This window comes from Battus philenor, unplaced genomic scaffold (assembly GCF_028537555.1).
Source record: "Battus philenor isolate CCGP_79_NKW_IND1 unplaced genomic scaffold, ilBatPhil1.0.hap1 SCAF_17, whole genome shotgun sequence".
In the NCBI taxonomy this organism is placed as follows: Eukaryota; Metazoa; Arthropoda; class Insecta; order Lepidoptera; family Papilionidae; genus Battus; species Battus philenor.
In genome coordinates this window covers 13,980,736-14,124,914 of record NW_027181679.1, presented here as the reverse complement: position 1 = coordinate 14,124,914, position 144,179 = coordinate 13,980,736, and the positions used below count along the sequence as shown (strand labels likewise).

Sequence of the window (144,179 nt, the reverse complement as noted above, 5' to 3'; positions counted from 1 at the left end):
GACTAATCAAATTGATGTAAGTACGTGCGGTCGGCGACCCCGGCCACCCGACACCGACACGTCGAGAGCACAGCCTCCGCGGCTCGCGTTACCAACCATCTGATACGGGCCGCCGCGCTGCGCCCGGTGTCGAGTTGCTGCACGCGCTGCACCGCCCCTGCCCGCGCCCGACCCGCGCCCACCCCGCGCCCGCCCCGCGCCCACCCCGCGCCCGCCCCGCGTCCGCCCCGCGTCCGCCCCGCGTCCGCCCCGCGCCCGCCCCGCGCCTGTCGGTTCGCGTTACCGCGGAGACTGCTGCAGCTCGAGTGCTTCCGGCGGGCATTTCTCGGCGCCCGATCCCGTGCAGCCCGCCCTCCGAATTCATTTGTAGGCGTTTAATGACTAAAGAAACCTTAACTAATTCATAGCCATCGCCCTACAGTTCGACAGTGCAAACCGCCCAACCACTCGTAGAGTGAGCTTGTCCTGGCAGCAAGATTTTGAATATGTCCAGTCGGTGTTGTGCCTTAGCTATTCAGTGATTTATAGCTTCCTTGAAGTCCAGGGTTCACGGGTGTCTCTGCGTTGTTTCCATTATCCCCGCGCCGCGTCCGTTCAAAGCTTCGCCCACACGAAGCTGTTCTAGTCGCTCCGTGATTCGGTACTCTAGCCAAGGCAGCGGCGCGCGACTGCAGTCCGAGTCAACGACCTCCCCGCACCCTGCTCGAGTCCGCGGCGAGCTGCTGCTCTTTTACCCGTAAACTGAGTTCGTGCTGCGCGGCCCTGTTTCCCTTTGCGATTCACCTACAACTTTGGCTGTATCTCTTGTCGTGATGCGGGCTGGGCTGGCTGAATCCCGTGGCTGCCGACAGGTGCTCGCGCATTGACACCAATAATGGAATTCATTGGATGCAGTTACGGCACTGGCGGCCTCAGCTTCCGGAGCGGGCTCTAGGCGCCGTCCACGCAGCTCCTTAGTAGTTCGATGCAGTACCGCACCGGTGCTCGTGTTCAACGGCGAGGCGAAATTGGCACACTCACGCCCAGGCACGGGCTCGGGCCACAGCTCCCTGACGTATTGGTGTTTCATCCCTAATGTCGCGGGACGAATTCGTCGGCCCCTTCGGCAGACAAATTCAATGCAAAAAAGCTTAATAGGCCGCTCTATGATTGTCCCCGGGGCGGGGCGGCGGGCCGTGCGGGATATCAAATTAAAACGTCTGAAACGTGCTCGAAAATATAAGTGAGTCTTTGTTGGCGCCGCCGCCCCGCCGCCCCGCCGCCCCGTGGCCCCGTCGCCCCGCCGCCCCGGGCTCCGGGAATTCATCCCGGCCCTAATACGCGCTCCGTGCGCCGAGAATTTTAATACGAGCCTTTGTGTGCTCGCGTCGCGGGAAACGATGCCCCGTGCCGACGACACAGGGCACAGATTCAAACGGTCAGAGCTTCACTTGCGCCCCTATGGACGTGGAGCAGGTTGGCGTAGAAAAACTATCGGCTTTAAAGTTTTTATGCGATCCGAAAGGAATGATGATCGAAATTGAAGCGATTTAGCACTCGTCCCTGCGCCGGTCGCCGGCTGATGTAGGTTGTTGCCAAAAATTAAGAAAATCCAAGTGAATCTCAGCGGCCGGGCCGGCGTCCTGCCGACGCAACTCCCGCCCGGCAGCCGCACTGCGCACAGTCAATTGCAGCGGCTCCGTTCGCCGAGCTGCCGCTGGGTACCAGGTGAAGAGCACGCGCCGCGACTTTGAGCCCTGCTGCGTGTGGCTCTGTGCAACGGTGCTGGTTAGCCGGCCTCTGTGGTCCTGGCAATTGCAGCTAATTGTGGGTGCCTCCACCTACGAAACTATTCCTTCGGACGAAAAAAAGCCACAAGTCGCAAATCGGCCAAGAGCACGCCGCCCCGGGGCGGTTGCGTACTCGTACGACTTGCAGTCGCTTCACGAGCAGGTTTTCTCCGACGAGAAGCGTTGCCCGAACCAAGCTGTGTAGATATTAAAGATATTAAACATTATACTAAAGCTAAGTGTTGCAAGCACCAAGCCGCGGCAACTACGCGAGCCGCCGAGGTAAACAGTCACCCGCGATCGCAAGCGTCACAGAAGATATCGCGCAAATTATTTCCGTGGCGGCGCGGAGTCAAGTGCTGCGCGCGTCGAGGACACTAGAATGAAACTTTTCTTGTGAGCGAATCAGGTCACGGAAAACCTGCTGACTGCGAATGAAGGCGGGCTCGCGGATCTTGTACTGCGAGTCATGTCTGGGGCAACAGAAGAATACAATGAGTACAATGAGTTGCATTTGCTTCGCAGCCGTCGCCTCGCAGCGCCGCTCGTCTCACGTCGCCGACACGACAGTTCCCGAATGTGTCGCCGGGAACAAGTTCACCCCGAGCGCTGGCCGCGTCGCCCGACGACAAATAAACGGATTACTGGTTCCTTCTCGGAAGCCAGAACTCGTGGCTCCAGCGGCCAGGTAGCGCCGCCGCGCACGGCAAACCCGACCCTATGCCCTCGCGACTCGGACCGAGGTCGCGTGCAGCGACGCCCGACGGGCGCGTGTTTGTATAGGTGTCGAATGGTATAAACAGAGCCGCGGTAAAAACTGTAAACATGCACTGGATTCCGTCGACAGTGTACAGCGCTTCGCCCGCCCCCCGCTCCCCGCCCCCGGGGCTGTGTGGCGACGTACAGCCGCGGAAGAACATCTGCCAACAGTCAGGGCTCTGCTTAATCGATGTCGGGGAGATTCTATGCAGGAAACCGTTACCGTCGCTTAGCAAGTTGCAGCAGTGAGACTGTCGGGCCGGCCGCACTGTTTGTACGCGAAGATATGAATGCAAAAGTTCTTACACGCGCCTCGAGCCAAGCTGTGTTCGATGTCTACGACGGGTCTCTAGTGTCCACTGCGACGGTGCGCACCGACGCTTCGCTTCCACTTGTACGAGCCGCGACCTCCGCACAGCCAATCATATTACGTATTAGCTTATATTATATACACCTAGTTTGAATATAACAACAGTTATGTATAAAAATAAACCAAATGTTATTCAGGAATTGAAATCTGTCACTTGTATGCAATTGTTAATTATGTTTTCTTATTTTCACAGCGACATATTGCACAATATTCTGTGATATTGAAATGGAGTGGGGTAATAAAGACAACTGAACCGCTGTGATAGCGTTATATAAGTACGTAGGCGGGTACGAATTCAATTTTTAAAATCCCCCATGCGCTTGATATTAAGAAATGTTTGCGTACCGAGCGACTGATACGTACAACGAAACCTCCTCTGTTTGCGACAGAAAAGATATGGCCGGCCACGCGGTGTTCGTGCGATAATGGGGATCTGAACGGTAAGCGAAGGAATTCGCAGAAATCCTTTTCGAAAGCAAAATATTTTACCTCGGAAAATAAAGATACCACCCAGAGCCGTGTCGCGTATTCTAGAAGATGTCTTAAGCCTTTAAGCAAATAAGAGACGCACTCGTCATTTCTTAGCTGATAATTTGAAAAAGAACACGGAGGCAAAATCAAAACAGCGTATGTAAGCGGTACACAAAGGGAGCGCGCGGATAAATTATACTTCCTTATGTGAACAGTTTTAAAACGCAGCAACAATTTAACAAACAAAATGAACTTGTGTATGCTGAAAGCTCTAAAGAAGCTTCCCAATTAGTTAACAGAGTACACAGCACACGACGTGGGCATTGCCTGACTTCGGTAATGGTTCCGTGGGGTGTTAGCTATGCAGGAGGCCGAGCCATATTTTTGTAAAACGTTATCAAAAGATCGGAACAAATAAATCACGACACTTAAGAAGGTAGCTACCTCCCGTAACAACAGCATGCTAAACAACCAAGAAAGGTCCTTCCAACAAGATTCGGCGACGGGTCATAAACCGCAATCCACCCAATCTTGGTTACAAGCGAACGTTCTGGTCTTCATCAAAGCTAAACACTCGCCTGACTCTTAATCCTGGAAAGTGATTTATGGTTAATTTTAGAGAATAAGACTTGCTCAAAACGCCGTGATGATTCAGGAGCCTCATAAAACAATCCATTCTAATGGCAACAAAGAATTTTTAATTGGAAAGAGTGCGCGCTGCTCTTGACAGCTGGCCGTAACGTTTAAAGGACTGTATGGCAGCCGATGCCGCTTCGTATGAACTTTATACATTTTAAATGTTTTTATTAATGTATTTGAACTAACACTCTGTTATAGTAATAAATGTTCGTACAATAAAAAAAAAAAGTTATTTTTGTTTGCAGGGAGCCCCGGGACTTTCGACCCGGTGAAATAATTAATGTAACGACCCGAGCCAAGGTTTCAGAGGCTGCATACAGCCTAATGACTGTACAAGAGTTGAGGTTCATCTTAACAATCTGTGAGGCTGAACGTTCAATGGATGAACACTTGCCGCAGCCGCAACTCGCGGGCGGCGCTGACCTCCGAACAGTGTCCATAGACTCAAGGCGCCCCGACAGCCGGCTCCGTGACCGCTTTCTAAAATATTTTAAAATCACGGATAAAAAGGCAGTTTGGCGTTAAAAAATTATAAGGATTTCAAAATACTGTTGTAGGCAACGTGGCTTGATTTTCTTTGATTAGGGGTTCTCTGCGGCCGCGACATCCATTAGTATTTATTATACTGAATTTAAATTCGGTGAAAGCATGCAAGCGCCGTTCGCCTTACCCGGCGGTTGTTAAGAAAAAAGAAAATATCCACAAAGCAATCGATGTCGCGAATCTTTTGCCAGACGACGTCTCTTCAGAGCTTTACGTGGACACAGACCCCGGACAAGAGGTAATAACACTTCGGCTGGCCAGGGCGGTTCGGAGCTGTTGGAACAAGTAAAAGGTAATTTGTTTATCGGTGTGTGCCAGTGAATAAAACGCGGATGCCTCACTGCGCTGCTGAATATAAAATCTAGTCGGCCGAGAGGACAGCTGAACAAAAAAGTTGTACAAAGAGAGCAAAGGGACAGCGGCGGGGCGGCGGCGGCAGCGGGGCGGCGGCCCGCATTCGTTGCGGTTTGCGGGCGCGCGGTCGTTGTCCGCGCTGCGCTCGAGAGTTCAATTGCAGCATCGCGGTTGTCAACAGTAGCCAGCGCTACCGACACCGCCGTACCGCGTCTCAGTTGCTCGGCGAGGCGCGGGGCGGCGCGGGGCGGCGGGGACGCTCACGACACGGCTATAATATTTGAAAGCTGTGAAGTACGTGTAGCGTGAACATCCTGAAATCTTTAAATTTCCTCATACAATGACTTTTCTACGCGCCGGTCTTATGTACCAAATTATTATTATTTCGGAAAAGGAATTAATTAAGTTCAATGCGCTTAATATGTCTTTGAATAAAATCACTGAATCAACAACATGTTGCAGCAATTACTGTAGGACAAAGTTAGCAGCACTGGGCCGCTCCGTGCGCGGACGTCTCTTCAGTTTGTAGTGGGGCACCGACACCCATCGCGAGCAACTCGTGCGCACTACTCGTCGCTCTGGCGCCTCGTTGCCAAAACTATTTGATTCCTCGACGGGCCGTCGCTCGGCGTCCTTTTGTAAAATCCCTGTAACAGATGAAATTTCCTTGTAATGAGTTCTATATGAGTCCTTCAAGTCAAAGTTGTTAACGTGTTTAATTATAGTTTTGACTTTTTGGCAAATTAGCACAAATGTTTAGTGGTCGCAGTGGCCGCTTGTTGCTGTCCGTCGCGATGTGCGCGGCGCTGCGGGAAGTGCCCCACAATTTTTTTTAGACGTGACGTCACTCGCGTATGCAAAGTATTCGCGTTTGTTTTTTAAAAATGCTGGAGCACTTTACAAGTGACGTTCGCTTCGTCATGACATAACGCATGTCTCTTGGGTGTGTCATGCGTTTCACATAGAAGCAGGATTGACAGCGTGGACCAGCCGATATTGTCCCCCTGTGTCCTGGTGCACGTGTGTATCTAAGGTGCGATGCAGCGGTTTCTGCAGTACTGCGGTGCTCGTTGTGCAGTGTGCGAGTCGTGCTCGTCCTTATGTGGACCTAAGATCTGAAGACCTGTAAATGTACACATATCAACCATCAGCAGGATTGTATCGCACCCGCGAGCGCCGCGCCTTCCTACGCTTTAGGACGATAAGGGGCAGCGGCCGGCGCGTCCGCAGAGAATGAAGGCTCGCGCGTCTGGCCGGCGGGTCGTGCTCGTGCCGCCCGCATCTCCTGCTGGTTGTCAGCTTTATCTTTAGCTTTCACGAATACAGAAAATCACACGCATTGCGTGCAATAATATCAAATACGGCTTAATATAATATATATATATATAGGCTTAATATAATATAGTATATACTTATATATATATATATATATATATATATATATATATATAGCTCCGGCACACATCAAGTCAATAAAGTAGTTCGGACAGCTCTCGGTTATCAGTTCTGCCTGAACTGACAAGTGTTTGTCGGTAACCAGTTTTAGTGCATTTATCCGAGATCGCATTGTTGTCAAGAAAAGCAATTTTAATGACAATTGTTTGACGTTTTAGGATTAATTTAGTCTGATAGAGACAGAACTAACGTCAACCTCAGTGAGTGCTACTGATACAGGAAATAAGTTTTTAATATACGATCAAAGTCACGCAGTTCATTGCACGGAGGGCCAATTTCAAAAGATACAAAGTGGGGAAAATGACAGTTTTTAGCATCTTATCAGCTTCACATTATCAAAATACCTCACACTCGTTTACAAGTTACGGTACAGGAAAAAAAGAAAAACACGTGGACATGGACCTCGCGTGATGGATAAACGGAAATGAAATCGATTGCTTATTGACTAACGGAGACAATTTCTTCGTTAAATTCAGGGTCATTGATGAATTTAATGTTACCAACAATCATAGACTAGTACGGGTGGAACTGAAAGAAATGCGAAAAAGAATCCCCAGAAACGCAGAGAACGCAGCTAGAATTTAACAAACGGACAAATAACTATTGCATTAGAGACAACTTCCCAAACTTCAATGCCAAAACAAAGAAGCTGACAATGCAGGAGAAATACAACTATATAGAAAATACTATTACAAATGAGATAACGGTAAAAGCAAATATACAAAAACAGACGCGAAGGAAAATACCAAAAACGAACACCAACCTGCTGGAAGATAGATACTACTTAAAAGGCACAAAAGACAAGGCAGAAGAAAACAGCTGGCGATAATAAGCAAAGAAATTAAATACAATATAGGAAAAGATAGGGAAACACACGGAATGAAAACTATTGAAACACGTGTAATAAGAACCCGTGGAAACGAAAACGCTTAAGGAATTGCCAAAATCCAAAGACTGGCTTGTAAAAAACGAAAATGCTTTCGGACCGTGAAGACATCACAGAATAGACACGATCTCAATTCACGTCATTATCGTCATAGAAGAAAGTAAAAGAAGTTGAGTTGAATCGAAACTCGAACACACCTAGGATCCTCCCGGTAGAAATTAGGAAAGATGAACAAATTCAAAAGGAGGACAACCAAGTGCATATGGTACTAATTACGAAATATAAAGACAAAGTAAAGAAGTATATAGTATGTACCTATTCCCACAGACTCGTTATATAGTTGTTGTTGACACTGAAATCGTTCCACAGCGGTTGACGAAATCAAACATTATCCTGTTATGAAAAAAGAAGATAATCAATCGGCAAATACCGCCGTCACTCTTATGTCCGGCGTGTATAACATTTTTGCTAAAATAATTCTTAAACGCATAGAAAGTGACATAACATAGATGATGATAGCCTGCCCATCGAACAAGCGAGATTCCGAAAAGACTACTCGGGGATTGATCATGTCCTGCGGGCGTGCGACGCGTCGAGTGACTCAGAAACACAACGAGTGTCAGTAGGTGAGCTACTGCATCGCGCTCATTGGCCGCAGCGGAGCGTTTGATTCTCTGACTTGCTGTGTCAGACCTTACGGGAGCGCTGAAGGAACGAGGAGTAGAATACAAACACGTCAGATTATTTAAAAACATGTACAGCCACAGCGCAGCGATAATAAACTGCATAAGACAAGTGACCCTGTGAAATAATAAAATGAGGTAGACAAGAAGTCCCTCAGTCTCGAAAATTATTCTCAGCGGTACTAGAGTCAATATTCAGATGACTCGATTGGAACATCCTCGGGATCCCGGACGGAGCAGCGGTGACGCGTCTGAGATTCGTGCTCTAAGGTATTGTGATTTAAATACAATGATTAAAGAATAAAAAAAATAGTAGTAAAGTTTCTAAAAGCCAGAGGGAAGGATTAAAACTTATACCGGATAAAACGAGAGCGATGACAAACGGAAATAAAAACGTGATCAATTGGAAAATGAAAAAATAAACTGACCTGATGACTATATCTACTTTGGACAGGCCATAACATAACAAGAACCGTTGCGCAAACAAATGGAGACACACACAATGGATGGTAGAGACGCTTGGGTTTGAAAGAGGTAATGAAAAACAAAGAACTTCATAAAGGCACGAAGAGCAAATTGTTTAACACCTGTGTACTTTCTGTTCTTATGGCATGGTCGGGCTCTGCCTTTCTTGTGGCATCGTTGCCAATCATAGGCTCTAAGCAAGCTTGAAGTGGCCCAACGAGCAACGAAAAGGACTAAGCGGAACAAAGTAAAGAACAACGTCATCACAGATAAAAAACACTAAAGATATTTCATTAACAATGAGGAGTTTAAAATGGAGATGAGCGAGGCATAGGATAAGAGGCAATGATAAATGGAGCAAAACAGAGCTAGACGATTTCCCTGGAAAGGTAAAAGGAAGGGAGGCAGACCACAAAAACGGTGCGATGATGACATCAAGTGGCGGAAGTGACCAGGAACAGAGTGGCTTAAAATTATATCCTGATGGAGAGGAAGCGGTCGGAGGAGGTCTTTGCCGCCACGCAAACAAACCTTCAAAAATATTATAAGTAATGAATTGTAGGTTAAAATAAGCTCGAGAAATGTTACTTTTTGAAGGATATGAATAAAAGGCTTTACTAATATTATGTGGGGGCCAGCGCGCGTGACAGTGTGCGAGGTGACAGCGCCCAGTCGCCGTTTGTGTCAGGCGCAGCAGCCGCGCCTGTGATCATATACCCATTCACTAAGGCATAAATCTAAGGACTACAAGGAGACTATTTAATAAATACAAAGGAGATTTATAAGCAAATAATAATAGATGTGCTCGTGCTCACACAAATAATAAAAAGAAACTAGTGTCTGTACATAGAATTGAACGTGCTTGTACGGGCTTGTATAAATTGTATTTCAATGTAAAAGGTTGACGGAAGATGTAAATCAAATAAATGAACGGTAATCGATGGAGCACCGTGCGAGAATTGGAACGAGTAGGAGCAGTGCCGTCTGTGTGCGCGGCTCCTGCGACCGCCCGGGCACGCACACACGCACGCACGCACACACGCGAGCACGCGCACGGCACCGCCGGCCCCGCGCCGAGTGGGTCAAGCCCCAATAGAGGGGACTTTGTGTGCCTAATGGTGCTGCCGGCGACACCCGGCGGAAGCTATAATACCATCGCGCTCTCACCGCGCCGACGGGAGGCAACTGACTGCAGTTGTTACGAAACGAAATATTTGTAATATATATATATATAATAAGCGAGCGAGGCCGCTGCCTGGAGCGACCAGGCGACACAGGGCAGCGGTGAGAGCGGTAGTGTAATATACGACAACAGCATCGCGCAAACAACGGCGCCGGCGCAGCCCGGGAGGTATGGACATCCAACAATCGTGCTCGCGGGGCGCGCCGTTCACGACACGACCAAAGAGAATTTAAAAAGTGCAGAAGTTCCCGAGTAAACTCCGTTTAAGTGTAGTCTCTGACAGAGGTCTAAACTAAAACGCAGCCAGCTCTCTGTCACTTTCGATCCATAGAAACGGTAAGTTACTGAGGCCAACGGTGAGTTAACAGTAGCAAAAAAAGACCCAAGGTGTGGCGGAGCGATCGGTGTGGCATTCACCCACTAACGACACCAAGGGACTTTCACTCGGCCCGGGTATTATAATATCGACACGCTGCAGCTGCGCGAGAGGTCCCGGGGGCCCGCACTGATTGAAATAAGATTCTTGGGAAATTAAGCAGCTTAGTTTTTGTCGCACGCGGGTAGCCGTGTGTGCAAACGTGTTCTAGATCAGCGGGACATTTATGCTAGATAGGTGACGGCTCCGGAGTATTTCACAGTCATCGCCACAAGTGCAGATCGAATGTGGAGCTTGGTCGCGCTGCCGTCCTCATCATCCAGGTCCGAAGGGTCGATGCGCGCGTAACGTTCGATGTAAGTGTGAGTCCGCGGTGCAGCGCGTGCGTGTGATTCTTTGTCTGAAGTCTACAATAGGACAAGTTTGGCTCTCGACGCGTCATAGTTCTACTTGATTTTGTTGTACGCGGAATGCGCGTGAATAAAATCAAAGCCATGAATAATTGCGCTCGAGGCGGGGCGGCGGGACGGCGGGGCGGCGGGGCGGCGGGGCATCGGGGCGGATCAGCTGCGGCGGACAGAGCGGCGCCGGTGTCGTCGCTCGGCCCCGCCGCGCCGCCAGCTCTAATCAGCCGCATCGTTGACGTTCGATATGAGCGGACCGCCCGCCTCGGAGCGCAGACCTCGGGCTGCCTGGCAGCGCGCAGGGGCGCCATCTACTGATGATAAGTGAAACTTAAGTTTCATTAATTATCCCTCTTGACAGTATTGATTGCTCACGTTAGGCAGCTGACATCCCATGCGCCACCATACGCACAAACAAGGGCACGCAAGAATATCGCTCCAATTATTTAAAAGAAAAATATTTATTAAGATTTTATTGAAGAAAATAAAAAAAATGATTATAATTTGCATTTATTTTAATATATATCATATAATATTTAAACATTCTTTTGAAATCTTACAACGCATGGATTTTTACATATGCGTTGTTACGCTACATGATTTGATTTCAAATTGAAACACTGCCATCTATCGCGTTAAACTTAAATTAGTTGACTTGAAATTTTGAAACAAGAGAATGCAAGACAAGTAGTACCGACCGTAGTAAGTAGATGGCGTTTACCCGGCATGAGATTGAGGCGGAAGGGGCTGCAGTTAAGAAATCGGCACCGCTCTCTTCCTAACATACAGCAAGAAGCGTCGCTTCCGGCACCTTAACTCGTAGCGCGTTCTGATAATACGAAAGTGATGGAAGACGGAACGACGAAAAAGAACATAATTACAAAAAGTACAATAAATGCTCACAATTAATCGCTTCAGTACGATGTACTGGGGACGCCATTGAACAATACAAAGGCTTCCTAACTTTTTACTCGCTCAAAGTACCCCGAGCAAGCGCTCGGCGCGGCCCGGGGCTGGCTGTTGACTAGGCTCGAAGCTCCCAAAGTGAGTTAGTGCACTTATTTGATTACAGTGCGTGGCGCGAGCTGTAGAGTTCATCTGCACTCTAAACATGTCAGTGCGCCGAGGGCCACCACGTCCGCACGTCCAGCGGGTTGAACACACGCAGCGGCGGGTCGCTCGCGCTTGCCGGGGACGTGTACAGGAACAGGCCGCGCGTCTCCGCCGAGCACGCGTAGCCCAGCGCCGCCTCGCGACCGCCACAGCGGCCGTCCACCAGCTCCTCCCAGTCGGCGCAGCGACGCGCCCGCAGCGCGTGCGGGTCCAGCACCGAGGCGGCGAACAGGCGCCAGGCCCGCGCGTGGTCGCAGGCTGGCGGCACGCGCGCGCTTCTGCACTCGGGCTGCACGGCGCTCAGACCGTTAGCGTACACGTCGGCGTCGCCCAGCGGCTGCTCCAGGCCCAGCACGCCGCTACTGGTGTGCAGAACGTGCACGAAGCGTGCGTCGCCGCGGGCCAGCCGGTGCGCCGAGCGGCGCGCGAAGCAGGGGCGCGCGGGGTCCAGCGCTGCGATACGCTGCACGCTGTGCTGCCGGTGCGTGCGCAGCAGCCTGCCCGCCGCGCCGGCTACGTGAGCGCCCAGGCTGTACCCGATGAGCGTGAGGGCGGGCGCCCGGCCTGCGGCGTGCAGGAGCCTCACGAACTTGTACAGGCGCCGAGCTAGCCCGGGCACGCCGGCCGCTGACGTCACGTAACCCGTGCAGAACACGGGCCGCGTGTCCAGCACCAGAACGCTTGGGTTTTTGTGGAGCAGGGCTTCCACCAGAGTGGTTGTGGATTCGTCGGTGGGCGTGTTCCACCAGCCAGGGATGTACACAGTTAGGTTCCAAGGCCCACGGTCACTCACATGCAGGTGTGCCTCGGACAGCCGGTATGTGGCGCTGCCGTTTTTAGTGAACTCCAGCACGTCGACGTCCGGCGCGGGCGCGCGCTCGGATAGCGCGTCCAGCGGCAGCGCGGCGCCTGCGGCAGAGCGCGTGCTGTTAATGTTACCATCCTCGTGGTCGTTAACTGCAAAATCGGCGGAGGAAGGCACGCAAAGCAGTGCTGGTCGACGAACCTTCCTCACCGGGTACCCGGCTTCACTACCACAGCGGTGGCCGCGAGCGCCGGTACAAACATAAGTTAGCAAGGTTCTCTTTCTGTGGCACGTGTGCTGTGCTAGCTTTGAGGGTGTTTTACGGGATAAAACAAAGGTTTGTTCGGCTGTTGCAGTTCTTGGAGGCGGGCGGGAAAGTATGCGAGAGAGGTGAAGGCTATCACCAGATTAAACACATATTCGTGTAAGTGCACGGGGCGTGGTCGTTGACGACAAAGAGCATCGATTCTAACGAGAGCACAACCCGCAATTTAAGTTAAAATTATGTCAATTATTTAAATCGAGGTGCACTGCGCACTTTTCCAGTGCAAGAGTTTAGCTCAGAACGGTGATGGCGTTAGCGCTGGTGCGGTTGCGGATGGGGAGCATATGCGTGCACACGTACAGGAGTCGGCGGCGAGGCGCACCAGTTCGTCAAGGTTGCCGGCCAGCCAGGGCGGCAGCAGGTGTCCCAGCTCGGGCAGGTCGGCGGCGCGGGATAGCAGCGGCAGCACCGCCAGCAGCAACGGCGGCAGCATGCGGCACAGGTCCGCGCCGGGCGGCGCGCGCGCTTGCTCTGCGGCGCCGCGGCGCGTTCTCCGTTATATGCCGCGCCGGCTTGGTCGCCCGGGCGCTGCTCTCTGCACTAGTGCCGGCCCCCGGGCTGCTCGATAAACTAATTTTTTATATGTCACTTAGGCAGATGTGGCGGTGAGGATAGTGCGCGCGGTCAGGCGACTTTCTTCGCGATGCCAGTGTCGCGCGACTCCGATTCACTCAGTACTTGGTCGCGCGTCGCTGGGATCTCCCGTGACGGACTGGAAGTGCCGCGACGTATGTGCGCAGAGTTCGCAAGAATTCTTTAAGCGGACGTCACTTCAACTGGACGTTCAAATAGTTGTTGCGCCAGTGATCGACTGCTGAGTTATACCGCTAACAATGTAATACCGCGTAAACACCGATGACGGTCGGGCGGCGGGCGCTCGGCTCGCGAGAGACTTCAATGCGCTCGGCGGAGGCGCGCACCGCAGTGACGCCGTCCGGAGCCCGCGTCGCAGGCGATGGCTTCAAATGTAAATACAATATGAAAACATAAATAAAAAATCCATTACGAACATTCAAAGACCATTCATTGTTCCTCATAAATATTTTAACATTTAGTTTGCATAAGTTTTTAGGTGTTTTAATGCCATTATTCACAGCCCGCGCTGAGGTAATGGCAGACTTCCTGGTCGTAGACGGTTAGATGCCTTCTTCCGTGATTAAAGACATTGAATTATTTATTTAATGAAATTGCTGCAAAAATATTGGGAATAAAGGAAAAGGCTGGCGGGATGTCGGCCCCGTTTGGACAACGAATAACCAGGAGGCAGCCGCTTGCCGACGGGCGCCCGTGCGGGCGCGGGCGCGTTTCTCCTTACGAGTTGCCGTTTAGAAAAACGTTGACATTTTTGTGGGGTTCTGGTCTAAACATGCAGCGAGCGCTGAGCACATTCAGTGTAGAGTTACACATTGCCGGAAGACGCGGCGCGGGGGACGGTGGGCGGTGTGAAGGTCAACGCGCCCAAACAAAACAAATATTAAGCGGAGGTCAGCCGGCCACTCGAGATGGGCTCGCGGGTGAGGACGCGCCGGCGCCGCGCAGGTCACTTGGACCTCCGTCGCGGCGCGCGCGGGCGGCCGGCGTGGGAACAGACAGCGCCGCGCTCCGAGGCCACTGCGATAACGCAACCATATTCAAAACATCGATGAATTTTTTTTCCCTAAAGCGAAAGTAATATTATATGGTCAATATTACATTTTAAATGCGAGCCAAAATATTTAAAACATAATATTGTTTTATTAATTCATTAAAACATTTATTCACAAGGTCACGTGCGCTCAGTACCGCGTGCACGTACGTACATTTTTTTGTCATAAACAAATGCTTTTATTCGTTGTCGTTTGCAGGTGTTCTTTGCAGCGACTGCTCTCATCGAGTAGATCTCAGGTCGCTCAGGCGGAGGCGCCGCGGAGTGACCGCCGCTCGGGCAGCCGGTCAGCTTGTACCGCCGCTGCTCGTGGCCAGCCTGCGTCGCGGGCGGCTGCCACTATCAGGCTAACGTTGCTAGTGCTTCAAGCGCGTCAGCGCCGGGGGAGGCGTCGCAACAAATTCCACTAAAGCTTGTACGGTCGACGGTCCAAAACCAAATCGGCACGTTGCAGTGTCGCGGATGCGCAGCAGCACATTTGTTTTGGCTGCGAGTGTGTCCTAAACGAATAGCAGGAAGCTCGTTACCGCTTACGTGCGCACGTGTTTGCGCGTACGTGCGTTACGTTCTGATAAAAGTAAGTTGATGTCACGGCGTGTGCGCGCGCGCACGTGTGTCCGTCCGGAGCACTAGCGATCAGAGGAACTCCAGGTGACTCACGAAGTAATTTTGTTGCGTTTTATTGTCGTACAAACTGTATTTTCTTTGGCATTTAGAACTTCGCTGAGGCTTAGATAGGGATGAGGATGGACGAGATTTAGGCGTGCGTACAACAGCAAAGATTAGAGCGCTCGGACCCGCTGTCTGTTGTCCGGCTTCAAAAGATCGAGCAATTCTTGGGATTACATTTTTTTCGTACTATTCAATAAGATAATACAATTCGTGTATTGTCACTATTTATGAATAGACTGATATCTCAATAGACGAAAATCACATTCCAATGAATAAGATCTAAATTGGCCGCAATAGAAATTCTTCGAGCCGTGCCCGCGTCGTTCGCAAACTAAGTGAAGCCAACAATTGTTTTTGTTCGCAGCAATGAACGCCAAATAATTGAAAGTCACTAGACAGCGCGCAGTTCTGTGCGTTATTAACTAAACCAAGAGTTTTCCACCGTCACCTGCGACAATCAAATGAATAATATTTTTTATTAGACTTAAAATTGCCGCGTCCTGCCTTGTAGGTCTATTTCCTGAACTAAGACAAACTTGCACATTGGGAGGATAGTCCCTTCTCGTGAAACCTTTTTTAAATCAAATATTAAGTAAAACCGACTGAATAATCTGATAATCAAATAATATTGAACGAGTAACGCGTTCGATTGAATTTTTATTGATTTTCTAATAGTAGTAGGCGCTGCGTGGGTTTGTAGTTTGATATTTTATAAGTTGCCGCATGAGTTGGTTGCCGGAGCGAGCTGCCGGTAGCGGAGCCGAAAAGACTGGCACGCGGAGTCGAGAGGCTGAAGCCGCTTGATCTCGTGTTCGATCACGAGTAATTTCTTAATACTTAACAAAGCACTTAACAACAAAAAAAGGCAATGGACTGGATATATCTGGAGGCTAAAACATTAGTTGCGCTATAGAAATGTCGGAAGAGCATCTAATCGGTGGGCTGAAGATATGATATGAAAAGTAAGGCGGAATCAGCTCTGTTGACATTCGTAGTGTAAAATGATTTTAAAGCACAAAGTATGGTCGTATGAAAAAGTCTTCCGGCGAAGGCCAACCGCAGCTGAATCTATTTACGGCAACGCTCACGACGCGCCAAGAGTACGTGGAAGGTGTCGGTGCCCGCACATCGAACCTCTTAACACAGATTTCTGTCTGTTTTGATGACATCCCGTGTGTGTGAACGGACAGACGCTGCCAGGCTCTGAGTATCACCTGTCACTTAGTCCTTGCTACTTGGACATACGTGTGTGGAAATACTCATTCTGGTTCCTCGGGTAGCGGCCTGTAAAGAAAAAATGACAGGTATACCTCGCAACTAACATTTTTTTAAAGAGGAAGATTCCTAACATAAATAAGGAAAGTTAAAATAAAGCCGTAGTGGATTGTCAATATCTGTCGGATTGGAATATCTGTGCGAGGGAAAGTCTTAGAGCAAAGGCTGGCCCGAGCGGGGCACGACGATCGACGAAGCAGCGCACGGTGGCTGGACCAGCAAAGCAGAGCCTAGAGGTAAAATTTAGAGAAAAGTCCTTGTCCAACCGAGAAAAAAATGGTTTGGTTCTAAGTCGCGCGGTACGTACCGAGCCCCGCGCCGGGTGCAGCTGTATTGCCACAAGTTCGCGGAGCGGGTCGCGTTTGGGGTCGAATGTACCAGATCAAAATCCATTGGCACCCAGTAATACGCTGACGGAACAGATTCTTCCGACATTAGTCAAGCGAACGCATTGAGTTTTGTAAGAAGGCGCCGAGACAATGGGGAGGTCCCGCTCACAATGACACAATAACGCGGAATGAGTTCGCGTCAACAGCGGCCGGGAAGCGACACGATGCGCGCGCGCACCCGACGGCGGACAGTCGCGCGCCGCGGGCCCCGGGACATGCTCGCCATACAGCTCTGCCTGCTGTGGTCGGCCGTCGGCGGCCGCTGCTTCCCGCTCAGTCTCGAGGAGGTATTCGCTTAAACATATATGTCTCTGGCGATTCTAGCTTATTGCATACGCTGCGGTGAGCTGCCGGTGGATTTTCCAAACATAAAAGTTAGTCGATCAGAAAGAGTGCCGCTGCACTCGTGTTCACCAAAAGTAATGGGTAAAGGGGAAAAGCTTTTCCATTGCAGAGGTTCACGTTACTGTACGTGACGTATTTACGTACAGTACCTGTGTTCTAATTCACAGGAGAGCATAGTTGATGGAATTATGCATTTTGCATTGCGTTGGAGAAGCGCGCAGGCTTGGACCGTATCGCATCAAGACCGATGTAAATGTACGGAGATAATTTTGTAAGACAACCTCTGTGCGTAACAGATTTGACACGAGAGGAAAACTTTTTGCCAGCTGGACGAGGAGGTGACGTCGACGGAGGAGTACACGGAGACGAGCGAGGGCAGCGCGGCCACGGAGCCGTGGAACTTCAACGAGTACACGTCGGCGGCGCCCGGCGAGCGCACCGCCGCCGCCGCGGAGGGCGAGCTGCACGCGCTGCGCAAGGTGGCGCAGATCCTGCTGCTGCTCGGCGAACAGGTACCCGCCAGCGGCACATTGCTACATTCCTTACTTAAAAAACGGTTACTTTTTTGTTGACAAATTTGCCATTTATTTGAATACGCGAGTATCTCCAAGGTTTTCCAAGCAAAAGTGCTCAGTCGGCTGAACTGTCAATTGCAGAGCAGGCCTGTTATGCCGCGGCAGGGGTTTGGGTTTTGCAAAACCCGCCCTTTGTTCACTTTTGTCTACACTGAGTTCTGTTTTGACATCTTCGTAATTTCTGTCGAGATTGTTATCGAAGTTATCATAAACACCTTCAAGGTCTTATTATAATGTTTATAAAGATGCTAATGATTGCCCTTTGGCTGCTTGTAACTTTACATGTCAAACGGACTTTGCCGAAACTAATACAAGTTTCCAAGCGCTTCAAGGGCAGAACCTTTTTACTTGCCGACTATGGCCACTGCGGCTTCACCGTGACGCGAGCGGGGGGCGCGGCTAGTTCTGTTAATCTGTTTATTATCTGTGAGTAATCCGTTCATACGTTCATCTCCGATGATTTTCAATTTTTGTCACGAGAATTCACGCGCACCAAAGCGGCTATTTAGTGTCCTCGATGTACTCGCACCTAATATAATTGTAACGAACTCTTACGGCAATAAAACGATACAAATGTTTCAGGTCATCCCTAGAATACTTGGAGACCCACCCATGGATCGCTGTGACCAGAAAAATGACGACCTGAACATCAACAAGAAAGTGTTCATGTGGAAAGCGAAGGAGTTCAACAACTCGTAGCGACGCCCGCGGCGCTCGGATCGTTGAGACTATGGATACCGGCGACCCGGCGACCGACGCGTGCGCAGCTCCTCGCGCGGCCGCGGACGTGCCTTCTCAGCACGACACGCTAACATGGATTTTTGTTGTATATGTTTTTCAATTGAAAACAATGTGTGAAATCGTGATGTTTGTCGGAAGGCGATGTCGAATCAAATAAACTCCAATGAATTAGCAAAGTCAAGTCATGGCTTTCAAGTTAGTTAGCTGAGTCACATTTTACGGATTTCTAATAGAAATAAATTGAAGATCATCGTGCGCGTCCATTGTGTGAGCCGGTGCTCGACGTGGTTCGGCAGTATTACGTTGTTACTAAATTATTTTCATACAATCGAAAGGACATTAATGGCTTTTGGTATTGATTGAAGTCATCTGCCAAGAATATTGGAAATTAAGATGTTCCAATCGTACAAGAATACGTGCGCGCTGTATGCGCTTGCAACCGACGGGCCGGCCCGCGGCAGTGAAGATGTACCGCCGAGACTTTTGAACCTCGCAGAGCGACCTCGGCGCGACCTTAACATTTCCGCGCGGAGGTCGCGACCAGTTCTCGTGAACCGCAACCGTACTTATGATTTATCACGCCCTATTCCTACGCAGGCGATCACATATTTGATGCAAAATTTATAAAGTAAATAGTAAAATAGGAAAACGTAGAAACTATTATCGCTCGCTATGCTGTGTGTGCATGTGTGTACACCGCACTCGGCGCGACTGACCGCGGTCGCAGATACAGCGAGACGTCATATACTTGGCGTCGCATCGACAATCAGCGTAATCGACATTGTTGAATGTTACCGTTGTAATATAACATTAATTAATAATTTGTTGTTGAATGTCACTGTGTTTTTCATTAAACCCGCACCGAGTTCCTTAAATAAATCTTACTCAGTTTTCTTCCATACAAACAGGCAATAAGAGGAGGTAAAGCAAATGTTATCTTTTTTTTACTTATAATCAGTTCTTTCGCCCTTTCTGACACAAATCTACGATCCTTGTAGCTCGGAAGAACAGTGTCGCGGATTGAGGAGGACACGAAAAGGAAACGTCGTTCGTGGATTAAAAACCCTATTATTATTTTATTATTTACTACACAAATTAGCTCAGGAAGGAGCTCATATTGACGTGCTACATTTGTAGTAGAACACCGAAGGAAATTAACTTGCATTCAACCGGCACCATCGGTGTCAGTCAGCTGCTGGTGCGGCGGGGGCTTCGACGGACTCGCCCCAGGCTCCGCGGACAACACCTGCAACGATACATTTATAAATAAACGCGCAGCGAACGCCCGCGGGGAAGCCCCGAAATAAGCCGGGAAATCGCCTGCAGTGCCTACAAATTCCATTGGCAACTGTGCAGTACCCCCAAACTTCGCGAGCAACTGTGTTCGCTTTTACAATAAACTTTGTGCTTCAGAGAGAGAGAGAGAAAGATGTGGCGGGGCACAGTGAGCATGGCCAAGCATGATAATGTCCGCTATGACATGAGCATAAGATCAAAAAGAAGAAAGAATGCAATGTGTAGTTAAATCCATACCCTAACCCAGTACCTGTTGACCGAGCATGATGAGAATCTGTGCAAGCTTTTTGATGGCGTCCAAGTTCTGCGCGGGCAGTGGCAGGCGCGGCAGCTGAACTTGGGGCTCCTGAAGGCGCGACTCCAGCTGTGCCAGCGGTTCCAGCTGCACCAGCTGCACCAGCTCGTCCGCGCGGTGCAGCTGCGGGCTAAGCACCTGAACGGAACAGTAAATAATAACCGGCAGGAAATGGCTTTTGATTGATTAGAATTTATGATTGTGTTTGTAAAAAAAGCTGATAATAAAAGAATTGACGATTGTAAAGAATTGACCCACCCGCACACAGGACTTGCTCGGCCCTGTGCGGGGGTGCGGTCAAGTTCGCACCATTCTCAGCATGAATGTTTCTAACGCCGCGAGGAACCGGAACAGATGTAGGAACGTCGCAGAAGACAAGATCACTGCATGGTTGAGATCACGACCCCCCGCGTTGACAAAGCGACGCAGAGCTAAAATTTAAATTCTTGTTCCAAAAACAGCGACAGATATCAGGAAATAAAAATAAACTCGTGACTCCTACATTTCATCTCCAATAAGGTAGCAAATCATTCTTGGGTTTGCGCTTAATGGTGTACGCATGTATAATAAAGTTCCATGAAATATCTTTGGGCTTCCTTTTTTAGTTTTAAATCTAAATCAATCATCATCAAAGGACATTCTTAAATAAATCTTACTATAGCGATTAACAACTACCGAAATGTATGGCACTTGACTTGTGGGCCTGTCGACAAGGTTGCTATTATAGTGTATAAATTATTATTTTTTTAAATTTTGTTAAAAAATAACAACTGTTGAATTTGTGGCCGGCATTTCTCATCAGAGAAGACTCACCGGCGCGGCGCCCGCGGCGGACAGCAGCAGCGCCAGCATGGCCTGCAGCGCCGCGTCCATACTGTGCGCGGCGGCTGCGCGCGCGCCGTTATATGCACTGCTCTACTGCAGTCAGACAATTTTAGTGCAATTGCGTCCACATTAACTCCTCTGACCTCGCATCATGTGATTACGCGCCCGTGATGGCGCGTGACCGGCGCGTGCAGTGTCGTGTGAAGCCGAAACGTGGGCAGTTTGCACTTTGTCGGCTTGTACTGTACTCGGTGTACTGATGCTTTAGCAGAGGGGCGCTATTTGATAAAACTTATGCCGAACCAAGTTGTTGTTGCTCTGAGCGAGGGCAGAGTGCTCTGCTAATATAATTGAAGTGACGACTAGTAGTAAGCACGGCACCGGGGATGTGCTGAGCAGCCCGCGAACACGTGGCGGCGGCTCAAATTGAGTCGACCTCGAGCGCAGATAACGAACTAATCTCGTTTGTGTCGCGGGGCCCCGGCGCCAGGTGCGCGTCCGAGTAAACATTCGTTTGCGACGCGAGCGCGTTGTGCAACGCAGGTGGACCAAATGACGACGCAGCCGCGGACGCCGCTGTGTGCGGTAACGTTCTGTATGCAATCAATATTTACTCATTAAATAAATATTTGAATGCCACCCAAACATGCGAACCACTAGACTGATCTCACCGGACCTGTTATGTAGAGAGTGCCAACAGAATACACAAGACACAGAGGACAAGCTGTAACGTGCTGCCGCGAGCGTCACTAGACCTAGGTCGTACGCGCCACGAACTTTCTGTCCCTGCACTGTCTTCTTCCATTGTACTTTATAAGTTCACATTTCTTAATGTTAAACTAACTAAAGGATTAAAGGACCCGACCTGATCGGCGCCCGCGCCAACATTCGGTCTACGCCCGGCGTTGTTCTCTCTGCATCACATCTTATGTGTTAACCCACTAACGCCGGAGCAGGAAACGCACGTACTTGAATTTGGTGCTTATCTACTAATTATTGAGGAAATCTGAAATATCCACATTATCATTTTTCCAATGTGGCAATAACGCATAGAAAAATCCCAGTGTAATATTTGATAAAAACAAAGAGGGAACTCTGTTTGACAAAAATAAAATCTGCGCTCCACTACGACGGTATCGTTCAAATTATAATTCAGCAGCGAGGTTTCTAAACGCGCCCGGCTTGATAAGAGCGTGCAACGAATTCCGTCGGGTTTTAGGGCGACCATTTTCATAAATGTCACAGCGATTCATTTCCAGTCTGCAGGAACACAAACATCTTTTAGGTAACAATAAAGTGTTTTCACCAATTTTCGTTTTATAAAGTTTTTTAATTGTACGGCATTACTCGGGAGTTGTTTGTGAAAGCGCAATCGGTTACCTACAAAAGAGTTATTATTTTTATCAAAGCCAGGAGCTGACCGCGTGTGCGTCGTTTAGCACGCGGACAAGCTTTTCAAATACTTACTACCCGCGCATTGACATTGTTACTGTAAGTTACACCTTGTTATTAAGGACCATACAACTAATTTGACTACAAACAGGATTTATTTGGGTTTGTGTAGCTAAATCAACAAAAATTTTAAATGAATACATTTTACTTTTCCATAGGATTCATAAAGTCATCATAGGTCTCACTACTAGACTAGCTCGGTCAAGAAGAACCTCGTGGAATATTCAAGAGCTGACCCCCAAACACGGCTTTACGGTTTAAGGTAAATGGCTTCGGCAAATGAGGAGTTAAACAAATTGGGAGCCGTTTAAATCAGGTTGTGGCTGTCAGTGGCCGAGTGGATCTGAGTCTGAAGCCTGAGGACACAATGAGCCATTGATACTGGCGAGACGAGGCCTAAGTTAGCGGTTTTCGGTGTGTGAGAAGCCAGCAGCTCCAGACCTGCTCTAGTAGACAAAGTCCAAGCACACGATCTAGATGTTTTGAAGGAATTGAAAGACGAGGAGGTCCTGTGCGCTTTTCAAGCTCAAAACAAGGAATAGTTCGCCTCCCTCATCCCAGAAGAACAGATTACGGAGGTCGCTTTCGCTGCCGCACTCGGAACCCACGCCTATCGCCCGTGGTCCTGTGTGTGGCACCCAAACACAGGCGGCGCATGGCTGCCGCCATGTTGTGTCAACTGCAAGACGGCCAAGCTCGATGACACCGAGCACAGTGCCTTTGGCGGCGATATTCCCATCCGGAGAAAATGGGATAGCATAGCCTGGTTAGGGGTCAGGGGCTGCGAAGTCTTAGACCTTAAAGATTGAGGTGTAGTGACCGGGCTTGGAAAAGAGACGAAGCTCAAGTGAGTCAATACACAAGCGGGGTCGGTCGCGAGTGAGCGGTTGGCAGGGCATGGGCCGGCGGAGCAGGCCAGGCGAGGTGGCGCGGCACGCGCGGGTGAGGTGCTCGTTGAGTAGCTCGTTGGATGGAAACAGTCGGAATAGCCTTTTCCCAGTGTAGTCTTAAAGACCTTCTTCGATTTGTTTTTCATCTCTTCAATTGAGTTAAAACGGCCTTCTAGTATTAGTCTTTTGCGTTTGCTGAATAGGCAGAAGTGGAACTGAGTAACATCAGAAGAATACAGTGGTTGCGAAACGATATCAGTCGAGTTTTTGACGCTTTTTCCCTAAAAAGTGGGCGATTTTTGGCACTAATCGAGACTTGACACGTTTGATGAATTCGAAACTTATGACAAAACACGTAACTCGGAGATAATTAAATGTTTTGACAAAACAACGCACGGCAAACGTTACCTAACCTAGGTCAAAAAATTACCTGCCTTTCCAATGCCCGAGAGTTTTAATTGACAATTCCACCTTACTTTTTGATCGCATCATATGTAGACTAGAGGTCTTTTTAGAATCTGATGAGCCAAGAAACTTAAAGCGTGTCGTGCTATTTATTTCGGGCAGGCGGCAGTCGAGGCACACGACTGTCTTTACTTTTACTACGATATCTTTGCACGACTACATACACCGAGGCGTATTAATAATATTATATATAAGTGTGAAATAAACGGCGCGGGCACTCGGCAGCCGTGCAAAGGCAGGGCTAGCTGTAAGCAGGTGTAACCATCTGGTTGTTGATAGTTTGTCCTAAGGATATAATTGTTTATATCAAAGAGAAGTGTTATTTAACAAAAAGATGAAGTGTACGATAACGTCAGTCGTTTGTCTCGGGCGGCGTCTAGAACGAGCCTCCTGCCACCGCGCAAGTGTTCTAACGAATCGAACAGTTACAGCTTAAACCTACAGACTTAGTTAACTAGTGTTTTGTCAGAACTGAACAAAACTAACCCGAATGAATGAAAACTCCTAGTATTTTATTAATTTATTGTAACAGAGTTTCACAAACTGACAAGATAATTGTACCTTATCAAGAAGGACGGCTCGTTCTTGGTCACGAGCGCCGCGCCGGGCTGCACAACAGTTTGCGCATCGAATTGGTTTTGGATAATATAAAAAAGCTGCAAGTTAAGATGGCGAGGACAGGGGGGGCTGGCAAATAAACACACGGCGCGTGGTAACTTTGCTTTATTTTAGAAACGCAGGCCTGCGCCACCTACATTACATTTGTAATGAACTTCACATCGATTAATGCAACAAAGAATTTTAACATCATACATATACCCAGTTATAATGTAATAAATAGTTAATGTACTCGATCATAAATACACCGACAAATGCAAGCAAGCCCACCGGCCGAGCCGGCGCGCGCAGACAACTTCTGATTGCATACTTATCGGTACCGCGTTATGGTAAATCTGTATTTTTTGTCAAATTCAAAACAGTTTTTAATTTATCCGCTGTCTGTGTTTTGTTTCATGTCAAAATGCTATTATCGATTATTGTTAATTTTTAATATTTGATACAACAACACTTCGCAGCCACCGAAACGTCGTTAATTCGCTGATTATTTCATTTTGGTCCGTAATGAAGGCTGGACCTCCTATATTTAAGGTACACTGTTCATGTGCTGTATTTTCAATGCGAAAATGTAATTATTTCTGGTGCAATATTTGTGGGCATATTAAAAAATAAAATAGAAAGATTTTTTTAGATAAATTTTGAGTACATTACGCTGTTTGTTCACTACATCGCAGTAAAATAATTAATATACCTAATTATAAAACAAACGAAAATTCGGAGCAAAGTGCAGAATCTCCGGCCGCGCGTACGAAGACACGATTTGTATCACAATAACACCTTCGCTGAGCGAAACATAAGCTACAACTTAAAAGTTTTTCTAAATAACTTAAACTACAACCAAGAACTTAAAATAAATAGCAAATATCTCAGTAAAGTCAACCCCTCATCTGATGATGGGCCGGAAGCTTCAAGGTAACTTGTCGGTCGCTAATAACCTCAGCAAACTAAACTACACAAGTGCACCCGCACGGCCTGCGGGGGGGAGAGACGACGGAAGAACCTCCATACATCGACATTTTATTATAATAGATCAAGGGTCCCAACGAGCCGGGATCACCTTCTAGCAGGTGACTGACGTATTCCAGCGGCAGCAGCAGGTCCAATGACGTACGGCGGTGCTAGGAAATACTTGTACTTTCATAAAAAAAACATCCAGCTGCCTTATTGCTACCTTTAAGTTGTAATAGGGGTCGCTATTTTTTCAAAGTTGCGTTAACTGTACCAGTTACATGTTTTTTTTTGTTGTGCAATGAAGTGTAAATAAATAATGTTGTAAACTAAATTTCTACGTTAATATTAAACAGTTAAACGCTGCACTGCACTGTTGCGATGAAACTCGATTAGTAATTGTGTAAAGATTAGTCTTGATTGCAGGTTTTTTTTTAGTAATTTCACTTTTACGCGCCATTTGTAAAGCCCGCCAAATGACCACAGATACCACATACAGTTTTCTATTATATTAATAAAATTTTATTCTATTTATTTTTGTATTTACAATAATAATCTTAACAGTAAGTCTGTAATTATTCCAATTAAACCCAAAAAAAAACAATAATTTTCGCGATTACTTTTCAAAGTTTTCTCCCAATATCATAAGCTTATATACAAAATAAATAGTCGCATTCGTCACCTCACAGGCGGACATGCTTGTAAATACTTTGGCATAGAGTACATGTCATTTGCTCTTACAAAAATATAAAAACAATTTACAAACAAATGTTAAGGAGTACAAAACACATTTACCCGGGCGGCCGCCGCGCCCGCGCTCGTTCGATTTAACAATATCGGCATTGCGTCTCGCCTCCGTGCTTATTTCTTTTTGGAATACGACGACATTATTTATTATAACTTGAAATATGTCAATGTTATTAAAACTCTACAATATGAAGTGTGTACTCACACATTCAATGTGATATCGTATTTAACAAAAACCCTCACGCTACAAGAACGTAATGTTGAATGTTAATAACAGCCGTAAGTATTTGTATTTGATTTCCGCTAAACTTCTTTGCACGCGAGACAGACTTAGTCCTGTACACTGGAGGCGGCGGGGCGGCGGGGCTGCTGCAAGGTCGAGCGGAGTCCGGTGGCCGTGCGGGAGGTCGTTGCGGGGGCGTGCGGGGGGCGCGCGGGAGTGCGGAGGGCGTGCCGGGCTAGACGAGTGCGGGCGCGGGGAGCGAGGCGCGCGCCGCTGGCCGCTCGTGCGTCACTCACAAGTACACCACGAACAGCAGCATCGACAGCAGCAGCAGCGACGCGCCGCTCACGCCCAGCCGCGGCGCGTGCGACAGGATGCCCTTCCCTGCGCGCACAAATACTCCAATGTACACGAGGAGGATACAGCGACTGGCACAAGCAGTGCGTTGAGCTAATGATGACCGGATCTGCACATCTGATCTGTGAGCTCATACCACGAGAGTGTGTGCGTGCGTGCACGTGCGGACTTACATCGCTGCGCCAGCTGCCGGTAGCAGCAGCAGTCGCGCAGGCGCGTGTACTGCACGCAGTCGTGCGCCAGCGGGCGGCAGCGGTTGGGCCCCACGTAGCAGGTGTGCGGCAGCCAGGGGAAGGGCTCGCGCAGGAAGCGGCGCTCGCAGCAGCAGTGGTCGGCCAGCACGCGGGTCTCGCAGTACTCGCGGTCGCGCCGGCTGCACGCGCCGCAGCCCACGCGCTCCGTCCCCGCTGCAATACGTTTGCACTTAAAATGGCAGCTATCAAACCTTTAAGCTGGTATGCATTTAAAGAGGGGTGCTACGAGGGTAGGCGTACTACCTGTTACGCCTACGTCCCATTCGCGCTCTGCAAAAACGGCATCTCATGCACCGAAGGTATTAAAGGTGGTTTGGTGATAAATTTTAAGGTTAGAGATCGATGCCTCCGAATTAAAGTCAACATCTTTGGATGGATGGAAATTAAAAATCGAAATCTACCCCTCCTAAACGCGGTTGTCTTGTTCGCCTGCTCATGCGCGTTCAAGTTTCATGAGTTGATCTCTTTGATAATGAAGTTATTTTCCGTCCACAAAGCGGCCAGCGTATTAATAAGTCTCTTTCAATGGGTTTGCCAGTTCGGCTTTTGCAGTTCAGAATTCGAAACTCGGAAGTTGAATTTATTCTTTTCTCCAACTAAATGATAGGTGGCGCGCGACGGGTGGCCAAAACACGATTGGCGAACACTTTCCTAGTCTCGTCGCGAGATGTCGCTGCAGTCACGTCGCCGCCGAGCAAGTGGACAGTCGCCGCAGGTTCAGCTTTTTCTGTCATTACACGTTAAATGCAAATAATTAAGGGCTCATTGTTCATTAAATAACGTTAGACCGCCAATTACAGACGAATTGATGACGGACTAGCATCCTCGCGTCAGATATAGGCGTTGAGCGACGCGCATCTGCTTGCAGGCTGCCGTGCTGGCAAATCATTTGGCTAAGTGAGCCAGATGTGCTTTGGGCTAGCAGGTTTTGATTCATATTAGGAAAAAAAATTGAGTTGATAAAACTGGTGCTGCGTCTGGTCTACATTTGCGGTTTTTTTAGATCTTCCGAACTCGGGGCTCGAGGATTCGTAATTCAGAAGCTAAAAAGTTATTGTAATGACAAAAAGTACTTTTTGAGTGCTGTACGTGTCAACAAACACTTTGGTTAGCAACAAGTAATCTGCACAAGGTAGTCGCTTTGTACATATCGCTTGTCGCGTTCGCCTCGCCCGTCATAAATTGAAACTAATTTGCTCATTTAATTTATCTTATTTATATAAATTTATTAAAACCCCGTGGAAAGTTTTTACGGTAAATACGTTGCGCAACAACGTGATAAATGTAAGAAAATGTAACGACGTTTGGAAGTTCGCGCGTTTGACAGCCGCAGCAGCCAGATAAATATGGAGCATTAGATTGATTTGCTAGTATCATACTCAATTAATAAATAAGGCGGTGATCTAATTATCCATTGATTAAGAATGACACTATAACGTTACGTTAACTTATTTTTTTCTTTTTCAACACGTCCGGCTACTTCTGGCAATAGTAAGTATGTTGGGACAGCTGGTATACAATAATCCTTTTAAAATTAAACTCAGGCATGTAACGCGGTTCCGAAAATGAAATTACTTTGTAAGGAGCACACGTGAAGATGGCGGCCGTCAGAACATCAAGCGCTCGACTCACCCGCGGAGGCCGCGCCGGCCCCGCAGCCGCCGCAGTTGCATCGAATGCGCATGCCAAGGGTTATCGATTACGCCTTCCCTCTGTTGTAGGTTTCCCTCCCCCCACCAATATTCAAATATCCAAGGTCAACATTTGACATCGCACGCGGAAGTGCAAATTGTAGAGCCCAAGCACCGGGAAGTCGGCGCGTCGTCTTTGTGTGAAAAGCAAGCGGCGCTCGGCAACCGAATGTACCTGCTCGAGCGTGACACTTGCCGGCGAACGAAAAAATGCTCACCGCACTAACAACGGACGCCCGAACTAAACACTAAAGTCATTTCTTTACAGTTGAACCGAGATCAACGATATTACTATATAACCTTGTATAATTGACGGACATTGGTTATACCAGATAATATACAGCTTATCTCATTCGTAAGCGACGTGTGTAAACGCGTCCTTAGCTTGTAATGCAACGAGCATTAGCAAGGATACCTCGTTTTCCGTTCGGCACGCGTTCTTTTGCGCTTCTGTTCATTATTCCTATTCACGTTATCACTCAGCGCACGGTTAACTTTTAATCAGTTATATTTCACCTGTTTATGTAACACCGTATAGTGTCTCAAGATGTAGTTGCTGCTATCCCGGGGATAGCTTGTCAATTAAGTTAGCGGAACTGAAGAGTCCGCGAACGTATTAAGATTTACTGGTTGGTTATTCCAACTGCGCGCTGACGTTGTGCAATACAAAGGTACCGGACTCTACACGCGCGAGTGCACGGTGTAGCGCGTGTGAGTGTGCGACCTGGGACAGCAGCGAGGACTACTAGGCGACCGAAGGTTTTCGGAAAGATCTCGGATCACTTTTCTTGTACGCAGTCGCGTGGGCGGGCAAATGCGTTTGTGGAATATAAGTTTAGAATGGAAGGTGACTCCGAGGGATTGGACCCAGTTCTTCCAAGAGATAGGACGGTCGAAGAGAGACGAGGTGCTGCGATCTGGGAGTGTGCGTGCGTTTCCGTCTGCGAGTGTCATGTAGCGGGGTGCCTTTCTCGGACTATCAAATTAATTTTATCGTAACACGCAGCAATAAATTCCGGCCGCATTTTAAACAACCAAAGGGAGAAAGAGCGATAGAAAGTAAAGAAATACGAAAAATACGTAAATTGATACATTTTTAAAAAATCAGCCACGTGTCAGCTATCATCTCTCCCTTTCACTCGCCTGCAGTCGTGCGGTTGAAAGATACTCTGTCCGGCGGATGGAGCATAGTTATATTGGCGGATTCGGGAATGTCTATTGACACCAGGGCGCCATCGCAACGTGTTATTTTGTAATTTATTGATACAATTCCCTAGTGCATAAACGACTAAATCTAACAGCGTCGCAGCCGAGAGCGCGGCGACAAAGGTAGTCATTAGGAGGCACAAGGGCGACGCGACGGTGCCCGCCCACCACATAGTTACTCATGTTCCGTGATGTTGGATTCTGTTCGCTTTTGAAATTGCGTCGAACTTTGTCTCGCGACTCCAGAGTTTGAGACATAATGCGGCAAGGACACGTACTTGTTACTGGACATTATAGAGCACAGACCGCTTTTTCACACAACCTTATGCACTCGGTGATTTCACATAAATTAAATAGAGTCTATTGCGAGCCGCGTAGCTGACAATGATAGGAACAGGCTCTGCACATTTTCATCGAAACGAACTGAACATTCTAAAATACTGTCATACATCCATTAGGAGCGTACTCAGCTAACTGCTTGTAGGTATTTTTAATTAGCGGATTACATTTTGAGATCTTGTAGTGAAATAAATAACGAGCGCGCGGCCGTTATAAACGGTGAAAGAAAATAATGTGTATAAGGCAGCATATTTCGGTTGCCCTCGTGTAAGTGCAGGTAAAAAGATATTGTTCCGCGTCGGTACTGCGATATCTCCGTTGTCGTTTGTACAGAAATATTATTTCCGATGATAATGATTGTATTGAAATGTTTTGACTTTTCCCATAGCCACGTAAGAAAATTTTCCTAAATATTTTCATTGTAACAAATAATTGTTGCGACGCCGGGCACCAGGGCACCAGGCCGCGGCGGGCGGTGCGCTCGTGTCCGATGACTCACCGGGGCGGGGATTAAGTGGTGACGTCAGGCTCTGGACGCGGGAAACAGTACGTGTTCAGTGTTCACTGCTCTGCGGCGCGGCGCGACCGACCGCCTACACAGTTATTAACTTTATACTTTGGAAGTTTCGATTTTAATTTTATGATGTACAAAATGAAGAAAAATTGTTAAAAGATGTCTTGTGTTTTTGAAGAAAACTAAACACTAAAAACTAATTTGCTATTCTTCTACATTTCAGGCAGCATTTTTAAATGTATGAAGTGTTAGCGAATGTAAAGAATGAATTTCTAGTAACCATTCAGCTGTCTGCGGGGCGGAGGCCGAAAGTTTTGAGACATTGTCGTTGTAAACAATCACCCGCGAGCACGTAGCGGTTTGTATAATTTTTTTGATCGGCGTTACTTTGAAAACGTTTTGTCTACACAAAGATATGTTAAGGGAGTACATTGGAGGTATAAGTATTTAAAAGTTACCAGGGTCACTGTGGGGATGCCATGTACACGGCGGAGGCCACAGAGGCGGGACCTCTCGGATGCCCTGTCATTAAACTAAAATCTCACAGCGAAGGTTTTCCATTCAATGGCCTATTCAGACGCGTCGCACGCAGCCGTGTCATGCAATATAAATATGTGGCTGTGGATGCCGCGACGGTGCGCTGCTCACACACACCGGCGCAGGCGCACGCGCACGCGCACGCGCCACGTTCAGTGTGTTCACAGCCGGTAGCTCGTAATGTCATACATTAGCCCCGCAGAGTGATTTGGAACAAATCTCACTATAAATATTATTACGAGCAATTTACGCCTGCGGCCAGAAGAACGATCACTAAAATGTGTAATTTTTGAAAAAAAAAAGAGCTCAGTTTGACTCCTTCTCTTCACCAACACAAGTGATCACATGTTCTTTTCAATTAAAATCCAAAATATCTATTTAAATCTAAATAACATTTATTAACAAATATATGATGAAAGACGCCTCTAAAAGTCCAGTAATAAATTCAAAACTCCATCTTAAGCCTTTATGTCGCACGCGCACTCCGGGTCGCCTCTAAGCAAGAATCGGCGCAGATACGATGTGAAGTATCCGTTTACATCAGTCGCTGCAGTCTCACCGCGAGCTGCAGTTGGCTGAGTAGTGAGGTACCTTCGTGCAGGTCGAGCTGCAGCGCGGCCTTGCGCGCGTCGGCGGTGGACACGTCGTGCTCCACGAAGTACTCCTCGTAGCGCACCTCCAGCAGGCCGGCCGCGCCCGGGGCGCCCGCAGCACCGTCAGCGCTGCTGGCGTTGAGCGCGCCCGTGCCCACGGGCCGCGCCGCCGCCGCGTGCCGCACCTGCACACAGCCAGCAAGCATCAGCGCGCGCCCGACACACCGTGTCAATTGCAACAAAATTGAAACTAATTTTAAAATTTTTAGCAAAGAATAGAAAATGATTGATTACCAGGTAGAAAAGAAAACCCAAGTCTTTGGTTGAAAAAAGGATAATATTTGATGAAACGAAATACATACGAGTAACACCGGGGGCTTGAGATTGGTACAGAGGTCGCAGTGCGTGCAGGCGTAATGTCGTACTTGTAGAGGGTGCAGTCGATGAAGAAGACTTACAGAGCCAAAGCGAGAGCCGGAGGGAGGCGGTGGAGGACTAAACATAAGTTACCAGCACTTCAGGTACCCTAAAGATGACGTCAGCGGCGGCGGCGGGCAGCAGCAGCAGCAGCAGCGCCAGCAGCGCGGCCAGCGCGGCCAGCGCCGGCGGCGGCCGCCCCGCGCCACGCGCCGCCACAGCTGCGCCGCGACGCCGCACCCTGCGCACACGCACGCTGTCAGCACGGTGCACACACCGCACACGCCGCACACAGCGACAGTGAGCGCTGCGGCAGCACGCAACAGAACACCGCGGCTCTAACGTTTTTGATATACGCTCGAGCCGCAGCACGTGCTGAGCGAGTACTCAACCGACCACTGTTTAGCAGTCTATTCAATTTTTTTTAAAAAGGTAACACCGCTATACCTTTATTTAAATGAATATTCTGGAGACCAAGTTGCTAGGAACGCGCCCTGATCTCAAAAAGGTCCGCAGCGAACTCGGACAGTTTTTTTGTGATTATTCACAGCGGTCATCAGTTTACGGTACCAAGCCTAACTCAGTAAGGCTTTGTCTTAAACCTTCCCGTGTTCCCGTTTACCTGTTGGCGTGTGTTTATACTTTTCATCGTATTATCCACTTTGCGTCATCTGCAGTAATCACCCTGTACTTCACGAGCAGACTGCACGAGGAGCTCGTTTTGAAAGAAACTATGATCGGACCAACCGCCCGCACACCGGCGCCCTTCAGCTTGAAGCTACGGGGGTTACGAGGGCACCCCGATCTGATAAGAGCGCGCAAATAATTCAGACAGTTTTTTTTTGTTAATACTTTTACAATAATATAATATATAAACAAGTCACACTCTACAACTTGCTGAATAAATATTCCCAAGTTTTTTAAGCATTAAAATCCTTTACACCTTACTAGGATGTTTGCACAAGGTTTTTTTTTTAATTTAGGGCTACGCTGAAGTTTGATGAGAAGGTCTTGAAACCTCTTCATAGTAAGCAGACTTGAGCGTTACGCTCTGAGCCACGGTCCAGGCCCTTACATTGTTTATTTCACCGGATTGGAAGGTCTGCAGGCACCCGCGTCGCATCGATAGACCCTCCGTGCTGCGGCTGCGCAAAATAACCTCCAAAACCCAATTACTGCGTTTACATACACTGTATATATTATCAAAACTCTTTTGAATCGTAAAATGGTCAAATAAATAATTGCTGCTAATTAAAAACAAAATTTAAAAGTTAAAAACATTCATTTGAAAAGTTTTTAAACCCGAACTCGTATTAATTAATATTTTAAATGGTAATGCAGCTGGATTGGGGAAAGTAATTATTAAAATCTGAATTTGTCGTAAGCTTTTTTTCAGATCAAAGCGCGTTTGAAACATCAGTAGCAATGTACTCCCAGTTGAACATGTCACCATAAGGGAGTCCGATTAGATTTTTGTTTCTATCAGAAAGGAAGAAAGAGAAGGGGTGATGATACGTGTTTGGTCTTTTACAGGTAAATCATGCTGGACACGAGGTGATGGCGGAGCGGCGCGGAGTAGTGCGCGCTAATGCGGCCGCCGGCATGCGGCGCACGCGGCGCGGCGTCGGGCACGCGGCGCAGAGAGGCACCTGCGCAGGCGACCGCAAGCCGATGCATTCTTCACCAGACATGCTCAGAATTCTTCGCACATCAAATTCAACTTCTGACTAAAAGTTTTTGCTAGCTAACTCCGTAATAGCGTGGGTTTGAAACAGATTATCTATTATAAGTGCACCGCTTTGTAAAAATAAGAGAATTGTGTAAGCTTTTACCTCTGTTTAACAAGATTATACACAATATCTACTATAATGTTTACCCTATCTACTTTTACACTATTTAATACCAACACAAAGTTTTAAACATTACACGCAGCCTGCGTGTGCTCTGCTCCAGTGCTAGAATTCGGATTTCTAAGTGGTACCAAATACTGAGTCCGAATTCCAAGAGTGTGCCCGCAGGATACCAGCCTCGATCAGCGGAGAGAATAGAGAAGGAAGCATCGCCCCACCGGTGAGCAAAGAAAAGAGTCGCAAGACCTTTTTGGAGATCTGCGGAAAAGTAATGGTAAATACAACAAAAAGTAATACAAATAAATAAAAAAAAAAACAGATTAATGAAAATTATGAACAAGGGTGATGAAATAGTTGTGATATTAGAAAAGTAAATTAAGTGCTACAGCGACAGTAAGAAAATGAACGGAAATTAAGAAGAAATGAATTTTTAAACAAACAATAAAAATAGGGAACGTAAAAATTTTTAAACTCTGCACGAAAGGCGAAGGAAGTTAGGCGACGAATGCAAAGAAAAAGGGAAAAGAAAGTTGAACTAACCGAGCCACAAAAACGGGGCCGTTAGGAAAGCAGTGCGCACGACGCGATGGTCAGCGTTATATATTTAATTTGAAATCCGAATTCTGCCACCGAACACCTTACGTCATACGATCAGTTTCCTCCGACAGCTTGTCCTCCGACGCGGGCCTGTTTTAAAATCTTTTATTCTTCGTCAAAAAACGCGATAACCAGCTGTTGACTCAACATTAGACCAAAAACTGAAACGGAGTCCTAATGTTTCGTTGTGTGTGTTGATACGCGTTAGCACAACGCGGTCCGTTTTGTATATTGCAGATATTTTCAAAACACATGTCGCGCGAGATACTTGGGGGGCTACGGGGCGATGCCACTGTTCCACACGATCATTATACTGCAAGAGGAAGCTGCTTGGGATTGTAGAACGCAAAAAAACATATATTGACAGTACGCGGTCAGTGTACTAGACCACTGCACTAGGTTCTGTACTCCATAAAAGAGTAACAACTCATTTGTATTCCACTCAGTACGCTTTAATGAAGACGTTTGGGAGCCGCGAGCTTTGTTTAAAGAATGTCGGTGAGCTCAGTAAAAATGTACTGCTTATTATTTTCTATCAAATTGGTTTTGGGCGTTCTACTTGTCGTGCACAAATGATATAAAGGAGCGGACGCGGTAACGGCTAACAATGCGCATAAACCAATAGACAAGCATGAAATGTTTGTCTATTGGTTCATACACTAGACCTCACGGACAGGTCACGCGGAGGTACTGCCTACGTCACAGCCTATTGTCCCAGGATAGGGCACCGATCGTCGTATATTGAAAGGCCGGGGCCGCGCGGCTGCGGCTCGGTTGCGACCATCTCGAGTCAGAGTGCCATCAAATCAGACAAATGCAAATGAAATGTCATTCATTCGAGCGCGCCGGGTGCCCGACGCAATGAGCCGCTCAATGATACGCGCAGCGAAAATAAAATGTTGCAGACAAATGTACGCGCGCGGAATACATTTTTAAAGTTTTTGCTGTCATTGTTGGTACATTAATGAGTTATAATTATCATTTTTTCATTCGTCTGGTATTTTCGAGATATTTAAAATAAAAAGAGAGACTTTGTTGACGAATATTCTAGAAATAAAGGTTCACAGAAGCGACAAGTACGCACGCAGACTAGCACATCTGGACTTCGCACGAGTTTCCCACCGCTGTGATAAAAGCTGGAGTTTCTTCCACCGCTTCCTCAAGCCATACCGCCTTTGGAAGTGATAGTAATAATAGTTCGACAGGAACCTATTGAGTTGGGGTTCAGCTCTTGAATCAAATGCTAGTGACACGCCTGCGTGGTTGTTCCTGTGAGGTTATATAAATTATAAATAAGGTAAAGTAAGTTAAGGCCAGGAGACCTCGGCCACCAGTCAGCTACATCTCGCGAAAGCTGTAAAAACCCAAAAACAAACCATGAGCCTCTCGCTGCACAGAACCTACTCGTCTGCTCCAGGAATGTCGCAACGAAAGCTTTGCCATTAGCATGCAGGTCGCGCGGCGAAGGGCTCGCTGCCGTACCTAACTGTACCGCGTCGCGTGCGCCGGCGCACGCACACGATCGCAACTCAGTTTTTAACAAACGCTACATAATTTGTGTATGTTACAATGTGTGCATTGTTTCTGATAAAGTTAATTCTGTTAGCCCTGAGGCTTTCAGAGCTTCATTTGACATTAGTTCACGGAACAGAGAGGTCCGTGAACTATAATAAGCATTTGCCTCATTAAGTACGAATAGTAGTAGTAGTAGATATGATCAGTAATGAAGAGATCCATGGACGAAAAGTTTAGCAAGTGGCAGCAAGCAAGCCTTGTGGTTATGCAGTGGAGACCATTGACCGGCAAGCGCCCCACGACGCCCATTCGCGAGATGAACAGACTATATCTTGTTAAGGTCGTCGGCGCGCGGGCGACGACTCCTGCGGCTGGAATGATGATGATGATAAAATCTACGCTCACTGCACCGCAACAGCACCAAGCTGCGCTGTTTTATCCTCACGCTGCTTAGATATTATTATTGATATATATATGAATGGAAAGACTACCACTGTATCCACAAATATCCTGAAACCGGTGTACACATGACAAGAAACTCCCATCCAGAAAGACGAAGAAGAAAATAAAGAACTCAGACAGACCAGATCAGGACGCAGAGTGAAATTTACAAATTTTTACCGCCCATGAAACGGTCTTTGTTGGGGAGTGATGTGGGTAACGCCACAAATGTCATTTGAAATTATGAATAAGAAGAATGACATAAGAGCGTCGGTGCGACAACGAGGTAATAAGCATCGGTCGAATTAATTGCGTTCTAAGAAATTAGTTATTACAAGGATCCAGTCGTAAAATTGCTAAGTTAAAAAGAAATCACCTCTCTATTTTCTATAACACAAGTGTTGCTCTTATTAGGAAGCAACAGGCGTTTTTAAACAAAATTTTCAGAATAATAGCAGTAATTAAGATAAAAAATAAGCAGTATATTATTGTTCTTTCATTTTCATGTCAACTTTTTTAATAAATTTTAATTTTAACTGCAGACGAAACTAAGGACTGTTATGAATTACGATCGTTATTAGACCTGTGCCAAGGCGTCTGCAGTTCGTTGGAAACGCTAGTTAATTAGGACACACGAGTCTTTTAATTGTTGACCGAGTGTAGTCGTTGATGTTGTGAACGTGCCTCATAAGTAAATAAATAAAACTGTACGCTGCCGGTGCGAGGAATTATTTGATAGACTCAGAGGAGGACACTGCGCACGATGCGTTCTCGCGAATACTTATGCCTTCACAACTTGTTGCAGTTGAGGAGTTCGGTAGAGTCCGTGTTGTTACAGGTGATATGCAATATGTTGTTAATGAGAATTTAAGTAAAAAGCTGATTGACAAAGCTTTTCTATCGCTGGCGGCAAAGGAATTTGCTTCAGTTCCGATCAACTGGCAGCGCCGGCCTTCAGCCGTCATCGGACACTCTCGCGTGACTGCGCTGTAAAAACCGCAGCTCCGCACCCCGCCCCGCCCCGGTGCGAGTGCGAGTGCAAGTGCGCCATCACGTTTTATTGCGATTAGTTTCGGGCGCGAGATTTACTGCCGCGCTGAGTGCTCTCCTCGCGCGGGCCCGGGAGCACTTCCGATACAAAAAGCTTCCATTTAAATTACTACAACTGCTATATTACATTTTTGCTACATAAAATATTTCGATAATAACCTGCACTATGTAATGTAATTTCTTAAAAAAATTAGCTCTGAAAGTAATATGAAAGGGTTGCAATATTAAAATGTAGTTGTAATGTGACAAATGTAAAATAATATAATTAGCACCAAATAAAATGCAATTTCAGAGAAGTGAACATAGATCAACTGAACATAGATCTCCTCTATAGATTTCCTATAAAAGGTTGAAAGCATCGAGCTTCTTTCGAAGATGTTAACAAGTTCGTTTGTTGTTTAGAACTTTGAGGCTCCAACTGCCATCTGCTCTGCGAGCTGTGCGACCTGCCCACTGTTACTTTAAATAATAATAATAATAAAACGTGTGAAAGACACGAGGAAGAATCGGCATCATTGCACAACGTATATTTACATTGATAAACTAGACGATCGAAAAGCTGCGCACGCCCTTGCAGAATATTTTAGCTCCGTGTTTTATAGTAGTTGGCAAGGTGAAGGCACAGAGGCAACAGCGGCAACAGCGGGCGACGAGCATCGCTGTTGTTGTTGCTGTTGCTTCCATTAGCGGACGAGGATCACGCCGGACCGCGCGCCGTCTTATATACAAACAATTCTAAACGGACAATCACACGAATAAATGAATAATTAACGATAGTTTGTAGCGCCGCGATGAGTCGGCGCGCACCGCATTTGCAAGTGTTCATAATACAACATATTATTTCCAAAGTCTTCACAATAAAAACCTTTTGCGGTGCTATTAATTCTCTTATGTTAAAGTCACAATAATTACAGGCTGTTTATACATATATCATGTAGAACACAATGCCCATTTATAGAAGAAGCTTGTCTGCGATGCTTTGAATTTCTGCAGAAATTTTTTATTATCAACGATTAATAATTGTGAGTGCGGAACAGATCGCCGGGAGCCTAAAGTTTAAGAGAGCGGCGCCGAGCGCGGGCCGCGGGCGACCGGCGCCCGGCAGCGGACGCGTTGCCGCTGAAATGTCGATGAATCACTACAGTACAGCACAGCTTGGTACAGTACGCAAGAAACCTCGTGGCACACGCCGTTATGTAAAATAGGCCAAAGTGAAATTAACAACGATATACCAATGGTTAAAAAAATATAATGACTGAATGAAGGATAATAGAGGAAAAACAATTGATTGAAAAATGGCTCCGGGGATTTTTTTTCCGAACGCTTCACTGAAGTTTTTATTTATTAAAGTTTGTTTAGTTTCAGTTTCCGCAGAGGAAGACCACTTTATATTTAAAATTATATTTAAAGCAATGGTGATGAGAATATAAAGTTTTGTTTCAAATTAAAATACTAGTCCAGTTGCTCCATCTTGCCCGTTACATCGTTTATTATAATTAACATTTATTAGTAGCAAATATTTAAAAGTAGGTATTAAATATTTTAAATTTATCAATTTGAAATAGAACTTAAGTTTCGCCTTGCTTTTTTCTCATATTTAAATCTATTTCTGAGATTCGAAATTCTAACTGTCGGAATTAAATGACTCATTGTAAACAATTACCATAACCCGTTAACCCAAACTCATTTAAGAACAGCGCCCTCGTTTTTATGACATTTATAAGTCGCCTCTTAAATGTTCCTTACAATCAATATTTAAATATAAATAGTGTTACAAACAACGTGCACCACGATAATAACCACCTATCGAACCTACTGCGTTCAGGAATTAGCCTCACTTCGTGGTGCATCCGTCTTTGTGATCCAAATCCAATCTGGAGAGAAATATAAAGTAACAGCTCGATTCGATGTTCTTAAGGAAGTGTCCGCGCTTAGTTAATGTAAAGGGGTTAATTAAGGTTCTTTTGTTCTACCCCGCGTCAATCCGAACAGCTTTGTTCATGAAAAATAAGAGCGCGCGGCGCCGCCCGCCCACCCACCGCCGCCGCCGCCGCCGCCGCCCCGTGTCGCGCGCTTTGTTCTGGCTCTCAACGGGCGACGGCCGCTTCCTCCAGGCGCTCTATTATTGGCGGCGCCTCTAAGGCTCGTAACCCAGTGACACTGTTTACCGCACTTCGCTCTGCGGCCGGTATTTGGGTCGCGGCCGCCACCACTCCGCTTTGATGGACGCCCGCGCCGGCGCCTTACAATCACAAAGCAATACCGCGCACATCCTTAGCACCTACGCAGTAACATTACAAAACGCCTGACATCTTGCATAACAAGAATTATTTCATCGTTTCTCGTAATCTTTCCACGCTTTAATATTTTACAGAAAATTATCGAGGTGCTTTGTATCAGACAACCAGAATAAATCAATATGTCCAATACCAACAGCAAGGCGCTCGCGGCCCCGCAGTTTCTTTTCTTGACGTTTGTCAAGTGGTAATAACAGCTTCGTATGTTTTGAACGCGTTTGGGGACGCCACAGTTTATATGTGTTAACGACGCTCAGCGTCCGCATTTTCGGTGTGCCTTTGCGTTTAATAAATTAAAAAAAGGTGACTTATACTTTATGCCAGGTCAAGTATAAATCACCTTTCGATGCGTCACATGCGCGCACGCCGATCTGATGGAGTCAAATCGATTATAATTACCGATTCCATCAATGTCTTTAAAATCGAAACAACCTTTAGAAACGACGAATCAATTGCAAAGAGATGCGCGCACGCGCAGGTTTTCAGTATTTATATTGTCAACGTCGCGCGCAGTCGCAATACAATAGTTTGTCAGTGCACTTTGACCAGCCTTGCTGTCAGCCGCGCCGGGCTGCGGTTCATTGCGAGTGCATCGCCGCGTACGTAACTGTACGGGCGCGCCGCTGCGGGGCTGCTCCGGGGCCGCGGCGCTGCACTAAGCGGCTTACCCTCGTCTAGCCGCGGCCGCGCTGCACGACCAGCCGCGTATGCGACGCAGTGATGTAGCGCACTGTTCCAGACCTGCTGCCAATACGCACCCGCACGCACGTGGTTACTTAATTCGTAATATCTTCACTTTTTAATGTTTGGTGAATTGATATGTTTTTTTTAAAAATAACTAGCCCGACAGACTTTATGTCTCAGCTGCGTTAAATCAATCCGAAGCTCACAGTGACCTGTCAAACGCGCGCCTTTATGGGGAACTGGCAAACGCAAATTTAAAATTTTTAAATTTATTGATTTTTGAAATATATTATCATTAGTTTTATTACTACAGATACAGAGCAGATCGTGCTCGACTTATTGATGCGTCTTGTTGTGTCCACGGTATGCGTGACATCTTCTCCGATCACAATCATTTTCAAAAACCTTAATTCTTTTCCCATCCGCTGCCTTCTTGCCTTAAGACATTGTCACTTGCAATGTTCCGCTCAGTTCAGGTAGTATTCACTATGCCCTTCGTGCTACTTAGCCGATGCAGTGCTGGTCGAGCGTGGCGGCGGTGCGGGTCGCGGGGCACGGGTCGCGGGGCACGGTGCACGGGGCGCGGGGCACGGGGCACGGGTCCGCTCGTCCGGAACGGTTCGATTGCAGCGCCGACATTGACATCGTCCAATCGCGCACAAACGAGATCTCACGAAGCAAATATATCGGACCGTTGACATTTCCTTCGCGTGGAAAACGTTTTTCTTATTTTTGTCGAAAGAAAAAGCACCCACCGACAATATAACATGATGCACTTTCGTTTATGCAGTTGTATTGCGTACCGCGTACGAACATATTAAAGACGAAAATTCTTTCCGAAACACAAAGACATTCCGTTCTTTATATTTTATTTCGCCCACTTACACCTTATTACGCTAACTTTCGTATTTTTTAATTGTGTCTGCGTTGCGCTTTTTCTCTGTTAGTGTTAATGCTGTTAGCCATAAGACTATTACAGCTTAACCTGCACTGAGTTCACGGAGTGTCTGTGTAATTTGTGTTAACAGTATAGTGATCATATAACTGGCGTGTTATTGTTACATGAGCAGTTATATAAGATAGTTAAAGCGTCATTACACAGGCAATTGTATAAAAAATTCTATAAATGCTCTTAAGTATATTATTTTCATTTTTATCAATATTTTTAAAAAAAAAAGGATGCCAAGATTTACGATGGGCGAGTCAGCTGGGGACCTCACGGCATCGCCGCCCTGTTGGAGGGAGGTGGCGGTAATTGTTAGACTGACCATGATTGCTGCCCCAATAGCGTGCGACAAAGAAGACTTGTGACACTGCTTAAAAAAGGGCTAGACCACGATGTGCTCTCGACCGCGCTGCACGCGGATAAAAGGTAGAGCCGTTGTAATTGCACTTTACAAAAAATAGCGAATGAAACGACGAAAAAAAATTATATTTTCGTACAGGTTCTGCTGAGCACCTTCTAAATGACAGAACATCAATAAGATGTACATTTAAATATATATATTTACTCAGAACACTGCCAGGTTCGGAATGTTCATTTTATCGAGAAAAACATGACAAGAAACTCAACAGTTATTCTTTAAAAGCCTATTGTACACTGTTTCGTGTTATAATTCTTCTGTTTGTCATTTGGTGATCAACGTGGTAGTATTTCCATTATTCTTTATAATCTTTAATACAATCGTATTTTCTATTGATTAATCTGTCTTTAACATAAGCTTTGAATTTTTTTTTGCGGATAAATGTAAAATTGTTTCAAATATTTTAATAGTAGCGTATCTACCTCGCTCCAAAAGGGAAGTGAGTGAGTGTGCTGTAGCGAAAGTACAAATAAATAGTAATAACTGCTATGCAAATGAACAGCCGGCCCGCGGAGGGCGCGCGCGTCGCCGGCGGGTGGGCGGCGCCGCGCAACGGACGGCGCACATGGCGCGCGCGTCTCCTTTCTCACAATTCAATTCGCGAGCAACAACTGCCGTCAATGTTTCGTCAATCAACAATTCTCATCCTTTATTTATCGATCGTCCACAGTATGCAAACAAGCCTGTTACTAAATGTCTAGCACCGGTAAAATATTGTCCCACTTCTCTTAGCACAGTCTTACCGAAAGTTTATATAAAATCTACACGGATCGCTCACAGATCACATCAAAGTCATTAAATAAAATAGTGAAACAGAAACTATATAAATCACAAATCAAGTGCGATAGTCTATATTGTAAGATAATATCTTGTAAGCAATAACTATTAGTTAGTACCTCCAAAACTGCCTCGCCATCAGCTAGCCCGGCCAAAAAAGCCATACGTGAGCCCGCATCAACAGTTGCTCCCAAGCAATCGACCGTCCAACCTCAACAAGTGGCCTCCAAAGGCCCTTCCCAAAAAGGGCCTAAACCTACCCCGCCCATCTTTCTCCACGACAAACAAGCGGGCAAATCTAATGATAAATATATCACTCAAGGCATTATGATTGCCACACTCATTTTCGACGACTTCCATCGCTTCACTCGCCACCTGCGTGAGGAAGGCATCTCCTTCCACACGTACGCCCTCCCCGAGGATAAGCGACTTTGAGTCGTTATCCGCGGCCTCCCGCTCGAAATAGAGTTCGCAGACGTCGTCGACAACCTCAAGAAAACGGGCATCCCCATCAGCGAAGCGAGGCGCATGACTTCTCTGCGCACCAAGTTCCCACACCACTCATTATGTCATCCATAGAGCTTTCCTCCGAGGGAAAGAAAATCTTTGCTCTCAAAGAGGTCTGCTCTTTCAGGGGTCTCATTCGAGGCCCCTCACCGCAGAAGCATCGTCGGCAAGTGCGTCGTAACTGGGGTACGATCCCCGGCGTAAAGTTTTTTTTAGTCCGTGTACCTTTGTTTCCACGGGCTCAACTTCGATGAAGCTGCACAAAGCCTAAACCGGCTAGCAGCATAACTTTAGTACATCAAATACACGTGCGTACTAGATCCATATCCGGCGGAAGCCGTATGGCCTACAGGCAACACAAATTATTTACGTCACAGTGAGACAACGTTTCCGACTCGAGTGTTAATGACAGTTGTACCCAGTCCGACGGATACACAGACGGGCCTAGCGAGGCTGCCATATTGCTGGCGCAATGTTTGCGTCAAACACGCCGCACGCCGCCGCGCAGCATGCGTCCGGCTGCGTCCGGCTCTGGACGCACAACACCTGCTGACAACCGACGACATACGTACAGCGACGCACGGCTTTGTAACATATACAGTGCTGCACATAGCGCGCTGTCCGATTACTGGATCAGAATAGACGCATGAATGAATTGCATTTTGTGGCTTTATATAATAAACGATTTACTTTGCAAAGAAACCACAGTTTTAGTCTCTTAGCCATTCAATTTTTCAATGCTAAGCTACGGGGAACCCACACAGCTGTCCTGAGGCGGACACTCTTAGTGATGCCATCCGTGGCAAAGGGCTGAGTAGGGTCTGTATAGTAAGTACTCGATGCCTTTGTCGCCCTGACCTCTGGCTTGAGGGACTGCGTGTTGTCAGCATTAGGTAAAGAGTGCGCGCCATTCCTTGAAAGAAGGGGATATAATTTTCTTCGAATAATACACAGAGTAACACTTTATAAGTAAGAAGTCTTTGGAGACAGAAATATGTGCGTTTTAAAGCTATGATTAACAATAGATAGAGCTTAAGAGAAAGATACAGATTTTTACGAGCAGGTTAGGAATCAGAAGACTACCCACCTTCTCGTAAACGCCGTTTAATAAGAGAATGCGGGAATAGAACAAAGTTGCTTAACTAACATCTGCATTGCTTAACGTAAGACGTAGATATCGCAGAATCAAATCGTTCGGTGTTAAATCTACAGTTCGTCATAATTGTACATGCGATCGTCTCGTAAGGAATCAATATGTTTCTAATTAGAAAGTCAAGGTCACAGTGTCCAGTTGAATGCATGCTTTCGAACGCGAAACTAAATGTAAACGATCCAATAGGAACAATATTAAATGCTGACATTCTGAAGTCATCACGAAACATCTGGGCACGTGAATAGATAGAGACGCGTGACACTGACGCGACGGCACGACGGCTCGCGGGATTGATGAGCGTAAGCGCGCAATGAAAAGTTTCCGATGCGATCGCGTCGTGGATCGATTGAACCAATCAAGTGGCGGGCCTGCAGTTAACCGCTGGCAAGAACGATTGAAAGCGGCTTCTGGTAATTTAAGAGCGTAGCTGACGCCGCACCGACGAGAGCGCTGCAACACGCTGCATGTTCCAACGCGCTTTTGTAAAATGGTAGTAAACTATTCTGCTCCGAACGCGTCTTAATATCTTCAACGAGGGCCGTTCTGTCACAGCAAGTGAAGTTCTATAAATATATATGGAAACTTTTTTACTTTGCTTGTTTCACCATATATAGCGGTACAAACGGTAGCGGACCGTGCGGAGCGTGCAGCGCACTCACTTCTCGATTCCCATCGCGGGATCTGGCTTAAGCTACCGGCTGATGCGGACATTATCTAACACATGCCCCTTGCTGAGCAGGCAAGTACCCGAGCTGTGGCAACTCGCCGGTTGCCAGCCAGCCAAGCTACCGCTAGCGGTCGCTAACAACCAGGCCCGTTGTTCCGGTCGCGAACCGACAGAAGCCGACTGTCTTTACAACTGATTGTATAGGCATAAATATGTAAATATAATTATTAGATGTATGTTCATATATTTGTTACATGTATTGGGATATTTTTGCACGCTTGTGAGTCTCGCCGACAGATATTTCAGTTAGCATCCATTTTGTAAAAGAATATGTTAAAAGGAACAAGGAAATTAAAAATAATGCTAGCAATGTTAGTGTCACTGTCATTGAGTCAAAACATTACTGCAGCTATTTCTGAAGATGTGGCAAAGTAGCTGCAAAAAGGAAATCCTCTTTACGGGAATGAGGGGAATTACCGGCAGGCGCCGCTGCTTATCGCAGCCGTGCGCCGGCGCAGGACGTGCGCACGATAACGGCCCGGCAAACTTACGAACACAGTTGCGTTTCTTGCAAAATATGGCGGGCTGTCACGAGTAGCGGACAAGCAAAGTTTACACAAGCGGATTGCTTCAGGACGATACGTTATCAATGAAGGTACAGCGAGTGCCTTGATTCGAAATTACGCGCTTTGGGGTCAGGCTGCGCACACCGCCCAGCCAGCCACTAGATTGCCGCCTGAATTTTTTTTTGTAGTTGCGCGGCTTCAACAACTTTAATTCAAACCAATGAAGCACACTACTATGAACCTTGATTCAAATTGTTTATATATGTATGTTAATTCTTTTCGTCGAATTAAATTAAAAATGTAAACCATATATTTACAACTTACTGGGATAGCTGATCTCAGTGAATACATGTGTACATCTAAATGCAGATTGGGCTATAAACCGCTGCATTTTTTTTTCTTTAGAAACCTTAAAATAATTGAGCTCCTATATAAATAAGATGCTTTAACCTAATTAAAGCAAAATATAAAAATGATCCTAATTATTACCTCCAAATAATCCTCTTAGGGTTCAAAATACAATCCGATATGAAAAAAACCCATTTGAGAAAAACTTATTTGACTTTTTTATGGTTACTTTCACAAACGTGCTTAGTATAGTAGTTAAACCGATTCGTTCCCACGCAGTGTTGTCTCTTAAAAACCTTTGCACTGCAGTATTGTGTCTGCGTTTTTATTAACTTTACATATTTATGCCTGACAGTTATATGCATTATATTTATTTGGAAGCTCCGACAAGCAATTAATAGTTTGGTCAACATATTAGTGTCAAATGCAATCAACAACCGAAGCACGGCACCTGTGCCGAACAACACTAAACTTAAAGAGTGAACTGCACAGCACTGTTATAAACAAATAGTAATAGTTTGGATCGCACTGCTGCGCGTAGCGGCGGCGGCGGCGGCGGCGGCGGCGAGCTGTCGTGAGAAAGCGGGCCGTGGAGCGCCATTGTGTGCTAATCGCCCCCCGGCCTGGACGCGCCCGCGGCGACCTCGCGCCGGCCGTTGTTCGCGCACGGGCACCAAGCACTCTGCTGCCATAAGCCACGCGGCTAGGGCTTGTCGTTACATAACAGTCTTGAAGCTTATTCGAGAAACGTGAAAACCATATCACTACTGACGGGACTTTAAAACAGCCTTCGTAGTTTACGGGCAAAGGTAATTCACGTACACGTCAATAAAACTCATCAAACAGAAACTAGTAAAAACGATTCCTACAGAGTTGCACGTTTGAAAAGATAATAAAGCTTCATTAAATATTCGCTCCCGGCCGCGGCGTCCTTGGCACGGACCCCTCGTAGTTAGAGTCATCGAATACGAACGAAAAGAAGGTTCGAGAACTGTAGCGCAAGGGACGACGCAATTGTGACGCTTTTATACTGCGACCCATCACTTTGGGGCTTGAACAATTAAAAATTAGGCAGGAATATTTGTTTTGTCGAGTAAATGTCTGCAAGGACATTGAGATGGTGTTCAATAAGTTCGTGAAGCGTGCGAGGGATAGTGTATGTATCATATCCTACAACAAATGTGTTTACTTGCAGTTAAATAATATTTAGTAGTATTATTCCTTTCTTATTATTAACACTTGCCTACCGTTTATTTCTATACTACCCCGGGTTGTGAAAATACAGTTTGAAAAAGGATTTCACAGTTGCATTAAGAATATTTGGGAAAGTGGTCACAAAAAAACGACTGAATTTGTTGGGAAATTTTTTTAAACCAGGAAGAGGAACCCAAGCAGTTTTATTTTGAATTGAATTTGATAGAAACTATCAAATTGGGCTCTATGCTTCCCTAAATCATAAGTAATCATTAAACATGATCCAAAATGAATATCAATAAATAAATAATGAAAAACAAATGTGCGCGGACTTGTGTAAGTGAAGCTAACGTACACAACTTAGGGGGCATCGTGGCCTTGAATAACAGTTAACACAAGGTAGCCAAACTTACAAGATAACATTAAGATATCCGCCGGGTCCTGGTGTCCCGATCTTTAATGCGGCCATGACCAATGATGGAGTCATCCACAAACAGTGAAAGAGTGTGGAGGTCACAGGGTTGTTGAAGCCTCCTAATACCCACACACAAGCCCGCGTCTTATTGACCCCTAAATCTCTTAAGCAATCAATAGCAAGGTTTGAGTACGTCTTCGCTTCTATGCTGAACCCATCTGTTGAAATTTTATAATTACTTCAGGAAATCTCCTTGAAAATATAAATACATTACATCAATTATTCTAATTAAGCAATACAAAAAGTTCCAACATAAACACGCATCTGTTTTTGATTAGATAAAAAAATAATAGTTTTTTCGAAGCAGATTGATTTTTTGTTAACTAACTTTATTTACATTGTAGTTGCAAATGATGTTATGTTACATATGTTTGTCCCGCGCGACTGTCCGAGTTTGTTTTCGTCTAAAAAATTGCGCACGCGCCGACCGCCGCTCGGAACTGAGCGCCCGAACAAAAACTATATCATAAACGCGCTGTGAATGAGAGTGCCGTGGCGACTGATATACTGCATACAAATGTTTTTCTTTCATCGTGTTGATATAACGCTGTTTGCCGTTAGATACTTACATCTTCACCTGGTTTCAAATGGCAGAGTGCAGAAAGCTTCTAGCCTGGTTCTCATTACAGTGACTACGCTACAAGGGTTCCTGCGAAACCACTGCTCGGACAGCAACAACATATTTCATTCCATTGGACCGTCAGACACTTAAGCCGTTCAAGCCAAGCTCCAAGGAGTGACCCATCGTGAGGGTCCTCTTGTGAGCACTTCGGCGTGGATTGTTACTCGATTCCACACTGTCATTTGAGAGTGTCCAGGAGGACAGAATCACGATTAGATCGCATTATCAGGTGACTTTCTAATGTTAAAGAACGAAAGAAGTAGAGGCGGCAGAATTCGATTCAAACGTTCAATTATTGTTATCTGGGAGGTTGAGCACGAGTTACTATCTGGAGTGCGCCGCACTTAGATTGCCTTAGCTGGAGCGGGTCGCAGGAGGTTCCTTTACGTTTAGAAAGTTGCTTTATTTGAGCACAATCACGACGTGATGCCATTTTAAACAGGCGTACTCGAATATTAATCGAATAATTACGCACGACACGGCGAATAAATACAACTAATTGTACATCCAAAACGACCGTGTCGTATTTACAACAGTATAATAATTCAACCCTGTGAAACTGGTGTGCAATTGAAGGGCCTGTCCCGGGTAGATGACGCAAGGGCCGCTTCTATCGGGGAAGAACCGGACCTTTAATTTTAAGTAGAGGGTCAGAGAGAGCGTGCGAAGAAAGGAGTCTAAACTTGGTTTGTAAATGAATCACAAATTCAGGCGGATTATAAAGGATGTATTTATTTATTCAAATTATTTTCGAATTTAAATCTTTCACTCACGCACGCTGGGAAATAATACCAGCGGGCAATGCTCAAGACGACAGCAACTGGCGTCAAAACGAGTCCCCTTCGATCACACCCTTCGACTTAATCTAGAGCGTCACAAATACGTCGAGGAGAGCCCGCAAACAACGCAAACTCGATCGGGTTTTTGTTGCGACGACCTTTACGGATGTTATTAATACGACAGTTAGATTCATATCACTTATAATATCTAGTGTGTAGTAGTGATATTTAGTAGCCTTTATTTAATGAACTTTTTAAAATGATCAAGTGCCGTCGCAACTTGCGAACGATTTAATGTTCCTCGTTCATATTTTTATATGTTTTCGAATACTTTGTTTTGTAAAAATATTTTAATTTCCAATCTCACTTGCGCGTGCAACGTCGACAAATCCCTAGGGTTGTCGTATAATGTTTGAAAAATTAAACTTGAATATCAATGTTGTTATACGGCCAACAGCACGTCGCCCGTGGTCGTGTTGGTAAGGCATCAACATTATTTATTAACAGGTCAGAAAATATAACAAAACGAGCCGAGGTGATATCGCTTGAATAACAATGATTTCGTTCTTCCTTATCCTGAACAGAACAGCCGGCGCACCGAGCGCTGAGTCAGCGTCGTTATCCAATTGGCAGCGACTGCGCGTGCGCGGCTGCTAATTAAGACAATTTGGCGACTCGCATCGCCCAGCGCTGGGCGCCGTTAACTTCATTAAGACGTTTAAGCTGCCGCCTCCGCCGTCCCTGACATATTTGCCTTTATAAAAATTAGTAACCGCTTTGTAGCTCGTATATAAATTATTTTATAACGACTCGGAACAAGTCATTCATTCATAATTTCTAACTGCAGGACGTCCGCTGCCGGACACAGGCTTTCTCTATATTTTCATTTTTGGCACGCGCGGCATGCATGACGGCAGGTTGGCGAAGGTAGTTTTTTTAATTGGTATCTCTAATATTTCCTAGAGAAGCTGCTGCCTGTGATCCGTAATATAATTGTTTCAATGTAAATGAAAAATAGACCGAATGATTTAATGCCGCTACTTGTCCTGTCAGGTTTCCAATTTCGTCTCGATCTCGACTGGGATTCCCATTTGGGTCTAAGAAGTTCGAGCAGCTAACAAATATATCAGTAATAACTAATAGCACAACTCTGCCGCCTTCTCGTCACGCATCCCGGCGCGCTGAACGAGCGCAGCGCCTACAGTTCGCGGAGCAGCCACAGGTGCAAGCGCTTCAGCAAGTTGTCGTGTCACCGCGCAGACAAATTAAATCAGTAGTTGCCCCGCGCCTGAATTAATGATTAATGTGACGCCGACGAGGCCGCGGCGCGAGGCCGTCGCGGGGAAAACATTTTAATTGCGCACTTAGCACTTAATTACCTTTCGAACGCCGGAGAGGCGGAGTCTGCTTCAAGTAAGGTCTACTTTCTAGGACAGAACTCTTCACAATTATTTTTGCTTTTAAACGAAAAAAATAAGTAAGATTTTATTTCTTTCATCAACGTCAACGTTTCAGCAAGTAAACAAACACGACTAGAAATTGGCCTCCTATATTTTCTTTATCCTAATAAAATAATATTATTCTGTGTTTTCCTTCTATCTTGCTGTGGATATATATGGATGCATCCTAGATACAACATGATTAAAACAACATATGATTTTGTACTCCTACTGTATCTTATGGTTTATTGGCTATGTATGAAGTGAGTAGTGGTAGTGTAGCGATATCCTTGAAAGAATGTTCTAACCCCTTCGTTGCGGCGTCTTCAAAAGGAAATTGTTAGAAAAATAACATCTCGATTTGGAACGTCATTGTCTATAAAACAGTAAGGTAAGACTGACACAGATGACGCCGTGGAGAGGCTTGTGCTTCGCGAAGGCTCCAAATCCAGAGGTTCCCCAGCATCCACCTAAATGATGGACGGTTCAAGCTCTGACAGAATTGTTCCAGAATCTACGCAGGCAAAGAGCTTCAGACAGGGAAAGATGGCGGGAACTGTGAAATACAATTGTTTTCCTGCCTATGACAAAATTATTGTTTATTTGCCGTATTTTTCTTTATAATCGTCTTCATCAGTCCTAAGTGCGATCACACATACACAATTTTATTAAGTTGTAGCTGCCATACAGAAAAAAACAGTATGTCAGGGTTCTAACTGAATTAAAATAGTAGTGTTGATACAGTTAGGGTAAAACAGGGTAATGGGGGTCACTTAAGCGAGAAATCAAATAAAAGTTAATTATAAAACAAAATATTTATTGCAACCGCCTTTAAATATAATATAACTAATATACTATCAATTGAGATCAGTTTCAATCACTTTGGCAATCAACTTTGAAAATTATTCAAGTTTAAAAAAAAAAACGGATTCGACTCCCATTGCACCGATATGAGGGTAATGGTGGTCACCCTGGGGGCAATCGGAGTCAATGAAAATCTAGCACAGATCACAGACATAACCTTGAGCTGAGTCCCACCCAGTGCATTCCGAGTGAGCCCATAGACCACATGAGGTAGATCTGAACCATATCTCATTGTTTCTGCCGAAATCGTTGCATACTGGGCACTTGTTTCCCACATCTTTTAGGTCATCATCCTCATCATGCTGGCACAAATCGTTAGTACCAACATCAGATACAGAGGTTTCATTCGATTCTTGAAGTATTTGACGCTTTACCTTTTCAGGAGTCTTCTTCACTACTTTATTTTTTTCCCTGACCTTTACCTTTCCATTTCTTATTTTCTTTCTGTGTTTCTCCTTTTTTCTTTTCTTTCTTATTTTCTTTTTCTACAAGGTTTTCTTACAATGGCGTTGAAGTTAAAAGTGTTGCATGTTGTTTTTTTCGGCATTGCCTTGTATTAATAATACGTGTCTTCTCTGGTAACTTGATTAAATCATGCAATGTAATTTGACTTGAAGTGCTAGGATCTGATGAGTTAATCGCAGACTGACTGTTTTGGTGTGCTCGGTACTATTGTGTGAAATTCTTTTGATGTGCTCGGAACTGGTGATTATGATTCTTTCGATATGTGATCATTCGTGGGAAATGGGAGTCACCCGACTCTCATTACCCACTTCTACACAAATTAGAAAAAAAAAATGAATTAAAATAAAACTGTAACATATTAACACGCTAAGAACTGCACATCACAATTTTGAATGTCTAACTAAGCACGTGTGAATGTCTTAATCGTATACTGCAAATTATTCGACATTTACCTTTTAATTTACATTGACGAAAAATTAGATCAGCGGAGCGAAAAAACAAAATACAGCCATATCTCAGAAGTGCGGGCGCCAACTGGTGCGAGACTTTCGAGGCAACGCCTGGGGGCCTGGGCAGGGTAGAGGGCCTCATTTACGAGTCGCTCTCGTGTACTGTTTTGTGGATATGTGGGTGATTCTCATTACCCACTGACTCTCATTACCCTACTCTCCCCTAAATCTCGTTTTGATACCGTTCGTGCTGAAGCGTCCGCTTTTTATTTATTTATTCAAATTATTTTCTGAGCGATTACTGAACGAGTCCGATTGTACAGAAACTGGACTCAATTCCATATTGAGCTCCACCATACACCATCCACCGACTTATCGAAACGTGGCCACGCGGCCACGAAGGTTCCAAAGGGGTCCTGGTTTGCGAAGTGATCACAACAAATTGACTGTTAGCATTTTTGTAATCATTTTCGCAAGCGCCCCTAATGCAGTAATCATAACAATTAATTATATAAAATGTAATGTAAATTAATCGTTTTGCTCTGTAGTAGGGTTTAATAATACGGCGCGCGGATTGAAGTCATGGCTGGCGCAATTACAAGCACAGTGATCACCTGCTGCGCCCAATCGCCACTGAAACGTCATTCAATAATAGCAAGGACGATCATAAGTCACATCGAGCGACCGAAACTTCTCCGAGTCATAAATTAAGAAATAATTTATTTCTTTTTAATTTTTCTATCACGAGAAAAGGTTACAGACCCGCTCACAAACATGTTATTGTAAGAAATAATTATTAGCTAATTAGATGCTTTCACTGAAAGCTTAACTTTAAGCACAATAGTAGCTATGTGAACGCATAGCGTGCCATTTGTCAAGGATGTTTTAAAGAATGAAAAGCTCGAGCGAAATAAGCCTGTACCCAAGTTAAAGGGGAACTTTATTAACTCACTTCCTGGCGACGCGCGGTAAGAAGGCATTGTGCTTAAAGTTAATTTTTGCAAGTACGAGTATAGTAAGAAACACGAAGAAAAATCTAAAAGAGTCCTATTTTAGACAATTCATGTGATGACAAGTAAGTACAATTAGGAACTAGTTGTTAGCACAGCCGCCCTCACACTGTGGAATTTCCTCGGGAGCGTATCAAGTGTTTGGACTAAACGTTTCTGATCCGCACAGCCCCAATGTGGAACGCTCTGCCGGCTTCCTTATTTCCTGAGATTTATGACCCAGGTCTCTTCTGGGTCAGAGTGAATAGGTACACGCTGAGTCTGCGTGCTGCATCTTCGACCACACCATTGCTTTCCCGGAGAGTCAAATGCGGTCAAGTAAATGATAAATAAATTAGGAGCAGCGGAATGGCCGTACTTGTATATCAAAGGTCAGGACACTTGAGAAAGGAGGTCTTGGATTGAACACGCGTATGGAATGAGGAGGTTCAGGCTGTTTTTTTTCTGAAGGAACGAATACCACGTAGGAGCGGCGTAGGATGAATATAGCCGGCGATAATAAACCGAAATGGCTTCCAGACAAGCCTCCGAAACAAATATGCAAAAGCAATCGCACAGACAACAATTTATCCACATCGAATCTTTTACCGAGAGCAGTGGACAAGTATTTAGACTCTGTGTTTGGCACTAATCGGTGTAACATAGCTCCTGAAGATGCCCCGTGGAGGGGTGAAACACGTGTTGAGTGATTTGGTATTGGCGGTTGTGTGATTCGCATTGTTTGCCGCATGCGCATTTATCAGCGGGCTGGTGGGCGGTGCATTTCATTGCACGACTACCACTGCATGTGCGGAAGTGGCTAAATATTGGTCCTTTTCTTACAGTGGACAAGTAGCGGGAGAGCCCAATTTGATAAAACCTGTAACCAATTGACCTCTCTCATAATTGACTCCTCATACTCTTACTCCTCCAACTGAAAACTGCAAAGGTTCCCAACGCGTACTGATCTGAGAAGAGCCTACAACAAAATCAGTTGGTTTTTGTGGTCGCTTTTATAATATTTTTAGTACAGTAGAGAGGCAATTCATCCCAAAGCTATTGCTTCAAAATTGTTTTTAACACATTTTTCAGCTGGCGTTAGAACCGGAGCTGTGTTCGTTGGTAAGCCCCGGGGCCGGTGTGCCCGCGGCGCCGGGGCACTCGCGCGCCGGGACACGCGCGCGACGGGACGGGATCGCCGTTATCAGTAATGGCATCGGCTCTGATAACGAGGAGTAGCCCGCCGGCCGGCCACATACTTGTGCAAACATTCGTGTGCAAACAAAATGTAACACACAAGCTCACTGTGCACAAACGTACACTTTTGTCTTAATAAAAGCGAAGCAAAAACGTGGGACTGCTACGCCAGCCTTAATGTTAATTAATTAACTTGCGCTGTGCTGTCGGGCCGCGAAAGTGGTCGCGCACGCCGCGCAGGCCGCGCTCGGGTACAACACTGAATTAGCATTTGTTCACTGTTATACGGCGCGATCGCTCGCACGAGAATTAATTATTCTCATTATAATTACGAATTACAAATCTAGTTTGAACTGTGAATAAAAACCTTGCTACGCTTCAGGTGTAAACTGTCTGTGTATAGACACCGCTGTTTCTGTCGCTAAACAGACTCCTCTAAGCAGCTCTGTATTTACGGGTGTAGACGATGTAATTATTGGATTAATAAGACATATCATCCTTAGAAAATCACAGTGCGGTTTCTATTGTACACAGACCGCAATTAGGATCGTGCTGTTACAAAAATATCGATTTCTATAAATTAGGATTATTTCGTGTACACTCACGTCGAAACTCCCGGCAGCGGGATGTTGTCCACAACGCACTGGTCAGCAACGGTGCCCGCTTCGATACCTGATGCGAGCTCACATAGTTACACGGAGCACGGCGCGCGCGCGACGTCCGAGCGGCCGCGGACACGAACGAACAGCACCAGCCAACACAATAAATAGCACGAGCACGCCGCGCCGACACCCGCGCAGCACTGCCGCGCGGCGCGCTCCCGCCAAACCACCGCCCAGCACAATGTGTAACAGGTTGGGGTAAAACGTTCCTTCACGTTTCAATTAAAAATTTAAAGGCGTATTTCTTCATCGTTTATTTACATTTTACTATAATATAAAAGTGCCATTATATTAGATGACTTATTGCCATTTTGTAGGCAGTGACATGATGCCGTTGCCGTCTGATTTTAGTACCACTGGTCTTGACTGTGTTCTTGAGAACTGCCTAAAGAACTCTGATGGCTGTGTGGCCGATGCATTATCATTTTTTTTCCAACTAAACGCTTTATTGTTATCAGTTGCTGGCGGTAGTGAGCCGATGCGATGGTTCTGTCCGGAGGTTCATAATAAACAGCGCCCATGCCAACATGCCGCCGCAAACGAAACATTATTGCTTCTTGACGTCGGTTCTGTCTCGGTCCTTAATGCCAGAACGATCTCCGACTACAACCGTTGAACACATTGCTGTCGTACGTGGTCCGGTTTTCATCACCAGTTATCAAAACAGGTGTAGGACACCACAGTTCCTCGGAGGTCACAAATTATTTCCGCGGTCTGGGTGACATTGGGTTCACTCATGTTGACAGAAAGAAGAACCAAAAAACGATGAAATAGCTCGAAGTAAAATGTCACTAACCTATTTTAGCTTAAATCCTTCTTAATGTGTCCAAAACAAGCCAGAGATAATACAACCAAAGAGATATTATTACAAGTTACATTGTGTGCGACTTCCGGAGATTTTTAAACTCATGTTTCATAAAAATCTCAAACCTTTATAACGGTTTTAAATCACCAATCAATATTTTGATAAAAAGCAAATATTTTAATTTGTATTTCATATCATTAGGACTGCCGCGGTTTATACCGCTAGCACAGCTGCTCCATTTGAGACCTAAGGTTATGATGAAACGAGATATATCATGTTAAAATAAGTTTTACTATTTAATGGAATCAGGCGTTACCTTGCGGAAGTCCATCCTAAGTAAGAAAAGGACCAATATTTAGCCACTTCCGCACAAACCAAAACTAAAAGCCAAACACTTTGTGTTTGGCACTAATCGGTGTACCATAACTCCTGAAGATGCCCCGTGGAGGGGTGAAACACGTGTTGAGTAATTTGGCGGTGGCAGTTGTGTGATTCGCGTTGTTTGCCGCATACGCATTTATCAGCGGGCTGACGGACGGTGCACTTTGTTGCACGACTACCACTGCATGTGCGGAAGTGGCTAAATATTGGTCCTTATCTTAAATAAGGCACGGGTTATGGATGTGGATATTCTCCGAGGTTGTACCAACTTCTTTTACCAGTTTTCCTTAAATTCACGGGAAATAAAATGAAAAACTTAATTTTTTGTGTTATGTTTTATTAAAGAATAAACTCCACGTACAACTTACTGTTCACAACATAATTTGGCGGCATTACAGGTAATTTATAACTCAAAGTATTACTAATTTTAATTGCTTTACTTATAAATATAGATTCATATCCAATTTAAATCTTAACGAAATCAAACTTACTTTTGTACTTCAATATTGCAACGTTTAAGTATAACAGGGAGTCAATATTTGAACAACTGAATAACAATTATTATTTCATTATAATCACTGTACCGATCACTTCTGTCCGACGCTCCCGCGCGCTGAAACACAATTTCTCTCTGCAGTGGACGCGGTTCAGCGCACGAAGCTCAACTTATATCTAAATCAGTCTGACTGTTCAACATCGAATGGTGAGTCATATCTCCTTCGACCTCACTAACAGACGGAACTGCTTTGGCTTCAGCAGAATCATTTTAAATGAGCAGCACTAAACAAAGACTCAACAAATCATTTACGGTGAATATGGATGAATAGACCTGCATTCATTAAGGCAACAATTGTGACCGTCACAAGCCCGGCTCTGAGCGCACGCTCACGTTTCATACATGTATGGATACATTAAGTCAACTATCACAATACTTTCATATTAACTTGACGTGGTTTAGCAACAATGAAAACATTACACAGAACCCCAATCTTTGACGGCACCGATGGAGTATATATTTGTAGTTTTATTGTCCGGCGGGCCTTGTGCCCGCCACTTTTGGAAATCAATTACGGCGATGAATGAGTTAATCAAAACTATATAGATTAATAAATCAGACGGTGCACGTTTCAAGAGAGGCGTGGCCTGTGCGTGTGCGCGAGTGGGGGGGGCGGGGCCGCTAGGCGGCGGTGTCGCAGTGCGCGTCGTGTATGTACTCGTAGGCGAGCTTGAGCGCGAAGTGGAAGCGCGGCTCGGCGGCGCGCTGCGCCAGGCTCGGGGCCGCCAGCAGCGCCGGCAGCGGCGGTAGCCACTGCCTCAGCTCACCGCCTACGCGACAACAAGTACATTTTCACTCCTGTTGGACTCTATTCATTGTTAAGAATTAAAAAATCACGCGGGAGAACAGTCCATCCGCGTCGTGATAAAAAAGGAAAAAAAATGCAATGATGACATTAAGTAACATTATTCATAAAATATTTCAATTAGATTCATTTATTTAAAAGACACCGTTTAGATAAATGAACATGTGTTGAAAAAAATAAATGAACATCAACAATGATGAGTAACATTTTAGTCGTAAACAAAGTGTTTTCATGTTAAGAAATGCAGTAAATCGCATCGCAGTAATACACATGCGCGTCCCATAGCGCGCCAAACAGGTGGCTGCTGTGGCTTTAAAGTTCTGAAGTAGAGACCACGTCCAATCACGAGGTGAACACACCATCTTGTTAAGATCGTCGGAAGACGTTGGATACAGGACGCTTCCTACCAATACAGGAAATCTATGGGGGAGCCCTACGTCCAGCAGTAGATGTTCAGCGACTGAAATAATAACACATACATGCATGTGTTAGTGCGCAAGTGAGAGTATATGTGTGCGTAATATTGAGTAAGCATGCGTGTATATGTAGGTGTACGCGCGCACCCATCAGGTGCACCAGGTCCGCGAGCCGGTACAGCAGCGTGCCGCGCAGCGCCTCCGCAGCAGCCTCCGACGCGAGCTCCTCCCACTCGTCGCGCTGCACGCACGCGCACCACACCTGCGCCACGACACTCGTTAAACTACATCGTCACAACACCCTCATGTCTACCACCCACCCGCACGTACCTACCACCCTGCGTAATGTGCGCAATAATATGATAAAATAAATAATGCACATAATAATAACATATCTTCTTAGCGTCAATTGGTACTACAATACGTTTGCGTTCACAATAATTAACGTCAAGATCCACAAATATCAAAAAGAAATATATTAAAAACAAGACTTTCAAAAGTTATAACAATTTCACTGCATATTAATAAGAATAAACTAGAGTATAATATATATAATTGTAATATAGCATGATATGACTTTTTGCACAATTATTACGTAAGTAGAGAATTCTTTTTATTAAGGCATTATCTAATTATTATAGACACTGCCTCGTCTATATTACGTATAATTACTAATACTTAACACGTAACATTTCAAATTTCCACGAGACGAGGGCAGATGATGTTTTCCCAAGGTTTCTACAAATCTGCTCTACGTAGCAACACAGACATAGGCGGCATGTCTATAATCAGCCCTTTCGTAACGTTTTTGCTTAAAAAAATTTATATTCAAATACATATTACCCTAATCGACATTCATAAGAAGAAAAAATAAGAGGACAAAGTTTTCTGCTGCTCATTACTATACATATATTACAAAAACCAGACGCCCTGACGATACCCCGGCGGTGTCTACCTGCAGCCTGAGGTGTTCTCGTTCCTCCGGATCCTCGATGAACTCCGTGAGGTCCAGCGCCTTCTTGAAGTCGTACTCCGTGAGGGACTTGCTCTCCGAGTCGATGTACAACTGCAATGAAATGCAATTGTCACAAACACAATTCAGCGAAATATTGTACCCGATGAAAACATCAACGTATTTACGTGTGCATACAAAGTGATTTCTATTATTCAACACAACAGCCTGTTCCTTTATAAAGTTCACAAAATCTCAACACATTTAAATGAAATTTTATTAAAAATGTTGGGTGTTTCACACTGCAACATGTGCTTATATTACAAATATTGTTTCTAATGATGTTTTCGCTGTTAGCCTGGAATGCTTTTACAGCTTCATCGGTGCTGAATTCACGGAACGTAGGGGTCGTGGACTTATCACGGTGGAGGTCAATGCGGATGAGAGAATGGTGAAGATTACCTGCAGCATGTGCGCAGGGTCCAGCAGCGGGCCGTCGTGGTGGGGGCGCAGCGCGGCGGGCAGCGCGGCCTGCTGCTCGCACAGGCCCAGCCGCCACTCGAGCGCGCGCCACGTCTCCTCGTCCGCCGTCTCCGCGGCCAGCAGGCACAGCTTGCCCAGCGACGCCGCCGTCTGCCGCACACAACGCATACGATGCGAATGACACACACAACACTGGGTTTGTTTTGCCAACTTAAGACCTAAAATGGTACATCGCATAAGGCAGCAGTTACTAACGCTGAGGTCCAACCCAACAAGACACGCTCTTATACTTGTAGACATGTTACATTAACCGCACTGTGAGTAAATGAAGCAGATGCAGTTGTTAAAACAGGAAGGTTTTGGAAAAATTGTACAATTTGCTGTAACTGAGATGAGATAAACTTTGAATGTCGGTAATTTATATTCAGGGTTCCCTGATAGAGACAAAATTTTAGATGCTAAATGTAATGATATACTAAAATATTACTTAGTATCAATACATAGGTGTACCAATGGTATTGTTAATTGTTATATATTTAGTAGAGCCGCAGCGCCAGGACACTGACCGTGGTGCGTTGCACGGGCGCGGCCGGGTCGGCGGCGAGCAGCGAGAGGGCGCTCGCGGCCGCGGCGGGCCGGCGCTGGCCCAGCTCGTGCAGCGCCAGCAGTTCGGCGCGCGCGCCCCCCGCCCCCGCCGCCGCGCCCCCCGCGCCCAGCCAGCGCGACAGCCGCTCGGGCACGCGCGCGCCCCCCTGCCGCACCAGCAGCGCGCGCCTGCCGCCCGGCCCCGACGCGAGCCACGCGAACGCGATCTCGGCCAGGCCCTGCAAATACACTTATTTATTTATGTCTTGTACGACCAACGTTAAGGATTACAATTATTTTACTTTTTATTTTAAAGATCTCTGAAAAATTATACACAAAAATAATTACAAATTGACATTGAAATGCAAAATAATGTGTGACTTAAAAGGAATAAGACATTATTTAAAACAAAATTTAAGAATAATTAATATTAAAATAAAAACAAAATGAGAGAATAACTTACTTCACATATCATGTACATCCCGATATTTTTATTACTGATTATCACATAACATTGTCGTAACTCTCGTGCAGGAAGGAAATCTCGCATGTAGAACGCTAAGGAGAGTGCGTGTTGGAATGACGACGCCCCTAGCATCGCGCGGAGAGGAAGCCCCGCTGCACGCGGCACTCACCTTACTCAACTAACTCACATGCCAATGTAACGAGTGTCTATTGTAAAACAACATCACAATATATACATTCTTATGTACAAAGTTTTAATTCTTCACCTGGTCCGCATACTTGTCGATGTAGGAATGCAGGCGTTCCATATCGTTGTCTTCCACGCACAGCTGCACCAGCAACTCAAAGTCCTGGAACTTCTCCGCCAGGGCCGCGGCACGCCGTGTTTGCCCCGCGTCCACTTTGATACAACATAAACACAAACAGTTTAGAATTCACGATTACCTTCAAATGTATGACGTATATATATATATATATATATATATATATATATATATATGTGGGTGCATTTTCGTAGTAATTTTTTTTAAATTGGTAAACTAGTTATTAGTCACTAACAGCTTCTTAGCTAAAGTAAACTAAAGTTCGCCTCAATGGCCGCTCCAGCGCTGCCCGCGTCCGGCAACTTCCCTGACCTTGGCTATCACTTCACTGGAGATCCACCTGGAGAGGGGCTCGCCCGCGCCACGTCTACCGGCTAGGCTGGTCGCTATTGGAGAACATTTTGGCCAACGGACATCGGTTGCACGGTGATGCGCCCGCTGTCAGTTGACACAGAGTAATGTGCATCAAAACTGTTCTGTCGTCGTACCGTATGGTTTGATGACGTCACGGCGCAGCGCCTGGTAGGCGGGGTCATGCGCGTGACTGTGCGCGAGTGCATCTGTCAGCAGCAGGTCTGCGAAGGCCGCGCCCGCCTCCAGCAGGCTCGAGCGCAACGTTGCGTCCGGGCATGCGCGCGCGCATTCGCTAACAATATAATCAACATTTTATACAAAAACTTTCTGCTATGGAAGTCTGATACTGAGATTGTTATCATTCCAGCTTTTAGACTTTCACTGCAAGGCATAAGCTTTCCCCAAAGATATCTGCGGGGGGATCGTCACGCTTGGCAGGACGCTGCTGTCTAATCTGTTTGCGTGTTTTAAACTTGTTTTATGTGAACAATGGTATTCTCTATGATTGATGCGCAGTGCTGATTATATAAGACTGCATCCCGGGAATCGAACCCGCGACCTATGCCATAAGTCTTAGTAATTGAATCCGGGCCACTGCAACTTAAGATTGTTATGGACATGATGAACTAGCCGCATAATATTTTCAACGTCCTGGAGTTTAACGAATAAAGCTTCTCGTCAATCTTTTACTCATGATACTTTGGATAAGCTATGTCAAAAACATACAACACTCAGGAGAAATTTGTTGCAGAGCCTTTGGACCCTCAGTGGTCCACAAAAGACTCGATAACATAAAAATTTAGGTTCACAATTTATGAGAAAGGATCCACGAAATATTCATTTGTTTTCTATAGCCAAACACTGGGCCGGAAGCTCAGCGACGGGCAGTTGTAGAAATTCGCATAATCCTTATACAGTACAAGGTGTCGAGACTTTGAAGGTATTATAGGAATAATTTACGATATTTGGGAATTTGGTACAAAGGCATTTCACACAGGAACCAGCTAAATTTTGAAAGTGGTTTTTGAAATAGTCTGTGAACCTTAGCTCTAGAATCAACACAAAAATGTTTTACTGGGTATATCCAGAGGTCGCCCAGTTTGGAGATGGATGAATAGGGTGAGTAACTATGTGCTTCGAAGAGAGAGAGAGATGAGATAGAATTTAAAAACGAAAGAATAGGAAACGACGTACGTGGTGGCGCGCGTGTGCAGCTGCAGAAGCGCGGGCTGCAGCGAGGGGTCGCCGAGGGTCGCGGGAGGCGGAGGGCCGCCGGTCGCCACCCACTGCGCGCGCCACGCGTGCACCTCGCCCAGCACGCTCTGCACACACATCACCGACATCACAAATGCTGCACATTCTCAAGTCTTTATTGTTGTAACAGAATAATATACATTAATATTTCACAACTTGAATGCAAGTCTTATTCAGATCGAGCAAGTTGTTTACATTATGTGGACATAATGGTTAAACTCAAAACTATATAATTTCAATTACGACCACAAGTATTTAAACCAAAAAAAAAAATAACCACGTAAATTTGATTCAGTTCATTTGCGTTGCAGTGGTGATTTCTTATTGTCCCCTAGTAGCCGTTACATTCGAAGGTACACTTTTAAATGATCACTGATTGATTTTTAAACGGTTTTATTTAGTTCGACCCGTATGGAATTTGTTTATTCTTTGGGGTCAAAATTAAAAATTGAAATTTAAGCACCTTCCCGTTGCCAGATTGATCTGAAATTTGGTACACACATTTAATTTAGATGACAATACAATATAATAAAATCAATAACATTATAAATCTAAGATGGCCGCCGATACAAAATGGCGGATTACATATTTTTCCTTAACCCCCTCAATATGGGTATCAAATGAAAGGGCTACACTAGTAAAACACGACGATTATGTCAAAATTTAAAATTAAAGATGGACGCCGTTCCAATATGGCGGACTAGGTACATATTTTTCCACAACCACCACAATATGGGTATCAAAAACCCGTTTAACTTAAAAGTTTTTTAAATGTATTTATTTAATTAAGCGATGCTTAGACTGACCGGCAAGCGCAGCGTACGATGTACGCTCACAAGTTCGACCAAAGAACCATCTTAAGATGGAAGACGCTCGACGCAGACCTTTGTGGTGACGTCGGGCTGCAGTTATAGGAATTTTATGTTATACAGAAGGCTATTTTAGCAATATAGTACTGTCGTTGTGTACTGTAAGGATGCGACTCACGGTGAGCAGCTGCAGTGCGGCGGCGGCGTGCGCAGCTGCGGCACGCGCGTCCGCGGCGGGCGGCGGCGCGCGCGCGACTGCCCGCAGCAGACGCTGCGCGCGCGACACGCGCCGGAACACCACGTCGGCCGCCGACAGCGCGCCCGCGCGCAGCGCCGCCGCCTCCTCCTCTTCCGCGCACGCTTCCTGCGTGCGCCAGCCGCCGCGCCACTCGGCGCCCTCAGCCCGCTCCGCCTCGCCCGACACCTGCACCGAACAGACTGATATAAACCACTGATAATTCCAGCTGCACCAGGTTACAGGTGGCAAAGCGCTGGATGCGCTTAGCCCACGCTTTTATGCAGTATTAACCAAGCCTTAAGTTGAAATTGGTAGATCGACCAGCTGTTTACGCACTTAGGGGGACGGTCCGTGAAGTGATGGAGGGGCAAGGCACGAACGCGGAAATCCTCAACGCGAGGTCTCTTGGACTCTTTATTTGAATCACGAACCTGAGGCCGCTTAAAATTACGAGTACAATCAGTTATTATTGTCCGAAGAAACTACAGCAACTTTAGTATCGTTAAAAATTAAATAAAAGCAAATTGTGTTTGTTCATTCTACACATTAGTTGTACGTTTGAAATTCATCTTTTCAAACATTTATAAATATTTGAAGCAGTATATTCGGTGGCAGGCTACCTGCTGCACGGCCGCGTCCACGAGCGTTGCACCCTCTTCCTGCAGACGGCGCAGAGCGCGCGCCGCTGCCAGCCGCTCGCCGTAGGCGCCCAGCAGCTGCTGCGTGCTGATCACGCCGTCACCGGACTCTGAACAACAAATACCTTAATAGTGACTTCGTGTGCGGTAAACGGACCAGAAAAAAATTAAGCTCTTAGAACAGAACCAGAGACAGAAAACATTACTAAAAAGCCCATCCGAGACCGGATTAAAATTAAGACCAATACCTCAACACTAACCTAGCAATGAGATTTAGGTGATAGTGTCAACATTGTCCGTAGATAATCACATTACTTTGTCAAATTAGTGGTTATAAGGAAAATAAACCAGATAAAACTGTATAGGTGGTCACCCACTCGCTGGTCTCAACTCTTTATTATCACTGCCCTCGGGATAATATTCTAATAGTATAGAAAGAGCATGCCGTCGATTTTAGGTTGGCGTTCTAAAACACACGCGACGCGCGGATTTAATTTAAGATTCTGCTGCTGAAACTGTAACAAGACTATTAAAGAGACACAAGCAGCTATAGCGATGTTAATAATTTTGTTAACAACGCCTGCTTATGTTTACAAGAGAAATAATATTAAATATATGCAATACATATTATAAATGAAACTTTAATAAGTGTACACTCTTGCGGGGCTCCTAAATATATAATTGGCCTTAATTATTTTTACAAAATGCGAAAATCTGGATAATATGAAACATCAGTTTATCTGGGTTGAGAACATGAAAAGTCGACAGATGGCGCTGTGTGTGGCATGATGAAAATCACCATCATTAACACATCAGCCGATAGAGCTCTGCTGCAGAGCATAGATTTTTTGCGCAGCCCGCATCCAGCGACTTCCTGCAACTTTAACTATGTTGTAGGTTCACATAGTAAAGGCTTATCTACGCCACCTCTACCGGCTCGTAGGCGCCGTGCGAGAACCTTGCAAGGAGATGTGTTCCGCTGACTGCCACTACAAACGAGAATGTTTCGAGCTACGTCGGTGACTATGGTTCTTCTTGGGATGTCCACGTTTTTTGTTTGTTATACAGGAGGTAAGTGTCGAGAATGACCTCTGGTGACGTAGCCCAGACGGCGCCACAGACCGTGCGCGCGCAGGAAGTCGAGGAAGAGCGCCAGGGCGCGCGCCTTGTCGCGCAATTGTGCCGGCAGCTGTAGTGCGGCCGAAGCGCCGAGCGCGGCGGCGGGGCGCGGGGCCGCGCGGCGCCAGCGCGGGTCGCCGGCCGGCGCGTCGTCCAGCAGCTCGCGCGCCGCGCCGCACACGCACGCGTCAAGCGCAGAGTCCACGCCGCCGCCCACGCCGCCCCCACCCACACCGAACTCCTCCGCCACGATGCGCGCCGCGGCCGCATCGCGTCTCAGGTGGAACAGGAATGCGGTCTTTAGCTTGCTGCGCGGGTCCGTCGCCAGCGCCTCCATCTGCAACATTTATTGGAAACTCCTTCACTTCAGTGTCTGGCCCGCACCACAGCGCGTCAGACTTGTTATTCCAGAAACCACAAATCAAAAACACTGCCTCGACGCCCTGCAGTCGCGTTGACCTGGTTAGTTCTTATGAAACCCTAAAGATGACCACTGGCCCCCATGACTCACCTTAACCACACAATTAATTAAGTTGTATAAAATACTAATCCGTTATTAACACATTCTTTAAATAACATATGAAACGTAAAAAAATTCGACTTTGTTTATTCCTGCGCTGACCAAAGCGTTTGACTTCGGGATGAATCCTTTTACTTTGATATTTATCCCCTCCTACATCAGAGGCCAAAATAAAATCCGTCACTTATTGGTATATTTACGTGTATACAATCTATGTTCTTATTACTAAACATAATAAGTGAAGTACTTATTATGTTCATATGATATTTACCCCCCAAAGAGTAACTCTGTCTCATAGTCACATAAGGCCTTAAGTCCACCATTGCGCAGTGTATAAAAAGTTTAAATAAATAAACTGACAATTATTGAACTGCAACAATCCGATCATGTCAGTCGTAAGCCAGTTAGTGCAGCGAGTACAAAGTGTATAAAGGAGCGCGCAGGTGTACTCACCTCGTTGGGATCAATTTCGTACATGGACAGGTTGCCGTCGTACATGTCGGAGGGCGTGGGCGAGCTGACCGCGCCGTCGCACACCGGCCTGCAGCGTACAACAATATTCTGCATTCTTTTTAATGGGACTTATACTGCTGTCCAAATCTCTTTTAAATTGGGGTTTCTACTGCATTAAATTTTACTATCGCTGTATAGCAGTGCATAAAGCCAAGTAGTTGCCTTTTTCCACGTGCTGACGACTTGTTTGAAAGTGTGAATTCTACACTGTGATAACACATTATTCCATAGAGCAGTGCGTGTGATGGTGTAGGAAGGAGAGAGGGAGAGTGTGCGTGCGAACTCACAGTACGGGCGCGCGCGGCGTGCAGAGCGCGAGCACGCCGTGCTTGCGGCTGAACACGAGCGGCACGCCGTCGCACAGCGCCGCGCCCAGCACGCGGTCGCCCTCCGCCGCCAGCTCGATGCACTCCACCTTCTCGTTGGAGTTCGTGCCTGCACAACGCAAATGATAAACATAATAATAATTTACAAATACTTCAGTTTAAACATGATCCACAAGCAACTGCATGTGGGTCTATGTTGACAAAACAATGAGGATTCACGGCTCGCAAGGTTGATTCATGTAAATTTATCTGCTCTCGATAGTGAATTATTAAAAATATTAAAATATTGCTGTAGGCCGCGTCCAAAGCTCGCCATCGGGACATCGCATCCAGGGACATCCCGTAAACTTGACTATGTCTTCGGTCTACCGAGTAGGAGTCTTACCCACGACGAGCATGACCAATTAATTTCCTAATTTTATTAACGCTTCATTTACTCTACTAGTAGTAGGATTATTTGAGTGTTAGAGAAATTAAAAAAAGAGATAACAGAGACAATGAGAGTTATTGATGGGAAGGTGTTGTGTGACCTGGCACGAGCGCGACGTAGGCGGGCGTGTAGAGCAGCGGGCGCGCGCGCAGCGGCAGGCAGCGCGGCGGCGCGAGCACGTCGTCGCGGGGCGCGCGCAGCGGCTGCAGCGACGCCACGCGCGGGTTGTGCGCGTGCTGCACGTCGATGTTCACTGCAAGCGCACACACGCACTTAGTCATCCTGTACTTTAAAGATGTCAAATATTCTCGATCACAAAACGCACGGTTACCGCCGAGTAGATTCATTACACGGAGACGAGAACGAGGTTTTTATTATTGTCTAAGCTTAAAATGTAAAAACAAGTTGTACAGGAAATATATTGCAATAGCACTAACAGAGGGGACCATTGCTCAGATGCACAGTGACCCACTGCAATAATAAAGCACGCCGTTCCTGGAGTATCAAGTAAGTAAGTTACATTTACTTGTAAACAAAACTCATCAACACACATTTAAAACTACACAGCGCTGCTAGGAAGTAACACAATGACAGATGTGTGATATTTATGGCTGGACATTTCTAGTAGTAAATCAATACGAATCGGGATTTTATGTTTAAGAAACATGACAAAAAAATAATAATTTTCGTGTGCTAAAGCAGTATTACACTATACAAACAATTTTCAATATGGCACCGAGATTGGACAACTGGGCAGCATTGAACGAATCAATAACATATTGTATAACAAGTAAGAACATACTTTTTGGATATTGTATTTTTTGCTTGAGAAATTGCACCGAGTACAGCATCGTCATCATTTTAGTTGTCCACTGCTGAACATGGCCTCCGCCATAGATTTCCAGTAGGAACAATTAGTAAAGGCATGGGCCCAACACATACTTATATTCAACTAACTTTAACAAGGTACCACAGACTATAAGACTTCTATACCATAGACTGAAGATGTTCTCTCATGTAACTGCAGGTTTCTTTGTACTAAATATTTCCTACCATCCTAAGATACCTCCCATCCTACAGGAGGAGGACACGACTGTGCTTCCTTCCTGCTTCAATTTTCTTGATGTTTGTCATTGGCACTTAAAAAGTTTTTTTTGGTCATGGTCAAGGTGCATAGTATCAGACTGGCTGCTCACCGATCGCGTATCTCTTCTCCGGCGACCTGGCCACGTTCACGGCCGCTATGAGCAGCATCAGGCTGTGCGGCCCGCTCGCGTGCACGTCCAGCGCCATTATTTCTAGACTGTTTAAGTCAACTGCGAACAATAAAAACACATTATGCATATGATCTATCTTGACTGCCTCTTGTAAATAGGATTTATTTATTAATTCACACTATTATTCACTTTTGTTCATATATAGTGATAACTCGTGGAGTCATGGGAGGAATACCGTTGACATCCCACAAATTAAAATAAAGCTTTAAGCTTTATGAACACTTCCTTATCCGAGAATAGTTTACAACAAACTATGTTTATCCATATTTAACTTAATAACATACATATATATATATATAGGAACAGGCAATTATTTAAATATTACATCATTACAAACATAAGGTTGCGAATAAGAGAGATTGCTTCAGTTTACTGCGCAAGTGAAAATTGTTAACCTAATTAAAATATTTGAACAGAACAAAGACGTTTGTAATTTTTAAGGGTATCCGGGAGGTTCTTACATTTAATAAGTCTACTATATGACTGCATATATATCATCATTATGTCAGCCGACAGACGCCTACTGTAAGGACCAGGACTTGCGCTGCCCGTTTCTAACGACTTCCTGCGACCTTGCCATTATCTTCAGTCCATCTAATAGGGAGCGTACTCAAGCCGCGTCTACTGGCTCCTGGTCCGTTGCCAGTACTAATATCTTATTATTTTAAAATGTATGACGATATATGCTGGTACACTTGAATAATTGACAATGAACTAGCGATATTTACATTTTATGAATAGTGTACATCAATCACCATCCAGGGATGTTACTCCGACGGAGTACATTGCAGTAGCGAAAGTGTTAATAAATAAATATAGGTATGTGTGTGGGCAGTACGTTGCGGTGCGAGGTGTGTGAGGTGCGGAAGGTGCGCGCGCGAGTGTGCGTCGGCCAGCGCGCGCCGCAGGTGGTGCTCGTGTAGCTCGGCGCCGCGCCACAGTTGCAGCAGCGGCCCGCCCGCCACCAGCGCCACGCACTCCTCCGCCTCGCCCCCGCCGCCCAGCACCACCACGCCCACCAGTTTCTGCAAGGAACATAGACATCCCGTATCAAAATATTACCACAACAAGACATTGCAACTGGGCACAAGGTGACAAAGTATATGACATATGTATAGATCATTACAGAAGGACATATATTGACAAACCCGTTAGACATGACAATACTGTCAGTGATAACCACCACACACAGTAATTAATATCCTAACCATCAAGAGTCAAAAATTTGATGCACCCACTTTGTGCTTTACAACCCATAACTTTAAGAGAAAGCTTAACACTCTGCAGGCAATTACAAGACTGGTGTACACATTACCGTGTCAACGTGAGCGGGCATGGATCCAAAGAACAGCAAAGAGACGCGTCGCCCGATGCCGCCCAGCCAACCGCTCGGCGGCCGCAATGTCCTGCAGGTCACTGTTGGCCGACCATCTACAAACAAATTGGTATAGAATATGGTATCAAAAAAAATTTTCTAATAAAGAAATTTACATTTTATTACAGGTCATGCAATTCTGCGGCCGAAATTAGCTCTTAATTACACAGATGATACATTGTTATTTAGATAGCGTTCTTATGAACCAATTTACAAATGATCAAATACAAGTTATCCTCACAGGCGATCTTTAAGAATGCATTGGAGGAATCTACCCCTAATCATCCCTGCTGAAGTGTTGAGCTTCTCCCAATCCTTACACTTTCGAAAATTGTAGTAATGTTAACCAAGCAATGATCAAGTGGAAGGTAAATCATCTCAGATGCCCTTGAGTCAGACAAAAAATAATTTTAAGTTAAAGCTTATATTAGTTAAGAATTTTATTAAATAAAAAAAATGTGCAATGCATAAACACTTCAATACAATGGAACGGAAGATAAACCATACCTACGAGTAATCATATTCAGAATTTGATTAGGATTAGCCTGCACTTTGCCGAGTAGGGGAGTATTTTTATGCAAAATTGCATAAAATTACATCTGCTTGGTTAGACAGTTTTGATGCACTACAGTACCTGAGGCAGACCCACCAAAATACTAAAGCCACTACTACATTAGATAAGTAGTACATTAACATAGCTATTTTATAAGAGAAGACATTACCTGACACAGTAGGTGTAAGTAAGACCACAGTGCATGTGGTGGTTGCGAGTACTAGACCACTCTTGGTTGGTTCCCCAAGCTGTTCACACTCCTGCCCCGCCAGTTCAGCTGACACATCAACATAGACTCCTTCCTGCCCCACACAAGGCCAGTAGCGCACAACTCCTTCGGGTGACACGCCAATGCAAGATGGAAGCTGCATGGATATAAAGTATTTTAGTGATTTGTTTTTATTCTACTATTTTTAATGACATAACATATACATTCATAATATTTATTGCACTTAACTAATGCTGTCTCTCACAGTTGAATTTAATAAAAAAAAAATCAGGATGGCCAACATAAATAAATATATACAATGAGATGATTTTACAAATATTACAAACTATACTGTGATGCATAGCAGTTACAATAAGGTAATGTTTGCAGTATACAAGGCCAAGTTTTACAAACAGGTAAACTCCTACCTTTCTTAACAACTACTTAACAATTGTTTGTTAACATCTTTTCCTTAAACTATAGCATCCCTGTATGTATAGACTAAATGCTATCATTCCCCCTTCACTAATTAGCAATGTCACTTAAAAAACTGATTCATGGCACATAGCCTATATAATAGTGCCTGTAGCCTGTATAATTAAGTAATATTAGTAAAGCTCCAAAGCTTTAAAAGAACACCCCCTCTGCAATAGTTCTTACCTGGGCATCATCTTCATAAAACAACACAACAAGTTCAGCCTTGTGTGCTAAATCTGTTTGAGGTAGTGTCAGTTCACGGGCCACTGCTGCGAGTCCTGGCTGGCACGGCCATGTTAGCAGCCTCCTCCCTGCCACCACCCAGCACCAGCCACAGGAGGACATCCGGGCACTAACATCTCCACTAGCTGTGTATGGTTAAATTTTTCCAATAAGCAAGACCATAATACATAGCCATTGGTGTAAAAAGGTTAGGAGGTATTCCTGGCTATCTGAATATCAATATATTTCAGTCATATATTCAAACCCGCTGAATCAACACAGATTATTAGGACAAATTAGGACAATACTGTAATAAATATTAACCTGAACAGATAGACTAAGTATTTTCACCAATACAATCATGATGCCCAAACTTATAGATTTATTGAAAGGATTTATTTTGAGGACTACATCTCATTGTTTCTCTAATTTATTTAAATAAAGTAGACATAAAACATACATATAAATTCAAAAAAGGCATTGTCCAATAAGACTTACCAAATGTAAGTGCTTCAGTGACCATGACTGGTAATGGTAGTCCATAAGTCTCCAGTGTGAGCATGGGGGTTTTATAGATCACATCTCCTGTCTGTTGCCCGCCGGTAGATTGACCGTAGTTACTGTGTATTGAATAAAAAAATAAGTTAGTGCTCATTTTCAACAATTAAAACATCTTCCTTTTTTCAAAATTAAATGGACATCCGTAAAAGTTATATAAAATAAAACACCTTGCGTCATTTGTGAGTGTATAACAGAGTTATTGTTTGGTTAATTATTTATTAAAAATTTAAGGTTAAATACGCAAAAATAATAGTTACCTTTGCGGTTTTTTGGCAGACGAAAGTCCTATAGCTCTTCTACCAGTTATTGATTGTTTAACCCTGGGGGAGAAGGGGCTTCTCATGCCGCCCGTGTTATTGAAATCCATTTTCAATCTAACAATTTCAAACTAAACAATTCTAACTTGAATTATTTTACTGAACAAAACGAATCTAGCCGTTAGCCGACAGCTTTTAACTGTTGGACATGACATTGACAGCTCCGTACCATACAGACAAAATACATGTTTAGTAACTAAATTCTCATTCTAAAGCAAGGCAAAATGAAATACGGCTAGAGATTTTAGGAAGAAAGAAAAGATTATTGTATATTAATTAAACGAGTGTTCTTTCAATTGCATTTTTCTAAATAAATGAAAGGATTTTAGCGTGTAAATATATATTACACGTTAAAACTTTTTAAAAAGGTGTGCGAGTAATAACTTACGTATAAAAATTGTATCCTTAAAAAGTCTGTATGTATGTAATGTATTTACATTATTTTTAAATAAATTTAATAATTATTTTAATTAACGCTTTGGAAATATATTTACTCGCCTGGTAGTCTTTATCAATGGTGAGGATATGTTATTAAAATTATTGCAGTTATTTAATTTTATTTGTCTTTATGCAGACCATATAACAATTTGCATCATAGGAATTTTTGTTACAAGTAATTGCGATCCACATTGTTAAATGAACGATAATGTTGAATCCAGAAAAAAATGTGGTTACAGAGTAAATGGTAGAGGAAAAAAAATACCTCTGACAAACGGATTCACAACAGATCCAGTCACTAAAAATTTAGGGGTAGCTAGTTTTTGAATTATAAAGGGATTCTATGACGAAGAGATATGAAATCTCCTACGCTTTTTTTTTACATTAGTAAATAAAGTGGTTATAAAGCGATTTCACTTGAATTCCCCTTATAGAAGTCAAAAATGTTATTGCCATATCACTGTAAAAAGAAAAATTTCTGTAGGTAAATTTAATTTTTATTTAACTGGTAACTCAAAAAGATATAAATATAAATGTCAATTTACCAAACAAATTTATCCGCAACGGTTTCTTGTTTTTTAAGTATTGAACTTGTTTCCTGAGATACAACCGTTTGTTTAGTCTAATATACAGTTAGTATTTCGCTTATTCATGCGATGTATATTAAGTCTATTGTCCTCGATGGCTTCAAGTCTTACGGCAATCGGGTGGAGGTGACCGGTTTCGATCCTGAATTTAACGCTATCACTGGACTCAACGGCACAGGAAAGTCTAATATATTGGATTCAATATGTTTTGTACTCGGGATTACAAATTTGTCAAATGTAAGTTGCAATTTCTACGTTAAAAAAGTTTTCGCGCCAAAAATTAAATGCGTTTTTGTTTCGTGTTGTCTACCTAAACATGGTGTAATCTTTGCTGTTGCGGAAGCACTCCTACTTTTACAATCATCATCTGTATATCCCGTAGTCAAGTCCGCCTGCAGCTTCTTTTCTTATCACTAGCGATAATTTATTAGTTGCTTTTTCTTAATTATGTAAGTAAATAATGACATGTAACTGCTGAAAAATGTACTTGAAATTATGTACTAGTTTTGTGAATTAATTATAAATAACAAGTATGTGGGTGTCTACAAAAATGTTGGTACAAATAGTGTTCTGATAATGTTGACAACATATCCAATAAGAATTTCTAGTTCTTGTAGGTCTATAATAATAAAATTCTTGTGAGCAAAGCAGTGTGTTTTTTGATAAATAAACATTTGTAGGTGCGAGCTGGGAGTCTGCAGGAGCTCATCTACAAACATGGGCAGGCAGGCATTACCAAAGCCACTGTTAGCATCACCTTTGACAACCGAGACAAGACACAATGCCCCATCGGCTATGAGAACCATGACGAGATCACAGTCACACGTCAGGTATAAACATGCAAACACAATATTTGCATGTTATTTAAATTATAATCAAAACTGAGACATGTTTGATTCCTGTTGGAAAGATTGTCTTCCATTCCTATTTTTAAGTCTTTTGGTTGAATATCATCATTATCATAATCATTTCAGTTGATAGACACCCATTGCAGGGCATTGGTCACCTTCAAAGAACTCCACAATGAGTAGTCTTGTGCTGCTCGCACTAATTCTGATTAAATAGTAACTCTCTAATATGTGGTTATAAAAGCATTATTTCCACCACTGTCTTTTTCTAGCAAATATTTCTAATCATTACTGTCCATTTATACTTTTACTATATGTATATATAGACATATATTCAGATGAATTTTTGTTGTTTATAGGTTGTGATGGGTGGGAAGAACAAATACCTTATAAACGGCATCAACGTGCAGAACAAGAGGGTGAGTGACTTGTTCTGTTCTGTGCAGCTCAATGTCAACAACCCGCATTTCCTTATCATGCAGGGCCGCATAACCAAGGTGCTCAACATGAAACCACCAGAGGTGAGTGGATCTTTTTTTGTGTTCCCCTAATTGTGTGGTGTGTAATTATATTTTATTACAAAATTAACATGGTAAAATTGAGCCAAATATTTAAGTTGATTAAAATATTTGTAAATGTTTATTTATCTACCAACCTTTTTCCTCCTTTAAAAAATCACTGTATGTCCCACTAATGTGTATGTAGTCTGTATGTTCATTTCTTTAATCCATTTAGTATAGTCTTTCAATCTGGTTCACCACACTTATTGCTTTTTAGATAAAATTTTATTGTAGATATATGCTAAGGTATCCTGATACAAAATGATGCACAGTGCTGCTTGGTTGCAGAAGCCAGCCTATAGAGAGAAGACAAGATTTCTAAGTTATGCAACTCATTTTGATTGTACCGTTGAGCTTAGTAAATTATTTGTCATTTCAGCCCATACACACCATTAGATGCTTATTGCACAAGAACATACACGGAGGATTCTGTTGACCATCCTCTGGTAACTTGTTTGCGAGCAGTGTCAATACTATATAATTAATGCACAATTTGATGATTATATAAGATGTTTTAATTAGAATTGAACTCATGACTTATGATTGCAAGTCTCAGTCCTCTTCCACTGATTTACCGCTATTTTAAATAATAGTTACTATGTTATTTTTTAAAAATAAGTATTTAAAGTTATTTACAGCTATATTGATTGTATACAGATTCTATCTATGGTTGAGGAAGCCGCTGGTACCAGGATGTATGAGGCCAAAAAACAAGCCGCACAGAAAACTATAGAGAAGAAGGATGCAAAGCTTAGAGAGTTGAATGATGTATGTGAGGAACTAAGGAAATTTATTTTTTTATTTACATATTCAAATCTAAATGAGCAATTTTTGTGCATGAGTTTAAAAATAAAATTTGTTATAGTTTATTTATTACTAACGCATTAAGCTAGGCTACGAGCTAGAGCTACACATGATTATGGTTTCTCACCAGTATATTTTGTATCTTCTGAGAAGAGATGTTTATTTTTCTTTGGGGTTGGCGTGTTTTTTAAACATAAAACTGTGTCAAAGTGAAGACACTACAACTTTGCTCGTAATTCCGAGTTTTGCATAGCGCTTACAAGACAACTTTGAGTGAGGGTCTATACTCGGTGATACATTTGCTCCAGCAAGCCGATTTACTTTGCCGTCGTTAAGATACAACGTGGGCCACGCCGGCCCAGAACTATGCCCAACACTTAGTGATCAAAATAGAAAAAAATTATTTGAGTCAATATGGGTTCTTCTCCATATGAAATCGTCATAGCTTTGATTTGAGGGCATCCTTCAATATTTATTTATCAGATTGCTATCAAATTGGGTTCTGGTATTGTTCTCATGGCATTGTAGGGTGTAAGCAGGGGCCATTATAATTGATTCAAGTGGATAATATACATGGATAAATTATTAAAAAAATTCGTACATTAATAGTAATATTAAAAACTATAATTTTTGAATACTAGCTGTACCTGTGACTTTGCCTATGTGTAATTTATAAAAAATTGTTTAGTTTATTGTTTTTAAAATGTTTTGGAAATAAAAGTAGACTAAGTTACTCTTTACTACTTCAGCTGCTTGCCAGTATAAGTCAAAATCAGTCCAGCTATTTCTGAGATTAGTGGGAACCAACAGAAAAAAATGATGAAAAAATTAATTTTGGTTTTTGTACTGTTTATATATATTGTTCAATGCATGGCAGACCATGACGTAATATAAAGTAATTATAATGAAAACTTAAATTGCAACACTATGGTTGGTACTTGCAGATTATAAGGGAAGATATAGCACCAAAGCTACAGAAACTGCAAGACGAGAGGTCACAATTTCAGGAGTATCAGAAGGTCGTGCGGGAGCTGGAGAACCTGACCAGACTCTATGTGGCATGGAAGTGAGTATGTTCCTAAGCTTTCTTTTAGATTATATAAGAAGTCTGTAAATTATGGTTTTTTGAACTTAAAATGATTATATCTGCTGATAGACATCCAATGCAAAGTATAGGTCTTCACCAAGGATCGCCATAATGGCCAGTATGGCGTTGCCCGCAAACAGCGACTTCCTGTGACCTTAATTACGTCGTCGGTACTACTTTTGGGTGGGCCTAGTCACGTCGCGTTTAATATAAATGAAATATTAAAATTTTCACAGTTTTCTTAATGTTTAATTTCAGATACGTGAGGGCAGAGGACAGCGCCGCGGAGGCGGAGCGCAAGGTGCGCGAGGTGCAGGACGACATTAAGAATAAGAAAAATAACATGAAGAGCAACGAAGTGGAGGCGAAGCGCCTGGAGGAGCAGGCAGACGAGCTCAACAGGCGGCTGGACGAGGTGCGCGGCATTACTGTCACCTTGCATTTGTGTTTTATCTGATTCTACTGTGTGGATCTGTTGTAGAGGCTTGCTTTTCAAACTGAAGTTAACACGTCAATTTATAGGCAAATATATATAGCTTAAACAATAACATTCATAATATGCCCAAATCCATCAAATATATATTTGCTTTCATGGATACATATTAGGGTGTAAATGATTTTGTAAGTGATTATAAAACATGGGTATGAATGCATTGACTATTTGAATGGAGCATGGTGTTAAAAATGACCATAAAAACTCAACAGAGTTTGTAATGGGCTTATAGATCAGGGAGTGCGTAGAAACCTTGCACCTTGCTACTTTGAACTGAAAGTTGCCGTTACAGTGGTGATCAATTTGTCTTATTTTTGTCCAATTGAGCTCTTCTGGCATTGTATACAAGTGAATACGGTACTTGCGTATTAACATTACCATAATAATTGAAGTTGTGTTTGCGACAAATTATAAAAAACAAATTAGAAAATTGTCAGATATAATCTAACATCAACAATCTCTATTTTCTTTCACTGGATGCTGTTGCCATATAAATTCAAAATAGCAAACAATGTCACAAAGTTTTTCAGTATGTAAAGTTAAGTGTTTTGATTGTTAATAGTGTAACATTTTATGTTTTTCACAAACAAAACTTATTTTTTGTAGATAATAATAAATACATGTGTGCGCAGGAGAGCGGCAGCGTGCTGCAGCAGCTGGAGGCGGAGGCCGCGGGCGTGGAGCGCACGGAGGCTGACCTGAGCGCGGCGCACCGCGAGGCCAAGGAGGCGCTGGCCACGCACGGCACGCGCGCCCGCCTGCTGCAGCGCGCGCTCGCCGACGACCGCGCCGCGCTGCAGGGCAAGGAGGCCGAGCTGCAGGAGGTCAGCGCACCCTCCTACTGTTTTGTTACAGCTCTCTATTATAAGTTATATAGCCTGTACTAGGGCTCAATCACTCGCAATATCTAGCATGAAATTTGGTTGAACAGACTTTGAAGCGATTGTAGAATATGCATTCATATGCATTCGGGCAATTTACAAAGCTGACGAATTCACTAACTGCTAAGTTTGACTGTGCTGTAACCTCTAGTAATTTTTAAAGGCCGATTAATGTAATCAAGGTCACTGACGCAGCTCAAAGGGTTGCGCGTATAAAGTGGCAGTAGACGAGGCTTACCACTCATGCAACTGGTGGCCGTTAAGACTAAAAGGATCACCTGTGGGAAGACCCCGCGTAGACTGCCGCCAGTGTCGACTATTTGTTGAGCGGGAAGTGCTTGCATGTGGGCAGTGTAAGACTGGCATCGTGAAGATCTTTGGAAAAGTTCTATGCCTTGCAGTGGATGTCTGTCAGCTAAAAAGAAGATGAAGATGATTATTATTGCTGTCTATTTTTTAAACACCTGATTGTTTAAAATATATATTGATAGTGTATAAATATAAATAAGATGTTTTTTGGTTTCAAGCCGTTGAGCCTATTTATTTTTGGTATGACAATTAATTATTATTTAAGTGATATTCAAATAAAAATTTTCTGTTTGTTTTAAATAAATTACATTTTAAATGCAATCTATTTGCTTTGACAAAAATCAATTTTTGTTACTCATCTCTAAATTGCAAGTCGATTACGGCGAAGAATTAAGATAAAAAGTCTATTTTATATAGTTAGCTATACTCCTAATAATCAGTTATAAAAAACGGTAGATGTAGCTCGAGAAAACAATATTGTTTCTGGCTTGAGCTTTGCTATAACTTACCAGACTGATTTCTTTTTACGTAATTTGCATTCTGAGAATAGTTTTTGACAGATTATGTTGTCACGTTGGCAGGTGTCGGCCACATTCGAGAGCATGAAGGCGGCGAGCGAGTCGAGCGAAACGGCGCTGGTTGACGCGCAGCAGCGCTTCCTGGCCGTCAGCAGCGGCCTGGAGGGCAACTCCGAGTCCCTGCAGGACCAGCTCATGGGTACCCAGACTCCCGACATTACTTCATTACAAACTCCATGTTAACCTTCTAACTATTAAGCTGTTTTGGCCATGACTTCCCTAGGTGCCAAATGGAAATATCAAGTGTAGGCTTTCCTTATGTGAAAATTTGGGATTTTTTCATTCTATGAATGAATATAACACATTATGTATATAATTATGTACTGAGACCGCCGGCGACCTTCATGTCACTTAAAGGCAACAGAGTACTCGGTGTGCCATGAGGTCGCTGGCGGGTCACATTTTTGTAACACAGAAAACACGATAGGTTTTCAAAGCTAGCTTTGAAATATGAATAAATTATGAATTCAATACCAAGAAAGGTTACTATATACATATTCTAATGTAAATTTTATATAAAAAGTGAGGCCGTCCGCGGTCTCGTTGGTACCCATGGTAACCGCTTCTAAATCAAGCAAATCGTATACTATCCCGTGATCCAGATGCTAGGTTCTTAATGAAGCTAATAATTACCGGAGGGTCGGAAAAAAATAATATTCCTTAGATGTACAGATAAAAAATTGTGAGGTAGCCGGCGGCCCTCACGGCACTTAAAAGGTTAACCAAGTGACAGTAAAGCTTAAGCTATTGCACTATTCACATCATGTAACATAGAAAGGCTCCAGCATTAAATTGTGTGATAAAAGTTAGGTATTTGGTTCTTTAAGTAAATCAAGCATAGAGTCATGTGTTTTAAAACTTAATTGTAAACATTTAGCAGGTGGACACTTAAGCTATAGTTTCGATTGCATTGTTGCGCTGTAGAAACAGCTGGTGTTATATGGTCAACCCTCACTCACATAAGCACTACCACTAACTTTATATTATTTTCCATTTTGGCTAATTTATAGTGATAAATTGTGTAAAACTTGCAATAAATATCAAAAAAGTCTTATATGACAAAATCATTATAAAATTGAGGGCCCTAAATTTTAATCAAAGCACTTTCATGAACATCCTTAATGCAATACTTAGAACATATCAATAATAAAATAACAATAGTAGCGCGAGAGTGATTATCGCGCGTGCCGCTGAGCCGACAAAACGCACACGAGATGTTTGAAAACAGATTGCTTACTTGTGTCTACTTGTTCTGTCACGCCACCACCACTGGGATCCGCTGACACTGGCCCACACAATATAGAAAACCCTTTAAACATTAACAGGAGTTTTTCACGAGTGCTCTGATCTCAGAATGGTGCCAATAATAAACTCGGTCTAGTTTTCTTATTTGATCACATCACTTCACAATCATTCTTAATATAGTAATCCAAGCAATTTGTTTGTAAGCTTTATTGTTTTTTGTTCTGGTAAGATTTCTTTGCAGTGAACTTTAAATTACGTGTTGTTATTACGTGATGATCCATAGGCATTACAAGTGGGTTTATAATAAAAGTATAAATAGTTGCCTACAAATAAATTACTAAGCGTGCTTTCATTTCTCGTGCTCGTGTACGTCGCTATTTTCGTATATTTATTACAATGTTTATGTTGTTGGCAGCCGCGATGCAGGCGGCGTCGGAGGCGTCGACGCGCATCACGGTGAGCACGATGGAGAAGCGGCACGCCGAGGAGCGGCTGCGGACGCTGGAGCGCGACTTCAAGTCCAGCAGCTCGCAGTACCAGCGCGACCAGGAGAGCATCGCCAAGCACCAGGCGCAGGTCGACCAGCTGCAGGTACTACACGCCCTTGTATGACATGAGCTCTCTGTTTCAAAATAATTAGATAAAATTTTAATGCAATATAAGTGAAAAGTTTTAGTTATATAATATTTAATCGACATTGCAATCTTTGCGACATTTATGGTAGTAATCCGAAAACTCCAAGTAGCGCCGTGTGTTGTGCAGGCGGAGCTATCGCGGGTGAACTTCAGCGAGGAGCGGCACGCGCAGCTGCGGGAGAGCGCGCGTGCGCTGCAGGCCAGCGTGCGCACGCGCCGCCACGCCGCCGAGGCGCTGTCCGCGCGCCTGCAGCGCTGCGACTTCCGCTACCACCCGCCGCAGCCCGACTTCGATCCGAACAGGGTGGCCGGTGCGTGCCGACAACTTTACGGACTCTAGCACTCCTGCCCATAAGCACACGTCATAGAATTTCCACTGCTGAACATAGGCCTCGCTCATAGATTTCCAAAAGACCGGTTGGTAGTCGCATGAAGCCTCTTCCCGGCATCTTAACAAGGTCAATGTTCGTAGCCTCCACACCAAAACCTCGCGACCCTGCGGAAGGGAGTCTGCGTGATGATTTGAATAAATCTTATGCAATTGGATATTACAAGAAGCTCATTAGTGTCGGTCAGCAAGTGGGGCTTAATCATATGAAGTATCTATTACAGTTTAGTTTAGATATAAAAGTAATTGTACAGGTTTCTAAACATGTCACATCAGGTTTATTTCTGGGTGCAGTCATACTGGGAGACATTACATGATTTTTAAATTTTTGTTTCTCCTGCCTATCATGACACATGCAGCTTAATATGCATTATGTGTTGTCTATCTACTAATGTATCATCTCCGCGGCAGGCACCGTAAGCAGACTGATAGACGTGCGCGACTCCAAGTACTGCACCGCGCTGGAGACGGCCGCCGGTGGTCGGGTGAGTGGTCGCCGTTCCTTCAGCATCACCGTGCCCTGCTCCTGCTGGATGCAGACCTCTTCCATAAATTTCCAATAGGACTGGGTGTTTTTCATCTACTTGCATGGTTCCAATTTTTTAGGCCTCACGTTCCCTGTATCATGGAGGGATGGGGATGGATTTCGCATTATCTTTACTACCTACACAATTTCTTCTATTCTTCCTTTTATGCTTCACAACATTTCATTTCTTTCTAATACATATCCTCTTCCATGCATCGCCTTTCTTTCCTCTCTTTCTTAGATAACGGTTTCTTTTACAGTATTTCAATTCATGACTCAGTTTCGGTTTTATTTACATTTCTTATTCACACCGTCTTTATTATTTCTTATTAATTTATATAGATTTCTTATTTGTTTATATGTTATATAATTTTTTTCCATAGGGCTACACTAGACGCGCTCCTTTACTCCTAAATCTTATTTTGGCGTATGATATTCCTTACCACCTTCCCGTTAAACTCCAGGAATGTTGGACGAAGTTCGTCGTGACCGGGTCGGGAGGCGTTGCTCGCGTTTTTTGATCTCCATACAAGGAATTGTTTTTTTTTTTAGTCAAATCGTTTTATAAGCTTATTTTGCGATTTGCAGCTGTACAACGTGGTGGTGGACACGGAGGTGACTAGCAAACTGTTGTTGGAGCGCGGGCAGCTGCAGACCAGGACCACCATCATCCCCCTCAACAAAATCACAGGGCACGTCATAGATCGGGAGACTGTGCGCATTGCACAGGAAATTGTAAGCCACTCACTATACATCACTTCTTATAAACCGCGTGTAATAAATGTTTACGAAGTGTCAGCCAAGCCGATCGCACTGCGATGGAATTCTGACATGGGATGATAGTTTGTTGTGGTCTCTTCACAAATCAGAGCGCGTTCAGAATCCTCGCGCGTTTAAAATGTAGAAGAGAGTTTGATCTCATTTTCGTTATTCCAACCCATGCTCACTTCAAGCCCCAGGTCTATGGGTCACGGTCAAAGATATCTATGGTGGGATATACGATAATTGCCATGCTTGGCAGGCAGTGTGGTATTATGGTGTACTGCCCATGCTCTGGAAACTTGTTTGTGAACAGTGGCAATCCTTTATATTTAATGCACAGTGAGTGTGAATTATATAAGTATGTATGCCAGGAATAAACTCGCGACCTACGATCGCAAGTCTCACTCTACTGCTGGAGTACCATTGCTCACTGATCTGATTTTAGTTTCTATCTGGCATTATTTTATATAACTATGTTATTCTGTTTTTGTAGATATGATTTAAACTTACATCTAATACAGAGAAAAAAAAGTTTTCCTATGCAATAGCTAGTTTGTCTGAGTAAGGCTATTTATTACAACTGTGTTTAGGTTTAGTTTTTATTGTATATCTCGGTGTTGTCTGGTTTTGTTACTGATGATGACATTTTGTTATTTGTGTGATGACTGCGACAGGGCGGCGGTCCGGAGAACGTGCAGCTGGCGCTGGACCTGGTGCAGTTCGAAGAACGCGTGCGGCCAGCCATGGCGTGGGTGTTCGGCGGCGTGCTGGTGTGTAGCGACCTGGACACGGCGCGCCGCGTCACTTTCCACCCGCGCGTGCGCCGGCGCACAGTCACGCTGGACGGCGACGTCTTCGACCCCGCCGGCACGCTCTCTGGCGGTGCGCGCGTCAAGGTAAAACGCGCTCATATAATCACTCCATCGCACACATCTACACTTACATCCCTATCTCAATTCCCGTGCATCCCTCTACTCATATCGTTCTGGGCACCTCTACTATCATGTCTTACACGCATATCGCCCTGCGGGAAACACTTAAGGCAATAAAGTAGTATATAGCAGCAACCCAATTAAAGGTTCCTTCAGGAACGCTCAGGTAAAAGGTAGCAAATTACCAAGGTTTAGGCTCTCTCTCCTTGTGTCCTGGAACACTACGGAAGCAATTAAGGCATCAGTGACCCACGAAAAAATAAATGAAAAATAACGCACACTTGTGTTTAGATGGTCAAAATTGATTCGTAATTTTCTTTAAATTATTCAATATTTACCGGGACTACGAAGAATAATTTTGAAAATAAATTACTATAAAAAAGAATTCTTGACAACTGTCAACATAAAAATTAAATTTAATAAAAAAGGGGTTTATGGTGCGATTTGTTCACATCCACACACAAAAATATTAAAATTGTAGCTTTCAATTACAATATTTAATATTTTTTATTGAATTGCGATCGAGAAACTTGAAAAAATTAATAGACAACAACCACAGCTGTAATAGTGCTGCACAAACTAATTTACTAAATATGTGCACATATGATGAATGGAGATGAAAAGGGAGTATACCATATATCTTTGCTTTGATAAAGTTATATAGCATGTCAGCAGATGGAAAAATTAATGTATGACTTATTAATGTTAATGGAATATATATATAAAAAGCTATTAATAAAAAATTTCATTCACTCACTGACATCGCAGTCACACTTGTAAAGTGTTTGGTACTTCAGCCTGTGATCTGACAGTAAATTTAAGTAAGTAATGTAAGTATTGCACTGTCAGCAGACATTATAAACTAATTCTCTGCAGCAGGCAGTGAATGTTTGCACTTGTTCGTTTGTCCTCTTACATGTACACATGCACATCAATGTAGAAGTAAATGTGTGGCAGGGTGAGTCAGTGCTGATGCAGCTGCAAGAGATGAAGCGGCTGGAAGCGGAGCTGCGCGACGCGGAGCAGCAGCTGTCCGCCTGCACTAGCGAGCTGGGCTCCGTGCAGCACGCCGCCGAGAAGTACGACGCTTTGCAGCAGAAGTAAGTGTCCAACGCAGCTTTTAAGTGTGCAATCTGGCAACATACTACAACTTCATCTTCATATTAGCCGATGGACCTTCATAATAAGACAGCGGCCAGTGACCTGCCGAAAATTTGACTATGCTGTCAGACAACCTATTAGTACTTAAATAGTAATTGATATTGGCTATTTTGTTATAAGGCATTCAACGTTTAATTAGTTTATTTATTTATTTAATTACTTTTAACTGTGTAATGTCGAACATAATGTTTTGTAGGCATTTCTTACCAGTTTGAATATTTTGCTAAGATGTAAAAAATAGGAAATTCAGTAAAACCGAAGCGGAAGGATGAAAGAAGTCAGCATATAGTTTCATTCCATGTCATGTTGGGCGTATACATCCGCCGCTGCACTTTCCGTTCAGGCCATTTGCAGTTCTCATTGAAAAACAATGCATTCCTAAACAAATGAATTGTAGACTCGAATATAGATAACTTCACATCACGTACGCACAGCATATTAAAATTTATAACTTTTTCCCGTTAATTATAGTTTTGCAGCATTGAAAAAGTGTAAATTATACGTCCTAAGCGACTTTTTTAATTTTTAAAGTGTGGAGTGTTGTATACGAGCTACGCGACCTGAATGGAAAATATTCAAAAATTGCCGCGACATGGAACGTGTTAAATAGTCGAAGAGTTGCATTGTGTAGGAAAGAGGTGAAAATAAGAGGTCTACGACCAGATACTCTGCAAGTAGTAACTGGCGTAGCTCAGCACAGCAAATCAAGGCTTTTATAACAGAACTGGTACCTTCCTCCGATCCCGTACCATAACCCAGTTACTTGTATAGTGTTTATTATTTTGTATTACTAGATAAAGTATATATAATGAGATTTTTGTGCACGCAGGCTTCAGGAGTCTACACACGCGCTGCAAGTGGCCAGTGTGCGCGTGGCCGCCACAGCGCACGCGCAGATGCACGCAGAGATACAGACGCTGCGGCAACAGGTGCACGCGCACACAAGCGCACACATACTCACACATACTCACACGCGCACACTTACACACACGTTGAATGGTTATAGGTGTAATAGCTTTAAATGGGGTGCACGTGTAGCTAATTTGTCAACAATTCCAGTAAGCTATATAAAATGGTCACTTTGAAATACGTAACATAGATATATATTTTTATTGGAATGCGGCAGGCCAGTTACTTCTGGCAGTACAAGTGTGCAGGGCGAGGTAGCAATCAAAATTTTGAAAACGTTTTCCTTAATATATCATTACACGTTATTTATTATCTCTAAAATCATTGATTTCTGAGTAGGTACACAACCGTTTATAAATTAATGTCATATGAGATAAACCTTCACCCCTTTAAAATGTTTACATCTAAATCTAATCACATGTATGTACATGCGTGCCGCCATCAATAGTGTTTAGTGCAGTGTAATAGTGTTAAGATGCGTGTGTGTGCGCAGGTGACGCAGCTGAGCGCGGACGTAGAGCGGGACCGCGTCACGCAGAGCGAGACGGCAGTGCGCGCGCGCGAGCTCGAGGCCAAAGTCAAGGACATCAAAGGGCATAGAGAGAGGTAACTGTTATTTATTTTTTTTTGTTTAAGAATACTAAATGGTGGTAGAATGCAATAGATATTTTATTTCTTTGAAAAATTTAAGCCGGGAATAAGCCAGAGGCATGGGGTCATTAATTTAGAAATATTGAATTAAACTTAAATACTAATACCATAGCTACGGTTACTAGCTTTAACACAGAGTGGATGTTAAGGGGCTGTGAATATTTTTTCCCATTTATTATATCTGTTTCCACGCGGTGGCCGCCCTCTTCCTCGGCTTGTTCTCTTGTGAGTGTCACAGTTATAAGTGATCTCGCCTTATGTTTATACAGAGAGTTCAAAAAAGCAGAAGAAGCATTAAAGAAAGCTAAAAGCGACGTGGAGAAATACAGCAGCGCGTGGAAGCAACGCCAGCAGGAGTTCGAGACGCTGAAGCTGGAGGTGGCCGAGCTGCAGAAGGCCGTCGCCGACAGTACGCAGCAGCTCGAGGGCAGCACGGCGGCGGCCGGCGAGCTGAATGCCAAGCTCGCCGCCGCCAGAGACGAGCACGCCGCCGCTGCTGTAAGAGATCATCACTGAAACGATCATTTAACGCGTTGGCTCCCAAAAGTGGTCTGGTTGGACCCCTAGGGCTCCACGGGAAACTGCTTTTGGTAGTATAGAACTAAACCGTTGGCTTCACCTATAAATACAGGCAAAGAATATTTTAAGAAGCCCAGCGGCAGTAACTTAACATTAACACTTCAGATCTGTCCTCAAATTTCAGGTATGTGTTCGGAATATAGCTGCTGCGGCTCCACAGGAATCAGTAAACTTTTGAAAGTGGTATATGAGGAAAGCATGGGATCTCTTTTATTCAACGCATAGGTTTTTCAAACAAGGACGATCCAACAGTAATGTGTGCTGAAGTTTGTTACGAGGACGGTAGCGGGTAAAAATTCCTAATGGAGGCGTTGTTATAATAGTGTTCATTTTATTGTTATGGCGTAATTCTTTTTAGTTGTAAAGGGGCCGTAAAATTAGTAACATGTTACCATATAATTTGAAAATGTCAAATATCGTGATTTGAGAGGGATAACTGAGTCGAGGGTGCATCCACTAAGTTCGCGAAGGCGAGGGACATCTTGTAATCTATATTCTCTCCAAGTAGTATTGTAAATAAGTATTGTTCAGTTTTTTTGTCCGAAATCATCAACGAAATCATTGACATGTTTCATATTTCAGCTACAAATGTTTTGTATCTGCCATGACATTTTTGGAGCAGGCTCAGTTCCTAGCATTGTGACGTACATACTATAAATTAGATGTTATTATTTGCAGGAAGCAGTGAAAGAGATACATTCCCGAATTAAACATAAAAAAGCGGAGATAGCGAGCAAAAACGGCGACATAGCGCAGCTGATGCGGAAGAAGGAGCAGCTGCTCAAGACCAACGCAGAGCTGGAGCTGAAAATCAAGGAGCTGGATTATAAGATCAAGGAGCTGCAGACGGAGGCCACCGAGTGCACCAAGAAGGTAACACGACTTTTCACACTAAGTTTACCGGAGTGCAGGCGATTTTAATGCTTAAACCACAATACAACTCTGTGACTTCACTATGAAAAATGATCTTTCTTTAAAAATATACAACATTAACTTACTTGATAAATTCTGATAAAAAAGACATTTAATTTATTTTTAATTTGTTCACTAAATAAACACGGTATTTTATCTCATTATTATTATTAATGAACCAGGACAGGATATTTAATTTGTCTATAGGGGTCTGAGGTGTCAATTTATTTTGGAAAAGGGGGGTTCAAAATAGAGAAAATCCAAATAGTTTATAACAATAAATGATTATCAATACTTTTTTGTATACCATAATATTGAAATACTATACCTAATAAAATATGTAATAAATAAAAGTTGTATAATTTATGCTGCGGTGGTACATCGAGTGATCTTATCGCATGGGGCGATCTCTACCGGTCAACTTTGGATGAAGATGAAAGAAACAGGAAAGGGCAATTTAGGGCGTTAATATTAACTAACAAAATTTAATAAATGGTATAATATGTGAAGCTTAAAATATAACAAATCCTTTATGGGTCCTAGTGTATATAGTGTAATTAGTTTTAAATGCAATATAAAAGTATATTATTAAATAAACCTTATTGCAACGTTTAAAAGTTATGTTGTTGATACATTACGTGGAGTTTCGAGCTGGCTCATAAATGTTTCGAGCCGGTGGTAGCTTACTTATTAGTGGTATAATATGAAAATAATCGACGATACAAAATTATTTATAAATGTCTACTCGAGTAAAGATATTTTGAATTAAAACATGTAGGTAATCTTTTGCAGATAAAGGCGCTGGAGGAGGAGCACACGTGGATCGCGTCGGAGCGCGAGTACTTCGGCGCGGCGGGCGGGCTGTACGACTTCGCGGCGCGGCAGGCGGGCGTGGCCGGGCAGCGGCTGCAGCAGCTGCGCGAGCGCAAGGACCGCCTGGCGCGCGGGCTCAACGCGCGCGCGCACACGCTGCTCGGCAAGGAGGAGGAGCAGGTGCGCCTCCGAGCCTAACTCCTCCTGACGTACCATCATCGCCACGTCATCCGATAGTGGCCCACTGCAAGGCATAGGCTTCCTCCAAAGATCGCCATGAAGACCGGATGTCTTGTTCTACACTTATCCAGTGACTTCTCGCGATCATAACTATGTAGTCGGTCCACCTAGAAGAGGGCCCAGCTAAGCCCCGGCTGCCGGCTTGTGGTCGCCATTCGAAAACTATCTTTTATGGAGGCTTTAAACAACGATGACTATAATGTATGTTTTATCTGATGCAGTATCAGGATGTGCTGCGCAAAAAGAAGATCGTGGAGGCGGACCGCGCCAAGCTGGTGCAGGTGATGGCTGAGCTGGACGAGAAGAAGAAGCGCACGCTGATCACCGCCTGCGAGCAGGTACCGCTTTGAGACCTACAAGCGTTGAAGGCGTCTAAAGCCTTTTTAGTAACGTTCTATAATGAAGGCCACGGACGGCAAGCGGCGCATAGTAAGTCCGCCAAGTGGATTGCGAACTACGAGGGAGACATAAGTCCGGCTGTGGACCAGAGGGCACTTCAGGAGCCGCCTCGGCTTGGTTTCGATCAAGAAACCGTTAAGTTTTCGGGACAATTTTTTTTCAGGAAATTCATTATGGAATGACAATCAATACTTGATAAACATTTTGTTTCCAGGATGGCCTGGTACTGTAGAATCCTAAGAGAAATAATGATAAACTATATTGTTTTGAAAGGTTTTTCTATTGTCTTAATTTTATTCAGAAACTAACAGCTTTTGTATTTCATAACTTATTATTTGAGTACTTAAACATATAGTAAAGGTATTGTAAGGTTTCTGTGTATATGTTGCAGGTGAACCGCGACTTCGGGTCCATCTTCAGCACGCTGCTGGCGGGCGCGCAGGCGCGCCTCACGCCGCCGCCCGGCCTCACCGTGCTCGACGGGCTCGAGGTGAGCGCTCCCGCTCTCTACCGCTACTCGCTGCATTACAAAACATCCTTCTTCAAGTATACATGTATATGTGCTTTTGAATTGTCCAATATTTTAACTTTGCAACTCGTAAGCTACCTCCGGTTTCGAATGCTGATCTGTTGAGAAAAGACGGCGACAAAATTAACAATTTTTTTGATGTATAGATTATAATATCTATATATGTGATACGTCAACAAAGTTTCATACATTTCTATCAAATAAGTAGTGTGCTTTAATTTTAGATTTAAAATTAAGTTTTAATATGTTGTGAAGCAGGAACAAACCGCTAATATAAGCAAATTATTAATTAAATAATTTGCACAATAGTGTAGTTATTCAAGACCTCGCACTTTGAACACAAACATGTGTACCACAGGTTGTATAGAAGATACAAGTAGTTGAGGGTCTTTTCCGATTTAAATTTTACACTGACGCCATGCTTTGTGACCTGACTAATAAGTAACATTTAGCAGATGGATTATGACTCACAAATTTCACGCGGAGCGGCTTGCCTCTACTATTAGCCTAGTGAAACACACACACATCTTTGGTGGTGGGTGATGTTGGTGTGAGTGTGACTACAAGAAGCGTATCGTGAGTTGCAGGTGAAGGTGGGCTTCAACAACCAGTGGAAGGAGTCGCTGGGCGAGCTGTCGGGCGGGCAGCGGTCCCTGGTGGCGCTGTCGCTGGTGCTGGCGATGCTGCTGTTCAAGCCTGCGCCGCTCTACATCCTGGACGAGGTGGACGCGGCGCTCGACCTTTCGCACACGCAGAACATCGGGCACATGCTCAAGGAGCACTTCAAACACTCGCAGGTGCCTGATAATCTTTTGTATCTTTAAATTGTTGGTGATGACTTGTGTATTTGAGACGTGTTATTTACAATGGACTTTATAAGAAGGCTCAAGGTACCTTCACCGTCACCGAGATAACCCGGATAATTGTTCGTTTAAAATGAAAGTGGGAGGGGCACATTGCTCGTACAACCTACAGTGCTTGTGGCTGAAAGGTTCTCTAGTGGCTGCCACGAGCTGGTAGGTGTGGCGTGGAGAGGTCTTTCACTAGGCGGATCGACGACATAGTCGAGGGCGCGAAAGTCGCTGGAAAAGGGTAGGCTTACGGTGGGCTTTTGTCGGCTGATGTGGTGATGATGATGCTGCCTAGTGAGCGGTCAACGCTTAGATTTCTGACTCTTTTTAAAATAAATATTGTGCCGTATAGCTTCTGTGAAGCTCTTATTACAAAGTGTGTAGGTAACAATACTAAACCAATTGTCTTTAGTATAACAGCTATAACGGTTGAATGTAATACTCCTTGATATAAGCCACGCAACTGTACCACGTACACAAATGCGGATGGAAAACGTAGTCCATGTCGCAAGAACGAGTGGTGTGGAATGCTATCAACTGCCCGTGTAACTGGAGCGCTGCGTCAGAACAATGGACGCGGCTGGGAAATCACGTAGTCTGTGTGTCTAATGATGACATAAAAATGTGTCTAATCTGTTGAATGTACCGGTCGGGCACAGTTCATCATCGTGTCGCTGAAGGACGGCATGTTTAACAACGCCAACGTGCTGTTCCGCACGCGCTTCGTGGACGGCATGTCGGCCGTGCAGCGCACTGTCAACACGCGCTGACCGACGGCCCCCGCCCCCCACGCCGGAGTTGCTGGCTCCGCACCGGGTGCGCAGGCAACTCCTGCATCCATATCAGCGGACCCTGAGCCGCTTGAGCTGCCAACGATGCCTGCCGAGTCTACGGGCTCCTCACTCCCTACCGAGCCTTCTGGCTCCTCGCCGCCCGCCAATTGAAGCGCCTGTGATGCGACCGAGTTCGCCTTGTTATTTGTATATAATATGTATTATATATATGTACTGATTATACACTTGTTTTATTGACCGCCTGTACACTGCCAGCGACGTAACATCTTTCAATCAAGCTGCCCTGGCTTGTGAACTCTTAAGGCCGGTAACTCTACGAGACGACGACATGGAACGATCTGAAATCCGCTTCCCGGTAAACCAAACTGACCTAAGAGATTTAAAAAAAATTATAGTGCTGATCACTGAATATAAAGTAAGTAGAGTTATACTGTAGTAGTTATTATGTATATGAAAATAAATACGAAATTCTTGAAACCGTCTCTTACAAGGAGACCATGTTTAAGAATTAACATTTTATCTCTAAGTGCTTTTTCTAAATCTTAATCTTTTCTTATTAATCTAATTATTTTCTTTTCTTTTTTTAATCATTCACTGAGACCGATGCAGCTTCTACTTGATTCGTAGTTTTAGGTACTTATTTATAAAAGATTCGAATGTTAAACATGTTTTTTTTTTTAACAATTGTCTGCATTTGACCACCAACTACTCTGATGATGAAGCAGATTCGGTAGACCTATTCACTCAGACCTTGAATTTTATATATCAAGGGTACATAAGATGTAGCGCCCTTGCCCGTTAAAGGCAGATTCCATTTCGTAATTTCAAATAAAGTATAGTAAATTGTTATAAATATGAGTTTTTCTTTGGTAATGGAAATTAAATCAACGACTTTCTCAGCTGCACACTCGGCACAATATCACTTATTGTCAAATGATGGTCTGGCATTGCAACAAGTATGAAATAAATTAAAAAAAAAAACTTGTGGGATACTTCCTAGGTCCGGTATGTCTTGAGGGAGTAACAACACGGACTCCGGAGTACAAGTGTGTGGATTCATTTTAGCTTCGCCCGTCTTTATGCCTGTGTAAATAAATAATTTTATTTTTGTATAATTCCCCTTTTCGATAAGCCTCCGATGATGACGTAATGTTGCCCTACAAACTCTTAAAGAAACTGAAATAAATTCGTGAATTAAAAAAATATACAACATACAATAATTAGTAGCCCATCGTGGCGTGTGGTAAGTCAGCGAAATATGAAAACAGTTGTGGACTTGAATTCCGTCTGTGTTAACGTGATATTTAATTTAGTCAGATAACATTCTTAATCGATTTTCTTAAAGGTTTATAACACCTGGAAGTCTTGCAATCTAACCTTGTTTACATTTACATAAGTACACTTACACTTATAAATTAAGTGCGGCAGGAACTATCTGTATGTACAGGTGTAATGAGTAGCGAGACCTAGAATAGAAGCAGCGCCATCTAGAACAGGATAGTGTAACTTCAAATGTGTTGTGTTTTCATTTTTAATCCCCTCTTATTTAACTTCAATCCAAATAAGCCTTTGGAATTGACTACGAAGTTGAGGCTGAGCGATGTTTCCCATCATTAATGCAACTACGAATTTAAAATTAAAAGTTCGGGGTATGATGTTATGGTATTCCTCTACAAGGACTTTTTCAAACTTTAAAAAAATCTGTTTCAGTGTATAGGATTCTTCTAATTCATCTCTCCAGCCTACTAACTATTTATTACTAAGTATTTTTCTCCATTTTATTGTCTTGAATAATGTCATTCTGTAAAAAGGTTAATAACCTATAAATATGTGACATCTTTGACTTTAAAGACAAGTCACTGTTTGGACAATCTGGCATATTGTTATCGTTACCGTAACGATCAAAATATGCCAGATAGGTAGGTACCGTACAGATGTGAACACACAGACTGCTACCGAACGTTTAGACATATTGTTTGACACGTGTCGAACAAGCTGCCTTTACAAATGTCGACACAACTATCAACGTACCATTTGATACGGTGCGCGACTGTCGGGTTACTCTATGCTATTATTCGCGCTGGTGTATAAATAGAATTGTCAAATCTAGAATTTCACATGGAAAGTCAAAAGGTTTAAGTTTAAGTTACTTCACACAGGTTGGTCAAAAGGGCTACTTCACACCGATTGTCGTGAAATACGCGATTTTTCGGAGGCGTGATTAGTACAATTAAATGTATTAAACCTTTTTTGTCACCATCACAATGTGTTGTCGCAATGCTAATTTACTTTTTATGACGGATTATGGCCAGATAGAAAGAAGATGAAGACCGAATTACTTGGGAAAACGAGCATTTACCAGGATAAGAAACGATATGCGTTTAATAGGGCATGTGTTGGCGCACGGAGTGAGCGCGTGAGAAGTGCAAAGGTAGAGGAACCATGTGAGAGAGGTGTGCTGTGACCGATTAGTAAGACGGAGACAGGTGTGGTAAGTCATTCACGTGGTAAGATTCTTGCAAAATGACGGTTGGTTAGTACTTACCCTTTGCCCGGGTAAGTTGCACAAACCATTAGTAGATTGATTGTTATCATACGATGATGTATATGGAGAGATAGGTTAAAGACCATGTTAATATGTTGGTGGTCGTGGCAGGTCTGTTGGGACAAGTGTGAAAGACCTTTCCGGATCAGTGGTCCGACGTTGTTTGCTGTTAGCAAACCTCGGACGACGGGCCAACCTGATTTACACGGGAGCCGGTGCCTGGGTTTCTGGCACTCCTGGGTAGGACTGGGTGATCTACGTAGAGATCGATGATCTTGGGACAGTGGGTTTATTCATTTTACAAAGGAACAACGCCTGGGTTTTTGGAACTCCTGGGCGGATCTAGATATTTGACGGTCGGTGTTACTCTATAGGGAAGTGAATTGGTAGATATCAGTGGTCGCAGCGTAGCTAGCAGCAGGCGTGCCGGTGCCGTGGGGGCCGTGCACCATTTGGTGACTCCCGGGTGCGTCCGTGTGTCAGTGCGGGTTCGGTTGCATGTGTTTACATGTGTTGGGGTCTCGAATTCTCGGTATACATCAATGTGTTTTGCCTTTGTTGTCAAATTGATTTCCTATTTGAAAGTAAAGTTGATATGCGAAAGAGATTGTAGATAAAGTTATTAATGATGGTAGACTTCTTGTAGTGTTCTTATTCAGTATAATACGTAAGGCGGCAACACCAATGTTTATTCTAATAAGGATACTCTTATCAAACTGAAGCAAGGAAAGTGTTCTGTCAGAAATTTTTATGTTCGCCATGGGAAGGGAACACGTATTAACATGAAACCCGTTTCATACCCAAAGTACACAGTGCAGGCTGTTCATACATCCGGACGATATAAGAAAATCGATTGCAAAATGTTCAATTATCATGTTCCAACAAAGTGTGAGCCCGTGCGGTTCGAAAGCTAATAGCGCTCCATCTCTCGCCGGTATGTTCCAACTGCCACAGCGCTAGAAGCTAGGGCTGCCACGCAGTATTATTTTAGAGAAAAACTACATTTACTTTAAGTGACTAAACTGAATTCATATCTGCTGCTAATAGATTGTATGTCGTTATATCTCGTTAATATAAATATAAGAATATATGTTATACATTCTAAACGTGATTTTTTTTCTTGATGTTGAATTAAAACTCAGATATTTCCGTCAGTTCTTCTATGATATACAGTTATTGTAGAGTGCTGCTATGATACACGGAACTTGAAGGGTGCTATTACAATATACGGATCCTGTACAGTGCTTTCACGATACACAGTACTTTAAGAGTGCTGCTACAATATACGGATCTTGTACAGTGCTTTTACGGTACACGGTACTTGAAGTGTGCTGGTACAATATACGGATCTTGTACAGTGCTTTTACGGTACACGGTACTTGAAGTGTGCTGGTACAATATACGGATCTTGTACAGTGCTTTTACGGTACACGGTACTTGAAGTGTGCTGGTACAATATACGGATCTTGTACAGTGCTTTTACGGTACACGGTACTTGAAGTGTGCTGGTACAATATACGGATCTTGTACAGTGCTTTTACGGTACACGGTACTTGAAGTGTGCTGGTACAATATACGGATCTTGTACAGTGCTTTTACGGTACACGGTACTTGAAGTGTGCTGGTACAATATACGGATCTTGTACAGTGCTTTTACGGTACACGGTACTTGAAGTGTGCTGGTACAATATACGGATCTTGTGCAGTGCTTTCACGATACACATTACTTGAAGGGTGCTGCTACGATACACTTTTCTCGAAGAGTGCTTTTACGATACACTTTAAGTATAGAGAACTTATGGAGTTGAGAGGGCTCTCTATCCTAAATGAAACATAACACTGTTGTGTGAATTAAACCGCATGACTGTTACATATTGAACGTTACAATCCAACTCTTGTATGAAAACGTACATTGCTATCTACATATATACCTATGATAATGATGTCATGCAGGGCTCCCATGGCCGCGGCGCATGCCAGGCGCGTTGTAATGACGTTTACCAGCGTCATCTTATTGCTCTAGGCGTCACTCACAGTCGGTTGTCTGTCAACAATATGTTTGTTTTCTCTTCATTAGAAGTGTTGAGTCGCTCCGAACCAGTTGATTCGCAAGTGGACAATAAAGTATGTAGTTTCAAATGACTGCGCTTTCTACTAAGCTACAGGTGCATCTCGACGTCTAGATTGAGTTTACAACGCATTGCATGTTTCAGAAAGCCTGCTTGCGTTACATTCAATGGGATAATATATTAAAGTAATAAAAATAAGTTTCTAGTATCCATACAATACAGAGCATTTTCGATGTTTACTCCAAAGGTGGGACCAAAGATTAGTGAGCAGGTATTGTAATTTGACGGTATTGTTCGAAAGGCTGCTAGGGTTTGTATATACGAGTATATCTCTAGAGGGTCGTAATTATTCCGGGTATCGCACGCACGGGAATTCCCCGGCGAACTATGCCCTTATACTTAGGTTGATTGGAAAAAGGTTTAGAAGCTTCAAAAGGGGAAAGTGCTTAACTCTTCAATTTACTGTTAATTAATATTTGACAATACTAATAAATAAAGGATTTATAAATAATAAAAATTATAATTATCATACAGTAAAAAAAGCGTTTTCAAACTTATGATTACTGTAGGTTAAAATTAGTCCACGTAGCTTGTCCACGTGGTCTAATATCAGAAAGGAACTGGAAACGCTTCAACTTGATGCAGAGACAACCCAGGATAGAGTGGCCTGGCGCAAATTGATAAGGAGACCCGACCCCAAATAAAGGGAAAAGGGAAGGAAGAAGAAAAAGAAGAAGATAGGTTAAAATTAGTTATTCTTTCCCACCTGCCCGTGTAGACTTCACACTGCCAGAAGCTATTGGCTTGTCACATTCGAAAAAATAATAATTTATGTAACTGATTTCAAATTAATCACATTGTACAGAAAAAAATGAACCATACCTTCACCTTATTAAAATTTTGACAGCTATTTTCAATCACCCTGTATGCGAGGGCTAGTTTGCGTCATTGCAATGGATAATATTACGCTAAAGAATGACATAACCGCAGAAGAACATTTTTGATGGCGGTTATTGAGACACGTGTGTGTGAATATTTTCTGCAAGGCTTCGCCACAGCCCTGCTCTTCCTTAGTTCGGTGCTCCGGTGCTCCGGCGCGCCGCTTTGGGGAAATAAAACGGAATTGAAGTGAGGTCTCGGCGACGCGGCACGGCGCGATATTAAATTTGAAATGTTTGGATACGGCGCACGTGTCTGCGTGTTTCTTACGTCCGCGTGTGGCCAAGCTCGTGCTGGTGCTCCGTTTCACTTGCACATCTTTACTTGGAAGACTTCGCTTACTACAGGATCATACTGACGCGGCTTCGTAGCAAAACAATCCTGTATTGCTTGAACACCTTCGGCAGGAGCACACACGTGTTTGTCACAGTAGTGAGTTCACTTGCGTCCTAATCCTTAGGCATTCCTCGCTTACGTAAGGAAGCGTGGACATTTTTGCTGACTATCCTCACTTGTCGTTTTAAGTTGAACTTAGGGGGACCCAATTTGAGGTCGGCCATAATTTAGGCTTGCCGCGGTCACCGGAATTGAGAAGCCGGTCTCAGTGTATCCTATCGCGCGCGTCCCGGCCGCTAAGTCAGATTGACGCTCCCTAATTACTGCATATCTCCGGCAGCCCACACTCGACAAATTTTTGACGATATTTCACTTTTTAATTCCAGCGACGTGGAGGCCAGTGCTACTCGGCACCAGCCCTCAATTTTTTATTTTCAAATTTGACTAAATTTTATATAAAATTTTTTGTAAGTATTACACTATAGTAAAGAATCACAAAATAATTAATTTTTAGTGAAATAGTCATAATTAGTGTCCTTATATCAGTAAACAGACGCCCACTGCTGCGCAAAGGCCTGCCCAGACAGATCGCGACGATGACCGGTCCAACACTGCACGCGCCCTGCGACTTCCTTCCACTACGTGAAGTGAATGAATCATTAAAACTAATTATTTTTTTTATTTCCATACCATCAGAAATAAGACATATTAACAAGGCACAAACTTTAACGCTTATATATACATATATATTATTTATGAAGTCTGGGCTGATGCCAGATGTAATCAGACACCGATATGTTGCCAAGAGCTCACCTTGGAAGAGCAGTCTTTTTCAAGAGACTTCTTTACACTCCCGCCATTTCTCCCTACCTGAGGCATTTCGCATGCGCGCTGGTAATTCCTTGAGAGCGAGGATTTTTATTTGATGTCCATTACAGCGCGGCGATCTGTGGATCTTGTGCCATAAACTCTACCCAGGATAACAAGTTTCTCCATAGTGTGGCCAAAATACGTCCAAATACGAAAGTACATAAAATTTTAAATACTCAATGTACTTCAAAATGTGTCAATCACATGTTTCGAAAATAAATGCCTATAACCGGAGAAAAATAAAGGAAATAAAGGCAGTGGCATTATATTTGTTAGAAGAATATAAAATGACATGTTAAAATAACATTGAAATAATATAGAGTTGAACAAATATTTTACAGAATAATAAATGAGAATACGCAAACGTTTTTAGACAACATTATTGAAGCTAGTAATGCGAGGTTTCGTGAACGATTTCTGGGATTCTATTGTAAAATTTCGTCGAGTCGTATATATAATCATATACATAGTATGTTTTGCTTGTAATATTTACGTTTTAGATTAATTATTATGTGATATCGTAGAACTGTTTCCTAAACGCTGATTAGCTGATTTCGTGTAATCTTTGTCGATTCCTGAAAGCGCTCGCGTATAATTCAAAGCAACGATAACGTAATTACAATATCTCATTGCTGTGCCGCTACCGCAACCTTTGTTAGGGTGATTCAGATCACAGTTGACCCGATACCCTTTGTCCTCACAACATTAAATATTATATTTCACTTTGTGGGATTACAATATCTTTTTGTAATATTTATGTCGCTCGTGAAACTTATTAAGGATCCGATATATAATGTATAGAGTAAAACTACGCCATGTTTCATAAAACAAAATGGCCACACCAGGAAAATAAAATAATGGACGGAATGTTGTGAGGCAACACGTTGACTATGCCCGCGTCAGTCGCTTTCCTCATAGATCTCTTCCCGTGTCATTGTCTCTCGCCGCAGACGAGGTGTTCGACCGACACTAGCCCCGCCGCGCCCCTGCATCACTTCCATGGCAAATGGAACTCGACATGTTTTAATAATTATTAATTGGGCAAATCCCTGACTCCAATTCGCTGCGCACGCACCGTCGGCGATTTTTGGTCTGAGCATCGACAGGTATGATCATTTATTTATATCATTTTATACTTAGCATTATTTGTACTACACACTTGCCGCTTCCACCGGCTCGTGGTCGCTTCCCGGCCTCAACAGTCGTCTGTAAAGGTATACGAAAGGTAATATAGTTCACAAAATTTTGATGCATCTGATCTCCTCTCGCACATTTTCTCATCGTTGCTATTTTTAAGAGCGTTAGTCTTTGTACTAACTATTATTCCTCGCAGCGACCCTCCCCCGGCCGGGCTGCAGAGCTGGCATTCAGGCGTCAAGTCCGCCTTTTGTTGCAACAATTTGCAGCGCGGAGTGCACGCGGCTGCGGCGGCCTCTCGTTATCCACTTCCGGCTTCCCTCCTGCGAGACTCCCTCCCTCGCGCCAATTGTTACACTTGTTTTTGTTCACTCGGTGAGGTCTTTTCACTCCGTTGCGAAGGGTTGGAGACCCCGTGCGGTGATTTAATACTTGCATATAATATGTATAAGTTCATTAAGATACAGTAATTGGTGGTAAATCTATGTAGACTGTTCTGTTGTTTTTGTTGATATTTTTTTAAAAATTTAAACGCCGTATAAAAATTTGAGTATTTTCATATGGGCCACGAAAATCACACGCGATCAGCTTATAAGGTGCATCGGAAACTTTTCCCATAAAATTTTTATATTTTGCAATTATTAAACAAAATGTAAAAATTTGAATTAATAAAAAAAATAGATTTCGTGTATTGACTTAATCTGTATGGTAAAGTATGGAGTAGTTAAAAAAATAATAAATTTAAAATAGAATACTTAGATATAGTTCGTAAATCATTTACTTTTTTTTTCTTATGTCATCACTAAGCCGATTATTTCTGTTTTTCTCATTTCTTAGCGTTCAGATATAACCTGTATAAATTTTGGCCACGGTATGTAAGCCTACAACAGGTAAACATATTTAATTTTGTACTAAGTTATTCGAAACTAATGTATTTTCAAATTTTGTTGTTGACGTGGCTTTTAAAAAAATTCCTTTAAATTTGCATTATTCTTTGTTAGATTTAAATTCAGCAATGAATCAAAACGTTGTGATCCTCGCTCCGCTGAAACTAACCAATCGGAGGTCGTCGACCGCGATTTAGATGGAGAACATTTATCAAGCGGTTGTAAGATACGCTGGCCACATGTTGGTGATAGAAATGCACGATTCGGTGAAGGAAAACTATTAAGGGTGGAGAGCTGGTGAAACCAGGATACGTCCAAGTGCATACTCTACCCATCACGAGCTCTGAGTTTCTACTCTCGTTTGCTGGCTAAACTAAACACAGTGATGTTATATTTTCGAGTCACATCTGCTTCAAAGTTGATGATGTGTAAAAAATAGTTGAAATCGGTACACTACCTTTGAGCCCAGGCATGCGTGTCAATAAGAAAAGTTAAGGTTATAGTATTTTTGGTGAGGAAATACTTGTTATGCTGTGCTGGTATTGAAGATAAAGTGCATGCAATTTAATATCTGGAACGACAATCCACCTGCAAGTGCTTGAATTAGAAAGGAAACATGAGTTCAGTCATACAACGTATAGTGTAGTTGTATTGTATTGTGTGATATTGTAAACAAAGTGTGCGTCGCGGGCATTAGCTGTGACGCAGCCGGCGCGGCCAATGCACCGCGCGCTGCCCACATGACGCGAGCCTTTTGTGCGCCGCGCTTTTCACTAAACCACACATATGGCTCTAATACACAATTAATTACTTTGTTCTGAATGATATTTGGACTGGAAATGCGCAATGCAGAACTTTTATATACAGTTTGAGTTAAAATCAAATAATTATCTCAAACGTACAATAATCTTTCGCAGCTGTAGTGAATGAACAATAAAAGCGCAGCCCATGCAGCCGGTCGCGGCAGAACGTGGCGCTCGACTCGAGTCCTTTGGTCTCTGTTCTATTGGTCCTTGAAGCGCTCAGCTGCAGGCCGTGTGCTGCAGCATGACGAGCGAATCAGTGAATATTTATTTTCAATTACTCAGTAATTTTTTAACGACGATTTTAATTACGTAAACTAAGTCAAAAGTAAGAAATTTTGTACAAATTTTAAAGTATGTAATACATGTAAGCTTTATATAATGCTTTGTTTATACTGTTTGCTTTTGTCAATGTAGATTCGATTAAATTAATATAATTAAATTTTAGAAGAAAAGTTATTTTCGTAATGTGCATAGTGATTGCCAGCGGCGAAGGCGTCTGTGCTCTTATCAGAAAATAGTGATGGGGGATAGTTTGTCTTTCAGTAGATATTTCACACACCATAAAGGAGAGTGGATCCAAAATACTTCCCTCGGGCACCATTTTCTATTATGCACTGATTGTAATGTATGCGCTTATTCGAATTTTATTGCTTGAATTTTCGTTATTTATGCATGCTGATAGCTATTTTTCAAATAAGATTCAAGTTATTGAATAGAATTTTGTGATTAATATAGGCCAGCGGTAGAGGACTGGACTGGACTGGACTGGAGATTTGCGATCGTAGTTTGCCAGTTCGATTGACAGAATACAATGTTATATAATTCACACTTTGTGCATTAATTAGAATTACCACAGCTCATAAACAAGTTTCCAGAGAAAGCGCAGCAGCGTCCCATTCATAACATAATACCACACTGCCATCGCTACCGTGCCTGCAAAGCGAGGCGATAATGATAATCCCATAGATATCTTTCGAGGAAGCCTGTACCTTTGCAGTCCGCGTCTATGGGCTGATACAACAATACCTTCATAATAAAAGAATTATATTTTCATTGTAATGATTTATTTTGTACAATATTATGTGTTCACTGCCGTCAAACGCTTATCAATTATGAAAATGTGTTTTAATTCTCTACTCCAAACAATGTATGGGATGAGAAAATCGGTGTTTTTAAACGGTTTTATTTAGTTCGATTCGCACGGAATTTATTTATTTAGGTCAAAATTAGAAATTGAAATTTAAGCACCTTCCGTTGTCAGATTGATCTGAAATTTGGTACACACATTTAATTTAGATGACAATACAATATAAAAAATCAATAATATTATAAATCTAAGATGGCCGCCGATACAAAATGGCGGATTACATATTTTTCCTTAACCCCCTCAATATGGGTGTCAAATGAAAGGGCTACACTAGTAAAACACGATGATTATGTCAAAATTAAAAATTCAAGATGGACGCCGTTCCATTATGGCGGACTAGGTACATATTTTTCCACAGCCATCATAATATGGGTATCAAATAAAACCGTTTAATTTAAAAGTTTTTTTACCGATTTTTATTACAATTATTTTCTTCATCAATTTCCTATTTTATCCATTCATAAAACTTGCCTAGGTCTTTAGCAAAGAAAAACATTTGTATTTGATCATTATCAATACAATTACCACTGCAAGGCATACTCCTTCTCCGAACATGCCATGATGACCGCGACCTTACAATGTTATCAGTTCATCTACTGCGGGTCTACCTCTCCGCTTCTATTATAACATGTAAAATAAACAATAATTATAGAAGACAAGACGCAGTTGTAGTTGCTAGCGGGCCTCGGTGCGCTGCGGCGACGGAGCAGGCGTGTCGTGTTCCCGGAGGGGAATTACATTGTAATATCGACTTGAGTATCAAAGCTTTGAGGCGAGCAGGCGGCGGCGTCAATAATGAATAAGCGCTGTCGTCTCATATCGCATTGCGCTCCGAGCGAGCGCCGGCGTCTCGTCAGCCGCGACGATTCTATTAATTACATCGTCTGACCGCAACGCAAACACAGCGCCCACATACATTCGTCATTATTATTATCCACGTTGCGTTATTAATTTAACTACGCTTTTAAGTAAGAAAAGGACCAATATTTAGCTACTTCCGCACATGCAGTGGTAGTCGTGCAATAAAATACAGCGCCCGCTGATAAATGCGTATGCAGAAAACAATGCGAATCACACAACCGCCACCGTCAAATCACTCAATACGTGTTTCACCCCTCCACGGGGCATCTTCAGGAGTTACACCGATTAGTGCCAAACACAGAGTCACTCTGTATTGGTCCTTTTCTTACTTAGGATGGACTTCCGCGAGGAAACGCCTGATTCCTTTAAATAATTAACTACGCTTTTAATTATTGAATTTAAATTTTTAACTATCATCGTTTGTTGAATATTGATGTGATAATATCTTGACTATTAAATAAATTGGAAATACTGCGATAGTATTCTTTTTCATCCGTGCTAATCGAAACTCTGCGTTCTAGTAATACCAACTCTATTGTGTATCAATAAAGACATTTTTAGATTAATGGTTATATCGTTGTTTAATGGATCACTTGTGTTCTTCAAAAGAAGAATATTACAACGTATTTTTAAATAAACTAGAATCAAAGTAGGCTCCCTATAACGGCATCCTTCAACTTAAACTTAGTCTACGGTAAGTTCTAAACGCGTGTTGATTTGCGAAGAGCATACAATAAAATCGGTACATATTTTCTTATTACCTCTTTCACTAATATCTCTAATATTGAATACATGTTTTTATATACTTAATAATTTTATGAAAATACATATTTAATCTCCACCATTACAAGAAACCAAACCGAAATCTATCATCATTATCATCATCATCATTTTAGATTTCTAGGACTGGTGGAAAGCGTCCTTTACGCAACCTCTTCCAACGATCTGAACAAGGACGCCCTACGCAGCGCTTGCCGGTCCGCGGGTTCAAATCTAGAACCTTAAAACCCCTGCGACAATTTGGTTACTATTAAATATGTTTTTACAGTCCATTCATTCTTACACATAAAGGACAAATGGAATACTAGACCCAACTTGCAATGGTGATTTGTTATATTGTAATTACGATTCTTAGTTTAATACATTTTATATGCTACATATCTCCTAGTTAATCTAATCACTGAGTTTTTACCCATGGATTTAATATAAATACCACTAAGTCTTTCAATAGTAATTACTAATGCAAATGTATTTGAAAGCATGTGCGCGTAAGGTTCGTTATAGGCATGCGGTCACGTGTGGTCCCCCGTAGCAGGCTGTGTGCGTAGAGCGCCGCTTGTAGCGAAGCGAACGCGTAGCAACCCGCGTAGCAATCCGCGTAGCAATAGGCACGTGAATGGGGCTTTGTTTAGATATCAGCCGGCACAATGAAAGTTTTCAGTTTATTTTTATCGCTTCTCCCTTGTTAACTGTACCGGAACAGAATAAACTATGCGCTTGCAAAATATACAAATAACGTTTATTTTCTTTTTTACACAATGTTCGCTGAAAATGTTTTTTTTTTGCTCCGGCTCTTTGTTACATCCGGATTAAGTGCGGGTGTTTTTTAATGCTCTTTGTGCGGTCTTGTGTTGCACTCATCTGCAATGCAGCAGCTTCACACGCAGGTGTCTTGTGCGGGATGATCTTAAAACATTTCATCATCATCATCATATCAGCCGACAAACGCCCACTTTGATGATAGCCATGATGACCGGTCTTGCGATGCCCGCATGTCGGCGACTTTACATTAATTACGTCGTGGGTCCACATAGAGGGGGCCTTCACAACCACAATTCACTTAAACTTCTACTTTTTGCTGGTGATGGATGACTGCAAATGTATACAACTTTTCTCTTGCACAGGAATAATATACATGCAGGAATGTGTGGCGATGTTCCAACTCATGACCAGCGAGAAGATCCTCACACCGTCAGTAATTGGGTCGTGCACTCCGACGTCGCTATTCAGTTACATAAATCTGGTTGTTTTTGAAAAGCTGCTTCTTTACAACTCTGGCTGAATAGGACGACGTAATTAGAGTGACGATGAGGCACCGGGGGTCACAGCGTCATTTGTCACTCAAGTGACGTTTTTGTGGATGGCCGCCCATCACACCGTTGTCGTCCAAAATATTACGAAATGTTTTTATACTTTACACTATGGCACAAATTACCATTTAGGATACGTCGTAGCATACTCATTGTAATAATTAAAGTAGGTAAGTTAAACAAAAAAGTAATTAAATAGAAACCGTAGTAAATATATAATAAAAAGGCTACATGTTTAGAAAAAATAAGCAAATATTGATTTTGTAAAGTAATTAATATTTAAATCGGTTAGCTAAGTTCTGTAATCAGGTTCTGAAAGGAAATATGATAAAATTAGTTTTGTATGAACACAAATAAAAAAACATAAATCAGAGAATAAATAAAAAAAATGCATAACGGTGCAACGCAAAGAATCAAAGGTACTCGGCAGCACGGCCGCGCCGCGCACACCAGCGCGAGACAATGTTAATTATTTAGGAGCACAAATGATACAGTTGTCGTGATGTAATGATGTGCTCCGTCACTGGTTCCAGGACTAGCTGGTCTACTGTAACTCACAATTTTTATTTTTATTTAAATCCCTGTATTTGCAAAGCTGGTACTCCATTCACCTGTCAAACGAATAATCTTCAAACGCCTATGCTTTTATTCCGATTCAATTACATTCCTGTGTTTGCTGTTAATTTTCATTCATCGTCACTTAAGTTTTCACGTCGGAACTCGTCTGAACACTTTTCATTAAATTGTTGGTATTACACAAGACAGGCTCCCCGTTGTTTTAAAATGGCCAGAAGCATTTTGCCTGCAATCTAAAGTTACCAACTTTTAATAAGGAAGACCGAATTTGCAGCGGATATGATGCGCTGCTTAAATCTCTTAGGTGTTTTAACAGGAACTTAAGTTTCGGCTTCGACTCAAGTTTTGAGAAATTAACTTCAGAATTTCAACCTTTGAGTTGATCGATGAAGATTTGAAATCGTAATTCAATTTCTCTTTGTCATTTCTCGGCAATAATTCGGTGGATAGGTTTTTTATAGTGTTTAGGAGTTTATTTACCAGTACAAAGATCTGGAAGATAAGCATCTTTAGACAATAGATGGTACTTCTCTGAATAACTCAAAATCTTAATTACAAAGTAAAAATTTTTGTACATAAGTAATAAAAAATAGTTCTCATACATCATAAAAATAACTATGTAAACCACACATTCAAAATACAAACTATATCCAATGAGAAGCAGAAGTAAGGAGATAAAATATTACAGTGAAGCCTTTTTAAAATAGATGGTGATTTGGCCTTTTATACTGACATAGGCAACTTCCACTAGCGCGCAACTTAAGGAGTAAATTATTTATCTACTATTTATAGATATAGATACTCCGCCGAAGGTTGTTCCGGTAAATATAATTCTTAAAGGAGTTGTTATTAAAACACTGTTTGCGGTGAATAGCTGTTTGCGCGCGGCGATTGGCCCCGCTAATGCGACGCGCGAGTGCCCGGGCAGGCGCGCATTATCCAAAGCGAATTGCGGATGGCCTTTTTCTTTGAACGAATTATTACAGCGTACACTCATAACTCATAGATCGACAGTCAAAAATAAACTAAAATGCAACGTGATAAGGGCTAAATTAGAATGTTTGTTTATTGTATTGACCACTAGTCCCAATTTATAGTCTGTGTGTATTTGATCAGTCGGTGGAATTAATTTATTGCCGTTTGCGGTCGGCTCCCTTTGTCAATCACTTTTTGGTAATCGCATATGAAATGTTTGGAATAGTGCACTCAACAATTGTAGTTTTTTTTTTAATTGCCTCCGCTATTGGGAGCCTCTCGTACCCCCTATCTAATGTGCGATGGGGACTAGTTTACATATATTTAATTTTTCACATATTTTTTTTATTTTCATTATCGTCTTTCATACATCGGATGATCTTTCGTTCTTTTTATTCTTTCCACAATTCTTCTGTCTTTCCCTTTCGCTCTGTAACGTCTTTCATTCATCCCTCATTACTCTTTTAAAATTTTATTATTTTTATTTTATTTTTATATAGGATTATTACAATATCACTATGTTTTACATTATTTTTATTGATTTTCGTTGTTTACATTTTACATTTTTTACAACAATTCTAGTTATTGCTGAGTTAGTTTTTGATTACTTTATTTGTTATAACTGTATCGTCCTCGTCATCGTTTTAGCCCACAGACGCCTATTGCAAGGCATAGACCTTTCTTAAAGATATCTATGTGGTATCACACCACAATCGCCTCGGCAGACAGAAACTTGTTTGTAAACTGTGGGAATCCTATGTAATTAATGCACAGTGTGTGAATCACATGAGGTTGTGTTCCGGGAATCAAATCGGCGACCTACGATCGCAAGAGAGAGATGTCGTCTCTTGTATTTACTTTGTCAAGTTTTAATTTGTTTTATGTTAAATTTTATCTTAATTTAGTTTCTGTAGTGTATATTATGTGTTCTATACGCGTAAAACATGTTTGTAATTTTCTTCTTAGTCGTGTATTTTTGACAAAGAAGTTATGTTTATGGTAGGACATGGGCTGTTTTGACCCACACCGCGGCACTTGGCACACGCAAAGATTCGAGATTCTCATACTTTACGGAAACGTCGTTGAAAGAAAAGCGACTTGATCTTTAAACTCAAAATTTCAATGGAAAACTATAGTTCTGTTTTTCTTTTAACGAGACAAATGTCAATAAATTAATAAAAAAAAATAGGTGAAAGGTGACAATTATTTTCGTACCTAAAGCACTAACGTACTAGAAAATTTAATTCCGCTTTCAAGGTCGCAGGAGTCAGTGAAACCTACATGTCCGGGTGTACTTATGTAAAGTGACTTAATTGTTACCTTTTATTGCGGGGTGGGTGTGCCCCCAATATGTGGTCCGATGACGTAGTTTTTTATTTTTATTTTATTTTACAAAATTTTCCTCTAACATAGTCAGAGCCTTTATTCTTATAGTATTAATTCCTATTTATATTACACATTATTTAAGCTAACTTAAGCTATTTACATGTTTTTATTAGTCTATTCTTATATATGAATTCTACGCTTAATACTATTTCCTATCTGTCTATCCTTATACAATACAAAACTTAGTGCTTATACTTATTCTTAACTTCTCCTCTATCTATACATCCAATAATAACTTATCCTACTTGACTGCTTTGAGTCCGCTTATTTCTATTTAGTCTTATTTCTACTGATTGAATTTTTAATTACTGTTGATGCGAATCTACCGATGACGTAGTTAGGCTTACGGGAAGTCGCGGGAAGTTGCGGGAAGGCGCGTGAAGGCGCGGGAAGGCGCGGGAAGGCGCGGGAAGGCGCGGGAAGGCGCGGGAAGGCGCGGGAAGGCGCAGGAAGGCGCAGGAAGGCGCTGGACGCAGGTTGCGCGGGACCGGATCATGGGGGAGGATTATACCTTGCAGTAGGGTATCCATCGGCTAAAAAGAAGAAGAAGAAAAATTGTTACCTATTGTATACATACATATACATAAACTTCTATTTTATATGTAGCAAATGGTGCGTTGTTTTTGTTTACGTTTTAATTAAAATCATACGTATAATATTATGTAAGAAGCCGCTGAATTGTGCGCAACTGTAAGCAAATATTTTTATCTCTGTATATATACACAAACCGCATAGGTACACACACAACGTAACGTGATCTTATTACAAGATTTAAAACTTTTATTTTGGTGAATAAATATAAAAAAGTACTGCAAAAACTTCGCTAAAAATGTAAGAGAATTTTGAAATTCCAACGTTTGTAATATATTTTGCCTTCAGATGAACATTACTATACAACAATTTTGTGCTCCACCTTCTGCTCCTCAGGTTTGTGTCAGAAGCGCACAAAAAAATGATTGTAGGTAGGAAGGCGTTGTAGGTGCTAGGCAACTGAATCTCGTTTCTTACTAGGCTCTAGGGCCTTACTGCCCACGTTAGTCCACCTAGAGATGGACATAAGTCCCTCCCATAGATTTGCAACAAGTCTGGTGACAAGCGTTTTGCATCTAGCGTCTTCCGACAAACTTATGCGTTTTGATAAACTTGTAGTTGAACATTCTGACTTGCGGCTGTCGATGCTTTGTCGCTCCAGAATTTAGAGACCCCATCCGTCATCAGTTCCGTGCGATATGTGGTCTGTCCACTGCATGTTCAACTTACCTATCCGCGTGCTTATGTTGGTAATTTTCATTCGTGTACAGATATTCTTCTTTTTGATTAGATCATGTCACAGAAAAATCCCGAGCCAACGCTATGCGTTTGTCACAAAGTCCCGATGTGAAAGATCACGTCTCAGTGATATAAGTGAGCAATAGTAACATATTGGTATTAATATTTTATCTTATTTGAACGAGGGATATTAAAGAAGATTGCTTCGTAGTTTTGTGAACGTTTATCTGCTGATTTGGATTAGACGATTTACCTTTTTCTGTGGGAAGGCTGTTCAACTGTGTTCAACGGTAGACGAATTACGTTGGAAATGATGATCATGGATAATGACGTGATCGCTCCAGATCTTCGTTAAGCGTGCCCTTCTATGTTTATCCACTTCACAGGGCATTTACTAGTAGTGTTTATTTTGAAATATTCGCGAGGCTATGACGCGGCGGGAGCTACCGGTTCGCCGGCGTTATGCAACGTCGTCGTTATCGGAGTGGCGCGACGCGGCCCCGCGCGCCGCCGCTGACCCGCCGTATCGCGCGGCCCGGCGCGCGGACCTCAGATAACACTAATCCGCTGTGGTGTATCAACAGAATATTAAAATGTCAACAGTACTTTACCGCACGGAGGAGTGGGGCTTGGTATTGACAATACATCGACATGTCAAATGATGTATTTAATTAAAAAAATATATTTTTGTTATTATCATTATGAAATTTTTTGAGCTGTTACAACAACAGCACGTATATTTAATTAAATTAAAATAAATTAAATTAAACTCAGAATAAATATTAAATTCTTCACAATAATCGTGACGTCCACTGCAAGGCATAATTTATATATACATATATATATATACATGTATATATATATATGTGTATATATATACACACATACATGAATATATGTATATAAATGATACATATAAAACTATACTATCGTCGTTATCTGCACTAATTAAGAGTGGAGGGAGCGTAGCCAAGAAAATTTACTTCGATCGTTGGTCGGACAAGTTATAATGCATCTTTTGTTCTTAAACAAACCAGTAACCGCAAAGGAGTACATTACCATATGTTTGCTAGTTGTTTTGAAAAAAAAACACGTCCAGGGGAGCAAAGTTTTCATTCATCAGGACGCATCATGGCGGATGACCACGCCAGGGGCGGAATTATTGGGTGATCTTGCTTAGAGTCCTAAACTTTTACAATGCGACTCTTTTTAATTCCAAAAACATAAGAAAAGCATCGCGCATTACGATTTCAAGACGCCGAAGAGGCGGTGGCTGCGTCCAACAACGGCGAGATTTTATATAATGCCTACTGACTGCCATAACATTCATAAATTGATACTTTGTTTTAAATAATTAATTTCTGGTTTCATATACAGTTTTGGTGTATAAGTGACAATTTTACAAAAAATCGAAACGAGTAGGTGTAAGTAGGTAATTTATATTTTAATATAATAACTAAGCGACGTAACATAGCACAAAATAAAAAAACAAGAAATGTATATTACTAATTATTAATTAAATTTTTTATGTTAATTGCTTAACAAAGGTCTTCCCCGCAGATTGCCAAAAGAATCGATAGGAAGCGACCTGCGTTCAGCGTCTTGTCAGGGTAGCCACGTCTTTTACTGCGCTCGCCGATGCGTGGTCTCCACTCCACTTTAAGAAACCAGCGACATCAGTTCTGCCCGCCCGAGGCCTGCCCACTGTTACTGCAACACGCCTCTGGGCATCCCTGATTCGACCTCTTATGTAAACCGTGAACATGGCCGTCTGCGTAACGTTGACTGATTGATTGCCTATGAAGTCCGAAGACCTCGTTTCGCTGCCGTAAGTCATCGCTGGTAACTCGGTATATCGCGTCTGTGGGCAGGTCATTCAATGAATGTCTAGAAGGTAGTTTATACCGAGCACCAGTCGCAGCGCGGACACGAAGATATATCACGATTTGGTAATGCGCTCGTGAAGTGACAATCCTCTCCGCGTGAGTAATGGGCGGTCGCGCCGGGCGGCCGTCCGCGCCCTAACTCATATTCAGGGGACGATGGCCGGTTGGATGAACGGGCCGCCTTTTGAAAGACCGCTACTATCCATACATTTTGTAGCATTATTAACTGTACAAATTATGCGCATACAGACAATTAAAACAAATACAAAAGTAAAAATTTTCGAGATTAAGCTTCCGAAAGGAGATTTATTATTTTATTAAGAATAATAATAATTATAGATCTATGTGTTGCTGTTTTATACGTACCAATCGCGCGAGTTACGTATACATCGAATTATATTATATTTATTCTTAATATATCTATCTATATATATATAAAGTATTCGAAGCAATGGTCGCTCACGCAGCTATGTCTCAGTTAAAAGAATATCTTATTCTCCTGCTGAATAATTTCGCGTCGAAGCCTTGGTTGGTTGTTGGAACCTTACTTTACGGTCTCTCCTACGAACACTCCTACGAACCCATTATCTAGAAGCCAAGGGGAACGCAGTAGCGGCAACACGTACATGTGCATTTTCTACCGCCTGTGGCGAATCTGGTCTTTGTCTCCTCCTTTAAATATATTTCAGAAGCGAAAGATTATTTTACAAACCAATCGTTTGACAAGGTAGAGAAAACAGCACAATGTAACGTAACTCCTCCTCTCTACTTTGTATCCGACATGTTAGCCACAGAAGTTGGCTCAAAGAGCCCTTTTAGAGCGGCTGCCTGGTCCGGACTCACGCCACGTGCCGGCTATAAAGGTTGCCCATAGAGTCATTGTTGTTAATCATATTACGGCTACTGAGTCGCCTCGCTACGAGTGAGCCATGAGCCTTCGAGAGGCGACACTTCAACGCAGAACGAGCCTACTCGTCGTTATGAAAATTTAATCGTCGAATTTGTGTCGCGCCGGCCCGAGTTGAGGATCCGCGCTTAATATCAGATATTCAGGTGTTATAAGAAGGCTTCCAAACAAATCTGCTTACGCGGCGTGACACGCTGCTGCTCGGAGGCTTTTTGTTTATATCTTCATTATTTTAGCGACACGTCGTCCTGGAATGTCGGCGGTAAGCCAGGATTAATGTTTCTATTGAGTACATTTCTTTTATATTACGTAAATGTTTACTATATAAGTTTATTAGAAACTTCTGCTTTGGAAAAGATCTGGCGAATTTTATTCTTCTTTATTTCAAGGCGCCTGCTTAGCTATGCTACATAAAGCTAGGAGCTTAAAGAACGCCTAATATTTGATGCGATTGCATTGATTGTTTTCTATTGGCCTGTTTTATTTTAATCGGTTTATTCATCGTTCGTACACAACTTGAAAAGGCTTTCTCCATAGATTTCTAATACACGCGGTTGTACCATATCTCATATATACCAAAGTAATACTTAACATGAATTTGAAATTAGAATTAAAATTTGTCACACATACCACTGCATAATATGAACATTACAACTAAAATAAATTATTAGCTCATTTAAAATAACTTGTCACTAAAAGTAATTAATAGGAATCTCAATTACTAAACGTTTATATGTATGTATGTATATATATATATATAAATATCATGATTTTACCATTGAAAGCAATCAGCGCCTTGTTCAACTCAATTCATGTTTATGTTATGTAAAATTGAAAAAATAAGTTTCATGTTTTTAAGAATAACTTTATGTGTTTTTGCTATTTTTTTTTATTATTTTCAGAAAGGCCAAAAGAGAGCGCGCCCAAAAAAAGCTTTTATGTTTCATGATGAAATTAAAAAAAAACCATTGAAGATTTAATAGAAAACAGACTGTGCTTCTTTAGATATAGCAACCAACGTTTAAAAGAATTAAATTTAAAACCAAATATAACACTGATAGACCTCAAGAAGTCGTGAGATTATTCTGAGTAGACGGGACCAGCTAAAACAATTAACAAGTTTGAAGTTATTTCGGAATATTTAAGACATTTACGTGCAACAGCTGTCTCACTGGAGCACGGGCGCTGCAAATCCATAAAACCTCGGGAAAACACAATCGTTTCCGAGGTTTTAGTTTTAGACTGTTTATTAATAGCAATAAAATTTGTTAAAAAACAGTTTTATTTTGATAAGTTTAAAAGTTTCGACATAAAATAGTAACATTAATAGAAAACTGATGCTGCCTGTTAAATGTAAGTTATATTATGGTTAATTAACACTCGCAGAAATCTGACAATTTATAAGTATTAAGTGTTAAATTCACTTACTGATGAAAGTTTTCTCACGCGCAGCCGGGCTCCGGTCAACGATTTGCCAAGTTTAAGTCCAACGTTATATGTTACGATAATGTAACACAATGTATATATTTTTAAAGGTATTTGTACCGCAACACAAACTGATTGCGGTCCGGAACCTTTGACAAGTGCACGATCGTTTCCGGCTCCGGGGCCCGAGCACTCCGCGACATATCTCCGGGGGTCGGAATAATAGGGGTCCATATATTTGACCCTTATCGCCGTCGCCGGGCCCGGCACGACCCGCCCGCGGGGAGATTGAGGCTCGTATTTGTTTTGAGCGAACCGTTTTGTGGGAAAAATGGGATCACGATCTAAAGTGACATAAACCGATTCCTAGTTTATATCAATTGACCGCAAAGTACAAAAATAAAGGATTTCAAAAGTGTCAACGGACAGTGGTCGCTTATTTTTATTTCGATTTTGAATTCAGAAGCTAAATTCCACTCTATCGTCCTATCATCAGAAACAGATTAAAAAGTTTTCAAAGATAAGATTCTTATATTCTAAGAAATTAAAGAGTTTTTGTGTCGATTGAATAACGACGATGTAATAGAATTAGAAAGAATGCAAATTAACTGGAGCAACTTGAACACTGGCATAGCAGAGTCTAACCGCCACAACAAGTTTATCTGCCCAGCTGTGGGCAAAAAAACTTTTGGATACATTCAATGAATTACCTCCAAATCCGCCGCCGTAACTACTGTTATGATATTTGTAAGAGTCCTTGAAGTATTTTCTTTTAAAGCGCGCGCCTTCGGATGAAAAGCTTATGTCGAACATGCTCCTACATAGTCAGATTTCAGAGCAGCTAGTGTATATTAAACAAATACAAGGATGTTTCCTTAAAAAGCCTCGCTAAGGCTGTTAAGTCAGGATTACACAGGGATCGCTCTGCGCCTGGAACAATGAGCAGCGAACGTGAGAAGTCTCAAGTGTTATTTGCCGTAAGCGGCTTTGCCCTAACGCCGCCCACTCTAACGCCGTTTCTGCTTTACGTGTTCAAATATATTTTTTCTCGAGTTCTCTCTACTCTTTGAATTCTTATTTCCTGTCTACTATCACATTATCAAGATTTAAAACAAAGCTAGAAAGAATGTTTAGAACAAGATTTATAGTGGCAAATGTATAGCTCATTTAATGTCAATTAATAAATATTGCACCGTTACCAAAAATTACTGGTTTTGAAAATAATTCATAGCGTAATGATAATGAAGTAAGAAGCGTTTTCAAAATTATGATTATTACATAAAATAATTAAATATTGTTTTCTATCTGTCACTGTTAACTTTATGCTGCCAGAAGTTAATGGCGTTCAGTAGAAAAACTAAAATTATGTAACATATATACAGGAGAGATCATTTTAAATAGGTAGTAAGAAAATAAAGCTGAAATTTTTTTGGTGACAAATAAATATACGTACACGCTTTTAAATATTCTACACGTGTAATTAATCAACCCGTAAAACTCGGTATCCTATAAAGGCTTTTAATGAAAACAGTGTGTTATCTGGTATTCTTCTGAGTATCTGTGATAAATATGATGCGCATGCTTCAGAAAAGATGAACTGATAATTTATCTGTAATTCGGTGTAATTACTTTATTACTAAACAGACGGCGGGGTTGAGTAACGGCCGCCGTTTGGGGAATTTATAGCAGAACACGCTGCTTAATTCTGCTTATTGTGCGACGCCAGCAGACGCGCAGCGCGATTGATGGCGCTAATTCCCTAATATATTTAACGTTATCGCGCATAGCATATAGCAGAGCTATAACGATACCTGTTATATTAAGGGTACGCTTGAGTTCTTGTTGTAATTTACAAAATTTGATTTAGGAAAATTCAATACAACAAAACAACTTAACTTAATTAAATAATTATTTAATTAACTTATGTTAGTGCTGTTCGTGTTATCTAGCTAAGACCTAAAGATTTTCTAAGAGAAAATATCGGAGAAGAAAAATAATGATAGCAATTAGTCAACATAAAAATAACAACAAAACTTAAGGTTTTGTATTATAGTAATTGTAATAAATATATGAAACAAGGCAGCCTACATTTAGATTAGTATTAAAATTAAACAGAAGCGTGTTTCACCTTCCCCTAGGCTTAGTGAAAGTAGTTACTTCATTGTAAACTGTGTCCACTCTTTCACTGTCTTGTAATGTGTCGGAATTATAATGCAATAAATTCATCAGACATTAATTTATTATAAACCCTGGCATAAAGTAAACATTTCCTATTGTAATGATCATTTCAACCCGTTGACGCCCACTGCAAGGCATGAGCCTTCCCCAAAGATATCTATGGTGGGATATACCATAATCGCTACGCTAGGCAGGCGGGTTGGTGATCGCAGTGTGGTATTATGGTACGCAGATGAACGCACCTGCCCATCTTCTGGAAACTTATTTGTGAGTAGTGACAATATTATATAATTGATGCACAAATGTGTTCACACTATATATAAGATTGTATCCCGGAAATCGAGCCGCTAGACTATCACTGTTCAATTTTGTAACCATGCTTGTGAATTTTGGAGATGTAAAAAAAAATCAATTCTAAGTTCTTAGAACGCCGGCCCATAAGTTGGACAAATGACTTTGTTATTGTCATTTTGTTAAACAATTGGGCGGGCGCGCTCCGCACCCTTACACGTAAAGGGCGGTGGCTATCATTTGAATAACAATATTTGAAGTATACACGCTATGTTTTTTTATTTAATTGTATTTCTGTATGTACTTGAGTGGCTTTTATTTTTATATAGGAAAGAGAGTTGTTTATAATGATTTTTATAGGAAGTGCATACTTGTGCCGTGTTTACCATCTTTAAAGTGTCGAAATACAAAGTAAAGTTCTCTGTGTTTCGGTTCGAGAAATGTGGTGTGTAAACAAGTTATATAACATGTCGCAACTAACTGCATTCTTGGACAGCATTTTGTTTATTTCATGATATAATTCAAAATATATCATTGTTAAAAAATTTTTCATAAAAGCCAAGCAATGAAAATAACAAATAAAAGTATTGCTATGTAATCAAACGCTGATTGATTTGTCACATTTGAAAAAAAAATTAAAGTAAAAAAAAAAGTCTAAAATATATTTTAGAGTCATCTCTTTATTTAATCTTATTAAAAGGCAAATTCTTCAATGAAAGTGTAATAAATAAATTACTTTCGTGGACAGTAATTACTGACCGATGCAGCTCGAAAACTACATTAAAAATATCCAGAGCATGAGCTGTCAAACGCGCGAAATTTAAAACGATATGACAACTCGCCAAGGTAACATTCTGTTAAAGTTACGGCGCAATTTTTTTCCCATAAGAACCTTCTAGGAGAATTTGATAAAGTAGTCAAGTTATGACAAGACCTAGGATATATTGGAAAAATTTTTTCACAATATTTTAAACAACATTTATTTTTGTACTATATCCGTAGTCTAAATTTTAACTTCTATCTCTGCCATCGCAACGCGTGTAATGAAATGGTGTTAAAAATACTAAGAGATATAATGTTTACATTTAATATAAAATTAATGGAGTATAAAACATATAAACAACACTTAGTAACATCATCGTGAGATGTGAGAGTTATGAAATACGCGACACTGAGATAAGTTCAATGTAAACAAGTTTGTCGCGGATGGCCGCCGCACTCGCGGTCCGGCGTCAGTGCTGCACAGTTGCGTTGCGGTGAGTTCAAGTCCTGCGCAGGAGAACTGCGCCATGCGTAGGGGCCAAAGGCCAGGCCTTCGTTTTGCAACTTTGCAACTAAATGACCTCCATGGTCCAAAGAATTATTACCTCCAAATTTATAATTCAAAATATCTTTATTCAAGTAGGCATTTACACAGACTTTAGGATATTCAATTATTTTAAATGTTATAGTCAGCCCGTGAGTAAGCTACCGCCGGTTCAGGATCTGCTCAGGATCAGCTCTGATCTGCTTAGGACAGCCGGCAAGAATCACAACAGCTGTTTCTTTAAATTACTATTTACTATCGTTGATATATACTCTATATTATCAACCCTGCAAATGAGTCAACTAAGTTCCACATATTTGGATTAACTAAAAACAGTTGAATGCTATAATAAGATTTATATAATAATATACTTTAGAGACATTTTGTTATATTATTCGTAGTTTTAAGCTTCTTCCACATGTAAACACAGGTTTAATAAAAGCGGAATTTCCTGACCAGTATCACCAACATGGGGCGCCTGACAGCATCAGAGAAAAAGTTCTACAAGGACAACGGGTACATCCTCATCAGCAATCTGTTCACCGAGGACGAGCTGAGCAGACTGTCGCAGGAGTACGACAATTTGTTCCAAAGGAAGAACCAATCGAAGATCGAGAGCTCGTGGGTCGGCAGCGACGCGAACTTCAGGGAGAGCGATAGCCCTTATACCGTGAGTTGCGTGACCCTGTGACGGCCCTGAGACCAAGTGACGGCCCAAGTCAAAGGTCCCGATTAGCTTTACAAAACGAGGCTTCCAAGCTCCCGAGCTAAGCCGTTCCCAACGGGTCTTATTATAAATCGTTTACGTTCCATGGCTGAATAATGATAATGACATACCTTTAGTAAATCACCATCCTAAGCCCGGTTGAGCTGTAGATACCAACAGGCTAACAACGTCTGTGACCAAAAAAATGTCGTTTTATCTTTCATGCGTTAGCTTTGTAAATTTGAAGGTGAGTATGGATTGGATTCAAGTATTTTCTTGTAGAAAATACTACCAATGGATATAAGTTTTATCTCATCTTATAATAATTTTCCACGTACATATCATATGTTTTTCCTTATTGTTCCATGCGTGGGAAAGTGACGTTACAATTCGGATATAAATATTTTTTTCTGATTTTTTTAAATCTCATTTCTTTCTTTCTTTACAAATTCTTTCTCTCTTTCCTAACACCCTGAATAAATTTTTCATTCTTCAAGTTCTGAACTTCTTTCACATATCGCCTAACTTCCCTCATCCACATTCCTGATTACATTACATCTGGTTCTTATCACAGCATATACGTTTTTTCTTTGTATCTATTTATTGTTTTCAGAATCATCGATATTTGACCTTACTCTTTTATTAACTTTTTTTTTAGTTTCTTGTGGTCGGCTTTCCCGACACCTTATTTTAATTTTTAAATTTGTTCTATCCCTGTATATCACATGTTGAATGTCAACGTCATTTTTTAAATTTCTTTATATACATCAATAGTTACGTATGATCAATAGGTATTTATTACCAAATTTGGGTACTTCTTTCTAAGTGCAGAATGTATATTCATTTTAGTTAGATTATTAAATAACAGATATGAATTGTATTTTTAGGTAAAGGGAATTCAAAATTTGCAAATGCATCACTCCGTGTTCGGCGAGCTGTTGTACCACAAGAAGCTGTTGGACGCGCTAGAGGACGTGATGGGGACAAAGAACATTATGCTGCATCACACGAAGGCGCATTACAAGCCGCCGGAGAAGGGAGCTTCCTATCCCATGCATCAGGTTTGCACATAAGTAGTACTGGCCGTGTCTTTTGTGGTATATTTTCGTGAAATACATTCTCGGCATATTTATTAATGAATACCCCCCCCCTTAAGTGAAAGCCCCCGCGGAATAGACCCTCAATCCGTACGCTCCAAGTGTGTCAGCGAACGAGAGTTGGCGAGGAAATGCGGTGAGTGTGACCGTGACTTCTCTGCCGAAACAGTCGACTAAGAAGAAGAGAGAATTGGTGATTCTATGACACTCGTACATACTGTATTTGCTTAGAGTTACAAAAATATATTTTACCTAAATTATTATCGTTTTACATAACGTCCGATTGTCAGGGGCAAGGACACGTTGTTATCTTAATCTTGCACTGTTTATTAAATGCTAATTGTTGTATCTCTTTGTATATTCTAAAATACGTTGTAGATTCCCCTTTGTTCTTGTAAATGATAGATGATCATATCTGTTCAGGATTATCCCTACTTTCCGTACAAAAATGACTCCATGGTAGCGGCATTCATACATTTAGACGACTCTACGCCGGAAAACGGAGGTCTCTTGGTCTACCCGGGCTCCCACCTGCTGGGGCCGCTGGATGACGTGGGCGGGCGGGAGACTACGCAGTTCCACTACGTAGACCAGGTAAGAGAGCAATTGCAAGCAACTTTTTAATATAAGCAGGTAGTATAAAACAGTTTTCGAGTGAGCTTGGACGGATTGAAATCGATAAAAAATTAAAGTGCCGTCTTAAATCCTATTAACCAAACTAGAAGATCAGAATTTTTGATTACCTTAGTTAGTTTTTTTGGGAATGTTGTGCCCAAAGCCAAAGGTACTACTAGCTACCCACGACCTTATCTGACTTATCTTGGCGGGATCGAATTTGACATGACTTATGCGGATAACTTAATTGAAAATTTTAATTACTATATATTAATATAACTATTATTGTTGTTCACAAAATCGATTGAAAATTGTTCGTGTGCAACCAACATTGCCGGTGATAGCATAGAGTTTTTAGAAACGACACTCTGTTGCGGCAAAACGCCGTCGAATATAACTCTTATATTTAAAATCTTAGCGATCTGCTTTGGTATACTCCATAGCACTCCGCGCTGCAATAGTATACTGCTTTGTCAGATATGATCAAACGCTTTCGATGTAAGCTATTCGACTCGTGTTCCAGAACAAGTTTCCGATCGAGAAGGCGACGCCGGTGGTAGCAAAGCGCGGAGACGTGGTGATCTTCTCATACCTGCTGGTGCACGGCAGCACGGCCAACCTGTCGACCCGGCCGCGGCGCATGCTGCTCGTGCAGTACGCAGACGCGCACGACGCGCCCAGCGGCGGCGAGCCGGGCCAGCCGGCGCGCGGCCTCGTGCTCCGCGGCGTCAACCTCAACCGCGACGCCACCCTCGCCAAGCGCTACGAAGACTAGTGCAGCATGAGACTGGCAATGAGGAACTTTGATACCCGCCTACCTATTTTTAAAAAAACATTTCAAGCAGCCCAAACATTTCAAGAGAGACAATGAGGGTACGCCGCGCGCATTATCATTATGTCAGCCGATAGAAGGCCTTGCGTTGCTCGCATCCAACAATGTCCCGCTACATTAGCTATGTCGATCCACTCGCCGGGCGGCTACTCACGCCGCCTCCATCGGCCCGTAGTCTCCAATCAAGAACTTTTCAGCCACAATTGTTGTCGGCAGCAAAAGCAATGTGTCGCATCCATTCCCACTACAGACCTGTGATTATTCGAGCTGCTGTGACCTTCGTTTTTCTGTCGATTCAAAAAGTAGGAGTTTTCTGATTTGATCTCAAAGCTAAGCTTGGCGCCTAATCTTGTACACAGCTCTCTGGGTCACCTTAAGCCTTCTTATGAGGCTTTCCGTAAACGACAACGTCTATTATGTAACACCAAAATACATACAAAACAGAAATATTAAAGCACTATGTTTGTGTTGATGGTGTGGAACACAGATATTCTCCTTCTTATTTCTATATATCCACTCAAATAATTGAGGTGGGAATTTACCACATCTGGCTATTTCTGTCAAGTGAAATATTGTTTAAATTATTTAGAATAATGTGTTTTAGTATCAATTTGAATGTATCGCATTTACGAAGTACAGTCAAATCCATAATAGTAATTCTTAGATATCATATTAATAAACTTTTTTAGTAATATTATTTTCCAGTTGTATTTTTAACCATGCGTTTGCCATACGAATATAATAGTGGGGAGTTCCGTAACTGTAAAAAGTTTAGTCGTTCAGTTTGATTTGAAATAATTTTGTTTGATACTATTTATTTTAGATATATTTATTGCCTGTGCTGGAAAAGTGTAATTCTACAGACCCAGTTTAATTTCAAAGTTTTCTTAATTTTCTATTCTGTTAACTTTACAAAATATTGTTATTTTTTGTTATTGTATTATTAATAGTAATTATAGATCATTCAGAATATAATTAGTTTGTGTATCTAAATGTAGTTATTGAGAAATAAATTAATTTCGTCGATTAATTTAAAACGTTCACTGAACTCGTCAGTTCTGTTAATCCTCAGTGAGTCGCTCTAATCATTTTACAAACCGAATATCAATAGAATTGCAATCATACAACTATAATACCTGTAGTCCGAAGCGCATTAAAAAGTCTTGTAATAATATTGCTACATAAAAAGCCGCCACATGTGAAAGTTTCCGCGGAGGTCGTCACAACGCTCAACCGTTTGCTCGTCTCGCCCACTCGTCTCGCTCACTCGCACGGCGTGCACTATACGCGCTCTTGCTTGCGCCTTGGCATTGCGTAGCCAAGGCGCAGCACGTGCGTCCGCGGCCGTTGCAGTTCTCGGGGAGTCGGATTTGAACTAGGGAACGATGCGCATCCGCTCGTAGGCGCATTATTCATTTTCCGCGCACAAATTATTTTAATTATTCAATAAACGTTTTTCCACGTCAAAGTTTTCATTAAAATGCATGCGATGTACACAAACTATGAAGCTGAGATTGTTTTGAGCTTTTCTCTTTTAATAAAGACCTGCGGGCTGGCGGGCGGTGCATTTGTTGCACGACTACCATTGCATGTGCGGAAGTGGCTAAATATTGGTCATTTTCTTACCTAGTGGTAGAGTATTGACACTTGCGATTATAGGTCGCGGCTTCGATTCCCGAGATATAGTCTTCAATATTATCAACACTTTGCTTAAGTTATATCTGGTGATAAATACTGTTATAATTAAAAATAAAAAATATTACTTAGAATTTGGAATCTGTCATTACTATATGATTGTTCATTGTGTTTTATTATTTTCGCGCCAATATTGCTTACAAACAAGTTTCCAGAGGATGGACAGCAGCAACTACTGCAATCGCTAACCGGCGCGGCGATTGGAGTATATCTCCTCATAGATATCTTTGCGCAAGGCCTATGCCTTGCAGTAGATGTCTATAAGCTGAAAAGACGAAAGGATGTCAGATAGTTAGTTATTTGGATATCTGTCAGATAGTTTCTAATTGTTTATTTAACTGCGCCAACTTACTAATCATTTGAAAAAATTTAAAATTTGGAAATATAAAACTAATTAAGAACAAGTCAAATATAACAATAAATAATTAGGAAGTGTAAGTAAGAAAATGAACAAAAAAAATGTTGCGTATACATGACTGTAAGAACGTACATTCAAGAGAGCTAGTACAAATTAATTAACAGATGCCGTTTCAGAGGTCATTTGTGTCAAAATTCGTGAACAAAATTGATTGCCCCATCTCCTTTCTTCTATCGGATATCAAGATATACAGATTCCCGATATACAGACGCTGTGAAAAACGTTTCAATCGCATTAAGCGTTTTGCTGATAAGGAACGGAACAATCTACCGGCGCCGTTGTTTCCAGGTAGCTATAACTTTGGAGTCTTAAAGTCAAAAGTAAATAAGTATCTTCTAGGCAAGCATGTACCTTAGTGGACCTCGTCATCACTTAACAGCAGGCAGAGGTCAAAACCTTGGCCTAAAACAATAAAAAAAGCAAAAAAACTCGAATGAATTTGTTGTGGTCTCTTTTCAAATTAGAATACGAATACAGGGAAAGTTGATTTGATTCTAGTTGGCATTGTTCTCGTGATATATACAACTGATCAAATTATTTTCAATACTTCTTTGTAGTAAAGTTTAATATATGAAACGAAATCATAATATCATAACATTAAATACTTTCTTGTGTATAAAAATTATTCTTTTATATTATTTTATCTTATTACGTACGTTAATGAAATTCTATATTCAATTTCAAATAAAATATAATCAGTATATATTTGTTAATTTATTGTACATTTGTTAACAATGAAATTAACCAATTTTTGCATACGTACATTATAATATCAATCATTTAAATGAGTCAAACCAAGTTCCACACATTTCGATCAACTAAAAACTCTTGAACGCTTGAACAAGATTTATTTAATAATATATTCTAGATTTAAAACTAAGAAAAAGAATGTCTAAGATATCTTTTTTAACTTTAATATATACGCGTAAACCAGAGCCCATGGATGATTTTTTTAGTTTTTTGAGGACAAATTTTAGGCGTAACGAATATATTTTTCATTCTTTTATTAATCGTGTGTCTACTACTATTTTATATAAGATTTTAAATTTGGGCGTATAAACGGTAATATATTTATTTATTACTGTAATATAAATTATAAAAACATTAATATATGAAAATATAATTAAAAAGTAAAATAAACAAGGATATAGTAATATACGATTTTAGACAGCATAATAAGCCTTTCTATTGTCCAAAGATATTTGATTCTTCTCATTGACATAGATAAGCAATTCCTTATATGAGCAGCGTAAACAGTGAATGTCTTGCAGCTCTCCTTCTATAGTCACCTCTGTAGATTCCAGCAGCCGGTTGCAGCTTGCAGGTTAGCCATCTGCGAGTTGCCGCGGCTCGGTTTCCCTGCTCAGCAAGAGGTATATGCTAGATAATACCCATCTCAACTGGTAGTTCAGGCTAGATCTTGTAATGGGAATTGGGAAGTACGTGTGCTGACAACTCTGGTATCATATCTGGATAATGGAGCCAGCTTACCTGGCGTCTCCAGCGAAGACTGAATCGTTGGTGCGTTCTTGGTGACGTATGGGGAAGGCACACCCAACAACTCCATCATTTGCTTGAAGAGTTGTGTGGTGCTCTCACTCACGGGGCACTCACCTTAATGATTGCTACTGTAGGAGGTGGTGGAGGCAAGACCTGCCGTAAATAGGTACCTGTCCCCGGGCAAGTATACTGTTCCCATTAGTATAACCTAACGGTTGGGAACTTCAGGGAGAGTGTAATCAATAAATTAGGTATAGAATAGGCAGGGTGTTAGCAAAAGGACTTACAGTTAAATCTGAATCCATATGAAATGCCATGCCTCGTAATGTTCTCAGGAGAAGAGAATAAATAAAAGAAATAAATAGAAAAATAAAAGCCAATTGATTTCCTAATTATAAACGCATTTGATAAGATATAATTTTGTTGTATTACCAGAGATACCACAAAGAAAAAAGGTGTACATGTGTTTGCGCGTATGTGTATAGAGTGATTTCTATCAAATCAGGCTACTCTGAAATTCGTCTCACCTCGTACCTAGGTAATGATTCAAAGTGAATATTACTATGAATTAAGGTTTATATTAATTCACTTTCATAGATATAAAGTATCTAATATATACAATTATAATATAACTAGCTGATCCCGCAAACGTTGTTTTGCAAAAAAAATATTTTTAATTTTAAATTTAAAAATAACGATTGATCGTAGAGGGGTGAAAATTTAGGGTTGTATGTATTTTTGTATGTTGTATCATAAAAAAATAAAAACAAAAAATTTCGTCAAAATAATTAAAAAAAAATTTTTAAGGGTGAACAACCCTTATCACTTAGGGGTATGAAAAATAGATAGTAGCTGATTCTCAGACCTACTAAATAAGCATATAAAATTTGGTAAAAATCGGTCAAGCCGTTTCAGAGGAGTTCAAGTTCGAACACCGTGACACGAGAATTTTATATATTAGATGTATACAATTTGCATAACAAATCATATAATAAAACATGATTTGTTATGCAAAATGTAATGACAATAAAAAGCATCCAATAGTGTGCAACAACCTATTTAGACATGCGCAACATTCACACATACATAACTTTAAGTTATTATAAAGTCTAGTAAATCAATGTTCCTCGAATTTTAAGTTCAAATAACTTTAAATGTACGCGTAGATTCATCTACGGAGAATTGGAACTCCGCCGGTTATGCGCTCTAAATGTTCCAATTCCAAAAATGCTTCTTGGTTATTTCATATTTTATTAATGTTATTTATCTTTTATTATTAAGGTTGTGTTTTTTTAATATTTAGTTTAAACCGAACTATGTAACATCATATGAATGTGATTATCTCGATGGAACGTCTAACGTATGAAATAACTTTTAAATATATGAGTACGTAATGCTGAGAGAGAGAGAAAGAGTGTTGGCGGGAGATTGCGTGAAGAGTTGTGTCTCCTTGACTGCTCTCCAAGTAGAATGAAGATCCAAGTCAAAACGTTACATTGTACAGAAATTTTATTTAGAACGTAAGACGTTCACTCTCATGCTGGATAGATGACCCTAAAGGTCATTGGAAGACACAGGTCGTGGGCCGCTTCCAACCGGTTGTATTGCGAATCTTTGTGGGAGGTTTATGTCCACCAGTGGACCTCATAATAATGTTAAATATTATATACACACTGCAGGAAATTCAAGCATAGACCTACCTATGTATACATTTATGTGGACTTTATATGGACTTCCGCTCTCCCTTCGTTGCTTTAATTGACAAACGTCATTTCATGATGCCCTCTTTTATCTTTGCACTTGCTGTTACCCAGAAAAAACCTTGGTGTCTGCCCCGGGGCAGTAGCTCTCCATTGGGACTCCACAGTCTAGATGATGTCGGACAACTTGGGTAGAACTCATTTCCATGGTGTACGGTTTGCGTTAGTGTTTTGTTAACACTGATCTGAGTAGAGCTCACAACAAACAGAGATGGTTTTTTTAGAGCAATATCTTCTTTGTAGCAGCTACAACAATATATTTTCTAACACTTCATTACTAAAAATGCTTTATACTGTATATTTATTATTTTGTTTGTCGATCGTATGATACCATATAAATAAATCTTTTGTCTCAAAGCTGCTGAAGTAAGAAGTTTAGGGCTTCCTCCACAAAACCTGCGACGCCGAAGATTTTGTTTCTAGTAAACAAGCACCGTTCAACAACTACAGGCACTTTTCTGCCATATTGTACGTATGTGACGTATTCGGGCTGTACCTGCTTGCGTCGCGTCGATCATGTACTGCACAAGTTTTCCTAACCAAAATCTACTATATTTTAGCTACGGTCACTTGAAAATTAGTCAACCAATGATTTGTCTAATTTACTAAGTACTTGCAGATATTTTTCTCTAACTTCCAGAACATTCTCTCGGTGATAACATGTAAAACAAGACGTCGTTTCTATTGTTCACTGCCGGCCACCTCTCTAGTTATAATTGTTGAACAACTTACATAACGCCATCTACGTCAATGTCATGGCTGGGGCGATAATGAGATGTTTATGTCCAAATTTTTCCAGATAGTCCCATGAAATAATCGAATTCGGTGATGTTATTTAACGCCGATAAGTCTGACCCGTGTTATCGAGCGTTTTTAAATGCGACGCACGGCCTCACCGCGGCCAGTGAGACGACACCAGCGCGTCCGGCACGTACGGAATAACTAAGATTTATCTGTGATATAACCAACAGTCAAGATGGGCAGACTAACGGCTGAGGAGAAGAAGTTCTACAAAGAAAACGGATACATCATCCTGAAGAATATCATCCCAGAAGACGAACTGGCGAAGATTATCGAGGAGTACGACAAACTGTTCAAAAGGAAGAACCAAGCCAAGTTGGAGACGTCGTGGGTGGGCAGCGACGAGAACTTCAGACAGACAGATAGCCCGTATACTGTAAGTATTACTCAGTATTTCTCTGATCGAACAAATTTCACAGTTTTTTTAATTTTAGTGAAGCCTTCCAATGAACATCTAAGCGTGTTATGTATTTTAAATCACTAAACACATGTTTTTTTTATCATTGCTCAATGAAATACGGTATTACAAACTTTTATAAAAGTGTTCACAAAAATCCTTCAGAGGATCTTGCGGCTTTTTATAAAATTACGTCGCGTTTGGAACTCTCGTAGGTACTTGTTTCTAATTGTAAGTTACTATTCTAGCAGAGCACAATCACATTTCTGCTTTTTACTCTTATTCTGCTCTTGGTCTATATAACATCAGTCATGATCACACCTGTTGAAACTCTTGAAAATAAATGCACTCTCTCCAGACAATAAAAGGTCTATTTTAATTATATAAAACAAGTATGTTTTGTACTTTAACAAAAGTTGTCTAAAGGTACTCTTTTAACGCTAAGAGACGACTAAACCTGTATATTTAAGAAATTATTTGTCGGCTGTATAACTGTATTCTATCAACATATGGCAATACCTGGCATATTTTGTGTTTCTGACTTCTGGAGCTTTCAGAAGATAAATCGTTGATTTAGACTTATTTCTCTTTTGCACCCAAATAAGATTAATTTGTTAATTAAAGTACAAATAGCAGCCATTTTTTTAAAGTTATACATATAGTATCAATTCTATATATAAATATAGTATGGATTCTACATACCGATTTTAAAGTTAACGAGTTTAAAATACGAATCGCTCTTAATAACTTATTAAGAAATTCTCTTTGGTAAATTAAAAAATTATGAAAATGGTGCACAATACACTTATAACAATTCTTCTGACTTCACTTTAATTAAGCGGACGTTTGAGAAGTTGTCTGGATCGAATCCTCTTATTCTGCTAAATCACTTCTAGATCAGATCGCTGTACATGATTTTTCTTCTGTTTTCACTTTCTTAATGTTTAATAGTAAAAACTTTTGGTTATCATTTGGTTACCTACTAGGTTCGCGTGGAGTCTTATCTCTACAATGTCACGTTGCAGACATTTCATAACATTTATTACTTTTGGTTTGTTGAAAAAAACTCTTTAGAAACCAAGTTGTTTCTGGTATTCGTTTCTTTAAAAAAACATAGCAATACGTTTTGCCACTATTCATTTTGCTATTTTTTTCATCTTTTCGTTTAAACTCCGTAACACATTTTAAGTCTCAATGAAAAAAAAATTCAAAAATGCGAAAGAAAGTTGAATAATGAGTGAAAATACAATGAACATTGAAACTACGCATTTGAATATTCGCTTTGAACTCCGCGAGTTTGATAGTTCATGCGCTGCAAATTGATATTGTACTCCAACAGGCTTGCCGGCAATCCATATGAATATTAAAATTATATTATTTGTTTTACGTTTAATCAATGCAAAAAGTGATTTATTTATTCTTCTATTCATATACGATATGCAAATGCCTTCTGGCAGTACAAGTGTGTCGTTTTATTTACAACTATTTGTATAATATTGTACATTGTCATGAGACAGTCACATTAAAAATCATTGTTTCTGAGGGAAGTACTGAATAGATAGAACGTAATAATATGTGAGTTGCTAATTGTATGTTGTTTTTTCCAGGTGAAAGGTATCCACAACCTGCAGTTCCACCATGCTGTGTTTGGGCGCGTGCTTTACAACGACAGCTTGCTGGACGCGCTGGAGGACATCATGGGCACGGAGAACATCATGCTTCATCACACCAAGGCGCAGTTCAAGCCGCCGGAGAAGGGTGCCTCTTATCCCATGCACCAGGTGACTACCTTCATCATTTGTCTAAGCTGCAGGGACAGATTAAAATTCTGCAATATACGTTTCATCATCGTCTTTATGATATCAGCCATAGAACGTCAACTGCTGAACATAGGCCTTCCACAAAGATTTCTAATGGGGTCGTCAAGAAGTTGGCAGGTCTTCGGACGACCTGGACAAGCTCGTCTATCTATCTTTTGGTCGGACATCCTGCGCTGTGTTCACCGGTCTGCAGTCCTAAGCTTAGCTTATTAGTAATGGAATAAAACTACTATTCAATCAGTTTTTTTTAAGTTTTTTATAATCAGAGATAACGAATTTAATATAAAATAATTAAATTCTAAAACAATATCCGTTTTCCAGGACTACCAGTACTTCCCCTACCAAAAAGACTCTCTGGTCGCAGCCTTCATACACTTGGACGACACGACGCCGGAGAACGGCGGTCTCTTCGTGTACCCAGGCTCGCACAAGCTCGGCCCCCTCGAGGATGTGGGTGCCCGCGAGACCGTGCAGTTCCATTACGTTGATCAGGTCAGTTCTGGTAGCACTGCGCTGCTCTGCCGCTTGAGATCCAAATATTTACTTACACCAGAGACCTAATAGGGCGGTTATTAAGCGAAACAGAAAGAGAAGTACAGATGACTCGATGTCTTACACTTTAGATGCAAAAGCTGAAAATATTACGTACGAATGACATATCAATGGTTATTTTCTTTAAGCCTTGGTCAATCTTGGCTCGATTGGTTTATTATTAAACCAGGTCACTAAACCACTTTATCTTGAGCCATTGATGAAACCCCGGGCAACGAATCTTCCCATAGCGTTATCTTTGTCACGCTATGCAGCCTACGCTGCTATTGCCTTTATTCAGTTCACGTAAAACACTTTATGCATTAATGTGTTGCTGCTTTTTTTAATTTACTTTTATTATTTGTTCAAGAGTGTCATTTAACTAATATAGATCATGACAAATTTGCTTAGCAGGTCCCATGATGTGAATTGTTCTATTTTCCACTCATACATAAAGTCCGGTTGAATTAGGCACTATTGTTTGAAGAATTCTCAGAGGTAAATTTTAATATATTGCGATCAAAGTTTCCATTGGAGAAAGCTCCTGGCTTTTGTTTTATCATAATTTTTCAGGAATGTCGTTTAATTACTGGAGACCTTGAAATAGTTGGGAGATCCTCTGACGTAAATTATATGTTCCAGTCCAAATTCCCAATTGAAAAAGCGACGCCCGTGATCGCGAAGCGCGGAGATATCGTCGTGTTCTCGTACCTGCTGGTGCACGGCAGCACGCCCAACAGCTCGAGCCGGCCGCGGCGCATGATGCTGGCGCAGCTCGCCGACGCGCACGACCAGCCGCTCGGCGAGGAGAAGGCGCAGCCCGGCCGCGGCTGGCTGCTCCGCGGCGTCAACCTGGACCGCGACGCGACGCTCGCCAAACGACACGCCTCCTGAACCACACAGCTTTAGACTTTAAACCTTCGTTTATAATGTAAAAAATACTTCAATATCTTAATAAATCCTCTTTGTTACCAAAAACGGTTTGTCATTATACAGAGCCCTTTCACGCGATAGTCCAATTCTACATAAACACGTTGAGATTGCTCACTATATCGCTAACGTGAACAGGCTTTAGTGTATTCAGATACAGTAGTTTGCATCATGTTTCAATGCATTTGAGCAACCCATAGTGTAGATTGTCAGTGTATCTTATACAATACAGATACATAAGAGACATAAGTGTAAAAGGTGTGAAAGTGAATATATAATTCATTTATTAATTATCATATGGTACACCTTATATAAAAATCAATAGTGTAAGATATAATAAATAACGTAATGTTATTTAATATGTAAAGAAAATCTTCTAAATTCGGATTACTGCATGTTGAAGTTAATTAATGTTTACTATCTGTTCCTGCAAACTATGTACTGCCAGAAGTTATTACTCTTACGTTATACATATATTACTTGAAAGGAGCCAGTGTAAAAGATAAAAAATATTTATGATCGATACGATTTTGAAATAACGATGGAAATTAGGTAGTTCTTTAATTTTGAACAATTAGTATGATCAATTTTGATTTCATTTATTTATGTGGTTTAACTTTAAGAACATGAAAATAAAGAATATATATTTCTTAATAAGATCCTGCAAAAAATGAATGTTGCCATGAGAGAGTGCCCATGGACTTGGATTCCCTTAGTCTAAATTTGGAGGAGAATTTGGACTCGATACACTAAAAATTTTTGCAAGTGCAAGTGCACCTCCTCAGGTTGGATGGGTAGAGGGTTAATTGACAAGACGCACACGAGATATTTGAGAACAAACGCGCATTCTATTTATTGTCTAGCTGTACAGACATTTTCTAATGAACTGCTAAACTTCGACCTGGGCTGAATGGAATTTGATTTTCAATTTTTATAATAAGGCGCGTGCATATGTCCAGTCATCACCTTCCTTGTACAAGTAATTCAGGTTGTATGTACTCGGAACTTTATCTTATAAACGCAAGTGCAAGGGTTGTGCAGATGTTACCCCTCTGTGAGGAGGGAAATTGCATTTCACGGTCGCTGCATTGTCTCGCCTCTCTTGCTCATCGCACTCTGGGGACCCATTTCGCAGTGCTTAAACTAAATCAAACCTTATCACATATGACTAAGGTTTCAAATACAATCAGTTACGTTCATGATGGTTAAAGTGAGGATTAGTGAACAAATTCACTGTTAAAACTTTTGTTGTTACGTGAAAACATTTCAAACTTGTTACATGATATTTTTCTTGATTGTTTCTCGTTCTTTACATAAAATAAAAAAGACTCAAACACGGACTAAAAACGTTCTTATAATGTACATGTGCACATATCAGGACTTATTAGGAGACCACGGATCGGCAAGCGCTGCGTGAGAAGTCCACCCACAAGGGCAACGGGCAACCTTTTTAAGGCAGTCGTAAGAAGTTATATGTAGATCGCTTCCAACTGGTGCTATTTCAAATCTATGGAAGAAGCCTCTGTCTTTATTGCTTAAATAAGATGATGATAAAAAATAGTTCAGTAATTTTTTTAACTAGTGCTCGTTCAATAAACCTTTTTTTTGCTCGTTCAACTCCTACTACGGGTGGCAGGGCCTTTTTACATTGTAATTCTTTCATTATTTTCCATACATCGCTTCATTTGATAAACATTTGGAAATCGGGAATTCGAGAAGTAAGGTAAAACGGTAATAATCCTATGCCAAGTGAGATAAGATGCACGCTTAGAGTAAGAACATCTTGTAAATCTATTTGCAAATCTAACAGATAGAGGTATAGACAGGCTGCGAGGTCATTGTAGGCACGCGCGGGCGGGCGGCAACAGGTGTTGATGCAGTTCGGGGGCGGCGGGAAGGGACCGAGGTGCATTCGCTACAGCGGGTCCTCTTTTGTGCGCGAGAATGTATCACACGGCCGACAGGCCGACCTCCGCCTAGAACTGCAACATGTAACTAATGTAACACAAAAGTGTATACACACCTTATAGACTGACAGTGACGAAATTCCGAGCAGGTTTGTTAATATAATATACGTATGTATTTAAATATAAAATTAATAATATATAATTAAATAAATCTTATTAAAGCATGTGTAGAACTTGGTTCATTGAGTCATTTGAAAGGTTGATTTTATTATAATGCATACATAGGACATTGTTAAAATAAATGTGTCGAGTTTCTGTCCGTATTTTCACAACACATCGGCATTCCGAGCCGGCGATAGCTTATCCACGGATTCATTACACTGATTTTTTTATAATGTTAAAATAACTGATGATCTAAAAGTGTGTGTAAATACCTACATGTATTATTATATATTATTATTTTATTTAAATTTCAACATAACGTTATCTTTGCAAATTAGGATTTTTATTTTAAGAGTGTTTAATAACCTAATTATCCAATACAAAAATTGTCATTGAAATATGGTTTCTAAAGGAATATTAGTACTATAAATACAAAATTGAAATAAATATGAAGTAAATTGGAATTACAAATCAAAATTCACAATGAAAATACAATTAATAACAATACGTTGTCTGATACTAAGAAATATGGGACATCGTCTTCTGCTTTGGTGTAAAGCAACTAGGATAGTAGGTGCTGACTTGTATAATGTTACACAAATACTGTTGTAAACTTTCGAATTCCTGCAGCAAGAACGCGTTTTAGATCTCTCTTTTTTTATCAACGGCTAGGACAAATATCGGTAAACGCGCACCCTTATACAGAATGTGTGACCTCCACAATTCATATATTAGTGATATTGATATATTCTCGTGCTCTCTCGTATCTTTTAAAAGACAATTTCGTTCGAAATTATTGAGTACATACAATGCAATTTAAACCATAATATAAATATAATATAAATATATTGAACAAACATAATATAAATATATATAGTCTTTGATCCCTCTTTAGTAATGTTTTTATTTGTTTTTTAATTGTTTGACTATAAATCATTATATGTTCTCAGTGAGATAGTTATAAGGTAACAACTGTAACTAATTTTATATTTCTAAGCTTCTAAGTTTGTACTTTCTTACTGCCTTTTGTTACTGTCTATCTCCAATAAATTAATAAATAAATAAATTAGAATCATCAGAAAGATATTTCCGCTGCAGGTTGGGTTTCTACAAGCAGTGCGCTTGACGTCGTGACGTGGAGCGAATGACGAGTGTTAAGTGGCCGAGAGAGTCACCACAGGAGTAATGATATATAAATTAAAGATTAACTTGATTAAAACATGTATTAATACGGTTCCCAGTTCTTTATTAATTTTTCTACAAAATAATTTACAAATTTTTTCAACGTTAAAAAACATCATGAGCATTAACATGGTATTATGAGTTTTTTATTATACATCCCGGCAATTCGCGTAATTACGTTAAATTCATTTGTCAATTATCTGCCTCAATCAGGTGATTTCAATTTAATTTTAATAGTATTGTATTATATGTTAACTTATGTTAAGTAAAATCTATACCAATGTTTCCCAACGTGCCAACCACCCACAGGGGGGTAATTCGAAAGTGTACTCGGCACAAGTTTAACCCTTTCGCTTTAATACAAAAGTGTTACATAAGGCGTAAGAATTTAAAAAAGGTTATGGTGAAGCGTGGCACATAAAGGTTGGAAAATATTGGTCTACGCAGAGCCAATTGAATACAGTCTAAAACTTAAATCAAAAAAAAAGCTGCAATTATATTTTAATCGTTTATGTTGTATATGTATGTATACATAATTTTTAACTACTGTTTAAAATAAAACTTTTATAAATAATGAAACCTTTGGTAAGGACGTTATTAAGTAATATATTTATATATTAGACAAAATAGACGCGACTTGAATTTGTAATATCATTATCATATCATCATGCCTCAATGTTTTAAATACATTTTAAAAATAATTCATTTCATATAATTTATTTTAATAAAATAATGTGAAAGATTAGTTACTACTTGTATCACATAGTAAGTTATAATTTTTGTGAGAACGTTGATATCGATTTGTATAACTGAACTGCGAGGCAAACAGCCTTATATGTTTGTATTTAAAGAGAGCGGCCTTGATGTAACATATCGCTTTATGATAAATCACAATTGTTCGCAAAATGTCTCCGCTATACAGGTTGTTTGAAAAAAGAAATTTGCCTACAATCTGTACAAACTGGTATTTTCTATTCTAACTTCACTGAATATTACAGGTTTGATCTTATTTATTTATTGTACTAACACAAATAAATAAATTATGTATTGTATCATATATATTAATAATTTGTGATTGTACTCACATTAACTTAGATTACAAAGTAAACTAAATATACTTAAATATCATAATTTGATTAAATTAAACTTAACACAAATAAAATTATTAACACACAAGAATTGAATTTCTTGAATTTTAATTCATGAAAATGCATTCTTCAGGTTTTCAGGTGTAACTCATGAGTACTGTAGAAACATGATGTTATCATTACAAGTGTACAAAGTGAAGTATCGTACGTGCCGAACGTCGATCGCAAATGGCAGCAAAACACTCATTGCTGCCGAGAGCCACACTCAATAATTACATGTTTCCAGCCAGTTACAATAATAGAACAAACAGTAAGCCCGTGAAATATATATATGTAATAGGTATTATACCATTTATTCTACGTGCGATGGCATCCGTTTAAATGTTGTTGTGGTCCTAGTACTGTAGCTTCTTGTTGACCATATCTCCGCTCGCAGTTATAATGATCGCGATGCAAACTTTTGTTGCGTCTACTGTGGCGCCATCTATCATTTATCCGTTTCATTACGACGCTGCCGCGATGCGATCGACTGCGCGGACACGTGGGTAAGAGCTCGTTCCACTACATAACTTAACTATAAAGTGTATTCAGCAAGAGAAAGCGTAATATTTTTGGGACGTGAGAGCTGAGACTGTTATAAAAGTGCAAAGTAATTTAAGATATCAGAGTAGTGGTGAATTCTTCTTCTTCTATTCAGCTTATAGACTCCTACTGCAAGGCATTGGGCCTCCCCTAAAGATCTTTACCACGCCCGACTCACGATGTTGTCGGTCCCCCTAGTGGGGGAGCTACCTACACCGCGTCTACCTGCTCGTGGTCGCCACTCGAGAACTTTTCGGCACCAACGGGCACTGACTGCATGAGCGTTGTGCCCCCCACTTACACTTTAGATGAGTAATTGTTCAAGCTACGTGGATGATCTAGGTTCTTCTGTGGATCTTCTTATTTATCAATCGATCTAGCAGCGAAACTAGGAGCAAAGCCTTCTTCATTGCTCTCTGGGTTGAGCCTTTTTAAAAGGCCCGCCGGCAAAATACATTGGTTAAAGACCTTCGTCTTCAAACATTGCGGTATTGCAGTGAAGAATTATTTAAAGCAAAAACTATCCGCCATTATTGAAAGTTTTAAAATAAACTAGTAGCTTAAAATTTAAGATAAGCATCACCAGGTAGATCGTGAACTTTTAAAAATGTTTCTCAGCGGATCCGTATTTCCGGGTTCGGAAATTAAATGGATCCCACGTTGGACTCTACCAATATTAAACAATACTTATTCAAACTCTTTTTTATACTCATTGATGCTAAAATTATCAATAAAAAATATATTCAATGTTAGTTCTTTATGAAACACCCTATATATTTATCTATAAAAATAGAACAAGAATTTTGTTGTGACAGTCCTTTCTCATTGAGGGCGTCTCGTACGATATAAAAATATTCGAAATTTCTCGGCAAAATTATTGTTATTAATGGCTATAATAAATCATGTTTTTTTAGATAAAATATGTGTGGGAAGAAAAGACATTCTTTTATATAACAGGAAGACACTTATCGTTCGTTTAATGAGGCAGCATGTTGCTAACTCTTAAACAGAATAATAGAAATATTTTCGCGCTGTAGCTCCAACAAGCAGGCCGAGTATGAATCATACAATAGACAATTTTTTTTAGATAATATAAGTATAACATAAGATAATATAAGATAATAAATCAGCTCCGAGGGGTCAGCGTGAAAACTGGGCAGCTAATATTCGTACAGGTCTAAGCTCAAGGAGAGTATCTCGTGCACCGGTGAACCGGAAGTGGAGCAGACCTGGGAGCAGGTCATTGCCAGCAGTCCTGTGCTTGGAACCCGCCTTGACCTCGAAGTCGAATGGGTAGGAGACTAGAGGAAGGAAACGCGATACGACGATAAATGTCGCCACGTTTTCCTTGAGTTTTGCAGGAAAGTAGTACAGTGCACGATAAACAAAACTTATACTCAGGGATAAAACAAAAGGGTCAAATAAGATCCACGCTAAATTATGCTTGCAAGCAGAAATAGGTGTACATATAAGGTTAACAAGATTATATATAAAAAGAGTTTTACCACAAAGAAAATTATTATCAAAATTATTGTAATAAAGTAATAAGTAATCTGTAATTTAGGAATGAGAACGAGGAGGCAAGGCATATGTGAAAGAAGGTATGAAAGAGAAGGGTAAAAGAAGGAAAGAATATAAGAAGTTGAAAAGGACAAAAGAAGAGCGATGATTGAAATTAAAATATTGGAAGAAAATATTTATCCTAAATAACTCTTACACAAAAACCCTAAACTCCGAAAGTTTACATTATCGGTAAATAGGTAGTAGAATAAACGTAGTAGAGTAAAATAAACTGCGCAGCCCAGTAGCCATCTGCAAGAGACAAGAAAAGACATAGAATTATACAATTTTACAGTTGTGAAAACTAAGAATAAAATGAAATGGTATCGAGCAATTTAAATAAGTTGAAGTCATAACTCGATATCGCACAGTAGAACGTTACAACGCGTGCGACATATGCATGAAAGCCGGTGACGTGAGGCGGGTCGGCACGTGTCTACAAGACGTGTAGCACCCACCCTAACTGTATTCCCCGCTAATGCACTCATTTCTTCCGTCCATCCGCACTGTTTCTATTTACAAAATTACTTGACCGAGCGTAAGAAACGAAGGGGGAATTTGTGTGAACTGCGTTCCGCTTCCTTAGCTTTCTAAAGAGCAAACAACCTGTTATCCATTGACAGACGATATAATGAAAAGTATCGATTTACTTTAGATAATGCTATAACATCTAGTGATACACTTTCTTGCGGTTTTGTTGCAGGGTGGCGGGTGATGTAATTAAGCGTAACAAAACCGTGTTACCAAAGATGTGACGCGGGATGGGAGGCAACGCGTGCGATAGAAAATCTGAACGATAAAAGCGGAAAGAGAGGGAAATTGAAGGATGAGAGAGGGTGAAAATATGTAGGTATATATCCCCGCCCCTAAAATGAGGTAAGGGAATAAGTATTTTATAAAAAAATCTTTATTAATATCACTTAAACTGTTTTAAAAAGTATTAACAATTTTTAAATTTAGAATGCCGTTAGTCATAAAAAAAACCCTCACTTCTAAATCTATTTAATCTATATACATTTACTTTAGATCTAATACAATTTATTCAGAGATCTAGATTTAAAATCAAGCATAATACTGCAATATCTCAAAATACCGGGAGCACATTATGTGTATATCGGTTTAAAAAGTTTTTAGGTTTTTCGGAATAATTAAATACATAAGGTATATAAATTTACCTTTGGGTTGGCAGTATCATCTGATGGGAAATAGTTCGCTCCGTAAAACGGCGTGGCGTTACTAAAGATTTTAATTAAAAAATTCAGTACAGAATAACATAAGCCCTCATCATTTTTTCACTAATTAAACTTGAACAAACTAAAGCATAGATACATACAAGCGAGTCATTTATTTATAGTGTATATAGTATGTATAGTGTGTATAGTATATGTGGCACCATTTTCGTACAATCAAATAGTACTCTGAAATCTCAACCGTCAAAAGATTTAATTAAACCTAAAAAATAGCGATGCTCTTCAAGCGACCGCAGCCGGGGCGTGAAGCGACACAGTGTGCGTCGTTACTCCTCACTTAGCGCCTTGAATGCGCCACGATGAGGTTGTATGTGCGTAGCGCTATTGTAGCGTGCGCTACGCGGCTACAGCGCGTAGCGTTACGTAGCAAGTCTCGTAGCGGGAGAATAATTATTTATGTAGAGCGGAAGTTTGCATGGCATGTGGCGCTGGTATTGCAAATAGGGCAGAGTTAAGTAATAGTTGCCTTCGTCGCGACCCTTGAGTGCTCGGACCTCACAAAGAACAACCGGGTCACCAGCTCGCGTGATTATGTTATAAAATCTAATTCTTTTTACACGACGGTTGATAAAATGTCAAAATTGTAAATTTATTTAATAAAAAACATGATATTCCTTCGTATCTCTGTTACAACAGATTTTATATTGCGGCTTTATTAACGATCTGTTGTTTTTAGTAGCAACAAGTACAAGAGATACATGAATCGATGACAATAAACACAATGTCCTGTTAAAGTTTGGCAGGTTGACGACTGCATTGATTGCTTAACTGTTAATTTTATAAGGAAACTAAGAAAAAGTACCCTATTTATACTTACATATTTGCAAAGTTTTTTATAGTCTCCTATTTTGGAGACCCCTAGTTTCATTTCTTTCATGGAAGGGTCAGAGTCTTTTAAATTCTTTATCAACTTTTTCTGTTACTCCTACTCTCTACTTATTATTTCTTGATTCTTCTTTCAATCTTCTCAAGATCTCGCGATAGTACTTTTTATACACCCCACGAAATCTTTTATTCTCATCCATATTTATTTTTGGTCTTACATCATTTCTCATCCTTGCCTTCGCTTCCTGAATATCACAGTCTTACTGCTTTATTTATTTACTATTTTACCGCAAATTAATATTTACAATGTGTCACAGATTATTCCATTATTAATGTTCATTTTTTTAGAAGGTTTTCAGTTTTTTACTTCAGTGTATAACTTTTTATTTACTTTGCTTATCTAACCTAATAATATACTCTTATAGTAACGTTCACAAAATACGCAGAGCATGCAGTTTAAATATGACACACGTTTCGTAATGAAATGTATCTGGCTGTGTACGAGGTAAAGGAGAAAATTATGCAGCACATTCTAGCAGTGTATCAACCTACAAAGTGCTTTCATACGCGGTGTAATTTCATATTAAAATTGACAAATAAAATAAGCCCCATATATTATATATATATATATATATATATATATATATAATGCTTAAACTTAATTCATAACATACAGTATATCTATGCTTTACATTATAAGGCAAAGCGCATATATAATACATAACCTTAATTTATAATTTTAAACTCATTAAATTGAACTTTAATGTACCCTATAGATCATCCGGCTCCACTATTAATTAGAATAAAAAACACAAAATTTGTTTAAAATTCTGCGGCATGTATATCATGATATTATAATATATAATTTCTTATCATGTATATTTATTTTTTTACATACGATCAAAAAATATTAGGTCTATCTCGATCATTCTGAAATATATACTTGTATTTGGCAATATAAAGTTAGCAAGGACATGTAGTAAACAATAAATAGTTTGAATATGTAGTTATGCGAATTTTGAAAACCATTTTTCCTACAATATTATCTCATCTTAAGTTATTTATAATATCTGAAAATATTGATCTTTGAAAAGAGGTTGCTGCACATAAACTAAAAACAAATGAGCTGTAGATTCACGCCTTTAAAGCTATCACACACCAATAACCAATTATGCATTAGTATGCTGGCAGTAGGTTTGTTGGTAGAGATTGCTCGCACAACCTTCTATAACTAGTCAGTAGAGCTTATCGTATAATTTAGTCATGATAGAATTAGTTAGTTTGTAATTAGATGGACGACGAATTGGAGATGCAATAAAAATGAATGTACGAATTGAAATAAATTAAAAATACGTAGGTTCTCAGTTTGAAACTAATTGTAATATCAGGTGCGCATTGAAACATTGAGGCGCTATTCTAGACTTCAACTAATGAAGCGCAGCATTACGTCGCAGTTGCGCTGCATTGTGCGCTGCATTGTGCGCTGCATTGTGCGCGGCGGGTCCGAGCGCACAATGCGCTGCGCTAATGACGCGCCGCGTATAATGAAGGCATCACGGCCTCGCACAATGCCACGTGTCGAGGTGCACTCGCGCTGTTTGCCGACCGCTTCTCTTAAACACATACATTTAATTAGGTTCCATTGTATTGCCTTACTCTCTACTCTACTCTACATTCCTTCGAAGAAATGTCATGATACATAGGTGTTTGCAACATGTGACGACAGTATATTTTGTTAATAATAATGAATATCGCAAGAGATCTCAAATAATAAACACAGCAATAGCATGCCATGTTTTACCATTAGGGCGTACGAAAATCACAATCACAGAGACTCTGTGTTTGGCACTAATCGATGTAATATAACTCCTGAAGATGCCCCGTGGAGGGGTGAAACACGTGTTGAGTGATTTGGCGGTGGCGGTTGTGTGATTCTGTATTTCTATAATTTTGTTTGCCGCATACGCATTTGTCAGCGGGCTGGTGGCCACTTTATTGCAACGACTACCACTGCATGTGCGGAAGTGGCTAAATATTGGTCCTTTTCTTACTTAATCTATGAGTCTATTTATGTTACCAAATTTTACATTCAATGGAATGCCAAATTATTTACATGTCTGAAAGAAAGAGAAATTACAACGTAAATAAATATAAGAGGGACGGACAAATTCCTTGACAGAGCAGACATTTTTAACAACTTAAACGTTTTCGCTTTTGAATGCGTATTTAAAAGTAATTAAAAAAAAATTATGGTGGATTTAAATTATTCACATAATTACGATGTAATGAATATTAAAATAATTTGAAAAATTAACGAAGCCAAAAATAATACTTCAGAGAACCGCATGTAGCTCGCGAGCCACATCTTGGTCCTCTAATTTATAACAAAACTAAAGGCAATAAATAAATAACTATCTCACTAAGAACATTTAATGATTTAAAGTTAAACAATGACAAAACTAAGAAAAACATTACTAAACAAGAATCAAAGATACAGCTCTTTCTACAGATCACACCGCAATAATTACGAGTCACAGCGAGCCGTCACGTTTTTAAATTAAATTGTATGTATTCAATAATTTCGAACGACATTGTCTTTTAAAAGATACGATTTGTCTTAGCTGTTGATAAAAAAAGAGATCTAAAACGTGTTCTTGCTGCAGAAATTAAATTTAATTAAAATTAAACTTAAAAGTAAAAATTATACGATCTCAAATTAATACAAACCGTTGTTATATGTTGCTGGTTATTTCACAGGTTTAACTGTTCTTTAAGGAAACTCTGAAATACTACGATAAACTTTTTAAAGACAAATTTTTTAATGATTTACACAGGATATAATAATATTTAATCGTCGACATATATAATACACTATTATATATTAGACAAATGTTAAACTTCTACGCAAACAGACCACCATGGTCGCATTGGCTAGACCTGTTTATCTAGTCGAGTAAAAAAAACTTGGATTGGTTTTGACTAAAGACGTGAATTTGGAAATATGTAATAAAATCTAAATATTAAAATAAACTAGATTTCTTTAGTTTTTAAGTGGTGCATAAAGACTTGCAATCCAACACAGGAGAGCACCGTCCAATCTAACATCATCTAATTTACAACAGAACTGACAAAACGACCAGTATGCTTGCATGTATTGTTTTATACTAACTATGAAATTCTTATAGCGGACATTTTAGTAATTAGTACATAAAATGCCTTTGTATTTTGTAGCGTGTGTTTAGTCTTTGTAATTGTGGAGGCAAATAAAAGATTCACTCCGTAATCCAGACCGAATAGGCAGAGAGAAAACTACCCGGCGTGCGCCGTGAACATTTTCTCATAAGTCGTCGCCCACCTGCTCCGGGGAAATAAAATTTTAATACGCGAAATGGATCCACGCAGAGCCACGCGAGTTAGACGTTGCAGAATTTTAATGATTAAACCTAGTGATATGGTTTTTGATATTATTCTTCAAATTTATAATAACTTCTGTTGGTCGAACAGTCAAACGAAATCTTTCGAGGACATCTATGAAATAAAAAAAACTTAAAAAAACTACCGGGCTTTAGATTGATGATTGAAGGAAGGCTGAGGTTTTATATGAAGAAACTGAAATATGATTTGTCGAGAGGGAGACAGCTGATCAGCTGCGCTGGTTGCGCACTGACTTCTCTATATCTATGTGCACTCGAAGATTTTTCCAACAAAGGCTCCGTACTTTCCCGCTTATCGTACAGAGCTGCCTAATAGAAATAATGGAAGGGCCATTGCTTAATTAATTTTCCCACATTTGTATTACTTTGTATTTATTTTTGCGTAGTGTAACTTCGTCTTTATTGCCTCCGATTCGCTTCGTTTTCAACGTCACACTGTCCGATTTTTAACGACAAAAATAATTTCAATTTCCACTTGCTGCTCCCTCGCAACTGCGTCCGCGTGGAATTTTACTAAAAAATATCTAATTTATTTAGTTTTTATTTTAATAATGTGCACCGGGCATGAATTTTACAATGTACGTAAATTATTGTCACCCACAATTCGAAATGTCATCAATTATTCGTTGTTTTTGTTTCAATTTAAATCAGCATGAACTATCACGACAAAATATGAAATTCAATGACATAAAGTGGCGCCATCTGTAGAAAATTGGTCACACCAACTTAGAAACCTACGTGAGCTCGAAGCTATGACAGCTTTGCTAAAGATTTTGACTTTGACTTTGATTACTGATGGATGAATGTTGAATATATAGATATATATGTATATATATAAGATAGGTTATAGAGAGTTCCTAACCATGAAGACTATCACGGTTGTAATAATTCTTGTTATTTTATTAATGTCTCGCGACATATTTAGTATGCATTTTTAAATTTAATTAACTTGATTTAAAAAAATATTTTCAAGCGTGTTATAACAATTAAGCAATTTTTTCAAAGGCTTTTTTATCGCTAAAAATCCTTTACACTGTAACAAATTTTTTTCTAAAATTTTTTTATTTATTAAATTTATTTTTATTTATATTTATATCAGATAAATCGAAAGTTTAGTGTATAATCGTGCTGTTGTTATGTAACAGTATATTTAATCCAAGTTGGCGATTATTATCAGATACACGGAATGACATCGCAGGGCCCGCAAAACAAAGAGCTGAGGTACGCGAGTCGGAATATATTCTTATTGCGTTGCGTTCCGTTTGTCGTGTTCCGAAAACGGAATTTGATATGTCTGGCGCCGGATACAGCATATGATTAATTTACATTTGGCGTCACGATACGAGGATGCCGTGTGTCGAATATTATCAGAATATCTCTTTGGCTCTGCGTTATTTATTTGTTTATGGGGAGAGAAATAGGCGACCTCCCCCCACTTGCAGGGGCGTGACTTGAGACGCGATACTTTTTGATTATCATATCTCGTCACCGCGTGGCGATTATATGTTCTTACGTTACTTAGATTTTGGTTCAGCTAACATTTATATCGTTAGCGTCAAGTTTCAAGTAGAGAATCGTCTTGTCTACATGAAGCTGACCAGCAAGAACGTCGTTGCAACTGACCGCACTTTTAATAAAACCGCCACATTGTACTGCTTTAAAAATGTCACCAAAACGTGCCATTTATACGCGCAGGATTGTCGAAACCCTTATAGATATTATTCCAGCGGGTGTATAAATTTTTATGAAATTTTTTTCATCACCTTTTCACACACTCGCTGCTGGATGTATTCCATTGGATGGCCCAAAAGATGATTGTCGTTCGCACATATTTTGGTTTTGTTAATCAACAAAATTACGTCAGATCAAATTGACCGAATCATCTCTGCAGAAATACTAGGTAAACACATTGATCCAAATTTATTAGAGGTCGTTATTAAAAATGTGATATAGTAGAAACATTTCGCATGAAAAAGCCATGCTGTTTGCTTGCTTTATAATACACCGTAGACTAATTTCAGTTATGAAGGATATGTTCTTTCTCTATTCATAAATGTCCGAGAAAAACCTTTCTCTATAGCTTCAATTAGCAGTTTAATAAGTAAATGGAGTGTGTTTGAAAAATACATTCCCATATTAATTTGATCATATGACACTACAGGCTTTATTTAGAATTGAGGTTTTGTGAAATCGAATGAGCGTTCACTGCTCGCGATTCATGGCAAAGCTCGCAGCGCTGCCGCTATGTTGATTACCTCTAGTGCTCTCGTATCACTATTGTTTTATCTAAGTGGCTAATATAGATGAGTGGGGCTGCCGTTGTATGCAATTTTGAATGTGTTATTGGCCATTGCAGTATCTATCCATTGCAGATGTTTTGATCGTTTTACAAAGTTAAATTTTGTTGTTTAGACGGTGGAAGTGCCGATTGACAACACATACATGAGATATGTCAAAACAAATAGCTT

General features: G+C 41.7%; 5 protein-coding genes across 5 annotated transcripts; 3 read left to right on the top strand and 2 right to left on the bottom strand.

Annotated features, from left to right (window-relative positions):
* Window positions 1–25,977: 25,977 nt before the first annotated feature.
* Window positions 25,978–32,077, bottom strand: LOC137919938 (uncharacterized; the record flags this gene model as incomplete). The annotated part of the gene is made up of 4 exons (XM_068763161.1): window positions 25,978–26,385; window positions 26,532–26,765; window positions 31,491–31,677; window positions 32,003–32,077. Coding segments are annotated over 4 exons (588 nt in total), but the record flags the coding sequence as incomplete, so codon positions are not given.
* Window positions 32,078–56,936: 24,859 nt separating this feature from the next.
* On the bottom strand, window positions 56,937–71,949 carry Nup133 (nuclear pore complex protein Nup133). The gene is made up of 21 exons (XM_068763304.1): window positions 71,763–71,949; window positions 71,443–71,564; window positions 70,906–71,090; window positions 70,207–70,402; window positions 69,425–69,540; window positions 68,948–69,134; window positions 68,029–68,148; window positions 66,933–67,085; window positions 66,364–66,511; window positions 66,017–66,104; window positions 65,014–65,380; window positions 63,907–64,034; window positions 63,227–63,472; window positions 62,180–62,307; window positions 61,120–61,277; window positions 60,575–60,708; window positions 59,825–60,082; window positions 59,238–59,408; window positions 58,779–58,889; window positions 57,971–58,085; window positions 56,937–57,372 (listed from the first exon to the last, which is right to left on the bottom strand). Exons 1-21 carry the CDS (start codon window positions 71,870–71,872, stop codon window positions 57,224–57,226), a joined length of 3,390 nt encoding a protein of 1,129 aa, XP_068619405.1. The 5' UTR covers window positions 71,873–71,949; the 3' UTR covers window positions 56,937–57,223.
* Window positions 71,950–72,815: 866 nt separating this feature from the next.
* SMC2 (structural maintenance of chromosomes 2) lies at window positions 72,816–90,943 on the top strand. The gene is made up of 23 exons (XM_068762857.1): window positions 72,816–73,084; window positions 73,528–73,677; window positions 74,055–74,216; window positions 74,913–75,023; window positions 76,004–76,125; window positions 76,405–76,561; window positions 77,272–77,463; window positions 78,411–78,546; window positions 80,068–80,243; window positions 80,415–80,598; window positions 81,087–81,160; window positions 81,790–81,936; window positions 82,638–82,859; window positions 83,853–83,995; window positions 84,886–84,985; window positions 85,459–85,571; window positions 85,886–86,114; window positions 86,874–87,068; window positions 87,900–88,100; window positions 88,382–88,498; window positions 88,951–89,049; window positions 89,676–89,885; window positions 90,599–90,943. Exons 1-23 carry the CDS (start codon window positions 72,917–72,919, stop codon window positions 90,707–90,709), a joined length of 3,519 nt encoding a protein of 1,172 aa, XP_068618958.1. The 5' UTR covers window positions 72,816–72,916; the 3' UTR covers window positions 90,710–90,943.
* Window positions 90,944–117,063: 26,120 nt separating this feature from the next.
* Window positions 117,064–119,869, top strand: LOC137919925 (probable phytanoyl-CoA dioxygenase). The gene is made up of 4 exons (XM_068763147.1): window positions 117,064–117,289; window positions 118,213–118,386; window positions 118,846–119,016; window positions 119,561–119,869. Exons 1-4 carry the CDS (start codon window positions 117,089–117,091, stop codon window positions 119,810–119,812), a joined length of 798 nt encoding a protein of 265 aa, XP_068619248.1. The 5' UTR covers window positions 117,064–117,088; the 3' UTR covers window positions 119,813–119,869.
* Window positions 119,870–126,134: 6,265 nt separating this feature from the next.
* LOC137919895 (probable alpha-ketoglutarate-dependent hypophosphite dioxygenase) lies at window positions 126,135–129,769 on the top strand. The gene is made up of 4 exons (XM_068763116.1): window positions 126,135–126,419; window positions 128,048–128,221; window positions 128,582–128,752; window positions 129,434–129,769. The coding sequence occupies exons 1-4, from the start codon at window positions 126,219–126,221 to the stop codon at window positions 129,683–129,685; spliced, it is 798 nt and encodes a 265-aa protein (XP_068619217.1). The 5' UTR covers window positions 126,135–126,218; the 3' UTR covers window positions 129,686–129,769.
* The last annotated feature ends 14,410 nt before the right edge of the window (window positions 129,770–144,179 follow it).

Coding starts and splice junctions, on each gene's coding strand:
- Nup133 (XM_068763304.1), bottom strand. CDS start 71,872: ATGGATTTCAATAACACGGGCGGCATGAGAAGCCCCTTCTCCCCCAGG. Junction 71,091..71,442: donor CACTGAAGCACTTACATTTG/GTAAGTCTTATT, acceptor AACCATACACAG/CTAGTGGAGATGTTAGTGCC. Junction 58,890..59,237: donor ACCCTGCGCACATGCTGCAG/GTAATCTTCACC, acceptor ATTTCATTGCAG/TTGTACATCGACTCGGAGAG.
- SMC2 (XM_068762857.1), top strand. CDS start 72,917: ATGTATATTAAGTCTATTGTCCTCGATGGCTTCAAGTCTTACGGCAAT. Junction 82,860..83,852: donor CTGGCGGTGCGCGCGTCAAG/GTAAAACGCGCT, acceptor AATGTGTGGCAG/GGTGAGTCAGTGCTGATGCA. Junction 87,069..87,899: donor CCACCGAGTGCACCAAGAAG/GTAACACGACTT, acceptor AATCTTTTGCAG/ATAAAGGCGCTGGAGGAGGA.
- LOC137919925 (XM_068763147.1), top strand. CDS start 117,089: ATGGGGCGCCTGACAGCATCAGAGAAAAAGTTCTACAAGGACAACGGG. Junction 118,387..118,845: donor CTTCCTATCCCATGCATCAG/GTTTGCACATAA, acceptor ATATCTGTTCAG/GATTATCCCTACTTTCCGTA. Junction 119,017..119,560: donor AGTTCCACTACGTAGACCAG/GTAAGAGAGCAA, acceptor CTCGTGTTCCAG/AACAAGTTTCCGATCGAGAA.
- LOC137919895 (XM_068763116.1), top strand. CDS start 126,219: ATGGGCAGACTAACGGCTGAGGAGAAGAAGTTCTACAAAGAAAACGGA. Junction 128,222..128,581: donor CCTCTTATCCCATGCACCAG/GTGACTACCTTC, acceptor TCCGTTTTCCAG/GACTACCAGTACTTCCCCTA. Junction 128,753..129,433: donor AGTTCCATTACGTTGATCAG/GTCAGTTCTGGT, acceptor TATATGTTCCAG/TCCAAATTCCCAATTGAAAA.